Genomic DNA, 120,278 nt, shown 5'->3' with positions numbered 1-120,278 from the left:
TTTTAGATCTCATAACCCAGAATTACAGGCAGATTCCAAACTACTCATACTTAGTCATGAAAAAGTGGTATCAGTGCATCCTTAAAGTTTAATGTGTCATTTTAACTAATATTATTAGGGGGCCTTGGAGCCAGGTATCGGGGGCCCAGGATTTGTAGCCGCATTCCTGTCTGCAGGTATACTTGTATCGCTAATGAATGTTCTATTCTTTGCAAACAACGATATTCTATCTTGTTTTTAGTTTTTTTTTCCCGTTGTTTTTATTTATTTAACATTATTCCCTTGTCGTGCTGGTCACAAATGTTTTTGGTATGGTCAAAACATATAATATTCAACCAAATTCATTGTTAGTTACTTACAGGTTACCGAAGTTGGTGTTGTTATGACTGTAGTGTTCTGTTTTGTTGTCGTTGTTGTTGGTGGTGGTGGTGGTGTTGTCAACAGCGTTGTTTTTGATGGTGGTGTCGTTCTTGTTGTTGTTGGTGGCAGTGGTGGTGTTGTTGCTGTTGTTTTTATGGTGGTGGTGGTGGTGGTGTTGGCTGTAGTATTTTGTCGTGTTGTAGCAGTAGTTGTCGGGTCTAGAAGGATAAATAAGCTATTATTGTACTGTGAACGTAATGTATTTAGTGCTTCAAAACATGTTTTTCCCCAAATCTTTCTTTGAAAAATATTCAGTTGGTGTGTTTCAGCTTTATCAGACCTTTTGGTGTTTTTGCAGAATTATTGTGCTGTTGTGTTGTGGCAGAAGAGAATTTAGAATTGTGTTTGTTTTCCAAGTAATGAAAAGTAACTGATTAGTTGATATTAATGTTGCACAGTGTATTAGTTATGTATCAGGTGATGATGGTGAGCAAACTGACACTGTGGGAGCCACCACAAGGGACAACTAGGAGGGGAAGGAGGCGCACTACCTACTACATAGACACACTGCAGTGTGACAGAGGAGCTAGCAACACTGGAGAGCTCCGGACCCTGATGCTGGAAAGGAGGGAGTGGAGGGCAGCAATCCAGTAGTCCAGAGTTGGTGTCGACTAGTCCGCACTCTCACATGACATTGTAAAGTTTTACTTAGGGAGGTATGCGTTGGCTTTTTAGATCTCATAACCCCGAATTACAGGCATATTCCAAACTACTCATACTGTACTTAGTCATGAAAAAGTGTTATCAGTGTATCCCTAAGGTTTAATGTGTCATTTTAACTAATATTATTAGGGGGCCTTGGAGCCAGGTATCGGGGGCTCAGGATTTGTAGCTACATTCCTGACTGCAGGTATACTTGTATCACTAATGAATGTTCTATTCTTTGCAAACAACGATATTCTATCTTGTTTTGAATTTTTTTCCCCGTTGTTTTTATTTATTGTCTCCGCCAGGCCGAAAGGCATGGCGAGAGTATGTTTTGCCCCCTGTCCGTCCGTGTGTGTGTCCGTCCGTCCGTCCGTGTGTCCGTCATTCTGTCATTTTGTGTACAGCTAATCTCTGGCACCGTTGGCTTGATCGCAGTGAAACTGTGCACACACACTCCCTGGATGCCAAAGCAGAACCTCTGCCCCAAATTTGTCAAATTAGCCTTTTATAGCGCCACCAGGAGGCCGCTTTTTGCAAAACACATTTCTTGACAGTATTCCTACAGATTTTATCCAAACATCACGCAAATCAGTACACAGTATTTCTATAGTCATGTGATCAACACGGATCTGTCCAATTTTCCATATTTCATCCTGATTGGCTAAGGTTGGCTTCCAAAGTTTGCAGGATTGCTCCGTTTTCAACAAAATGCCTCAAATCATGAACGCAGCTTGCGATTTCTGTGAGATTTCACACGCACATTCCCACTAGGCCGAGGAAGAAATGCCACTTGAAAATGTTCAAATCAGCCTCATGGTGGCGCTATAAATGGACGATTTGTGTTTTTAACTATAACTGCACCGATCTGCATGAAACTTTGCACGCACACTCCCTAGAGGTCAAGGAAAAACAACTGCCCTGCATTTTTCACATGTGCCTTTCATAGCGCCACCAGGAGGCCGACTTATGTAAAACGATTTTTTTTATATTAAGCCTTCAGAATTTATCCAAATTTCACGCACATCGGTACACATGATCTCTATAGTCATGTGATCACGATGGATCTTTTAAAATTTTCATATTCCATCCTGATTGGCTAACATTGACATCTAAAGTTTGCAGGAGTGGCCCGTTTTGAACAAAATGCCACAAATCATGAATGCAGCGTCCGATTGCGGTGACACTTTGCACGCAGATTCGCACTACATTGAAGAACAAATGCCACCCTTTTAACATTGCCCTATTATAGCGCCACCAGGAGGCCAATTTTGCAACACTTTTCTCTTTTATATTACTCCTACAAATTCAAACATCATGCAAATCGGTACACATATAGTCAAGTGATCAAGATGGTTCCGTCCGATTTTTCATATTCCATCCTGATTGGCTAATTCCGAACATTGCTGCCCCACAATAACCTACCTGACCTGGCGGAGACCTGTGCTCCGAGGAGCACTTTTTCTAGTTTAACATTATTCCATTGTCATGCTGGTCACAAATGTTTTTGGTATGGTGAAAACATATAATATTCAACCAAATTCCTTGTTAGTTACTTACAGGTTACCGAAGTTGGTGTTGTTATGACTGTAGTGTTCTGTTTTGTTGTTGTTGGTGGTGGTGTTGTCAACAGTGTTGTTTTTGATGGTGGTGTCGTTCTTGTTCTTGTTGTTGTTGGTGGCGGCAGTGGTGGTGTTGTTGCTGTTGTTTTTATGGTGGTGGTGGTGTTGGCTGTAGTATTTTGTTGCGTTGTAGCAGTAGTTGTTGGGTCTAGAAGGATACATATGCTATTATGGTACTGTGAACGTAATGTATTTAGTGCTTCAAAACGTGTTTTTCCCCAAACCTTTATTTGAAAAATATTCAGTTGGTCTGTTTCAACTTCATCAGACTTTTTGGTGTTTTTGGTGAATTATTGTGCTGTTGTGTTTTGGCAGAAGAGAATTTAGAATTGTGTTTGTTTTCCAGAAAAGTAACTGTTCAGTTGATATTAATATTGCACAGTGTGTTAGTTATGTATCAGTTGATGATGGCGAGCAAACTGACACTGTGGGAGCCACCCCAAGGGACAACTAGGAGGGGAAGGAGGCGCACTACCTACTACGTAGACACACTGCAGTGTGACAGAGGAGCTAGCAACACTGGAGAGCTCCGGACCCTGATGCTGGAAAGGAGGGAGTGGAGGGCAGCAATCCAGGAGTCCAGAGTTGGTGTCAACTAGTCCGCACTCTCACATTGTAAAGTTTTACTTAGGGAGGGATGCGTCAGCTTTTTAGATCTCATAATCCAATCCAGAATTACGGGCAGATTCCAAAATACTCATACTTGGTCATGAGAAAGTTGTATCAGTGCATCCCTAAGGTTTAATGCGTCATTTTAACTAATATTAGGGCTTTGGAGCCAGGTATCGGGGGCCCAGGATTTGTAGCCGCATCCCTTTCTGCAGCCGCATCCCTATCTTTTTTAGTTTTTTTGCTGTTCTTTTTTTATTTAACATTATTCCATTGTCATGCTAGTCACAAATGTTGGTATTGGTGTTGTTATGACTGTAGTGTTCTGTTGTGTAGTAGCAGTAGTTGTTATTTCTGATGTTAGCAATGTGTAAATGTAAGTTAACATTATTACTGTCACGTTTAAATATATAGACATGGGTTTGACATGATTTTGAAATATTTGCAGGTTGCAATACGTAACTTACTAGAAGGTCGGGCCGCTACGCGGCCCTCCCGTCTAGTAGCCTGGCCCGCACATCGTAGACAGAGACAGAAGAGCGTGTAGACGTTCCTTGCAACACCGGTGCTTGTTTCTCGCACATGATTTGGCAACGCGCAAAACGAAAGCGAAACCTAACTCCAGCATGCAAACCGAAAGCGAAACCTAACTGCATCATGCAAACCAAAAGCGAAACCTAACATGCAACTGACAAACGGACAAACGGACAATTTCCCAGTTATAGCAAGTTTGCCGATTGTAATATAGATATGAACATACATAGCCTACATGATGACCGAATTGTTTTTGAAGCCACCTCAACATCATATTTGTATTCCCAGCTGATCTAAAGTTAGTTATAAAAAAGGTCTATTCACTTCAAGTCTATGATCTGTGGCCGCACTGGCCGGATACTATATCAATTTGACATCTTTGTTTTGATATAATTTGATTCATAATAATCAGCTATAGCTTGCTAATTATGGATTATTTAGTTACCCAGGTTGGACGAGTATCCTGGGACCTGGAACGCATCTGTGTCATTCTAGATTTCTTTGGCAATTCAAAAATAGCAGATATACAAGTAGATCTGCTATTTTTGAAAAATCGTGAAATTTTTTTTTTTATATTTTTTTCTGAAAAACTGTTAGGATTTAGAAAATGTTTAGAAGCGGCCTCAGGTCTTAATGGGTTAATAAGCTCACACTGCCATTTTCTGTGAATTGCGGGGGATGTGTACAGTGCAGTGGATCTCTGGGAACCCCCAGGGGTCCTTGAGGGGCTCCCAGGGGATCCCTAGTGTCACTCAGCGTGTGAGTGGCACAGCTTCAGTGCGACAAGACGTGTGGTAAACTATTGAGGGCTGATGGTAGGTGTGGCGTTCCACCACAGCAATCCATCTCCCAGGGGTCTAACGCAGTGCTTCTCAAACTTTAACATGCCAAGGACCCCCAAAATGATATGTATTTGGCCGCGGACCCCCATCTAAATATATTTTGTTCCAGGGACCCCCAGAAGCAAAGGTTTGAGTTACAAATGTTCGCTTCAAACAATATATATTCAAAGTTTTACACACATTTTCAAGATTTTTCAAAAATAGCAGATCTAGAAGCTCATAGCGTGGCACCGAGCTTGTAGATCTGCTATTTGTGTAGTGTTGTAGTGTTCTGTGTAGTGTGTACTGTTTAGTGTTCTGTCCAATAGTTGTTGAATCTGTAATGTCAGCGTATGTTATAGACCTTTTCACACATGACAACCTAAACATTCTAAATGGGTCCAAGTTTATTTCCTGTTGCAGTGTTTGTGAATGTCAGTAGCTGACAGCACATCAATTTGGGGCCAAGCTGTTTTCTAGCAACGCAATACCACTGACACGGAAGGAAGTATTTGCTATGAAATTAAACAAAACTCCAAGTTATCATGATTATTGTGAAGTTGTAAATATATCTTATAGACAAGTTATTATTTTTAAATACTTACTTGTTATGACAGTTGATGGAGTTGCTACAATTGTAGTGTTATGTCCAATAGTTGTTGAATCTGTAATGTCAGTGTATGTTATAGATCTTTTTACACATAAACTTTCTAAATGGGTCCAATTTTATTTACTCTTGCGGTGTTTGTGAATATCAGTAGCTGACAGCACATCAATTTGGGGCCAAGCTGTTTTCTAGCAACGCAATACCACTGACACGGAAGGAAGTATTTGCTATGAAATTAAACAAAACTCCAAGTTATCATGATTATTGTGAAGTTGTAAATATATCTTATAGACAAGTTATTATTTTTAAATACTTACTTGTTATGACAGTTGGAGGTGGAGTTGCTACAATTGTAGTGTTATGTCCAATAGCTGTTGAATCTGTAATGTCAGTGTATGTTATAGATCTTTTTACACATAAACTTTCTAAATGGGTCCAATTTTATTTACTCTTGCAGTGTTTGTGAACATCAGTAGCTGACAACACATAAACTTGGACCCAAAATGTATTCTAGCAACGTAATTCCACTGAGTCTGACTAGGTTTAAAAACATTTCTGATAATTAATTTATATCTCAACTTTAAAAAATCATACTAATAAAAATGAAATAATTTTGTTGTTAGATACGTACCGGTTACTATAGATGTAATTGGGATGGCTGTAGGGTTCTGCTGTGTTGTAGCAGCCGTTGTTGAGTCTAGAAAGATAAAATCATAATTAATTCATTCCTGATGGCAGGAAAAAAATCATTCAGACCAATTTCATTCATTTAAAACACATGTTATATAATAACTTACTAGTTACTAAAGTTGTTGGTGTTGGTAGGACGGTAGTGTTCTGTTCAAGAGTTGTTAAATCTGCAATGATACATTTTAAATAAACATTTATAATGATCACTATCTCTGGATTGATGATGACATCATTATTTTTGAAGCCACCACAACATAATATTTGTATTCCCAACTGATTTAAAAAATATTTGTAAACAAGCTCTGTCCACTGTAAACAAAACTTAAAGTAATGTGATTAATATAATCAGTACGATTAGCTAAACAGTTGTTGACTTGCTAAAACATTTCTAAAAAGTTGTATCTACTGTACTTTGAACACATATTTTAGCTTCATGTCTAAATACTTACTGGTTAATGTTGTTGGTGTTGAGAGAATTGTTGTGTTTAGTTGTGTTGTAGCAGCAGTTGTTGAATCTAGAAAATGTTTTAAGTATTTATTTATGACATTAAACAGAACTTCAAGTTATAATGATTAAACATAAATTCAAATACTTACTGGTGGTTACAGCACTTGTTGGAGTTGTTACAATTGTAGTGTTCTGTCCAACAGTTGTTGAATCTGTAATGTCAGCGTATGTTATAGACCTTTTCACACATGACAACCTAAACATTCTAAATGGGTCCAAGTTTTTTTCCTGTTGCAGTGTTTGTGAATATCAGTAGCTGACAGCACATCAATTTGGGGCCAAGCTGTTTTCTAGCAACGTAATACCACTGACACGGAAGGAAGTATTTGCTATGAAATTAAACAAAACTCCAAGTTATCATGATTATTGTGAAGTTGTAAATATATCTTATAGACAAGTTATTATTTTTAAATACTTACTTGTTATGACAGTTGATGGAGTTGCTACAATTGTAGTGTTATGTCCAATAGTTGTTGAATCTGTAATGTCAGTGTATGTTATAGATCTTTTTACACATAAACTTTCTAAATGGGTCCAATTTTATTTACTCTTGCAGTGTTTGTGAATATCAGTAGCTGACAGCACATCAATTTGGGGCCAAGCTGTTTTCTAGCAACGCAATACCACTGACACGGAAGGAAGTATTTGCTATGAAATTAAACAAAACTCCAAGTTATCAAGATTATTGTGAAATTGCAAATATATCTTATAGACCAGTTATTATTTTTAAATACTTACTTGTTATGACTGTTGGTGGAGTTGTTAAAATTGTAGTGTTATGTCCAATAGTTGTTGAATCTGTAATGTCAGTGTATGTTATAGATCTTTTCACACTTGACAACATAAACATTCTAAATGGGTTTTATTTACTCTTGCAGTGTTTGTTAATAATCAGTAGCTGACAGCACGTACACTTGGACCCACAATGTTTTCTAGCAACGTAATTCCACTGAGTCTGACGAGGTTTAAAAACATTTCTGGTAATTCATTTATATCTTAACTTTAAAAAATATTATTAAAAATGCAATCATTTTTTTTGTTAGATAGGCTACTTACTGGTTACTATAGATGTAATTGGGATGGCTGTAGTGTTCTGCTGTGTTGTAGCAGCAGTTGTTGAGTCTAGAAAGATAAAATCATAATTAATTCATTCCTGATGGCAGGAAAAAAAATCATTCAGACCAATTTCATTCATTTAAAACACATGTTATATAATAACTTACTAGTTGCAGAAGTTGTTGGTGTTGGTAGGGCGGTAGTGTTCTGTTCAAGAGTTGTTGAATCTGTAATTATATATTTTAAATAAACATTTATAATGATCACTGATCAATACTAGTCTCTGGATTGATGATGACATATTTATTTTTGAAGCCACTACAACATAATATTTGTATTCTCAGCCCATTTTTTTTATAAACAAGCTCTATCCGCTTTAAACAAAACTTAAAGTAATCTGATTCATATCATCAGTAAGATTAGCTAAACAGCTGTTGGCTTGCTAAAACATTTCTAAAAAGTCTACTTTGAAAACATATTTTAGCTTCATGTCTAAATACTTACTGGTTACTAATGTTGTTGGTGTTGAGATAATTGTTGTATTTAGTTGTGTTGTAGCAGGAGTTGTTAAATCTAGAGAATGTATTAAGTATTTATTATGAAATTAAACAGAACTTCAAGTTATAATGATTAAACATTCATTCAAATACTTACTGGTGGTTACAGCACTTGTTGGAGTTGTTACAATTGTAGTGTTCTGTCCAATAGTTGTTGAATCTATAATGTCAGCGTATGTTATAGATCTTTTCACACATGACAACCTAAACATTCTAAATGGGTCCAAGTTTATTTCCTGTTGCAGTGTTTATGAATATCAGTAGCTGACAGCACATCAATTTGGGGCCAAGCTGTTTTCTAGCAACGCAATACCACTGACAAGGAAGGTCTAGAAAATATTTCTAAGAATTAATTTATATCTTATGAGCTGTCTTTATCTTATTTATATCACATTTTAACTTGAATTCTAAACACAAAACACTTAAGTTGTTTGTGTTACTAAATCTTACAAACATATTTTCGTAATGATTTCATATTAATCATTATTTTTTAAGTACTTATACTGTTTACGAAATTTGATGTTGTGATCATTGTAGTGTTCTGTTCACTAGGTGTTGAATCTGTAAGGAAACGTTTATGTACACTGACTTTATGTTTCTCATCCGAAAAGAAAACATTCAACCAATTTTCTTGTTATATACTTACTGGATACTAAATATGTTGTCGTGACGACTGTAATATTCTGTTGTGTTGTAGCAGCAGTTGTTGAATCTAGAGAGATAAAATCATAATTCAGTTATTCCCAATGCGGGAAAATGAAAATCTGAATATTCAGATCAAACAGACTTCAAGTTATTAATGAATGATTTAATTTCAAAGATTAAAACACATGCCATATAAATACTTACCAGTTTCTGAAGTTGATGGTGTTGGTAGGACTGTAGTGTTCGGTTCAGTAGTTGTTGAATCTGTAATGATATATTTTATATACATTTGTAAAGACAAGTGATCTTTATCAAACTCTGCATTGATGATGAGAACGGTTAAGAGAGGAGTATGACTCTTAGCAGAGATTTGTACTCTACAGAGTGCTCCTTTTGAATAAGTCTTTTGGAGACTGTTAAGATTAGTACATAGCTTAGAGAATTTAAATAATGTTCTCTCTCTGTACCGGCAATGACATAGTGAGGAATGCTGGGATTCCCAGCACATGAGTCAGCATATGGTGTCACTGTGATGGTAAAGGTCTGGCCACAGTGCATGTTGGGTATCTGACAGCTGGTACTGTTGGTGTAGCAGTAATATATGTGTCCATCCTGGCCCACCGCTGTCACGTTGTAAGCTGTGGCACTGGGGCTTCCCACCCAGGTCACATGGGTTGAGTTGGGAGGACACACCAGAATGGCAGTAACGTTATATGGGGCACACAGGGCTGGGAAGAGAAAAAAAAAAAGGAGTAAGAAAGTGAATGAGAATCATCTTTATTGTCACATCACAGGTTTACAGGTGTAAAAAGTGAGTGAAATTTGTTATTGTGCAAGCTCCATCGTTTTTTTTGTTTTCAGGAAGAGATCAAGAGAAACAGATAAAGAAGAGGGAGAAGAGGGGGGGCAGGGAGAGCAAGGCAAGAAAGAAAGTAAAACAGAGAAACATGATGAGGATAAGAAAAAAAATAAGATATTTACATATATACATACACATTGCTGGTACAGTATGTACATGATATTAGACATTAAGGTGTGAATGTGTGGATAATTAGGAAAATGTTTACCGGACGGCTGCAAAATATAAAGAAAACATGTACTTGTTGGATCTTGCTATGGGGATAACATGCAATAAAATAAAGACTTATTTTAAATGTACAATTCTATTCAAGTTTGTACAATTTACTCTGTAAGAGCTGAACATTATTTTAAGTGATGGATGTACTGTGACCATAAATCTATTATACTGTCTTTATTTCCTTTGTTGCTTTTTGTTATTGTTCATATACTGTAAATTGTTGTATCTTAATTTTTTGCTATTATTACTATTATGTTATACATTACTCCCCTTATGCTCTGGCATTTTTTTGTGTTAAAAAAATAAATAAATGAGTACATTACATTAAATTTCAAGAAGTACATTTACATCTTAGCAGGGTAAACACACACACACACACACACACACACACACACACACACACACACACACACACACACACACACACACACACACACACACTTACAACTTAATGTACTGTATATTTCCAGAAGCTTCCAACATGAGATTCATTCAAGTCACCCATCATGAGCTAAACTTTTATCCATTCATTCCACTTCAATCTTCCTGAAGAAAATAAGACCCATAAGGTCCTAAGCGGAATTAAAGTGTGTTTGGTCTTTGGTGTGTGTGTAGTGGTCGATAGCGTTAGAAGTACTCCTTCTAACGCTATGGACCAGAGCTAGTGTGTGTGTAAACATAATGTTCTCCATCTCATACCTGAGCTGAACTTCCGGGCCAGACTCGGGTCACTGGAGCAGTTGCCATTGATAGCCTTAACGTCTACAGTGTAGATGGTGCCACACATGATGCTTGTAAGAGTACAATGGAGTTCAGAGGACAGGCAGGTGGCGTTGCCTTGACTACTTGAGGCAGAAACATAGTATTGTACTGCTCCCTTGTGGCCAGACCAAGACACAACAGCATTGTTGATGATACATTCAGGAGCTACAGAGATGTTCGAAGGAACACATGGCACTACAAAGAGAAGAAAAATCCAATGTTAAACAAACTTTGGATTAAAGCAATAATGTACTGAGCTAACATGAAAAAATCTAACTGGGCTCCAAGATATCATGAAGAAAAATGTAAATGAACATGATTTGAATCTCAAAATGAATAAGGAGACATGGGGCAACTTATTTCTTCCTTCCACCCGCCCTTTACTCAATTTATGCATTCATCCATAACTAGATTTTTAATCATACAATTGAATTATCATTATGACTCCCAGAGAGAAAAAACAAATCAGCATTACGGTGTCTTTGGTGAACATCTCACCTGTTTTCAGATCCACAGCTGAACTTGGTTGACTGTGACAACCTCTGTCAACAGCTACAACAGTGACAGAGTAGTTTTCACCACAGTATAGATCAGTGAAAGAGCAGGAGTTTGCATTGCTTGAGTTACAGGTGTGGATGTGTCCATCATGTGTTGTTGCTGTTGCTATGTACATGTCTGCTCCTGTGTCAGGGGACCAGGACACTGTATTAACCCCGCATAATGTAGAAACAGAAACATTACTGGGTGGGCAGGGACCTGGAGACATAAGAGGGAAGAAGTGGAGAAAAATAAAGTTTATTCTCTTTGACGCTTTGTTGAACTGTTGGAGATTATTCAGATTAGTACATCGTTTTTAGATTTTAAGTCTTGTTGCTGCTCTGTACCTGCAATGAACTGATAAGGAAAGCTGGGATTCACAGCACATGAGTCAGCATATGGTGTCACTGTGATGGTAAAGGTCTGGCCACAGTGCATGTTGGGTATCTGACAGCTGGTACTGTTGGTGTAGCAGTCATTTATATGTCCATCCTGGCCCACCGCTGTCACATTGTAAGCTGTGTCACTGGGGTTTCCTACCCAGGTCACATGGGCTGAGTTGGGACACACCAGACTGGCAGTAACATTGTCTGGGGGCCTGGCACATGGGGCTTGGAAGAGAAAAAAATAATAAGGATATATGCTGTGAGGAGCTGGAGATGAAAATAAAAGACATGCATCTGGCGCATGCTTACATTGGTAAACAATTTAAATTAATGGAGTTGACAGAATTGTTGTGTTGTGTTGTGTTGTGTTGTAAATATATTATCTCAGATGTAACTAGAAAAAGTGCTCCTCGGAGCACAGGTCTCCGCCAGGTCGGGTAGGTTATTGTGGCATCCTGGTGGTGCTATAATAGGCCAATGTGAAAAGGGTGCCATTTCTTCTTAGGCCTTTCATGGCAATCGGACACTGCATTCATGATTTGAGGCATTTTGTTCCAAAAATGTGTTTTGCTAAATTAGACCTGCTGGTGGCGCATATTTGAGCTTTATGTCTACTTTATTGTTACAGTTGTGTGTGTTGTTACAGTTGTAGTGCTTTGTTCAAAAGGTGTTGTGTAATGACAGATTATTTTATATAACATTTCCAATGATTCATTTATATCTCATATAACATTTCAAACAGATTTGTATCGCTATACATTTTGAAGACTTACTGGTTACTAAAGTTGTTGGCATTGTTACAGTTGTAGTGTTCTGTCCAGTAGTCGTTGAATCTATAATTACAATGTTTGTTTATCAAAACATTTCTAATGATTTACAGTAAACATTTTACAAACATTTTAAACAGTACTCAGTACTGTATGTATAGATTTTGAATACTTACTAAATACTAAAGTTGTCTGTGTCGTTAAGACTGTAGTGTTCTGTTCAACAGTTGTTGAATCTGTAAATGACAATGAAATTGAAACGTTTAAGTTCTCTTGATTATTGTAAAGTTAAAAATTGATCTTGTGGACACATTTTAAATATTAGTATAGTTTAATATAGTCTGCATGTATACTGGTTGCAAAAGTTTGTAGTGTTCTGTACACTAGGTGTTGAGTCTGCAATTAAATGTTTATTTACACACATTTTATGTGCCATGACACGTCTCAACATGTTGGAATTATTATGTTGTGATGATGTTGACATGATTAAAATGAGTTTTTTAATACTTACTGTTTACGACAGCTGTTACACTTGTAGTGTTCTGTTCAGTAGTTGGCGAATCTGAAATGGCAGATTATTTTATATAAAGCAGACACGGTACTTTGTGTACCGTGTCTGCTTATCAGCTTGCCAGATGTTGCCTGCATGCGCTGATCAACTGAACAGTCAGTGTGTTCAGGTTCCATATCCAGCATTGGCCGGGTTATTATGTGGGTGAAATATGCTCTCTCTCGCTACCTCCCTTCCTCCCCCCTCTCACTCTCCCTCCTCCTCCCTCCTTTCCCTGTCCCTCTCCCCTCCGTCCGTCCGTCCCTCCCTCTCTCACTCAACATCCATTCCTCTCCCCCTCTTCCCTCCGTTCCTCCCTTCCCCTCTCCCTGTCTCCCTCTCTCGCTCTGCCTCCCTCCTTCCCTTCCCTTCCGTGCCCTCTACCTCTCTTGCTGATCGAGCTCTCTCTCCCTCCCCCCTCTTGCTATGTTCATATTAGGACATAATCAACAACCACAATTGGAACTTTATATAGTATATTCCAAATATTATATAAACATATCTGTATTTATAGATGTAGAATACTTACTAGTTACAACAGTTGTTGGGGGTGTTACAGTTGTAGTGTTCTCTCCAATAGTTGTTAAATCTGTAAAGACAGATTGTTTTATAGAAAACATTTCAAACAGCTCTCAGTGTTGTATGTATAGAATTTGAACACTTACTAGTTATTAAAGTTGCTGGTGTTGTTAAGACTGTAGTGTTCTGTTCAATAGTTGTTGAATCTGTAAAGACATTTGTTATAATTCATTTATAGCTATGAAAGAATGTATAGCTTAGGCTACGTAAACATATTTCAAATATTTCCATCATGTTTTAGCTTTATGCCTAAACCCTTTATGATTAATGAAGGTATTTGCATTTGACATAATTATTATGTTACATTATATTATGTTGTAAATATGTGTATGTGTTATTTTTTAAATACTTACTGGTTACAACAGTTGTTGGTGTTGTTAGAGTTGTAGTATTCTGTTCAATAGTTGTTGAATCTGTAATTACAATTCATTTTAACTAAATATTTCTAATTATTTAAATATCTTATATAAACATTTGAAACAGGTTTTCTCAGTGCCGTATGTATAGATTTTGAACACTTACTAGTTACTAAAGTTGTCACCGTGGTTAAGACTGTAGTGTTCTGTTCAATAGTTGTTGAATCTGTAATTACAGTTTATTTTAAGCTATACAAATACAACTTTAAAAAACTAAACCTGTCCAAGATATTGTGAAGTTTTAAATCGATTTTGTAGACACATTAAACTTTAATATTATATATTTACTGGTCATGAAGGTTGTTGGTGTTGCGACATGTGTAGTATTCTGTTCACTAGGTGTTGAGTCTGTAATGACATTTTAATTTACACATTGTCAACATATTGGAAAAGAAATATTCAACCAACGTTGTTGGTAGATATTCTAGTGTATCCATAATACAGTATAATATCAATTTACATACACAGTCCTAGAATCTATAATCATATTTCTTACCAGATGGGGGACTTGATGTTGGACATATCACAAGATCTGTTTTACAAGAAAATAGAGATTGTTTTTTGGGACCACATAAACTGCAAAGTCATGAGTTTTAATTTAAGTGGAAGTAAAAATTGACCCGTACAGGTCAATCTTTAGTACACACAGCATATTTACACACTTAACTTGAACGTAATGCTTCCTATAAATAGGATTCCAGTACTTACCGGAGTACAGCTGGCAGTACTCCCCATCTGGTGGAATGGCATTGATGCATCTACATGTATCTTCTGTAGTGTTATCACATGTGCCATAGGTGGAGCACATATCACAAGACCAACTATAGTTATCCTCACATGTGCACTGGAAAGTTGCACCCGTTTGTCTGCAAACTAAGAAAAAGATTATAATGGAAAAACAAAATTCATAGTTGAACCAATAGTGAATTTTATAGATTCTGATTCAATTATCAATTCTGCTTATAGATCCGCTTATTTATGAATTCCATCAATGATTCTTCAATGATAAATTCTTGAGTGGAAAATTAGTATTGATTATTCAATCAATCAATCAATCAATCAATCCTACACGAAAATGTATTTTCTGTTTATTAAAGAGATAGAGAGACGTGGAGACCCCTGTTATTGAACAAACACTCTAACCCTAATGCACAATAAAACACATGTCATTCAAAACAAATGAAGGAAACTGTTCCAGAGATTCTAACTTGACAAAGTAATCACATCAATTTGAGAATTGGCAACCATATTCCTTAATGTTCCATTGACACTTACCAGTAGTAATGTTCGCATCAGAGATGTTTACATGCTCAGAGACTTGGACAGGATAAGAGATAATTGTCAGAATGTATCTCAGCTGATCAATTGTGAAGTAGTCTGTAGTGTTCACCTCAAAATCAATCAGGTATTCATAAACAACTGGAGCAACTGTAGAGAAAAGGTGCATACAATGATATTTTAAAAAATTACTTGGTATGATTTACTTAAATTTGTATTCAGTGTAGTTCATTTCATTTCCCTTCTTTTTTTGTGCAGAGATATGAATTTGCAGAATTTTGCAAAAGACAGACAAATTTAAAATAGTACAACTACACAATGAAAACCATCAAATCGCCAAATGAGCAACACTTCAACATCAACAGTGCTGATCTCAACTTCTACTATGTATTCATACAGCTGTGGTAGTTATGTGGTCAGCAGAATAGTACACAATAAGTCATTTGATTACAAAAATCACTGCAAGCTGTTTATTCTCCAAATACTGTGGTAGTCAACTTTGTTAATACAAATTACGTAAACATATTTCAAATATTTCCATCATGTTTTAGCTTTATGCCTAAACCCTTTATGATTAATGAAGGTATTTGCATTTGACATAATTATTATATTATGTTGTAAATATGTGTATGTGTTATTTTTTAAATACTTACTGGTTACAACAGTTGTTGGTGTTGTTAGAGTTGTAGTATTCTGTTCAATAGTTGTTGAATCTGTAATTACAATTCATTTTAACTAAATATTTCTAATTATTTAAATATCTTATATAAACATTTGAAACAGGTTTTCTCAGTGCCGTATGTATAGATTTTGAACACTTACTAGTTACTAAAGTTGTCACCGTGGTTAAGACGGTAGTGTTCTGTTCAATAGTTGTTGAATCTGTAATTCCAGTTTATTTTAAGCTATACAAATACAACTTTAAAAAACTAAACCTGTCCAAGATATTGTGAAGTTTTAAATCGATTTTGTAGACACATTAAACTTTAATATTATATATTTACTGGTCATGAAGGTTGTTGGTGTTGTAACATGTGTAGTATTCTGTTCACTAGGTGTTGAGTCTGTAATGACATTTTAATTTACAAATTGTCAACAAATTGGAAAAGAAATATTCAACCAACTTTGTTGGTAGATATTTACTGGTCACTAAATATACTGGCGCTGTGATGACTGTAGCGTTCTGTGTAGTTGAATCTGTATTGTTTATTTTATACACGGTAGTTTGAAGGATTTATTTAAAGTGTTAAGACCTATACTGTTGTATATAATGTACTGTACATAGATATACAGTGGACCATTTTTAAATAAATGGATTCCACATTGTCATTAAAATGTTACCAACCTTACCAGAAACATTTTGTCAACGTTGCCTCAAACATAATTGTGCAGTAGTTAATAAGTCATGCATGTTGGATTGTATTCATAAAACAATGTTTTCCCCAGCTAGACTTGTGGAATGATATTTGGTGTGTTTAATAAAATTCTAGTGTATCCATAATCCAGTATGATATCAATTTACATACACAGTCCTAGAATCTATCATCATATTTCTTACCAGTTGGGGGACTTGATGTTGGACATATCACAAGATCTGTTTTACAAGAAAATAGAGATTGTTTTTTGGGACCACATAAACTGCAAAATCATGAGTTTTAATTTAAGTGGAAGTAAAAATTGACCCGTACAGGTCAATCTTCAGTCAATCTGGGAACCCAGAGCCAGTGAGAATGAAAAACAGCGCCCTCTGCTGTTTGTACTATCTCTCACTGGCTCTGGGACAATGACAACATAGCACACGTGCGCAAAGGAAACCGGGGTTTTGGTCTGCCTTCAGCTTTCACTTCCGGTGGTGCCACTATGTTTTCATTCCCACTAACAATATTTCTACACGGAACACTAACACCACTTCTCCCAGAGAACATGGATCGTTTTGGTTATAAGCCCACTTGTTTCTATGATGAAAGAGTAAGTTAAAATGTGAATATCTTTCCGTGGTTTTGTCTGCTCCGCGAATGCTATTGTTAAATTAGTTTGGGTTTGTTTCGAGGGGGAAAGATCGACGGACACGTGAATCCCGCCCACTACATTTGATTGGGTAAAGCGCGGCCTGCTTCCTGATCTGAAGGCACGCCCACTTGAAGCCCAGTGCGTACATGTTATGACGAGCCTTCACGACAGATTCCAACGCAGAGCAGAATCTGTTCTTGAGAGATTAATCTTTAGTACACACAGCATATTTACACACTTAACTCGAACGTAATGCTTCCTATAAATAGGATTCCAGTACTTACCGGAGTACAGCTGGCAGTACTCCCCATCTGGTGGAATGGCATTGATGCATCCACATGTATCTTCTGTAGTGTTATCACATGTGCCATAGGTGGAGCACATATCACAAGACCAGCTATAGTCATCCTCACATGTGCACTGGAAAGTTGCACCCGTTTGTCTGCAAACTAAGAAAAAGATTATAATGGAAAAACAAAATTCATAGTTGAACCAATAGTGAATTTTATAGATTCTGATTCAATTATCAATTCTGCTTATAGATCCGCTTATTTATGAATTCCATCAATGATTCTTTAATGATAAATTCTTGAGTGGAAAATTAGTATTGATTATTCAATCAATCAATCAATCAATCCTACACGAAAATGTATTTTCTGTTTATTAAAGAGATAGAGAGACGTGGAGACCCCTGTTATTGAACAAACACTCTAACCCTAATGCACAATAAAACACATGTCATTCAAAACAAATTAAGGAAACTGTTCCAGAGATTCTAACTTGACAAAGTAATCACATCAATTTGAGAATTGGCAAGATATTCCTTTATGTTCCATTGACACTTACCAGTAGTAATGTTCGCATCAGAGATGTTTACATGCTCAGAGACTTGGACAGGATAAGAGATAATTGTCAGAATGTATCTCAGCTGATCAATTGTGAAGTAGTCTGTAGTGTTCACCTCAAAATCAATCAGGTATTCATAAACAACTGGAGCAACTGTAGAGAAAAGGTGCATACAATGATATTAAAAAAAAACTTGGTATGATTTACTTAAATTTGTATTCAGTGTAGTTCATTTCATTTCCTTTCTTTTTTGTGCAGAGATATGAATTTGCAGAATTTTGCAAAAGACAGACAAATTTAAAATAGTACAATTACACAATGAAAACCATCAAATCGCCAAATGAGCAACACTTCAACATCAACAGTGCTGATCTCAACTTCTACTATGTATTCATACAGCTGTGGTAGTTCTGTTTTACAGAAATGTGATTACAAAAATCACTGCAAGCTGTTAATTCTACAAATACTGTGGTAGTCAACTTTGTTAATACAAATTACAAACTTTTGTAATATATGCCACAATCTCCTTGAAGATGTTTTTAAATGTAATTGTGTGTACTTTGGTTTTGCTTACAAGAGTCAATTCTGCAATCACAGAAACGCCAACAACATACTGTATTCTTACCTATCTATGAGTTTCTCAATGACTAGCTTTTAGTTTCCTTACATTTGTCAGAATATAAAGTTTAATAAAACATATTTTACCTGTAACAGTTATGTTGACTTCTGTGATGTTTATTGAGTCACTGACTCGTATAGGAAGACTAGTGTTGTCCAAGATGTCCTTCAGTTGATGTAACACTTCAACATCAACAGTGCTGATCTCAACTTCAACTATATATTCATACAGCTGTGGTAGTTCTGTGGTCAGCAGAATAGTACACAATAAGGCATTTGATTACAAAAATCACTGCAAGCTGTTTATTCTCCAAATACTGTGGTAGTCAACTTTGATAATATAAATGATCAACCTTTGTAATATATGCCATAATATCCTTGAGGATGTTTTGTGATACCGTAGTATGTAGCCTACTTTGGTTTTGCATACTTGAGTAAATTATGCAATCACATAAACGCCAACAACGTATTGTATTCATACCTATCTATGAATTTCTCAATCACTAGCTTTTATATTTTAGTTTCCTTTGTCAGAATATAAAGTTTAATAAAACATATTTTACCTGTAACAGTTATGTTGACTTCTGTGATGTTTATTGAGTCACTGACTCGTATAGGAAGACTAGTGTTGTCCAAGATGTCCTTCAGTTGATGTAACACTTCAACATCAACAGTGCTGATCTCAACTTCAACTATATATTCATACAGCTGTGGTAGTTCTGTGGTCAGCAGAATAGTACACAATAAGGCATTTGATTACAAAAATCACTGCAAGCTGTTTATTCTCCAAATACTGTGGTAGTCAACTTTGATCATATAAATGATCAACCTTTGTAATATATGCCATAATATCCTTGAGGATGTTTTGTGATAGTATGTAGCCTACTTTGGTTTTGCATACTTGAGTAAATTATGCAATCACATAAACGCCAACAACGTATTGTATTCATACCTATCTATGAATTTCTCAATCACTAGCTTTTATATTTTAGTTTCCTTTGTCAGAATATAAAGTTTAATAAAACATATTTTACCTGTAACAGTTATGTTGATGTCTGTGATGTTTATTGAGTCACTGACTCTTAGGGGAAGACTAGTGTTGTCCAAGATTTTTTTCAGCTGCTGTAGCACTTCAACATCAATAGTACTGATCTCAATTTCAACCACGTATTCATACAGCTGTTGATGTTCTGTAGGGGAATAATACAGTCATTAGATTACAAAATATTTTCCTGATTCAATATGTAATGCTTCACACATAATTTTTCAAGGACAGAATTCTTCAGACTGATATCTAAATCGATATTAATTTGAATGAGAAACTTAATTGTCCTTAGCATTTACTGTATATGTTACTATTCCATTTAATTTGTCATAAATTATTAAGTTTAATAAACTATTCTTACCTGTAACAGTTATGTTGATGTCTGTGATGTTTATTGAGTCACTGACCCTTATGGGAAGACTAGTGTTGTCCAAGAAGTTCTTCAGCTGCCTTAACACTTCAACATCAACAGTACTGATCTCAACTTCAACTATGTATTCATACAGTTGTGGAGGTTCTGTGGGAAAGTAGTGCAAGATAAATAATTGGATTACAAAATATTGTCCTGATTCGATATGCAATGCTTCACATAGAATATTTAGGAACAGAATGCTTCAGACTGATATTTTAACAAAGATCAAATTTAATAATAAAAGGGAAACAGACAGACAGACAGACAGACAGACAGACAGACAGACAGACAGACAGACAGACAGACAGACAGACAGACAGACGGGTACACCGGGTATTGCATAACTGGGTGGGGCATGCATTTCCAACTTGCATCGTTCCCGACTAATATCGTTCCCAAGTAGGGTGGTGCCCAAACGGGCACCGTGCACTTTCCTTTAACTTGTCATAAATTATAAAGTTTAATAGAATATTCTTACCCATTAAAGTTATATTGACTTCTGTGATGTTTATTGAGTCACTGACTCGTATAGGAAGACTAGTGTTGTCCAAGATGTCCTTCAGTTGATGTAACACTTCAACATCAACAGTGCTGATCTCAACTTCAACTATATATTCATACAGCTGTGGTAGTTCTGTGGTCAGCAGAATAGTACACAATAAGGCATTTGATTACAAAAATCACTGCAAGCTGTTTATTCTCCAAATACTGTGGTAGTCAACTTTGATCATATAAATTATCAACCTTTGTAATATATGCCATAATATCCTTGAGGATGTTTTGTGATACAGTAGTATGTAGCCTACTTTGGTTTTGCATACTTGAGTAAATTATGCAATCACATAAACGCCAACAACGTATTGTATTCATACCTATCTATGAATTTCTCAATCACTAGCTTTTATATTTTAGTTTCCTTTGTCAGAATATAAAGTTTAATAAAACATATTTTACCTGCAACAGTTATGTTGATGTCTGTGATGTTTATTGAGTCACTGACTCTTAGGGGAAGACTAGTGTTGTCCAAGATGTTTTTCAGCTGCTGTAGCACTTCAACATCAATAGTACTGATCTCAATTTCAACCACGTATTCATACAGCTGTTGATGTTCTGTAGGGGAATAATACAGTCATTAGATTACAAAATATTTTCCTGATTCAATATGTAATGCTTCACACATAATTTTTCAAGGACAGAATTCTTCAGACTGATATCTAAATCGATATTAATTTGAATGAGAAACTTAATTGTCCTTAGCATTTACTGTATATGTTACTATTCCATTTAATTTGTCATAAATTATTAAGTTTAATAAACTATTCTTACCTGTAACAGTTATGTTGATGTCTGTGATGTTTATTGAGTCACTGACCCTTATGGGAAGACTAGTGTTGTCCAAGAAGTTCTTCAGCTGCCTTAACACTTCAACATCAACAGTACTGATCTCAACTTCAACTATGTATTCATACAGTTGTGGAGGTTCTGTGGGAAAGTAGTGCAAGATAAATAATTGGATTACAAAATATTGTCCTGATTCGATATGCAATGCTTCACATAGAATATTTAGGAACAGAATGCTTCAGACTGATATTTTAACAAAGATCAAATTTAATAATAAAAGGGAGACAGACAGACAGACAGACAGACAGACAGACAGACAGACAGACAGACAGACAGACAGACGGGTACACCGGGTATTGCATAACTGGGTGGGGCATGCATTTCCAACTTGCATCGTTCCCGACTAGCATCGTTCCCAAGTAGGGTGGTGCCCAAACGGGCACCGTGCACTTTCCTTTAACTTGTCTTAAATTATAAAGTTTAATAGAATATTCTTACCCATTAAAGTTATATTGACTTCTGTGATGTTTATTGAGTCACTGACTCGTATAGGAAGACTAGTGTTGTCCAAGATGTCCTTCAGTTGATGTAACACTTCAACATCAACAGTGCTGATCTCAACTTCAACTATATATTCATACAGCTGTGGTAGTTCTGTGGTCAGCAGAATAGTACACAATAAGGCATTTGATTACAAAAATCACTGCAAGCTGTTTATTCTCCAAATACTGTGGTAGTCAACTTTGATCATATAAATGATCAACCTTTGTAATATATGCCATAATATCCTTGAGGATGTTTTGTGATACAGTAGTATGTAGCCTACTTTGGTTTTGCATACTTGAGTAAATTATGCAATCACATAAACGCCAACAACGTATTGTATTCATACCTATCTATGAATTTCTCAATCACTAGCTTTTATATTTTAGTTTCCTTTGTCAGAATATAAAGTTTAATAAAACATATTTTACCTGTAACAGTTATGTTGATGTCTGTGATGTTTATTGAGTCACTGACTCTTAGGGGAAGACTAGTGTTGTCCAAGATGTTTTTCAGCTGCTGTAGCACTTCAACATCAATAGTACTGATCTCAATTTCAACCACGTATTCATACAGCTGTTGATGTTCTGTAGGGGAATAATACAGTCATTAGATTACAAAATATTTTCCTGATTCAATATGTAATGCTTCACACATAATTTTTCAAGGACAGAATTCTTCAGACTGATATCTAAATCGATATTAATTTGAATGAGAAACTTAATTGTCCTTAGCATTTACTGTATATGTTACTATTCCATTTAATTTGTCATAAATTATTAAGTTTAATAAACTATTCTTACCTGTAACAGTTATGTTGATGTCTGTGATGTTTATTGAGTCACTGACCCTTATGGGAAGACTAGTGTTGTCCAAGAAGTTCTTCAGCTGCCTTAACACTTCAACATCAACAGTACTGATCTCAACTTCAACTATGTATTCATACTGTTGTGGAGGTTCTGTGGGAAAGTAGTGCAAGATAAATAATTGGATTACAAAATATTGTCCTGATTCGATATGCAATGCTTCACATAGAATATTTAGGAACAGAATGCTTCAGACTGATATTTTAACAAAGATCAAATTTAATAATAAAAGGGAGACAGACAGACAGACAGACAGACAGACAGACAGACGGGTACACCGGGTATTGCATAACTGGGTGGGGCATGCATTTCCAACTTGCATCGTTCCCGACTAGCATCGTTCCCAAGTAGGGTGGTGCCCAAACGGGCACCGTGCACTTTCCTTTAACTTGTCATAAATTATAAAGTTTAATAGAATATTCTTACCCATTAAAGTTATATTGACTTCTGTGATGTTTATTGAGTCACTGACTCGTATAGGAAGACTAGTGTTGTCCAAGATGTCCTTCAGTTGATGTAACACTTCAACATCAACAGTGCTGATCTCAACTTCAACTATATATTCATACAGCTGTGGTAGTTCTGTGGTCAGCAGAATAGTACACAATAAGGCATTTGATTACAAAAATCACTGCAAGCTGTTTATTCTCCAAATACTGTGGTAGTCAACTTTGATCATATAAATGATCAACCTTTGTAATATATGCCATAATATCCTTGAGGATGTTTTGTGATAGTATGTAGCCTACTTTGGTTTTGCATACTTGAGTAAATTATGCAATCACATAAACGCCAACAACGTATTGTATTCATACCTATCTATGAATTTCTCAATCACTAGCTTTTATATTTTAGTTTCCTTTGTCAGAATATAAAGTTTAATAAAACATATTTTACCTGTAACAGTTATGTTGATGTCTGTGATGTTTATTGAGTCACTGACTCTTAGGGGAAGACTAGTGTTGTCCAAGATTTTTTTCAGCTGCTGTAGCACTTCAACATCAATAGTACTGATCTCAATTTCAACCACGTATTCATACAGCTGTTGATGTTCTGTAGGGGAATAATACAGTCATTAGATTACAAAATATTTTCCTGATTCAATATGTAATGCTTCACACATAATTTTTCAAGGACAGAATTCTTCAGACTGATATCTAAATCGATATTAATTTGAATGAGAAACTTAATTGTCCTTAGCATTTACTGTATATGTTACTATTCCATTTAATTTGTCATAAATTATTAAGTTTAATAAACTATTCTTACCTGTAACAGTTATGTTGATGTCTGTGATGTTTATTGAGTCACTGACCCTTATGGGAAGACTAGTGTTGTCCAAGAAGTTCTTCAGCTGCCTTAACACTTCAACATCAACAGTACTGATCTCAACTTCAACTATGTATTCATACAGTTGTGGAGGTTCTGTGGGAAAGTAGTGCAAGATAAATAATTGGATTACAAAATATTGTCCTGATTCGATATGCAATGCTTCACATAGAATATTTAGGAACAGAATGCTTCAGACTGACATTTTAATAAAGATCAAATTTAATAATAAAAGGGAGACAGCCAGACAGACAGACAGACAGACGGGTACACCGGGTATTGCATAACTGGGTGGGGCATGCATTTCCAACTTGCATCGTTCCCGACTAGCATCGTTCCCAAGTAGGGTGGTGCCCAAACGGGCACCGTGCACTTTCCTTTAACTTGTCATAAATTATAAAGTTTAATAGAATATTCTTACCCATTAAAGTTATATTGACTTCTGTGATGTTTATTGAGTCACTGACTCGTATAGGAAGACTAGTGTTGTCCAAGATGTCCTTCAGTTGATGTAACACTTCAACATCAACAGTGCTGATCTCAACTTCAACTATATATTCATACAGCTGTGGTAGTTCTGTGGTCAGCAGAATAGTACACAATAAGGCATTTGATTACAAAAATCACTGCAAGCTGTTTATTCTCCAAATACTGTGGTAGTCAACTTTGATCATATACTGTAAATGATCAACCTTTGTAATATATGCCATAATATCCTTGAGGATGTTTTGTGATAGTATGTAGCCTACTTTGGTTTTGCATACTTGAGTAAATTATGCAATCACATAAACGCCAACAACGTATTGTATTCATACCTATCTATGAATTTCTCAATCACTAGCTTTTATATTTTAGTTTCCTTTGTCAGAATATAAAGTTTAATAAAACATATTTTACCTGTAACAGTTATGTTGATGTCTGTGATGTTTATTGAGTCACTGACTCTTAGGGGAAGACTAGTGTTGTCCAAGATTTTTTTCAGCTGCTGTAGCACTTCAACATCAATAGTACTGATCTCAATTTCAACCACGTATTCATACAGCTGTTGATGTTCTGTAGGGGAATAATACAGTCATTAGATTACAAAATATTTTCCTGATTCAATATGTAATGCTTCACACATAATTTTTCAAGGACAGAATTCTTCAGACTGATATCTAAATCGATATTAATTTGAATGAGAAACTTAATTGTCCTTAGCATTTACTGTATATGTTACTATTCCATTTAATTTGTCATAAATTATTAAGTTTAATAATATTTAGGAACAGAACGCTTCAGACTGACATTTTAATAAAGATCAAATTTAATAATAAAAGGGAGACAGACAGACAGACAGACAGACAGACAGACAGACAGACAGACAGACAGACAGACGGGTACACCGGGTATTGCATAACTGGGTGGGGCATGCATTTCCAACTTGCATCGTTCCCGACTAGCATCGTTCCCAAGTAGGGTGGTGCCCAAACGGGCACCGTGGACTTTCCTTTAACTTGTCATAAATTATAAAGTTTAATAGAATATTCTTACCCATTAAAGTTATATTGACTTCTGTGATGTTTATTAAGTCACTGACTCGTATAGGAAGACTAGTGTTGTCCAAGATGTCCTTCAGTTGATGTAACACTTCAACATCAACAGTGCTGATCTCAACTTCAACTATATATTCATACAGCTGCGGTAGTTCTGTGGTCAGCAGAATAGTACACAATAAGGCATTTGATTACAAAAATCACTGCAAGCTGTTTATTCTCCAAATACTGTGGTAGTCAACTTTGATAATATAAATGATCAACCTTTGTAATATATGCCATAATATCCTTGAGGATGTTTTGTGATACAGTAGTATGTAGCCTACTTTGGTTTTGCATACTTGAGTAAATTATGCAATCACATAAACGCCAACAACGTATTGTATTCATACCTATCTATGAATTTCTTAATCACTAGCTTTTATATTTTAGTTTCCTTTGTCAGAATATAAAGTTTAATAAAACATATTTTACCTGTAACAGTTATGTTGATGTCTGTGATGTTTATTGAGTCACTGACTCTTAGGGGAAGACTAGTGTTGTCCAAGATGTTTTTCAGCTGCTGTAGCACTTCAACATCAATAGTACTGATCTCAATTTCAACCATGTATTCATACAGCTGTTGATGTTCTATAGGGGAATAATACAGTCATTAGATTACACAATATTTTCCTGATTCAATATGTAATGCTTCACACATAATTCTTCAAGTACAGAATTCTTCAGACTGATATCTAAATCAATATTAATTTGAATGAGAAACTAAATTGTCCTTAGCATTTACTGTATATGTTACTATTCCATTTAATTTGTCATAAATTATTAAGTTTAATAAACTATTCTTACCTGTAACAATTATGTTGATGTCTGTGATGTTTATTGAGTCACTGACCCTTATGGGAAGACTAGTGTTGTCCAAGAAGTTCTTCAGCTGCCTTAACACTTCAACATCAACAGTACTGATCTCAACTTCAACTATGTATTCATACAGTTGTGGAGGTTCTGTGGGAAAGTAGTGCAAGATAAATAATTGGATTACAAAATATTGTCCTGATTCGATATGCAATGCTTCACATAGAATATTTAGGAACAGAATGCTTCAGACTGACATTTTAATAAAGATCAAATTTAATAAAAAAAGGGAGACAGCCAGACAGACAGACAGACAGACAGACAGACGGGTACACCGGGTATTGCATAACTGGGTGGGGCATGCATTTCCAACTTGCATCGTTCCCGACTAGCATCGTTCCCAAGTAGGGTGGTGCCCAAACGGGCACCGTGCACTTTCCTTTAACTTGTCATAAATTATAAAGTTTAATAGAATATTCTTACCCATTAAAGTTATATTGACTTCTGTGATGTTTATTGAGTCACTGACTCGTATAGGAAGACTAGTGTTGTCCAAGATGTCCTTCAGTTGATGTAACACTTCAACATCAACAGTGCTGATCTCAACTTCAACTATATATTCATACAGCTGTGGTAGTTCTGTGGTCAGCAGAATAGTACACAATAAGGCATTTGATTACAAAAATCACTGCAAGCTGTTTATTCTCCAAATACTGTGGTAGTCAACTTTGATCATATAAATGATCAACCTTTGTAATATATGCCATAATATCCTTGAGGATGTTTTGTGATACAGTAGTATGTAGCCTACTTTGGTTTTGCATACTTGAGTAAATTATGCAATCACATAAACGCCAACAACGTATTGTATTCATACCTATCTATGAATTTCTTAATCACTAGCTTTTATATTTTAGTTTCCTTTGTCAGAATATAAAGTTTAATAAAACATATTTTACCTGTAACAGTTATGTTGATGTCTGTGATGTTTATTGAGTCACTGACTCTTAGGGGAAGACTAGTGTTGTCCAAGATGTTTTTCAGCTGCTGTAGCACTTCAACATCAATAGTACTGATCTCAATTTCAACCACGTATTCATACAGCTGTTGATGTTCTGTAGGGGAATAATACAGTCATTAGATTACAAAATATTTTCCTGATTCAATATGTAATGCTTCACACAGAATTTTTCAAGAACAGAATTCTTCAGACTGATATCTAAATCAATATTAATTTGAATGAGAAACTAAATTGTCCTTAGCATTTACTGTATATGTTACTATTCCATTTAATTTGTCATAAATTATTAAGTTTAATAAACTATTCTTACCTGTAACAGTTATGTTGATGTCTGTGATGTTTATTGAGTCACTGACCCTTATGGGAAGACTAGTGTTGTCCAAGAAGTTCTTCAGCTGCCTTAACACTTCAACATCAACAGTACTGATCTCAACTTCAACTATGTATTCATACAGTTGTGGAGGTTCTGTGGGAAAGTAGTGCAAGATAAATAATTGGATTACAAAATATTGTCCTGATTCGATATGCAATGCTTCATAGAATATTTAGGAACAGAATGCTTCAGACTGACATTTTAATAAAGATCAAATTTAATAATAAAAGGGAGACAGACAGACAGACAGACAGACAGACAGACAGACGGGTACACCGGGTATTGCATAACTGGGTGGGGCATGCATTTCCAACTTGCATCGTTCCCAAGTAGGGTGGTGCCCAAACGGGCACCGTGCACTTTCCTTTAACTTGTCATAAATTATAAAGTTGAATAGAATATTCTTACCCATTAAAGTTATATTGACTTCTGTGATGTTTATTGAGTCACTGACTCGTATAGGAAGACTAGTGTTATCCAAGATGTCCTTCAGCTGCTGTAACACTTCAACATCAACAGTACTGATCTCAACTTCAACTATGTATTCATATAGTTGTGGAGGTTCTGTGGGGAAATAGTGCAATAATTGGATTACAAAATATTTCCTGATTGCATTATGAATTGCTACAGACAAGAAAATGTAAATCGATGTAAAAAGTAATGGTACATTAATATTGTTTACTTCAACTATGTATTCGTACAGCTGTGGATGTTTTGTGGTCGGCAAAATAGTACAAGATCAGTCATTTAATTACAGCCTCACTAGCCTCATATTTTGACTACGAGCACAGTGTAACATGCAAATAAGTGCTTTCTGAGGCCAACAATCCTTCAATATGGGTTTTAAAATCATCAGTTGATATAAAAAATGGTCAAGTTTCAAGTCCAGATTAAAGCTGCAAGCAGCGATGACCGGGCCCTCGCACCTCTGTTCACATTAGGGGCAAATATCGACCAATCAGAACTGGGATCAGAGCTAAGTAACTCTAATGAAGGACAAGTATTTTCAACCGACTCATGACTCTGTACGACAAACTGTTCAAAAAGGATAGAAATTATGAAATATTTACCAGAATAGGGGGCGTGGCTAAATAACTCCAATGAAGGAGAAGGACTCTCAACCGAATCAAGTCTGTACGACAAACCGTTTAAAATGTATGGGAAAAAATAGGAACTATCAAATATCGAGCAATTTTGTAGGGGGCGCTATTGAACCATTAGGCCACGCCCCTTTTTGAGACCATTAAAATACATAATTTTTTGCCACGTGTGATGTGTGTGCAAAGTTACAAAACTTTTTGAGTACGTTTAGGCCCTCAAAAACGAGATTTATTTGTGCGAAGAATAATCTTTGCAATTTCAATAGGGCTTCGCACTGGTGCAGTGCTCAGGCCGTAAATAGGAACAAACACCCCCCTCTCATCTACAGTACTTGGCACCATAGACATATAAAGGTAGACGCCTCCTTCGGCTCTGAGGCGTGCTTCCACTTCCTTCCGCTTCAGCAGTGCAAGCTGGAACGTGTGCGTCACAGAAAGGGGGGGGGGGGGGGCGTTCGGTAGGCCAATCAGAGGCAGGTGGGGCGGGTCTTTTCTTAAGAGGCAGCCGCGCAGCAACTAGTCAGTTAGACGCGCTGTGATTGGCCAGTAGTCAACGCACTGTGATTTGCCAGTAGTCAAGTAGCCCTGCGGAAGAGCCTTGTGTTGAGAAACCAGTCGCTCCAATGAACTGCAGAGGCCAATGAGGTATCTAGGTTTCTATATCTATGCTTGGCACCTCCCAATCAACAGAGGATGGCCAGCACTGCAGAGGAGAGACAGGTGAGGTGATCACCCCAATTAACTTACACCACATTCAATGAACAGAAATGTTTAAAACAAAACGAAAATGGAAGAGCAACATGCAACACCAATGTCCATGAACAAACACTTGGAAACAGTCACTCCCCAAGCCGGCTGGATGACAATGAAAAGGAAGCAGCTGTATAATGTGTCCATGCAGTGTGCAAAGTGCCTGATCAGTGTGTGTCAGTGTGTGTCTGTATAGGGCACAGGCTGCCCTGTGACATATAACATAACAGTAAACAAAAAGAATACAGCCCACCAAATATCTCAGAACCATGCATGATATTAATTGTTGTAAATATTGGACATATTTCACATTTCCCAGTGCCTACCAGTCACAGCCACTTGTCCCTGCACCCTGTTGGCACATTCACCGGCAATGGCAGTGACCCACACGCTGAGGTGTTCATTGCATGAAACACCAGTCACAACGCAGCTGTTGTTGTTACTGGTACAATTATATTCATCTCCATTGTTCCCATAAACCTCTACCAGGTAGGATTCGGCACCAGCCGCAACATCCCAGGTTGTGGTCAGATTGTCAGACTGGCAGTCTGATAATGACTTCACATTTGTTGGTCTACATGGAGCTAGAAGAGAGAGGGGGAGGAGGAACAAAAATGTTATACATATTAAGACATCTGAATATCCATCCTTCTGTGTCAGGATAATAAGCTAGAGAGTGTACTACCTCACAACAAGTGAACTTTGTATTTGATTACCAAACCTTTAAATTAGTACTCACAGGCATGTACTATTGTAGGGGGGCTGACTTCACTGTCACACTCTGTACTTTTGGCATACACAGTGTAATTGTAGGATAGACCACAGTGAGTGTCGAGGAAGAAACATAACGTTCCGGTGGTCCGGCATTCAACAGTCTCCCCACTGCTGCTCACAGATTTGGCCACATAGTCGATGGTGTTGTTGGTGGCCTCCCAGCTGAAGACGACCACATTACTGGCACAGACCACAAATGCCGTGTGATTAGCAGGTGCACAGGGAACTATGAACAACAGGGAAGAGAAAAATGTGTTACACAGTATGTTTGTATGGTGTTCAATCATACACTCTCGTCAAGATTAAATCTATTTATTGCAATGATATATTGTGTTTGGTAGTGTAGCTCAGCTACTGTGATCCAAAACAATCTGCGCAAGCAAGAAAAACTCTGAGATCACAAACCCCCCGAAGCAGAGCCTACATAATACCATTTTATTAAACGGACGTGATAATAGATATATGAACCCTTCAAAGGGCAGAACCTGAAGATACACACAGAATTAAAAGAACATGATACAATATGGACCTGCATTGAATGATATGCTGACTTAGTGAAACCCAAATGCTACTACAGGAGGAGGCTGGGGAGCTAGAGGGAGTTTGTTCACTGATGAGCAGGAATTGTGGTAGCAGCACCGGAGGAACCTGAGCCAGCTGCCATAGGACTGACTTGACGAGGGTGAATTTTGACGGGAGCTTACAGTAACGACGTGTGAGACAGACACCTGCAGTGAAATGACACGCCGCGTTCATGCCTGTGCATTTGTGTGAGGTATAGAGATGTACAGACATTTGAGCATGAGACAGGTGGTGGGAACACAACACTAGTAAGAACAAAGCAACGATGAAAGTAAGTGGAAGTGACTCTGCCATGTTAACCGGTCCATGTGATTGTGCACCCCCTGCCCACACACGCTCACACAGCCAAACAAACAAGCGAGCGCACACGTGAGCATGCATACACACCAGTGTTGAAGAGGGTGTTGTTGTTGGAGACACTCTCGCAGTCGTCAGAGATGGCTGTGACGTGGACCTGGTACTTCTCACCACACTTCAGACTGCTGATGGTACAACTAGTAGAGGCGGAGGTGCAGTTGATTTCTGCGCCCGTGCCGTCGACGGCCATGGCCTTGTAGGAGTTGGCCCCAAACACCGGTCCCCAGGTCACCGTCACTATGCTTATCGTACAGTTGTAGGTCACTGAGATCGAACTTACTTTGTTTATGGCTGTGAGAGATAGAAAAACATGAACAGAGCATAATAATAAAGGATAATGTCTTTTTTGGTAGGAAGATGAAGAGAGGAGGGAGATGGCATGTCTCATAGTACACGTAATTTAGCTTAAATTAACAACTCCTGATAGGCCTACACAGTGCTTAAGCCGTGGACGGGGTCCATGGCACTGCAGCAATGTGGTTGACATTGACAAATTGACTGGTTGATTCACCAGTACATCCTGGTAAGGTAGTTGATTTATAAAACATGTTGCATTGACAGAAAATCTCAAAGTGCAACAAGTTTGAATGCAGTTTGGAGAAACCATGCTGATAAGCAGATGATCAATAAATACTCACTACTGGTTGTGTAAGAGATGTTAGCAGGCTTGCCAGCCACCAGGAAGTTGTTGAATGATGACACTCCAACTACGTAATTGGAGCAAGGCTGCAGATCTGTGATGTCCATAGTCGTAGCTGAAGTTCTACTGATGACTGGGGCGATGCTGGAGTCATCGTTGTCACTGATGGTCACTTGATACAACAGGACATTACTCACAGCAGCCCATGTGACCCTGGCTGTGCTTTTTGACGTTGATGTAAGTTGTAAATCTGTTGGTGGCTGTACCACTGTGAGGAGAGAATATGGGCTGTTAAATCAGTACATTTACAAGTCCCCGCTGTGTGCAAATGTCAATGAAGGGTAATTCGTAGTTTTCTTTTACATAGTGTGCTAATTAGTACCAATTTTCATACTGTACATGTAGGTGAACCCGTATTGTGGGGCTTCATCGTTGAAATTGTGTAGGGGGCACTATTGAGCCATAAGGCCACGGCCCTTTTTGAGACCATCAAAATGTGTAATTTTTCGCCATGTGTGATGTGTGTGCAAAGTTGCGCAACTTTTGAGTATGTTTAGGCCCTCAAAAACGCGATTCATTTATGCAAAAAAATAATATTTGCAATTTCAATGGGGCTTCGCACTGGTGCAGTCCTCGGGCCCTAATAATAATCTTTGCAATTTCAATAGGGCTTGGCACTGGTGTAGTGCTCTGACCCTAATTACATATTTCAAGATGGTAGTCAACTGTACAATCACAACAATCATAGCACATTCCAGTAAAATCCTCTTACAGTACCTGTGTTAGTTATATTGACTTCTGTGATGTTTATTGAGTCACTGACACTTATAGGAAGACTAGTGTTTTCCACGATGTCCTTCAGTTGCCGTAACACTTCAACATCAACAGTGCTGATCTCAACTTCAACTATGTATTCATAGAGTTGTGGTAGTTCTGTGGTCAGCAGAATATATTGTTAATAAGAAACCTAAGTGTGCTTAGATTAGATTTCATATTATGTTAATTTTCCAAAGATTTTAAAGTTGAATAAACTATTCTTACCCGTTAATGTTATATTCACTTCTGTGATGTTTATAGAGTCACTGATTCTTATAGGAAGACTAGTGTTGTCCAATATGTTTTTCAGCTGCTCTAACACTTCAACATCAACAGCACTAATCTCAATTTCAACTATGTATTCATACAGCTGTGGACGTTCTGTAGCGGAATAGTACAAGATAACGAAGTCATTATATTACAAAATATTTTCCTGACTCAATATGCAGTGCTTCACACAGAATTCTCAGGAACATAATTCTTCGAACGGAAATCTAAATCAATATAAATGTTTATAAGAAACTTAGTAATCCTTATATTAGCATTTACTATATATGTTACTTCATCATTTAATTTGTCATCAATTATTACATTTAATAAACTATTCTTACCTGTTAAGATTATATTGACTTCTGTGATGTTTATTGAGTCACTGACTCGTATAGGAAGGCTAGTGTTGTCCAAGATTTCCTTCAGCTGCTGTAACACTTCAACATCAACAGTGCTGATCTCAACTTCAACTATGTATTCGTACAGCTGTGGAGGTTCTGTGAGGGAAAAGTACAAGATGAAAGATTGGATTACAAAAAACATTTTCCTGATTCGATATGCAATGCTTCACATAGAATATTTAGCAACAGAATATTTCAGACTAAAATTTTAATCAAGATACAATTTAATAATAACAAAAGGGACACAGGAAGACAGACAGACAGACAGACGGGTACTACGGGTACTCTGACACAGGTACAACGGGTATTGCATAACTGGGTGGGGCATGCATTTCCAACTTGCATCGTTCCTTACTAGCATCGTTCCCAAGTAGGGTGGTGCCTAATGGGCACCGGTTTAGTTTCCTTTAACTTGTCATAAATTGTAAAGTTTAATATAATATTCTTACCTATTAGAGTTATATTGACTTCTGTGATGTTTATTGAGTCACTGACTCTTATAGGAAAACTGGTGTTGTTCACAATGTCCTTCAGTTGCTCTAACACTTCAACATCAACAGTCCTGATCTCAACTTCAGCTATGTATTCATACAGCTGTGGACGTTCTGTGGTCAGCAGAATATAATGTAAATACGAAACTTAAGTGTCCTTACATTAGCTTTGATATTATGTTAATTTGCCATGGATTTTAAAGTTGAATAAAGATTCTTACCCGTTAATGTTATATTCACTTCTGTGATGTTTATAGAGTCACTGACTCTTAGGGGAAGACTAGTGTTGTCCAAGATGTTTTTCAGCTGCTGTAGCACTTCAACATCAACGGCACTAATCTCAATTTCAACTATGTATTCATACAGCTGTGGACGTTCTGTAGCGGAATAGTACAAGATAAATCATTAGATTACGAAATATTTTCCTGACTCAATATGCAGTGCGGCCCCTGCACACAGAATTTTCAGGAACATAATTCTTCAGACGAAAATCTAAATCAATATACATTTTTATCAGAAACGTAATAATCCTTATTAGCATTTACTCTATATGTTACCATTCCATTTCATTATTAAGTTTAATAAACTTTTCTTACCTGTTAAGGTTATATTGACTTCAGTGATGTTTACTGAGTCACTGACTCTTATGGGAAGACTAGCGTTGTCCAAGAAGTCCTTCAATTGATGTAACACCTCAACATCAATAGTGCTGATCTCAACTTCAACTATGTATTCATACAGCTGTGGAGGTTCTGTGGTAAATAGTACGAGATTTAAAAAGAAAATCCTGATGTAATATGCAACGCTTCAAGCAGAATTGGAACACAATGCTTCAGACTGAAATCTAAATCAAGATTAATAAGAAACTTAACTATCCTTAAATTAATCTCATTGTACTTTCCTATAACTTGTTATAAATGATTAAGTTGAATAAACTAATCTTACCTGTTAAGGTTATATTGACTTCAGTGATGTTTATTGAGTCACTGACTCGTATAGGAAGACTAGTGTTGTCCAATAAGTCCTTCAGTTGCTGTAACACTTCAACATCAACAGTGCTGATCTCAACTTCAACTACGTATGCATACAGCTGTGGAGGTTCTGTGGGAAATAGTACAAGATGAAAAAATATATAAATCCTTATTTAATATGCAATGCTTCAAGCAGAATTATTAGGAACACAATTTCTTCAGAGTTCAGACAGAAATCTAAATCAAGGTTGATAAGAAAATTAACTATCCTTAAATTCATTTCATTGTACTTTCCTTTAACTTGTCATAAATTGTAAAGTTTAATACAATATTCTTACCTGTTAAGGTTATATTGACTTCAGTGATGTTTATTGAGTCACTGACTCGTATAGGAAGACTAGTGTTGTCCAAGATGTCCTTCAGTTGATGTAACACTTCAACATCAACAGAGCTGATCTCAACTTCAACTATGTATTCATACAGCTGTGGTAGTTCTGTGGTCCACAGAATAGAACACAATAAGTCATTGTATTACAAAAATCACTGTAACCTGTTAATTCTCCAAATACTGTGGTAGTCAACTTTGTCGATATAAATTATCAACTTTTATAATATATGCCATAATCTCCTTGAGGATGTTTTTAAATGTGATTGTGTGTACTTTGGTTTTGCTTATGACAGTCAACCAGCAATCACAGAAACTCCGACAACATACTGATATTCTTACCTATTACCTAGTTTCTCAATGCCTAGCTTTTATATTTTAGTTTCATATAAAGTCTAATAAAACATATTTTACCTGTGACAGTTATGTTGATGTCTGTGATGTTTATTGTGTCACTGACTCTTAGGGGAAGACTAGTGTTGTCCAAGATGTTCTTCAGTTGCTGTAACACTTCAACATCAACGGTGCTGATCTCAACTTCAACTCTGTATTCATACAGCTGTGGATGATCTGTGGGGGAATAGTACAAGATAAAACATTGGATTAAAACAATATTTTCCTGATTCGATATGCCTTGCTTCACATTGAATATTTAGGGTACTTTAGACTGATTTTAATCAAGATATCATTTAATAACAATAGGGACACAGACAGACAGACAGACCACCGACCGACAGGTACAACGGGGATACTCTGACATGGGTACAATGGGTATTGCATTACTTGTTTGGGCATCCATTTCCAATCGTTCCCAAGTAGGCTGGTGCCTAACGGGCACCGGTCTAGTTTCCTTTAACGTGGCATACATTATAACGTTTAATAAACTATTCTTACCTGTTAAGGTTATATTGACTTCTGTGATGTTTATTGAGTCACTGACTCTTATAGGAAGACTAGTGTTGTCCAAGATGTTTTTCAGCTGCTGTAACCTTTCAACATCAATAGTACTGATCTCAATTTCTACTATGTATTCATACAGCTGTGGACGTTCTGTAGGGGAATAGTAAAAAATAAGTCATTAGATTACAAAATATTTACCTGATTCAATATGCAATGCTTCAAACAGAATTTTTAAGAAAATAATTCTTCACACTGAAATCTAAATCATTGTTAATTTGAATAAGAAACAGAATTGTCCTTATATTAGCATTTACTGTATACAGTATGTTCTATACCATTTAATTTGTCATAAATTATTAAGTTTAATAAACCATTCTTACCTGTTAAGGTTACATTGACTTCTGTGATGTTTATTGAGTCACTGACTCTTATGGGAAGACTAGTGTTGTAGAAGAAGTCCTTCAGTTGCTGTAACACTTTAACATCAACAGCACTAATCTCAACTTCAACTATGTATGCATACAGCTGTGGAGGTTCTGTGGGAAATAGTACAAGATAAAAAATTAAATAAAAGATCCTTATTTAATATGCAATGCTTCAAGCAGAATTATTAGGAACACAATTGCTTCAGACAGATCTAATTCAAGGTTAATAAGAAAATTAACTATCCTTAAATGTATTTCATTGTACTTTCCTTTAACTTGTCATAAATTGTAAAGTTTAATACAATATTCTTACCTGTTAAGGTTATATTGACTTCATTGATGTTTATTGAGTTACTGACTCGTATAGGAAGACTAGTGTTGTCCAAGATGTCCTTCAGTTGATGTAACACTTCAACATCAACAGAGCTGATCTCAACTTCAACTATGTATTCATGCAGCTGTGGTAGTTCTGTGGTCCACAGAATAGAACACAATAAGTCATTGTATTACAAAAATCACTGTAACCTGTTAATTCTCCAAATACTGTTGTAGTCAACTTTGTCGATATAAATGATCAACTTTGATAATATATGCCATAATCTCCTTGAGGATGTTTTTAAATGTGATTGTGTGTACTTTGGTTTTGCTTATGACAGTCAACCACCAATCACAGAAACTCCAACAAAATACTGATATTCTTACCTACTGTATCTATGAGTTTCTCAATGACTAGCTTTTATATTTTAGTTTCATATAAAGTCTAATAAAACATATTTTACCTGTAACAGTTATGTTGATGTCTGTGATGTTTATTGTGTCACTGACTAGGGGAAGACTAGTGTTGTCCAAGATGTTCTTCAGTTGCTGTAACACTTCAACATCAACAGTGCTGATCTCAACTTCAACTCTGTATTCATACAGCTGTGGACGATCTGTGGGGGAAATAGTACAAGATAAAACATTGGATTAAAACAATATTTTCCTGATTCGATATGCCTTGCTTCACATTGAATATTTAGGAACAGAGTACTTTAGACTGATTTTAATCAAGATATCATTTAATAACAATAGGGACACAGACAGACAGACCACCAACTGGTACAACGGGGGCTACTCTGACACGGGTACAATGGGTATTGCATTACTTGTTTGGGCATCCATTTCCAATCGTTCCCAAGTAGGCTGGTGCCTAACGGGCACCGGTCTAGTTTCCTTTAACGTGGCATACATTATAACGTTTGATAGAATATTCTTACCTGTTAAGGTTATATTGACTTCTGTGATGTTTATTGAGTCACTGACTCTTATAGGAAGACTAGTGTTGTCCAAGATGTTTTTCAGCTGCTGTAACACTTCAACATCAACAGAGCTTATCTCAACTTCTACTATGTATTCATACAGCTGTGGACGTTCTGTAGGGGAAATAGTACAAGATAAGTCATTGGATTAGAATCGTTGTCCTGATTGCATATGTAATCCTACAAACAAGAAAATGTAAATCAAACACATTTTAAAAGTTACAGTATTGTAAATTAATATTGATTACTTCAACTATGTATTCATAGATCAGTCATTTGATTACAGTATATTCTGACAAATAAAAGTCTACCCTCATACTTGGATGCCAGATGGTGGTGTAGCATAGCTATATCACAAACACAGCACATTCCAGTCAAATCTTAGTAGCTTATATATTGACTTCTGTGATGTTTATTGAGTCACTGACTCTTATAGGAAGACTAGTGTTGTCCACGATGTCCTTCAGTTGATGTAACACTTCAACATCAACCGTGCTGATCTCAACTTCAACTATGTATTCATACAGTAGTCCTGTGTACAGTACAGAACATAGTCATTTTATTGCAAAACATTTACCTGATTGCATACGTAGTGCTTTAAAGAGAATGTTTAATGCGTCAGATTAGAATCTAAATCAAAATTAATAAAATAATAAGTACACAATCAGTCATAAACTTAAAGGAGAAAATGTCCAGTTCTTTTTTTGGGGGGGGATGGTCAACGACGTAGAAAATACTCTCTATTTTAATTCAATTACAATAAAATATACTGTACAGCTGCAGACCTTAGATTGAACGCAAAGGAAGATGAATGAAGGAAGTTAAATCTCAATGGTTCACGAGGTGGTCGGGTTACTTATGTTTGTTCCGCACCCCTAGCAACATACAGTATAGTTGAAAGTCAGCATGCTGTGTTTCCACAACCCAGTGATGTCAGAATACGTCACTAGGTGGCGGTAGTCATTTTGGCTGCTAGTGTGATACAGAAAACATTTATTTGGCAGTGTTGTGGATGTTATAGACATGCCACCGTTATGACTAATTGATGGGTTTTCTTTCCTTTAACCACCCTCATATTGTCTTTAACCTGTTTCATTGAATTTGTCATAGATTGTACAGTTCCACAAAATATTCTTACTTGTGAAGGTTATATTGACGTCTGTGATGTTTATTGAGTCACTGACTCTTATAGGCAGACTAGTGTTGTCGAGAATATCCTTCAACTGCTGTAACACTGTAACATCTGCAGTACTGATCTCAACTTCAATTGTGTATTCATACAGCTGCAAAGGTTCTGCAGGGGAAAATGTAGGTATTTAGCACAGTGATTCTAAACCTTTTAATCTCTTGGACCCCAATATACAGTACACTGTAAAATCCTTAGTGTGAATTTAACTCTGAGAGAATAAATGGAACCAAATGGGCCCATGGGTCCATGTGGTTCCATGTGTACACTCTCAGAGTTGCAGGCCTGTAAGGGTCCATTTGGTCCGCTGGTGGTCCACAGACCCAATGTTGAGATCCAGCGCTTTAGCAGATGCATAAACAATATGATACCAATATGGTATGTGATAAACAAATTATCATCTGGCATTTGTTGTTACCTGAGCTTATCCAATCGAAGGCAGGCTGGTAGGTTTATTTTTTGTGAAGCACATACAGCACATGAAATGTTATATAAATTGACTAGACTACAGACTAGACAAAATAACCCTGCCATTGGTTGGATAAGCTTGGGCAATAAGAAATTGGGGATTCACTGGGCATTAAACTGCATACAATTGTAAGCATTACACAGTTAATCCACTATTAAGTTTAAGTTATAAATGTTGAACGGTATACAAACCTGGCTTTGGCTGGCAGTACTGTCCATCAGAAGGAATGCCATTGATACATCCACATGAATCACCGGTGATATTGTCACAGGCTCCATATGTGATACAGTTGTTGTATGACCAGGCAAACTGCTCCTCACACCTGCACTGGAAACTGGAGCCGTTTGGGTAACACACTAATAAAGAAATCACATAACAAAATAATATTATTTAATTGTTGTAAAATGTAAGCAGTCTTTGCTACCAGTCTATTTCACAAATTTGTCAGAGGCAGCAGAGCTTGTGTTACACCAATACTGGTGACCTTATCGATTTGTGTTGCTACAAGACTTCCATCAGTTCACTTTACCAAAGTGATGTAACAGGACTAATATTTTATATGAATAAAATGATCAGAATCCACTTTGTTCACATTCGTTTCTGTGCATTTTCCTTTTTTATGAGACCTATTTCCCAATACAGTATACGGGAGTGAACGGAATCGCTATACTTCTGTTTTAAGTATCAGTTCAACATTGCTTTAAAGGTTTCCATGGGTATTTAGCTTACAACCTCTCAGAATCTCTTTATTAACACATGAAACACAGGACAATATAGGACAACATGGTACAAAATAGCTGAGTAAATATCATGACATAGGTCAGGATATATGAAAGCCCCTTCATTCCATACAGTAGGTGCATAATACTTACATGATGCACTGTTATTACACTGAATTATATTGCCCCTTAATCAATAGAGTAGGCACTCAATTATTATGATTATTATTATTATTACTACTACTATTTTACCTGTGGTTATATTAATGTCTGAGACATTCACAGCTGGACCAAGAAATAGGGAAAAGTTGGAATTTTCCAGAAGGGTCTTGAGGGTCTCCAATGTCTCCACAGAAGTCACATTTAATTCTACATCCACCTCATAGTCAGCCACGTCTAGTAATGCTACAGGGAATAGAAGTGAAATGGTGATCAATAGTTGTTGTTGTTGTTGTTGTTGTTACAAAGAATACCCATAGAAAACAGTAATGCACACAGTATTAAGGCTAGCATGAATACTAAAGCTTTCTGTCTACTGTATATGACGGCATTTCTTTTTTTTATAAGACAAAATATTTAGAAATGTTTCAGTTCCAATTTTGCTCATTTCTTTATGTCATCACTTCCAATTTCCCTTGTTTATCCTGTATCCTGTACGAGTTACGACCTGAAAGACTAAAGAGCTGGAGAGACAGGGAGACCCCTGTTACTGAACAAACACTCAATGATTTCTATCAGAATATAGAGCTATTTGCATTCATTACACAACAATGTAATCTTCATAACCTAAAGATTACCACATTACCACATGGGTCTGGAAACATCCAACAACATTCCACAAGCAAGCTCTATGTCTTTGAAACTCTGCCAAAATTCCAAAATGCCTTGACAGGTTGTTGCTGCAGACTATAATTTGCTTTCTTTTGGTACAATTGATTTCACTAAGCTTAATAGTCTTGCTTAGCCAGATGATGAAATCTCCACCTACCACCTCCACCTACATCTGGTGATATAAATTCAGTGAATGGGCTAAAACTGGATGGAGAAAAAAATTATAACAGCAGTACAGAACCAAGGCAAAGACGTTTGGGCCGGTACTTCATACGGGATGATATCATGATCATGGTTTTCAAAGCAGTGGGCGTATAGGTATTAATAGGTGGATATCTCTGATCGTCTGGCTACACCAGACTATGATAAGCTTGCTTGTCATATCAGATCTGTGTCACATTCTTATCAACACGGCACGCATCTCAAAATAATTGTCAGTGATTAAACCGAGATTGATAATACTTTTTATCTAATGTATACAGAAATACCTTTCAAAAATACGTAACGATATCTTATCTTTTGAATTTGATATCCCTGATGTGAACTAATGCATTGACGTACTGTATATGAAAGATGCGATTACCTGATATCGGCTTACAGTACTGTCCATCAGTTGGAATGGCATTGATGCATTTGCAGATGCCACTGGTGACGTTATCACAGGCTCCATAAGTGATACAGCTGCTGTGGGGCCAACCATACAGCTCCTCACATCTACACTGGTACCCGTTGCCATTTGAAGAGCACACTGGAAGCAGAGAAGTTAGTCTCAATTTGAATATTGATACTGCTCCTAATATGGAGTTCTGGTACTGATAGAAATATTAGTATTCTATTGAGGATTTAAATTACATTCCTGACATTAAAGTACAATTTATTGTCTACACCTACATCTTGTTTAGTCTAAAAATTATATTTGTTTTGCCCACAATTAATTATAAATGTTTCACTTAGCCTATTAGTTATTAGCCTATCCTATTAGTTATTAGCCTATAGACATTTGCCTACAAAATACTAACATTTCTCAGGGAGGATTCCTCCATCTAGTTTGAAAGGGGGATGAAACCCTAGGCTGATTTAGTAGTTTTCTTTCCAGTTTAGGTAAAAAACTACAGCAGGTTAAAAACATGGCTGTCTGCAAAAGTCTGACTTTCATGATGTAAACTACTGTCTATGCTTGCACATTGGCACCATAGACACATAAAGGTAGACGCCTCCTCCGGCTCTGAGCTGTCTGTATCTCGGGCGCCATTTTGGAGAAGGCAAGCTTCCTGACAACTGGCCAATCACAGCGCGTCTTTTCCAGGACTTGTCAGAATCTAGTTGTATAAAAAATATTATACAACTACATTCTGACAAGTCCCGGAAAAGACGAGCTTGAACCAATGAACTGCAGAGGCCAATGAGGTATCTAGGTTTCTATATATGATTGGCACACCCATGACTCTAAATCTAACACAATTCATTTGATTAGCTGTAGCTGCATTGCTTAATAGACTGCCATGTTTGTAATCTGCTTTAGTTTTCAACCTGAAGTTAAAGGTTTAATGACATTCACTTTTACACCACATTCAAAGTCTTTGTCCTGGTCCTTCAAAAGTGTACAAAAAGTTTTAAGTGACAATTCCATTCCAGTGATCCATGGCAGGTGTTTTTCTCTCACATTTCTAAAGCCTTTTCAACTGCAATGAAAAAAGAAATCTTTGCCTGCGGGTGTCGCTGGTGAGGGATTTTGCCTGTCAATCATCGCCTCTGCTCCGCCCCCCCCAAAGGAAAGGATAGGGGAGGGGAGGGGCGAGGAGGAGAGTGGGCGGGATTAATCGACTGTGACCTCACTGTCGAAGGGCCAAGCTCAGATTACTTTTCAGCCTAATTATTCAGAAAACCCCAGACCACAGAAAATCCACTGAATGTTCTAAGTTCAGGTTTTTTGGGTGTAATTGAGGTCATAAAACCCCAAATAAAACATTGAAAATAAAAAAAGTGAAAATGAATGTCATGATACCTTTAAATAAAGTGTGTTGTAGCTATACAGTAAAACTAGAAACTTGTTAGAATAAACTTTGGCTGAAACATGTTTGTTGTGACAGCTGGCATTCTTCTGCTGTCTTTGTACAATACTCACCAGTGGTGATTTCGATGTCTGATATTTCTGTGCCATCATTCATTTGCAGAGGAAAGCTTGAAGCAGATGACCGAATCTGGTCTAATATTTCAGTGGTTGACGCATTCACTTCAACATCAATAATATAGTTCCATTGATTTGTAGGCACTGGTAGGGTAGAAAATATAAATGGGTACAGTATAAACCTTCAACAACAATGACGTACTGTATGTATATACATTAGAAATTGTTATATATATATTACAGTATATACTATATACTAACAGTCAAAAATGTATTGTAAAGATGAACACACATCTTGGATAAAGCACCTAAATTGCTATTCTTGCTTGTCCATCATTTTCTACTTAAAGGACAATTCCACAGTTTTTCAAGCTCATCAGCATTCGTTTATTGCATACAAAAATAATTATCCACATGGGAATGGCATGGCTAATGTGGATCTCTGACTTCATGTGGCCAGACTGTCATCTATGACATCTACTGTATGTCAGTTGACATAATTTATGACATGTGACCCCTTGGCTTATATTACAAAATCAAAATTGAAGCTTCATATTTCAAAAATCTGAAAGGCTATGCATGAGAAATTGGGTGTTGATCGGACTAGCGGTTTGCAATATTAGTTCCAGCCACCCATACACACACGCGCGCGCGCGCACCCATACACACACACACGCGCGCGCGTGTGTGCACACACACACACACACACACACACACACACACACACACACACACACACACACACACACACACACACACACACACACACACACACACACACACACACACACACACACACACACACACACACACACACACACACACACTTTGCATATTATATTGTGCATCCACAATATAATAATTATCAAATGTCTCCTTTAAAAATATGTATACAGTACATTGTACTAACCATTCCTTCTCTCTCTGATGTGAGGTAGGGAGTCTTCAACATAGTGCACCTGAGATTAGAATAAAGACTTGATTAACTTGAGCAAATCTAAATGATCCATTAATTCTATGACTGGTTCTGGGTTTAGCTTTGTTTTGAAAACAGTTTTGTTTTAAGTGCAAACAAGGATGTAATATGATCAAATTAACATCCAGTACGCTACACAGTAAAATCCTCAGCGTTAATTTATCCAAATGGGCCCATTTGGTTACATTTATACACTCTCAGAGCTACAATGATTTGGTAACATTTGTACAGTCTCAGAGTTTAAAATGGATAAAAGTAACCCAGAGGATGTGTGTGTTCAGATGATTGAACTTATGCTGTGTAGGGGCACAATAATGAACAACAATAACGGATCTTGTCCTTCCCACATTTGCTGTTGTACATCCTTGTGTACCATAAACACAACAGGCCTACCTGTGGAACCGGGCTTGAAATCTCAAGAACTTCCTGTGTTTCCAAAATATAGTACGTCACCAGAAGGCCAATGACAGTGCAGATTTTCATTGATATTGCCATTCCTGTCAAGAAGATTAGAGAGAACGAAACAAGGAGGAAGTCAAACAAACACAATCAACCACATTCAAACCGGGAAAGCATTTTAGATTTTAACCACTTTAACCAATTTTATACTTTAGCAGATTTACAAGCTGATATACAAGCAGCTTGTAGATCTGCTATTTTTGAAAAATCTAGAAAATCTGTGCAAATCTTTGAATATATAATGTTTTAACGTGAACATTTTTAACTCAAATCTTTGCAAACACCAAATCTCTTTGTAGAAAATATACGATGTACAAGCTCACAACGTGCCGCAACCTGACGTGTTGGGAGACTGTATACAAGTGTTGCAGAATGTTCAGCTATCTTCACCTAATGTTCACCTATTATGACATGCCCAGAAATAGGGATGCTACCTGTGTAGGGTTCATGTGGTTCAAGACAAGAAAAGCATCCAAAAGGCTGCTTCCCCCCATGAACACTACCCATTGAGTTCGTTGGAGTGGCCAGCCAAGCCGGAGGCAATGGTGTTGGGAAGTGAACCCGGGCGTCTGTGGTGATGACTGGCGAGTGTTTTACCTCTAAGCCACCCGCACCCTATTCACACCTCCGGCTATATCGTACATAAACATACACATAGGACTTATTTTTTGGTTTCAGGTGCAGTAGCACATCACCAAGGCTGAGCTTCTAGCCGTGCCAGGACCTACAGTACACCCAAAGGAGTCGGGTGAAGGCTCAGAGGATAATCTGAGTCCCCGATCGCCTGCGCAATGGACTGTTTTGGTTACCATCTGGCTCAGGTACAGTTTCTATCCCCAGACTCCTGACCTCAAAACAATGATGTGGAGTACCGTAACTCCCATACCTGTACATCATCACACTTAATGGCACACCACATGTAAATCCACAGTATTCAGTCCGCCAACGACAGCTGTGTCATTTTCTAAAGTTATAATCGCAGCACAATCGTCCCTCGGCTATGGGATAAGCGTCCCGCTCAGGGACAGTGTCTATCCCCAGACTCATGACCTCAAAACTATTGTGGCGTACCAACTACTGTAGCTAGATTTTCACGCTAATGTCCGTGCCCATTCAATCCAGTCTGAGCTGTCATAAATCAGACCGAACAATGGATGTGTATGAAGACAGTAGAGAGAGAGACCATTTCACTACCAACTAGCCAATTACAACATTCATTGAAGTCTGCCTGTGCAAGCCCACATTTGATTAACACCAACATACATATTATCCTATATTAAAATTGCCTAGACTAGAGGGTGAGTGACGGTGGATGTCAAAAACGCAACATCCGGACTTAAGAGGCGCATCATTGCTCCGATCCGCACCAAACTTGGCACAAACACTGTTCAGGGGTCTGACATGAGAATAGTCACACCAGGGACCACATGTGAACACAGGGGCCCTGTGGGTGTCACAGGCGCACCGTTCCTCCAATCCGCACAATTTCCTGCCGTGAGAATAGTCATACCAGAGGCCACGTGTGGCCACAAGTGTTTGCTCCAATCCACATCAAACTTGGCCAAAAAAACACTGTTCACAAGTCTGCCATGACAATAGTCACACTAGGGGCCATGTGCCCTCAGGGGCACACACACCTATGTGCCACAAGCGCACCGTTGCTCCAATCCGAACCAAACTTGGCACAAACACTGTTCGGGAGACCTGCATGAGAATAGTCCCAAAAAACTAAATTGCACACATATGGGGCACTACAGTGGTCGTGTTACAGCAGTGTTTAACACTTCAAATGGCCATAACTCGTGACCATTGCTCTGATCAGAGCAATATGTGGACTAGATTTTCACGCTTAATGTACAGACATTCAACCCAGTCTGAGCTGTCATAAGTCAGACAGAACAATGGATGCTTATGAAGACAGTAGAGAACATTGTTGTTAAAAATGAAGTTATTCCCTGGCATGGTTTCAACTTTCTGCCAAGATATTACTTCCTCTTACAAACGACACGCAAAGCGAGTGTGGGCCAGCAGAAACCCAACATCTTACATTTCACATCGCAACCTTCGAGTACAACTAAATGTTTGTTTTTGATTTTTATTCAATTTGCACAGATATGGGAACTGCTGTTATTTAAATTCAGGGCCTGCTTTTTCTTCCCAGTCCACCCCTTAATTATTATATCCTTTCCCCCCATTGCCCCATGCCATTTCATAATCGCACACAATCCCAAAATATTGCTCACATCACATGCCCCAGACAGAGATAAAGATGGAGAGGGGTACACAATGCATGTGTATGATGAAGGCAGTAGAGACAACGATGTACAGTACAACTGGTAATCACATGCCACACAACGTTTTCATGGCTGTAGGTAGAAATGTGACTGCATACATTGCTATTATTATTAGGGCATGCCTCCAGGTTTGCGCTCTATTGAGAACACTTTTCTAGTTATATATAACCACACTCTTTTTGTCTAGAAGTGTCCTGATTAAATTGTTGCAGTTGATTTTATCCAGAGAAAGTCTCGTTGAACATTGACATTTGCAAACTGCTTCAACCACTTTAAACCTGGGGTCCCAATTTTGTTCATGTCATTATAGGTAAAATTAAATGAATACATTGAAAATGTCATTTTCGACTATTTAATAGTCGAAAATGACATTTTCAATGTATTCATTTAATTTCACCTATAATATAAAATAAAATAAAATATTTTCGAAAATAGCCAATACAACACAAGCTTATAGACAGGCTATTTTTCTTTTTGATTAAACTTTTTGAATTGCTTTTCAATGTTTGGACAAACACAAACTTACAAATAGATCAGCTATTTTCTAAATAAGTTAGAAAAGTTTGAGGGTTGTGGTTAAATGGAATTCTGAGCACTTTCCTCACAATGTTGATGCTATATGTCAACCTGGTTGACATATTGTTTGGGTTTCTGTGTGGTTCAGAAACCTGGTAAATATTTAAAGCTAGGAAGTTTAGATAATGAACGTTTTCCAGCCAGGGGAGTTGCAGTTAGGGTCAGCATGCTAAGTGGCTGAAAATACAACATACAGTACAACTACTAATTGGTTAAATGTAATACACAATACATAATAGAGCATTTGTTAAGTAAAATAAAAAGCCCTGTTTTCATGGGCAGCTGTTAGAAACAATCATTTCATTGTACTTACCCTTGATGGCTTCTCCTGTTCCTATAGTATTCACTGTCAGTGGTCAAGTTCAAATGTAGCTGGACTCCGTTTAGGCAACCAGTCAGTCATTTTTGAAAACAAATACTGTAGTGTGGATGTCTAATGGGAAATGAAGGAAAGAGAAATGTGAGAAAAGAGTAAATGTGTTTGTTGATGGGAACTTGTTTTTGTTTTTTTTACCAAAAACATGTAGCCTACAGCAAGCAAAAAAAAACACAAATACATTACAGTGTTAGTTGGCTGTCCAAAGGTAATTTACTTTAAAGGCAGTGAGGCAATGAATTATTTTATAAGTTGAGTGCTAATCAGTAATACTGATGAACCAGGTCACCAGTCCTGTTGACATGATGATGGAAGAATCACTGCACCTGTATACAGCACTGTTTCCTTGCACATATCTACAGTGAGATCAAATACCTCAAATCACAGTCCTTAGCCAACTTCCTCATAAATATTGGCATCTAAAGCTAGTTTGTGGTTAACAGAAGTCACTCACTGTCACTGTGCCTGCATGTTCTATATTAGTGATGATTGTCTCTTCACTTAAATTATACAAATATAGCTTTCTTACCATGGAGGAGTTCGTCCCTCTCCAGCTAATAATCCTCCCCTTGAAATTGACAGAGCTCTATCATAGCTTATATAAAACCCTATATTGAGTATAGTCCACAGAGCTTACCGGCTGTCCCACCCGCACTGTTACGTGATGCACTGTGAGTTGTGGGAAGAGACAATTACTTCCTGAAATATGGTAAGGTCTACTCACCTGTTAAACAGGTTTAATATTTTTTTAGACAGAGACTAGCGTTTGATGCGCGCGTGTGTGTGTGTGTGTGTGTGTGTGTGTGTGTGTGTGTGTGTGTGTGTGTGCGTGCATCGGTGAGAAAGACAATAGGCTGGGAGACAATCTGAAAGGATAAACAGAGAAACCTGTCTCTATCTCTTACAATGGAACCAGCGACCGCAAATCACAGACAATGAAGAGATGGGTCACTGAATATGCGCCACAACCAAAGTGTTCCCTCTCAAGTAAAAAAATGCATCCATTGCTCACATACAATGTAACCGAAGCCAAGAAACACTGTGACACAGTGACAGCTCAATAGAGGGTTAGGGTTAGCAGTATTTCCAGAAACAAAAAGAACATTACAATGGGCTACCGTAGTATTACAGTTAATTGAACTAAAAGTTATTTCTCTCTCCTCATGGCAACTGGGTACTTTGAGGCCCCAGGCTAAACTGTGCAGGATCTCATAGCTGTCCTAGTAACTATGGTTAAATTGTATAGATGGGTTCTCAGCCACGAACGGCAACCATCTGAGAAGTACTGTACTGTAATGCGCTCTTAACTACCTCTGTGCCCTTTTCAACTGTCTGTTATGTCATTATTTGTGGTTGTATTGTAAACCGTGTCTGTTTGCCACATTAACCTTACAGCATGAAAAGGATTTGACTAGAATAGAATACCTTCTATTACCTTCTTTCATTATTAAATCAAGTGGAGTTCTTAACCACTTGACCTCTCTATACCAAATGTTTTCTGCAAATATTTTCACCAAATGTTTGCCCCAGAATACGACCACTAGGGTTTATGTGATTAAAGGGTCACTGCAGTGTGTTTCAATTATTGGAAAATATAAAGTTCAATGAGATTGTGTATACCCTTAAAAGATACAGCTGATAACCTGTTGGATTACATTATCTTCCATTTACAAATCAAACTGTTTAATGTGTGAAATGTGTAAAAAAAAAAAAAAAGGACTGGGCCTTTTTCTGGTCTCAGACTAAAACAAATTGCAGGTTGAAAAGGCTTTTACTGCTCCTAGTCAGGGCAGGACTTTCAGGGAGGCCACGAAGGCCATGGCCATCGTTGCCCCTCAGTTTGGCCTTGTGCCCCTAAAAATGGCAGGCCCTGAGGCCACGGTGGCCTTAATACCCCAGCTGACTGTACCACTTTCTCCTCTGTCTCTTTCTTGTCAATATGTAGACACCAGTGTCTCTATCTTGTCATATAGACACCAGTGTCTTTTGTTGAGATTCTGAACTTAACTCCCCTTCTATAAACCAATCCAGTAACTTTGCAGGGCTGAGCATGAATTCCATAATTTATTTATTTCACTGCAGATAGTCGACATATTGATTTTAAAGTCATCCTGAACCCTTGAATTCAATTAATTATTTCAATGGACTAAAATCCTGTTTTATTTGATGGCCTTCCTGCCCTGGCATTTGGCCTTTGTGCCCTCAAAACATGGACAACACCAAAGGCCAAGTGGCATTGCCCCTAAAATTGTGAAATTCCAGGCCTGCTCCTAGTATTGATAAATTCTTGTATTGTATGTCCGTATTATGTCTTGATGAATTGAATAAACAGGACCACAAAGGAAACAATCCCTCAGGGCTTTTTGAGCAATCATATTAGCATTATTGTAAACTGTACCTCTGTGCTTTGCAAAACACCTAGTCAACTTCTCCCTGAGGCTAAGGAGAGTGCCCCAACTCTGGCCTCTCTCTCTCTCTCTCTAAATGTACTTAGTTACTTTCCACCACTGATAGCTACTCACCTCCTCTTTCAAGCTGAGCCTGGAGCTAAGTGTGGTTCAGTGGGTACTATTATGTAAGCTAATGAAGCAACATTTCAGAAATACCCTGGCAACTTTTACCTACAAACTTAGCTAGTTTTAAATGGTATTTGGAACTTTTAGCAATTGAAAAGTGACTCAAACGCTAAAATAAGCCTACAGAATGCCCTCTTAACTGACACAAAACAATGGTCTGTCTTGCCTCCTGCAGTGCATTGTGTGATGTCAGTTGTAGTAGTCACAAGTGAGCCCAGCAGCAATCACTGTTGTTGGCTGACTGACTCAAGTATGCTGCAGCTGCAAGTTGCGTGCCATGAGTGGTGTAACGCAACTAAGTACATTTACTCAAGAGTTGTCATGGTGAGTGACAGGTGAGGACCCAGAAGCAGAACAATGGAGGCAAGCTTCACTTCACATACAGACACATGACTGAAATATGATAACATCGATCTAACCGAGATTTTAAGGAACTAATGGTTTAAAAAGACACAAGACTAACCAGACACAGGTGAAACTCAAGGACCATCAACACAGGGATTGGCTGGTAGACTAACAGGACACAGGTGGAGAAAACAAGTAATCACAGGGAGGTGAGACAAATTGCCAAAACAGGAAACCCAAGGACATCACTACATATAATAAAAGTATAAGGAGTACAAGTACTGTAATTAAGTAAAACTAGTAAATTCCCGGTGAATTGCGCAGGCGAAAGTAGTTGCAAACGTGGGGTTATCACGTTTGCACCAGCATATAATAATACAGCGTCAGTTATTAATTAATGTGGCCTATGTTTTGTAATAATAATTAAATCTGCAAAGTAATGAGTAACTAAAGCTGTCAAATAATTGCAATTCGAGTAAAAAGTACAATATTTCCCTCTGAGATGTAGAGTAGAATTTTAAATGAGCATGAAATGGAAATAATCAAGTAAATTAAAAATACTTCAAATTTTCATTTGAGTAAAGGTAGCATAATAGTTGTCAGATCCCTTCCTTGTTCATGTATTTGTTCATGATGATGGGGTTTCCCCATTAGTTTCCTGGTTTGTTCCTTCTCTTGTTGAGTATGTGGTTGTTTATTTGGTATGTGTGTCACACTGTTAACAATAAGAAAGCACTGAGGATTTATTAGATATTCTTCTGGCAGTGTGATTACAGCACGGCAAGTTATCTGTGATGTGAGGCTGGCAAGTGTCGGTGTTTACCTTGGCAACATAACTCGAGTCAAGAACTTGTTTGGCTCAGTTGCATGCCACTGTAATTACCTATTATCATTTGCCTTTGTGGTAGCACTTAATCACATAATGCCTAGCATCCCTATTCTTCGCATGTCATAAGCAGGTAAACAATCGTAACATTTTGGAAGAGATTTGGTGTAGAGGGGAAGAAGGAGGGGACCAGTAGGCCTATAGACCCACATGGGAGACCTCGGTTTCAAAGTATAGAGGTTTAAGTGGTGATGTACTGATGCTCATATACTTCATAGATTGTAAGTGTTCACATAATGCTCTTTTAGCCCAAACTGCCAGACCCAGCAGATTCAGCTGCAACAAGCCCGTTGGCCCCAGACACCACTCAACCACCGTTGTCAAGTAATTTCCATGGGGTGAGCTGCTACAGGCATTTATTTCCTGCTATAAGTCAGAGATTCTCAAACGTTTTCAGACCCAAAAGAGAAATTTGGTGTGTCCCCTGTACCCAAACTTACAAAAATGCATTATGAATTAATCATTAAGCCCTTCTTCAAACATAGTGAAAATAGCATCGCCATGCAACACGATGTGAGCTTGTAGATTTGCTACTTTCACAATTTTTTATTTATAAAAAAAAGAACATTTACATTTATTTTAGCAATTTAATTGTACAATTCTGAAAATGTTTGAAACGTTTTGGAGGAAAAACAACTATAAGAAAGGGGGGATGGGATATTTACTTGTGACCCATTTTTATGGGTCACAAGTAAATATCGTATTTTGCAGACCCATTTTTATGGGTCTGCAAAATGGGGACCAGACAGAGATGTTTGGGAAACACTGCTAAATTATGTGATGTCATTGTGACATCATTGCATAATGACGTAAAACTGCGTCATTACATATAATGACGTTACTCAAACTGACTTGTTATTCTGTCAAATTTGTGATGACCGGCTCTTTAGGAATGGATTTGGATGAGGCAGCGACCTACAGTGTAATGGCTTCAGAGATAACAGGCAGTGTTTCTGTGTCCCTGCACCCTCTGGTCATCCTCAACATATCGGACCACTGGATACGCGTCCGATCTCAGCAAGGGCGACCGATGCAGGTGATCGGAGCCCTTATTGGGAAGCAGGAGGGTCGAAACATTGAGGTGATGAACTCCTTTGAGTTGCTGTCCCACCCTGTTGATGAGCAGCAGGCACATACTATCGACAAGGAGTATTACTACGCCAAGGAAGAACAATTCAAACAGGTCTTTAAAGACATGGAGTTCCTGGGCTGGTATACCACCGGGGGCCCCCCTGACCATTCAGACATCCACATCCACAAGCAGGTGTGTGAGATCATCGACAGCCCTCTCTTTCTCAAACTCAACCCGATGACCAAACAGACTGATCTTCCTGTTAGCGTATATGAGTCTGTGATTGACATAATCAACGGCGAGGCCACCATGTTGTTTGCCGAGCTCACCTACACTCTCGCCACGGAGGAGGCAGAGAGAATTGGAGTCGACCACGTAGCTCGCATGACGGCCCCCGGCACGGGGGAAAACTCAACGGTGGCTGAACACCTCACGGCCCAACACAGTGCGATCAAGATGCTTCACGGCAGGGTGAAGGTCATCCTGGATTACGTCAAGGCAGTGGAAGCAGGAGAGGTGCCGTTTAATCACGAGATCCTGCGAGAAGCCAACGCCCTGTGCCATAGACTGCCTGTCCTCAGCACTATAGAATTCAAGACTGATTTCCATGATCAATGCAATGACGTGGGCCTCATGGCCTACCTGGGCACCATCACCAAGGCCTGCAACAGTATGAACCAGTTCCTCAACAAGTTCAACATCCTATATGACAGACATGGCAACAGCCGAAGGATGAGAGGAATAATGCCCTTTTGAGTCACAGAGGGAGTGAGATAGAAGACCAAAAGAGAGGTCAGAAGATTTTTTATTCTTTTGCTTTTTGTTTTTGTTTTTCTGGCGGGGTGTTATTGACTCAGAAGATCCTGGGAGAGTCTAAGTGCTGCGAGACTTGACAATGTACATTAACCAGAATGTCATTTTATCCACTTTTCTTTGTTTTTGTTTCTACGTAACAAATCTGATGATTTAAAACGAGACACGTAGGCACACACGCACTCACATCACAGAAAGACCCTCTTATTGACGGTTACCCTCTTTTATAGGCACACCTTAAACATTTTTTTACTGGCCATCCATCTTAGTGAAAAATATGATTTAAAATGGGTTAATTTAGATTTGTTTATTATCTCCACCAGTAACAGCATCATGAACAAGGAATGTCCCAGAAAACCACCACTGCCCAGTGGTGGAAGATTACACAAGTAAAAGTAGCGATATAACAGTAACAAGTAGTATTCAGCGTTTTACTTGAGTAAAAGTACACAAGTATTGGCATTGGTATCAAAATATACATTCAGTAACAAAAAAGTGCACAACTTTTTCAAGATTTGTCAAACTTTTTCAGCAGTTCTACAAGCTCACAACACATCACGATGTGACACGTGAGCTTGCAGATCAGCTATTTGTGAATAGACAAAGTTTAAAATAGGGCTTAACTGGTTAGATTTTGTATTCATGATCTAAATCTACAAAGTAACTTTCAACTAAAGCTGTCAAATAATTGCAGTGGAGTAAAAAGTACAACATTTGCCTCTGAGGTGTAGTGGAGAAGTGTATTGAACAATGAAAAAAGTAAAGTAAAAATTCCTCCAAATTGTTAAAGTACAGTACTTGAGTAAATGTACTTAGTTACTTTCCGTAAACGATGATTACGTCCTCAACCAGTCCTGAACCAGGAAGGGCCTGCAGGGAAAACCCCCAGTGTACTGTAATTGTGGGGTAGGAAGTAAAAAGTACTGTACATTCTAATAGATAAAATCAACATGTGAAAAGCCACGTCATGGCAGTCTTCCTGAACCTACAATTTACTTACAGCTCGCTCCTGACAGGTATTAGCTCTACAGTATGTTCCAACATGGGTGGGTTTGTGCTGTACTGTTGCTGTAACTGTTCTGATATCAATGTCTATAGTGCACTTATAAGCATCATCATCTGCTTAAAACAATGCATAATTATAGTTAAAAGCACTCAAACATATTCATAATGCTTTATAACATTAGAAATCATTTTATAATGACTTATAAAGTCAGGTATCATATTATATTAAGATACGTTTTTGCAAGGATCATAGTGTATAATTCTCATAGTTGTAATGCATTATAATAATTTTATAATGCATTCTTATCACTGTTGTAATGCATTATAGTGTTATTTTAAGTCAGTCATGTGTTGTTCTAGCATATATTAGACTGCATACACTTATAGAAGTCATTATAAAAAGCTTTTTTAAGTTATGATTGTTGATATAAAGGCATTATGAGTATGTGAGAGCTTATAACTATATTCAGTCTTATAAGATGATTATAATGCTTTATAAATATATTTAACGCATTAGAGACATGTGCTTCATAGAAAGTGTTACTGAAACAATTTATAGAGCACTTATCAAGTGCTTTACAAAAAACTGAAGACAAATCTAATCAAACAACAGAACGAAAACAAGACATTGTGTGCAAAAAGAGCAGTGTAAAATGAAAACATTAAGAGAGCCAACAATACAATTTCAACGCCTAAATTATGGTTTAAACATTTGTGTGAGTTGTAGAAGCCTGCTTACAGACAGCTTTTTCAAAGTCTTCTCAAAGCTCTGAGCAGCTGAATGAGCAGAATGATAAATTCAAATTGTACAGTGACTCATATGATCTGTATGTGTAGGATAATAGTAAAGACATTCTCTCGCTATTAATCACTGTTTCCGTGTTGACCGTGTGCATTGTTTTGAGACTATTCATTTAGTAGGCCTATCCCGCTGAAACACGCGGAAACAAACGCTGTCCTTTATTCTGTAGGCTACTGTATTGCTGAATAGGAACTCCCCTGTGGCTTGGTGGAAAACAGTCACAACACACACACACACACACACACACACACACACACACACACACACACACACACACACACACACACACACACACACACACACACACACACACACACACACACACACACACACACACACACACACACACACACACAGTAACACTAAGGCTGTTGTGTACTGTGCATGTGTTAAACTTCAGAATCTGATCTGGTGATCTCAGATATGCACAAAATGTGTCTGTTTTGATCTGTAAAGCCCTTTGAGACTGTAACAGTGATTAAGGGCTTTACAAATAAACATGCATGGAGCTGAATTCTTAACACAGAAAGAAAACCTCTGCCTGTCTGTTCCCACCCCCCTATGGAATAACTCCTATGGTAACTGTCTTAGCCATGACCTCCATCGCTCACCTGACTATGGAACATGATACTGTAGAGATGTAGTGATAGGATAAGCCAGCTATGCCACCCTTGATCAAATTACCATACACGAGTCGAAAGAGGAGAGCAAACCCAGAGAGTAAGCGCATAACATAAACTAAATAAACAGAGAACCTGCTAGGGGAAGGCCTGGGGGTAGGGTATGGGTGGTTCCCAACCTTTTCTGCATCAGGGCCTACTTAAAAATCTTGAAAGTGTACATCAGTGTATATACCAATGTATGCTTTAAGTTGTTATTTACTGCACGTGGCCCACCCTTCTGACTACTTAACTTAAGTGGTCAGATGGGTGGACCGTGAAGACTTTAAAGATTTTCAAGTGCCCTGAATCAGATTTGTATATCACTATGAATCCCATATCCTTTTTTTTAATTTTTTATATGAATGTTATATTATCATTCAAATCTTGCCATAGGACATTCACTGTGAGGTGGCAACTTATACCATTGGTTCTCAAAGTGGGGTCCAGGTACCCCCAGGGGTCCTTGTGGGGGTACTAGGGGGTCCCCAGCAAAATGTGTTAATAAAGCACAATCATTTTAACCCCTTTATCCATATTTTATACTTTGGCTATTTTTGAAAGATTTACAAAATGTGTGCAAATCTTTAAATATATATTTTTTAAAGCGAACATTTGTAACTCAAATCTTTGCTTCTGGGGGTCCCTGGAACTAAATATTTTGAGATGGGGGTCTGCGGCCAAATTCTTATCATTTTGGGGGTCCTTGGCACAAAAAGGTTTGAGAACCACTGGCTTATACCACTGAGCCACCATGCAGCTTCAAGCCATTCTTTTAATAATGAAATACAAATACAAATCTGTTACAAAAATGACTAAACCCACAGTGTTATGACAAACGTGTTGAGCTTTAATTGTTTTTTAAGAGGTTACATAGTAGTAAACATACTGGTTACACGTGTGAAGTTCGATGAAAACCGCCACTGGGCGGAGCGCATGTGCATTTCAAACCTCACCCCTGTCCTCTTAGAATCATATATATAGAAAATATATAGTTCTCAAGTCCTGCACTTGGAGTGTCTCCATAGAAACATGGAGAGAGCAAGCTCATGAATCATCATCATCATCATCATTATCATCATCATCGTCTTCATCACCAACCACCATCATAATGACAATTCTCTTTTTTATCACCACTCTTAACGTCCCATCATTTCTGCAGTGTTTGCAGCAGTGCAATCAAATCCTCACTCTTCAATCATTCTGGAATACTTTAGCTAAAAATCCAGGGATGAGTAATTCCTCCCAAGTATCCGAGGCCAATCGGTGAGTTGGTAAGCTTGATAAGACCGGCTTGGTGAGAAAAGACGGTTCCAATGCTCGTCTGCTCTCGCCTGTTATAGTTCAATGCCAACATGCGTCAGAGCAAAATCATCTTTGAAGTTTTGTTTCTTTTTTTTGGGTGGTGCCTTGTGTAGTGGTTGTTTTTTCTTTTTTTTTCTTCTTCTGATTATTATTTTAAGAACGTGGAAATCGGAAGCAAATATTGAGAGTACATTAAGTTTACTGCCTTGTTTGAATCAAGTACCACAAATAGACAGATTTCAAGTAGAGTAATGGAGTATGCATATCTTACATCCCTGGCAAGGTCTTTTTTTTCTCCTTTCTTTTCTTAAAATCACACCAAGCAGGGAAAAAAAAGTCTGAATGCCCGGGAAAACATACCGTACATTGCTGTAATCAAAACAAATATACACTATAAATGATAAAAAATATTCAAATAAATGTAGAAAAAAGTTAGTTAACAGCATTTAAAGGTATTAAAAACAAAGTCAATGAAGTGGCAGAGAGAGGATGAGAAAAGGTCATATTCATCCTTCTCCAACAGAAGAAAAAAAAGAAACAGAATTTAGTGCATCAATATTGTTACACATACTAGTATCACATTGAGCATGTAGTGACATACACCTGCATGAAAAAGAACCGATCACCAGCGTCTCTCTCTCCTTGACACACACAATCTCTCTGTGTCTGAATAATAACAATAAAAAACACACAGACATGACGCATCAAAATGTATCAAGAACACTTTTTCAACGCTACATTGTTGAGGCGAGGAGCTAGCAGTGACTTAAGTCTTTAGTGTGCGTACTGGTAACAGTAAGTGTGGTACGCCGTACACTGTACAATCCTGAGTGTTCTGTTCATTCAACTCGAGAGTATACAAATGTAAACAAACGGACCCGGTTACACTTTGTACACTCTCTCCGAGTTACAAATGGATAAATTATCACTGAGGATTCTACTGCGTGCTGTCCACATGAGTTCCGTCAGTGTTAAAACCTGCCAAAGCCACGTATCTAAACATCCTTTTTTAAATTTTAGATATATAGCTTTGGTTCCAGAGAAACAGGCCAGGGAAAAGAACATTTCACCCACCCCGACCGGTCCTGTAAATTGTATCAGAGTTCAAAGGCAACGCCATGTATCTGATTTCAGCACTAGATTATTCCAATCTGAATAGAATATTCAGATATCAGAAATGTAATCTAATATTGTAGTAGTAGACTTTGGTTGCCGAGTAGAGAGCATTGCACCCCTGATATTTTGCTATTGTTTGTGGCATTTAAACAAATCTCTCAGAGCGATCATAATATTAATAATATATTTCAAAATTAGATTAATCAATATCAATCTAATATTTAAATACCATACCATTATGCACATTGACATTAATATTGAAGTGAATATTCCATGTTAATATTGAATATTAATTAAATTAATATTCAACATTAATCTGATATTCAGGATACAGTGCTTTGTTTGCAGGGAGGCAAGTCAGGGCCTAGACCGGTGGTTCTCAACTCACAGGGCTAATTTACACCTGGCACACCTGGTGAATTCAGTTAACCTATCTAGTATAGCAGAGGAGAAAACAAGCAGTAGTCCCTGGAACTGGAGTTGAGAACCACTGACCCCTGCTGGTTTGGCAGAGTGGTTACAAGCTATGGCGCAAAGAGACTGATGTAGGCAGCAAAGATAGAGAAGAATGAACAGGGGTGGAGGGTGGAGGGGTTTGTAAATAGTGATTTTACAACATCAGGCACATGACTTCATTATACATATACATATACATATACATATACATATACATATACATATACATATACATATACATATATATAATTTATATGGTTTGAACTTAGCTGAGGTGTATTTGATTCATCTTCCAAGAATTTGCAAGAATAGTGTTGATACCTACAGTATACCCAGTCCTTTACTAACATGATTGCAACAATTTAGAGGATGTTAATGTTTTGTTGTGTGCGATGAACATTAGCTGAATGAACATCCCCCCAAATGGATACAGAGCCATTTGAAATGAAACCCTTAAATTGCACAATGAACCCAAAATGGTGGCATTTTTCATCTACATTGCCTTTACAATGTACCCAGGGTACCCAGGCCTCATGTAGAGAATTGAAGAGCTGAAAGCGTTATATTGGATATCCAGAAGGCAATATGATACGGATATGGGATGGTAAAGAGGACTGTGGTGACAGGTAGGTCAGCCTAGGGAGGAAATAACCCCACAGAGATTCATTTGGTCTTCCTTAGACAAGGGGGGGGGGGGGGGGGATTTTTGACCAAAAGGAAAGACAAATCAATTGGAGAATGAGACATCTCTTGGTCTTTTGATCCCAGAATGTTTTGCGGATTATGCAACAAGCAGCCCATCTTTAATCGACTGACTCTCCCTTATGTTTTTGTGTCTCCTCCCGGCCTTGCTCCGCCACCCCACCCAACTATAACAGGTCGGGGAGGTGACAGTAGACAGAGTCAAGCAGGGTCTGGCTGGCCTCCTGGCTCTTCACTCCGGCGATCTCAAACAGGCGGTCCAGCTTGTCCTCGGCAGAGGGGATCTCCTCGATGGCGTGCAGCTCGTCTGGGTTCAGGATGTGCAGCATGTCGTCGAAGATGGGCTGCAGGTCACAGGGGTCCAGACGCACCTGCCTCAGCACCGTGTCCTTTTTTTCTGCAGGTGGGAGAGGAAAGGGAGGATGATGCTCATAGCGCGGCACCGAGTGCCACGCTATGAGCTTGTAGATCTGCTATTTTTGAAAAATCGTGAAAATGTGTGCAAATCTTTGAATATGTATATTTTTTTAAGCGAATTTTTTTAGCTGAAATCTTTGCTTCTGGGGGTCCCTGGAACACAATATTTTCAGATGAGGGTCCGCGGCCAAATACATACAATTTTGGGGGTCCTTGACATGAAAAAGATTGAGCACCACTGATATAGAAACATACGTTTTTCAGAATACTGTTGGGATTTAGGAAACATGTAGAATCGGCTTCAGGTCTTAATGGGTTAAAGATGTGACTCAATGTACTTCCAGAAGGGGGCACTAGACACACACACACACACACACACACCCCTTATACAAGGCCAACGTTGCCTAGCATCATTTAAAGCAGTAGTTAAGTGTCCAATCATCATGTGTCATTGGAGGGCTGAGGGAAGGCTTACATTTCCAACACCAGATGAGGTCACTAATTAACACACCTTCATCCAGAGACAGGGACGTAAATAATTAAGTGTAGTATTGTGTTTTGCTGGAATGAAAACGTGTCTTGAACCTACACAGCATATGATTCACACAAACGTGAAGTGTCTGAATGAATTGCAGAGGGTTTGAAAATGTGACTCTGTTGCTACAAATCCGTTATGTCTTTTTAGAAACATATCTACACAAGCCAGCTTCTGAGATGAGAACCGATTAAAATTTTCTGGCCATCAGAAATCTGACCGTAGTCAGATTAAAGATGCAGGCCACTGTTTAATCATATTCATTAAACAGCTTCTTTGTCTCAGAAGGGGCCTTGGAGTGCAGGCGCTTTTAAAATGGAGGATTATATAAGCTTCTGGCATGTTCTGAATCAAAGTCACTGCAAATGGCTTCTTTCGAGGCTGTCTGTCAGGTCGTCCCAGGAGGCCCCTGGTGAATGTGGCAAGTGTTTAGGGGGTGTGGACGGGTGTGCTTGTCCTTGTTGGTTTTGACTTAAAGGAGTGATATACAATTTTTACAGTGCAGTAATTTACTGATCACAGATAGTCGTCATTGCCGGCACTTGCCATCTGCTTGACGACAGGTGCAGTCTATAACACACACATGGATTGCCTGCCAAACAGGGCCCACTGTTAATGCAAGAGCAGGGAATATGCTGCTCTCACTTGCGCCATTTCACTTCCTCAATTTAATTATACCATGAAAGCTTTAAAGGGGATGCAAAGAATCAATACCTACAATTATTGCATATTACAGTATGCTATACTTTATCACATACCAAGACTTTATTTGCCCTGGGTGAGGAGAGTGATAAAAGGACTGAGAATGTGATAACTGATATCAAACCTAGGGCGGATACGGCAGTAGTTAACCAATCAACGTAAGCTACTATAACGTGGCAAAGTGCGCTGAACTGTCACCCTGAGCGACCTCACTGCGGAAGCCAGAAGGAACTCAACTCGCCACAGTTACTGCCTTGTTCAAATGTTTTCTCATTGTCTTTGAGACTACATGAAGACACACAAAGGCAGGCGCCTGGATGAGCTGGACTCGGTGTGCTAATAGCTTCCATGGACATACGTACATGCACACACATGAAAGCATACACAAACGCGTTCCACGAGCGTGGAGAGGACATTGCTTTATTTTACAGACCCTTTTAAATTTAGAATTAGGTAATAGTCATACCTTTTATAGAATTCAATTACTACTTGTCTTTATTGTCGGTTGCTAGGTGTTTTAATTGTGGTGTATATTTAAGTATTGTCTTGTCTTGAATGTATGCGTGTGTCCTATCCCATTGGTTCTCAAAGTGGGGTCCGGGGACCCCCAGGGGTCCTTGGGGGGGTTCCAGGGGGTCCCCAGCTATTATATAGTATTAATATAGCATCACAATCATTTTAACCACCTTTTATACTTTGGCTATTAAAAAATAGCAGATATACAAGCACAAGCAATACACTTGTGCCGCGTTATGAGCTTGTAGATCTGCTATTTTTTTTTTAAATCGTGCAAATCTTTGAATATAATATTTTTTAAAGCCAACATTTGTAACCTTTCCGGGGGGTCCCAGGAACAAAATATTTTGACATGGGGGTCCGCGGCGAAAATTCATATAATTTTGGGGGTCCTTGACATGAAAAAAGTTTGAGAACCACTGTCATATCCTATCCTGGCTCACCTTTGGTAATGAAGGAGCCAGTCCGGCTGAGGGCGGAGTCTTTGCTGGAGGTGGAGTCGCAGCGCAGCAGCGGCTCTGATTCGTCGGGAAAGAAGCCCTTGGAGCGGTCCACCGGCGACTGCTCCACGGCAACGCCGCCGCCGGCGGCGGCCCCGCCCCCGACCACGCTGCTCCCACGACTGCTGTTGCTGCAGCCGCCGCTGCTCCCTGGAGACTCCAGAGGCTTGTGGATGGGACTGAGGCTCTGGCTTACATTCACTGTGGTCGACAGCTGGTTAATGTCAAACTGCAGGAGATGAGAGAGAGAGAGACGGCCGGAAGGTGGGAGAGGGAGAGGGAGAGGGAGAGGGAGAGAGAGAGAGAGAGAGAGAGAGAGAGAGAGAGAGAGAGAGAGAGAGAGAGAGAGAGAGAGAGAGAGAGAGAGAGAGAGAGAGAGAGAGAGAGAGATTTATTAGATCCATTATCCCCATTAGCGTACTGTACTGTTACAGCAGCTACTCTTGCTGGGGTCTCAACCAGCATCATCAACAACAACACAATTTAACCCATTGAGGCCTGAGGTTCCAATTCTGCAAAATGTCTTCTAAATCCTAAACGGTTTTCTGAAAGATTTATGTTTGTATATCAGTGGTTTTCAAACTTTTTCATGTCAAGGACCCCCAAAATGATATGTATTTGGCCGCGGAACCCTATCTCAAAATATTTTGTTCCAGGGACCCCCAGAAGCAAAGATTTGAGTTAATGTTTGCTTTAAAAGAATATACATATTCAAAGATTTGCACACATTTTCACGATTTTTCAAAAATAGCAGATCTACAAGCTCGTAGCGCGGCACTCGGTGCCACGCTACGAGCTTGTATATCTGCTATTTTTGAATAGCCAAAGTGTAAAATAATGCTTTTTAGCTCAAACTAAAAAATGACACAGATGCGTCCCAGGTCTTGATGGGTTAATATAGTGAGATGTATGGGGAGATGGAGAGGAGGGGGGGTTGATACAAATGGTAAGAAATAAAAGCAGAGATGGGAGGGAGCCAGGGAGGAGGAGGGGGATCAAGCGGAGGGAGAGATGGAGGGGAGCGAGGAAAGGGTGGCAAAATGCAAAGAACAGACAGGGAGGTACAGCATGGAGTTTAGTTTAGGGAACGAGGGAGATGAGAGAGGAAGAGGTTGGAGAGGGGAAGTGAGAGGAGAGAGAAAGGGAGACAAACGTCATTGCCAGGAAACAATGGCTGAGTATGCAGTGTTCTCTGTCTGCTAGGGAACACACTGATCCTCTGAGCGCGTGTGTGGCTGTGTGCACGCGCGTGTGCGTGCGTGCGTGCATGCGTGTGTGTGTGTGTGTGTGTGCACGTCAATATGTGGGTTGGATGGCTCAGTTCTGCTCAAACCTCTGTACTAAACCACGCACACACACACACGCATACATTTACATAAGTACACACACTCTCTTTCACAAATTCTACCTCTAACCCACTAATAGTCAGAGACTCTCTTTCACATAACACCCACATGTGAAACACAGAATCTTTGTGTATTTTTCACTCACTCACTCTCTCTCTCTCTCACTCTCTCGCACACACACACACACACACACACACACACACACACACACACACACACACAGCAGTGGAGGTGTGTGACAGAGAGTTTGCTGAGATGTGAGTCGCACTGAGCCCTGGTGTCTATCTACTGGTATTTACTGGTATGCACTGCACAGGGTCCATTAGACGGTCATTCAACACCACAGCATTATACTGGTCCAAGGAAGAGATGAGTAGGTCTCTCTCCTCTGGATTCTGACTAATAAGGATACATGCAATGCATCTGTCATTCTCTCCGATATGTCTTTCTTTATAGAACTGTATCTGTCTTTCTGCACATTATCTCTTTCCCTCAGATGCTGTGTTTCTCTCACAGTATCTGTCTTTCTTTCAGAGTGTATTTCTCTCACAGTATCTGTCTTTCTCTAATGTCTTTGTCTCTTTCCATCTCTTCCCCTCCATCTTTGTTTGTCTAAACATGTGTACTTGTCTACATTTCCATCATTCTTCCTCCCACTCTCCCATGCTTTCCCCTCTATCTTCTGGTTTCTTTCATCCTTTCGTTCTCTGTCTCTCTCGTCTTTTCATCCTCAATTCTCTTACCCCCACCCCCTTGCGGTTTCTGAACCAGTCCTAACTGGTCCTAACTGGTTTGTACACTGTACACTTTTGTTTGTTTGTGTCCTTTCATTTGCCAGTGTGCGTCAATCTCGTGCCTAAAGACGGGTCACAGCACCAGAGAGGTCATCGCATAGACGCCACGGGAGGACACAACACTCTGTCGGTGCACTGAGGGGGAATATGGCCTCACCCCAGACCTGCAGCGAGAGACTTTCAATGACTGGCAATCCATTGTCATTAGCTTGATTTGATTAGATGGGACACATGATGTGGAAAGGCATTGGGTGCGGAGAACCCTATCGGTTAGTATGGATCTCTGCCCAATGTCAGGCCAAACTGGTAGCTTATGTGGGTTGGAAGCCTCTGCCAGCATGCTCTCTCTCTCTCATTCACTCTTCCTTTCTTCATTGCTTTCTTTTTTCTCTACTTCTTTCAATCTTTCTTTCTTTCTGTCTCTCACACGAGTAGGCATTCCTGCATGGCATACAAACCGTTACATGCAAACTTAGTTGCAGTAGAAGATGCCACTAATGACAGTGTTAGGAGCAGATGTGGACACAAAAGCAACACAGACGACAGAACCCATGAGGGAGAACAAGATGATAAGTTTAGCAGCCCTCAGGGGACAGCGAGGTGTCCCCTTAAGCCACGCTGGATTCACATGACCTCACAAGATCTCTCATTTCACCCACGCACATGCAAAACCTTTGAAAAGTAGCGACAATAAAAGTAGCAGATCTACAAGCTCACGCTTTTGTGTGACAATGTCATATGACAAAGTATAAAACATGGCATTTGTTTCTGGACAAAGCATAAAAAGATGAAATATGGAGATACAAAGTTTATAATGTGCGCTATGATCCACTAACTGGCTGAGACACCAGACACCCCCACGATGGTGTGATATTCACCGTTTAGTCATTCACTGCAGGGGAGCGGTGTCACCTATCCAGGAGGTTCTGTACACTGTGTGTGTGTGCGTGTGCGTGAGAGAGAGAGAGAGAGAGAGAGACAGAGAGAGGTGGAGAGAGAATGAGATGGTTCTGGTGGGGATGCTGATTGTTCAAGAACAGTGGTGGAAAGTAACTAAGTACATTTACTCAAGTACCGTACTTAAGTCAACTTTGGAGGTGTTTTTACTTTCCTGGAGTATTTCCAATTTGCAGTACTTTTACTTCTACTCCACTACATCTCAGAGGCAAATATTGTACTTTTACTCCACTACAATTATTTGAAAACTTTTTGATTTCTAGATTATTACAAAACATAGAGTAACCACTTCAGCCCTATATACATTTCGGCGATTTGAAAATAGCCGATCTACAAGCTCACAATGCGTTGCGATGCGACGCATTGTGAACTTGTAGATCGGCTATTTTCAAAAGATTTTTATACATTTGAAAACTTGTGCAATGGGACATTCTGCATATTGAGTACTTTTGGCACTTTAAGTAAATTTTTATATCAATACTTTTGTACTTTTACTCAAGTACATTTTGAATTCCGGACTTTTACTTGTAACAGAGTATCTCAACATTGCAGTATTGATACTTTTACTTAAGTAAAAAATATGAGTACTTTTTCCACCACTTAGGTTCTGGTGGGGATGCTGATTGTTCAAGTCACCACACACAGCACTACAGCCTGATGGGGAGAGAGGCTAAGGCCACACTAAGGCCACACACGCACGTGTGTGTTATGTGTATGCATGTGTCAGTGGAGGGTTGGCCTAGTTTAGATATTAGGGTCTTAGGGGACGGAAACAAACACACCAAACACATTAATTAATTAGATCAAAAGATTTAAAAAAGAAATCTCTCTCAAATGAGATTTAATTTCTCCCAAGAGATGGGCTACACATTGAGTGCCAAAACAGTATATATACTTTTTTTCAAAAAGTGACGTGGAGTGCCAAAACAGTATATATACTGTTTTTTTTATCTTTTTGTTTTTTTCGTTTTTCTCCACACGGGCGGGGCTGGAGCAGCTCTGGGAGTACCCATTGTGATCCTAAGAAGGATAGGCCAAATGGATCACCGGAAACAAAAACATGGCTCCCATCCGCTTCCTGTCTATTTCCTTTAAAACGCCTATATCTCCGAATCTGTTTCCGGTGGCGAAAACCGGTATTGCACGATGTGCGATCCCCCCCCCATTGTAACTCGCGAGTGAAATGTTATGGTTCCAGGCTGTAGCCAGGGTCCTCGCGCTACATGAATGAATGCTTTTTTTTACGTGGATTTGCTTGTTGTGGAGTCTAGAGCTTTAAACAGCAAAGCGCAGTCAATGGGGAGAATGCTGGCACCCAACGTAAGTTGTTATGAAAAAATGCTGGCACCCAATGTGTTAACTAAGATGCTACTAAGATGGCAACCTGGGAGAGCCATTATTATTGTCAGTCTCCTGCAGAAATACATACTGTACATAGATCTCCAGATAGTTAACATTAATTCTATGTGAATTAACCACTTTCAACCTGGAGACTCTATTTTAAATATAAATAGTAGCTAAAATCGTAGATCTACTGCAACAGAGAGACTCTCTCTTCTTTTCTGTGATCATAATTTCTACTTTACGTTGAGTTGTTGTTACGTCCTCCCACGGAGTTGGATAAGGGTTATGTTTCCACCCCATTACGTTTGTTTGTCTCTTAGCTAAATAACCCGAGAAGGCGAGAACAGAGATGGCTGTGTTTTCATACAATTTGGAGGGAAAGATCAGTAGCCTGCCTCAAACAGATGATTAATTTTCGGTTGAAAAGGTCAAAAGTCAAGGTCACAATCAAGGTCAAGGTCAAGATAAAACATTTATGGTCAGATCATCATGAAACTTGAAGGGAATTAGCACTATCAAAGAGGTGATGAACTTTTGGATCAAAAAGATCATAGTACACGGTCACAATCAAGGGCTGGGACAAAACGGAATAATTAATCGCTCATATTCATCATAGTGGAAATGGCATATCTTGACAGTTGCATACCACTGGCAGAGGTATGCACTTTAGGGTTCCCCAATAGGCGGCCTGTGGGCCATTTGCGGCCCGCGAGAGGCAACTGTCCGGCCCGCGACGACCCCTGTCCTAAAAAAAAAACTTTAAAAAAGAAAATAATAATATCTGTATTACTGTTCAAGCAGACTAACAAACACATCTGTAAGTAAATTGTTGATTCTGGACTTATTTAGATTTTCAGTATGTACAAATGGCTGCTGTTAATCTGTATTACTTTTCAAGCAGACTGTAACAACCAAATATTTTAAGTAAATGGTTGATTCTCAACTTATTGTTTCCAGAGTGCATTTTTTCCTTGTGTGACCCTCAACACAGGATTTAAGAATCCCAGGCCTAAAATAACAGTGTACAAATTTTGCGCACGTGCGCGTGCACGATTTCGGCAAAATGCCCCCGGCCCTCGGCTTGGTATACCCAAGACATAATTTGGCCCTTGGGGAAAAGTAATTGGGGAACCCTGCACTATACTGAGTGCATTCTTTCTAGTTCTGGTATGATTCAGTGTGATAATAAATAAAGCCTTCAATGTTAACATTCACATGATCAAAAAAACAAAACAAAACAAAACAAAACAAAACAAAACAAAACAAAACAAAACAAAACAAAACAAAACAAAACAAAACAAAACAGATCTGTTTCTGTTCAACTGCAACTGCCTCCTGGGCCACTCGCCCACATATCCAGTGAAGATTAGAGATATCTCCTCACAAATACAGTAGAGAGAGAGACAGAGAGAGACAGAGAGAGAGAGACAGAGAGACAGAGAGACAGAGAGAGACAGAGAGAGACAGAGAGGGAGAGGGGGAGGGAGGGGGTTGCGGAGCGTCGGCCTCTTCAAAACATCTTTTAAATGAATCACAGTCAGGCATTTCTCAGAAGAATCGGTCCTTTACCGGGATATTAAAGCATGTGGTTTGCGTTTTAATGATGTCATTATTATTTACTGTTGGAAGGAAAGCAGAGTTGTGCTGCATCATGCATGTCAGTCTTAACGGGACCTGAGTTGTAAACACTCAATTACAGAGGAAATTGGGTCTCATTGTGCATCGCTGTGGCTGTAGGGGGAAACAAGGACAGCGCTGACTCTTATCTGAAGTGGGGATTTGTTCGAACTGGCCGACTCTCTCCTCAGAGGATCCACAGTAAAAGTCTCAGTGTTAATTTATCCATTCTCAACTCTGAGAGAGCCGAAATGCAACCAAATGGACTCTTCTTTCCAACTCTCAGAGTTGGAAAGAAATAATGGAGGAAATGAAAAGAGAGATGATGTCTGATGATGGGCTTCTGTGTGCCACTCTGTTACTGTGTCTCCTGTGAATAAATGTAATTACACGAATCACAAAGTGCATTTCCTCACAAAATAAATCACTCTTGGCCTTGTGTATTGGTCACGATTAATTGATTCTCGAGGCTCTCATGTGACAGAAAGCAAAACAGTGCTGTTCCGTATGTGTCATTTTTATAATGTCATTTGGATTGATCAGCCTGCACACAGTAAAAGCCTCCAGTGTTAATTTGAGTCCGAAGAGTGTCCATTTGGTTCCATTCCTACACTCTTCCCAGCACAGTCCAAAAACAGATGAAATCGACAAAAACTTATATATCACCCAATCTTAGACAATTTTGCACATAAATCCTCTGCACGTACAATATATTCTGTGCATGAAAACTGCTGGAGTCTCAGGAATTATGTTCATGTTTCAAATTGTGAAAAAGTGGCAGAAATGTAAGACAAAAAAAGTCAATTACAACTGTATTTAACAAAGCCACTTAATTTCTATTATGTTACGGGTGTTATTTATAGCATTTAATATGTTCAGGCCAGGCAAGTCATGTAAAGCACGCCTTGGTACAAAGCAAAATCCAGAGTGTTAATTTAACACAGCGAGTGTACACTCTCTGTGTTAAATTAACACTCAAATTGCTGTGGCCCTGTCGACTCCCCTTCCCAGATAAAGCTTTTTTCCAAAGGGAAACAGCAAGCCAAAGCATGTTTTGAAACATCTGTCAGGAGTTAAAGCTCTTCCTGACATGATACCAGGTTTGAAATGAACTATCCACGATCCCGCCTCAGTGGAAAAAATGTAGTCTCTTTAAACTTAAAGACTCCCAAAGTGAGACTGGTCGGTGCACACGATGGAATGTTGGGAGTGTGTGTGTGTGTGTGTGTGTGTGTGTGTGTGTGTGTGTGTGTGTGTGTGTGTGTGTGTGTGTGTGTGTGTGTGTGTGTGTGTGTGTGTGTGTGTCAGTGTTGTGTTCTAGTTTTTTTTTGAAGGTATATGATTATTCCCTGCCTCCCACACGCACGGCATGCGCGCGTCTATAATTAATTAAATGTAAAAGATTTGCACGCGCGCTTCGCGCGCGTGTGTGGCCCACAAAAATATTGAATGTGAAAATTTTTCGCGCGCTGCGCGCTCGTGTGTGGCCCACACGCAATATGCTTTGGACTGATTTTTCTTTTCTACTGATTTTTCTTACTGATGTCTGATCACCTGAGCTCAACCACTTCCAAGCTTAGATGCATTTTCAATGCAACGCAACGATTATTACCATGTAAGAGCGCAAGGATTTCTATAAATAGATGCATAGAGAGAGAGTCGATGGTCAGATCTATTTATCCATCAGACTCTCGCGCCGCAGATACTCTTAGTTATAATGTGATCAAGTGGTCAAACGGGAGACTATCTCCTCTACGTCCACTCCACATGGACTGACTGGCAGTGAAGTAGCCTGGTGAAGTTCCCCAGGTTAGGTACAGTGTTGCCATGTCCACTTATTATAAGCGACTTTGGGCTTGTTTTTCTGTAAAGTTGGTGTATTGGTGGTTGCGCGGTGCGAGTTTTTTTTTAGGGCTTGTTTCTTAAAGATTAGTTGCTTATTCGGGCTTGTTTCCTATGTTGTTTTAAACCAGTGTTTCTCAAACAAGTCAAAGACCCCCAAATTAATATGTGTCTGTCTGCATGGACCTCCATCTGAAAATAATGTTATGCCAGGGACCCCATACAAGATTTGTGTGTGTTGTTAAAATGTTTCAAAAATATTCCAAATGTTTTTAATTTTTCTTTAAAAGAAAATAGCAGATCTACAAGCTCACAAAGCGTTGCATCGCGTAGATAGGCTAGGCGTAGATAGGCTATTTTCAAATAGCCAATGTATTATGTTTAAAGGGCGAAGGGCTCGCTTCTTTTGGGCTTGTTTTCATAGACCTGTTTGCTTGTTTCTCTCACAATATCTGGCAACACTGGTTAAGGCACCGACCAAGTCGTTGCTTCCTCTACAAGGCATTGTTAACACATTGACCGCCAGAGGTTAATCTCATAATGTACTCACCAGTGCCAACGTTTTATTGTTGTTTTTTGTTTTTTTCACGTCGCCACAGATCTTGTTAAAATCCTTAAGATTGAGCTGTGCACTGTTTGTAAACATCGCAGAGATCTCACTGCTTCTACCAGTGAAGACCACGTGTCAAACGGAGCCGCCATGTTTGAGTTCTGACCGTTTAAGTTAACATGGGAAATGCGAGGATGAAAAACTACATGTTTACAGGGGCTTTTACAGGGGTTTTTGTGTACGACTTAGAATGGAGACAGACGGGAAACAAAAAACGTGATCGCACTTCCGGTCGACATCGGGTGGTGTTACACTGAAAATGGTCCCCCTAGAAAATTGAAAAAAAAAAAAAATTGAAAAAAAGGAAAAAGCACCACAGCCCGTAGGCTACGGGATCGGCGCTTAACCGTTGGATTTAACGGCCCGTAGAACTACGGGCCCGGCGGTCAATGTGTTAATGTGTGAATTCCGTCGCAGCCATTACTTATCACCTCAAGGACAATAGCTTCACACATGATAAGCCATCAACTCAGAGTTAGCCCACACATTCTTGCTGCCCCCCAGCCTTGGGCAGTTAGCGTATCAGAGCGTATCAGCGTCTCAGACACGCTGTTTTGAACAGTTTTTGAAGGTGTACGGTGGCGACGAAAACAATCTCTCAAGGTGTACGACGTACACAGCATCTGACGGTAGAACCCACCACTGGTGTGTGTGTGTGTGTGTGTGTGTGTGTGGGGGGGGGGGGGTATATTTTTGCAGCCTGATTGGGATCTCTACCTTCCTCTAGACAAGACACGTACTGTACGCTGATCCACTCTAACAATCTAAATCTAGAATCTAACATGACTTGATAGGAAGACACCCACTGTTCATTACTGGCCAATACGCTGCAGTTTATTAAATAACAAGAGATCACAACAATTAACAAGACTAAGAGACTAAAAGCCCCACCAGCAGCCCCTAGAGGCGTGCTGCTCCTTATAACAAACCCCAAATTCGGTCCCAAGGGTGGCCCAAGAGGAAAATCTGTAGAGTTTGTCCTGCAATATGCATATTATATTATATGAAAACTAGACATTTTGACCTGCTGGAAGAAAGGTCACACAGGTCACTCCTCCAGTGAGCATATATGTGCTCAGTAAGTTTCATGACAATCTGCCCTCTGGATTCTGAGATGTCTTGTGTGCAATTATACAGTTTGGCCTAAGGGTGGCACTAGACAGGAGTCACCAAAATCAGTAGCGGCCGAACGGACGGATGGATGGACGGACGGACGGACCAACTGGACCATCCTTAGAGCCCAGCCGCTAGTGGGGCTAAAAATAAATAGGGGGGGGGGGGGCTAATATAAAATATTATAAAAAATGTGGATATTAGTAACATGCTGTCATTTCCTTTATAGACAAATAAATACATCATCATCTCCTGGCCTGTAGGGTTGAGATGGTGAGTTGATCCCAGCGTGTTTCAAGGGGGAAAAAAATCATTTTTTAACAGGGTGATCGTTGCTAAATCCAGGCGTGACAGAAGGGGGGGGGGAGGGGCCATGCTGAGTGTCAGTAATTAATTAGACAAGCTATCTCGCTTTCCTTCATTAATCTTTCTCCCTCCTTCTCTCCAACACCTTCGCTGAATCTCCCTCTTCCTCTCCCTCTTCCTCTCCCTCCATCATTCACTCCTCCTTGAGGGTGCCAGCTCGGCCCGCCGCAGTCCAACGACATGATCCATTCATTAGCCGCACACTGAGGAATGCTAGCTGAGCGAAGCAGCACAGCAGACGGCCGTTCATTAATTACATATCTGAACACCGCTATGCCAGATCCGTAGAAAGTACTTACAGCATGTGAGGATAACTGCTGATCCAATGAGGAATTGTCTCGTCCACATACATACTGAGCGTATTAAAAATGATAATTATGATTTCTAGTATTCAAAGAATTAAAAGCTGTGAGCTCAAAATGTGAGTTTGAAAACATTGCTAGGTAACAAGGTTCAACATACGTCTTGCATCCTCCAAGACTTTCCCTAACGGTAGACACAGTAACATGAATAAGAGTTGATCATTCTGTAATATAACAAGACCGTAACTCGTGACGACAAGCTGCGACCAGGTCTCAATTGTGCTTTAAATTTTGGACCTACCGACCCACAGAGCGGCTTAGATTAGCTTACTGTCGCTGTGTGATCGCAGCTTCAAATTACTTTTTTTTATTTTTATGGCACGCCTTATCAGTTCCATAAAATGAAGGCTGATTCACCGCTGTGTCTCTACCGCTGGATCAAGAATTGTTCGTTTAAATTGACTTGACTAACTTTCCTGGACAGCAAAAACACAATGATGGACACAAACACCCGCCACATAAACACATGACATGTCATTTGTTGTCTGTGTCATTCCACAGAAAGGGCAGGAAATGAAGAGAGAAGGAAAGCCATACTGTGGTATGTGCATACCGATCGAAATGCAGAAGGAATGCTGACCCTGTAGACTCACAACGCAGTCTGCGTGACATCTAAACTTAACCCTACCCCTGACCTTAACCAAAAGAACTGTGCCTAACCTTACAGCGAGAACTGCACATTGGGTCAACATGGTCCGCATTCCTTCAACGTCAACGTGGTGTGCAGAAGGTTGTGCTCGGCATCAGCACGTGGGTGCTAAAGGCACCTGAACAACCGTCAAAAAATATGACGAGTAGGACTGAGTTCCAGTGCTATGCAGCACAACAATGCAGGGTAATTCATCAAGAGCTCAAAACTGCGGAAACCACACATTTTTTGTTTTGATGTTCGTTAGGGTGTTGCCATCAATACTGAGAATACATTTTCCCTGTCAAAGTCCTGTTAACAGTTACATAACAGGCAGTCACATTGACCTGACATCACTGTGTGGCGATCAATACCGGATGACCTTTTAAATGCCTACATATATCTGACCCACGTGTTCTGTGCTCCTGTCACCGTCTGTCTGTCTGTCTGTCTGTCTGTCTGATACTAGTTTCCTCTTACTATGCTGCTCTCTCTATCTATCTGTCTTTCTTTACACCTTTCTTCCTCTCATCTCTCATTTTCCTCATCCTCTCTTTATCCTTCTGCTTCTTACTGTTGCTCACACACACACACACACACACACACACACACACACACACACACACACACACACACACACACACACACACACACACACACACACACACACACACACACACACACACACACACACACACACACACACACACACACACACACACACACACACACGCACACACGCACACACACACACGCTGTATCTGAAGTCATTTTCACGGCACGTGACTACAGTCTGGCCGTGCGCCCCTCCACACACGTGTGCTAAACGATCCTCCCTCAGCAAACAATTTATTAGCCGCTATCTCATCTGCTATCGACCCAGGAGAGAGAACTAGAGACATAAACAACGCTCAGATATCACCCGTCGATTATGAAGCAGCGGTGACAGGTGAAATTACGACATGGTCCGAGACAGACATCTTAGTTGGCTGCCATGTGTCCGAGAACAAGCCTTTGGACTGTACTGCGTTAACCTTGGAAATTGCCATCAAGGACACAAGTGTTAATTTGATTCGGATCAACTGGTAGAAAGTTAGGAAGCAGGCTAAGAGGAAGGGAGGAGAGATGGATAGATGGAGGGAAGTATAGATGGATAGATAGAGGATAAGAGGATGCTGATGAATGATGTAGTTTTATCAGGCTAATCTCTTCTGTCTCCAATATGTGCATGTGCATGTGCATGTGCATGTGCGTGTGTGTGTGTGTGTGTGTGTGTGTGTGTGTGTGTGTGTGTGTCTGTGCGTGTGCGTGTGTGCAGCTGTTGTGTGCATAATGTTTATGCACACAACGCACGCACGCACGCACACAAACACAAACACACAGGACGCGTCTGTGTGTAGTCCCGTGAGTGAGTAATAGTTTTTTGTGTATGCCTCTGCGTGCATGATTGGGTGTCTGTGTATTCTATTTTGAAGTGTTGTTATTTAAAATAAATTCTGAAGTGAGCGTTAGTTATCAAGTAATGAGGGACTGGGGGCATGACGACAGATCTGGAAGAACAGTCATACTGTCTGGAAGCTGCTTCTCCTTTACGTCTATCGAGGCATTCCCAGAGCTTTACCTCGAAGATCTTCGGTAATGAATATTACAAGAGGACAGGGTACAGAACCCAATGTTCCCTGTGCTCTGGAGAGGTGTTGACAGCACTCGAAATGGATGGCGCAGACTGTTAAGGTCATAACTAACTGCTTCCCTGCAACAACCCCCACCCACCCCCACACACACACACTGATCAAATGGACATTCTAGAGTCGAAATAAATGTACCTAAAGCACACATGCACGCACACACAGTCATGACCATTCTGAATTCAGCCCTCCTTCCATCCGAGCATCTATTTACATCTATCTACAATCTATTTTCTGAGCAAAAAATCACACCCAGTGTGAAGAGAGTGGTGCCTTTCATGAGTTCATTTCATTAGTTGCTTTTTACAGACTTTGATGACTTCAAGTAAGACTTTAAGTACTTTAAAATGTTTTTACAGATTTGTACGTGTTTTTACTCATTTTAACATCTGTTAAGTATTTTTACTCATTTTAAGTATTTTTACTCATTTAAAGTATTTTTACTCAGTTTAGGAACTTTAAAGTATCTTTACTAATATTTAAGTATTTTTACTCACTTTAAGTATTTTTACTCATTTTAAGTATTTTTACTCAAAGGTGTGTGTGTGTGTGTGTGTGTGTGTGTATGTGTGTGTGTGTGTAATTACTGGTTGCATCTTTGTGTTGCAATCAGCCGCAGCTGGCAACATACAGAGAGGCCGTGCTCATACACACAGACACACAGACACACAGACAGACACACAGACGGACACCAGGACAAAGTCAAGCGTAGGAGTGGTTGGCACCACTCAAAAACACACACACACACACACACACACACACACACACACTTCCACCTACGTGAGGATTGTCCTCCATGACGTAGCGGATCTTCTCCACCACGTCGATGCGTCGCTGGCGGTGCAGGGCGTTGATCAGCTTGGCCAGGTTGGCGTCTCCGTCGCGGATGGTCCAGTGCTGCAGCGCCGCGTACGCCCGCTCGTGGTCCGACGAGTAGCCGTTGGAGAAGGCCGCCACCTCGCGCTCGGTGGCGTTGGCCAGGGACTGGTACATGTCGATCCACTGGCTGCCCACCTGGGCTGCGACCAGCTTCAGAATGTCCACACCTGTGACGGGACGGGACGAGAGAGGGAGAGAATGGAGCGGTTAACCCTGCTGTACTTCCTTGACCAGAGCCCGCCAGGGGGTCTGTGCATGGCCCCTTCTTTTTTTTCCCAGTGGTGGCAAAAGTACTCAAATGTTTTACTTAAATAAAAGTAATGCAATGTAGAAGTACTCTGTGACAAGTAAAGATTCCGGAATTAAAAATTTACTTGAGTAAAAGTGCAAAAGTATTGGTATCAAAATGTACTTAAAATACGAAAAGTTAAAGTACTAAAACCTTTGAAAATAGCAGATCTACAAGCTCACAACGCGTCGCACCGCGACGTGTTGTGAGCTTGTAGATCGGCTATTTTCAAATAGCCTAGGTATAAAATAGGTGATGTATGTTTTATAATGTAATAATTTATATCTGCAAAGTAACTAGTGACTAAAGTTTTCAAATAATTGTAGTGGAGTAAAAGTACAATATTTGCCTCTGAGATGTAGTGAAGTAGAAGTAAAAGTATAGACAATTGGAAATACTCCAGTAAAGTAAAAGTACCTCAAAATTGTACTTAGGTACAGCACTTGAGTAAATGATCTTAGTTACTTCACACCTCTGATTATGACATGCCCAGAATAGTTATGCCAGGGTTCATGAGGTTTACAGTTTACGAAAAAAAGTTCACACAAATGCAAAACCCTGGGTTCGACTCCTGCCTTGGGACCTGTGTCATTTCTCTTCACTGCCAAAACGTTCCTGTGCCTCTGTCTCAATGTAAGGCCTAGATTTCATTATTTGATTTTGCTTTGAATCACTGGTTCAACTGGGCAAATGTGGGTTATGAAACGAGCAAAAGCAAAAGACTGCAGTTCTTGAAGAGTGCTCGACACTTTTATTAGGTGGATGCCACAAGAAAGTCATAGAAGGGAGCTACAGCGTGCAAACTCGTCTTTTGCTTTTGATCAATGTCTCTTTTGAGTTCAGCACCTGCCTTTAAAGGGTGTGTGAGTGTGCTAGACCTCCTTTGATCCTAGGTATGAAACATAACACAGCATCCAGCTTTAGCGTGCCCCTACTGGAGGGAAGGAGAGTGATGTGTATGGAATGACGTTTGTACTTGTGGATTCCGTTTATAGTTACAGTAGTTTGTATGTACATGTGCGATTGTGTCCAGCTACAGCTATATGTGTCTCTATGTCACGAGGCACAGTTTAAAGGAGCACTTCACCCCTGGAAGAAGTTTTCGGTCTTTTAATGAAGTTTAGGAGTCAAGAAACAAGATCCTGGGTTTTTTTTGTGAATAATCTGTGTTTTTAGATATCTAGTAATCTTCGCAATATTCGTGACGTTATTTGCATCATGAGAGATTGGTCTCATTCCTTTCCGCACTACATGTCTCGGCGTGTCTCAGTCAGACCATCTCAAAAGACAGCCCCAATGGGGTGTCCGTAACACTTTGTTCAACCTTCTTTCGCCACTCGGCCACTCCCATTAGCTGCGGCCAGCGGCCCTTGCAGAGTGAGACATTACTTTACCTGAGTTATCTTCTGATAGTTGTACTTGAATGTTGACATGAAATAATAATCCTGTGTAGTGTTTCATAAGCGCAAGCTTGAAAAAAAAAATACAGCGTGGAGTAGCAGCGCTGGTAAACAAACACCGTCACGAAAGGCTAGGATCATAATACCAAGGATGTGACAGTGATGTCAATACTATGCGACACGGAAGTGAAACTGCATGAAGATACTTATATGTCCCAGTGATATGACATCACTAACGAATCCTTGGACATAATATATAACTAGATGAACGTTTGCGAGGACAGCCAGTGTTGCCAGATATTGTGAGAGAAATAAGCAGCCAGGTCTATGAAAACAAGCCCAAAAGAAAAATAACTATGCCAAGAGCACTTTACCTAGACATGGGATATTATATATTTGAAAATTGCTGATCTACAAGCTCACAACGCTTCGCAACCCATTGTGAGCTTGTAGATCTGCTATTTACAAAAAAATCTTGAGGGGGAAAAAGTCCAAAATGTGGATTTTTTGCAAAATATTTTTATTTGCTTTTCAAAATGTGGAATATTTTTGACACATATTTGTTAGGGGCTCCCTGCCACAAATTATAATTTCAGATGGGGGTCTGTGGAAAAATACATGAACATGTTTGAGAACCACTGGTTTAAACAGCAATCAAAACATTTGGAAACAAGCCCAAATATCAACTATATTTTAGAAAGAAGCCGCTTATAATAAGCAGACATGGCGACACTGGCATGCTGTGTGGATGTTATTGTTGGAGATCACACCCACATGGAACCTCCCCTGCCACAAGGCACCAAAGCATTCTGGGAGTTGAAGTTATAGGCAGTGATACGCTGTGGTCCCCCTGTGGTCCCCCCTGTGGTCACCCCTGGAACTTCTTCCAGGGGTGAAGTGCTCCTTTAAGGACACGTGCTTTCCTCATTACACAGTAAGATGATCTCTGCGGTCCATCGAGACAACTTGGATGACTAAAAATAAGATGCTGCTGGACTGGGGACACACATCTCTCTGCGCTGTGTTGCTACAACTGCGAAGTTGGATAAACAGAAACTTTGATTTACAATTTATATATACACCATGTTAACACAAACAAACACACATGCACGCACACACACAGCCTAGTCTTTAATCAAAGGACCATAAAGGTGGTCTGGGCATGTTTAGCCCACAGAGAATGACTCAAAGCATACTTGGCATTACTGCTGACAATTTTCCAAAGCATCCCGTGATTTGTTTGATTCTTGAGGAAGGAAGCAACTGGATTCCATTTATTCCAGTACCAAGTATGAAGATAAATCTGCATACTTGAAACTTGCTTCAGAGTTTTAAGGCAGCTGAAAGTACCGATTTATTTGAAAAGTCAAGCCATAAATAGTCCCTGGAGACAATGTTAATTTTGCACGTGATATTTTTAGTCCTCAGAAGTCAGGTTAAATGACAGGTCATAAGGCCAGGAGACTTGCTGCAGCTCCAGGAATCCATTTAATCTAACAGATCCGGTTCTCAAGCACCATAGAGTAGCAAATTAACACACACGTGCTTGTTATGTGTACACATACAGTACATACATGTGTTCCCAAACATGTACTAGAGACACATACTGTACATGTGTATGCACACACAACACACATGGGAAAACACTAGTCCAGAGGTTTTCAAAGGGGGTCCTCAGCAAATCTAGTTAAAGGAGAATTCTGGACTTAAAGTTTTTCTTACCTTTTCTATCCGCCACAGCTTTTTTTAAATCTGACGTTCATAGTGACAGAACACTGTCAAAAAAAACTAAAAATAAAACCTAAGTCTCGCTAGACGAGATTGAAATCTCGAGATTTCAATCTCGTCTAGCGAGACTTAGGTTTTTTTTTTTGTTTAGTTTTTTGGTTGCATAGTGCTCTGTCACTATGAACGTCAGATCTCACAAAAAAAGCCAAAAAAAAGCAATTAAAATATGCGATCTAACGCAAGGCCTATCCGCGCACGTTTTAAGCTGTGGCAGACCCGGGATCGAGTTATGAAATGTTTCTACTGTACCATTCATCCTAAGATATCACAACGTCATAGAAAAGGTAAGAAAAACTTAGTCCAAAATTCTCCTTTAATATACAGTAGCATCAAAATCAGTTTAACCACTTTAATCATATATACATTGGCATTTGGATATAGCCGATCTACAAGCTCAGGGTCTTGTAGATCTGCTATTTTCAAAGAATCTTGAAAGAATTTGAAAAATGTGAAAACTTTTTAAAACATCACAGGCAAAAAAAAAGTCTGATGGGAGTTCGCAGACAAATGTACATTAATTTGGGGGTCCTCGACATGAAAACGATTTAGAAACACTGCACTAGCAAACGCAGTAGGACATGTCAGCGGGCCGACTAGAGGAATCCATACCAAGCCTAACTGTTATTTTAGTATGTGAATACATGCTCGTGTTGCAGTCCTGGCAGGTTCTCCGAGGGGAACGCACAGAGAGACATATGTTATGTCAACGCCTCTGCACAGTCAAATCCACACTGTCTTAATTTAACCCTTATGAGTACTGTACATCCTGTATGGGTTCATTTTGAACTCGGAGGATTTTTACTGTTTGCTGTGAGTGTTCCCTTACCAACAGGGAATGGATTTCGATTTCCTTTGGCTTATATACTGTAGTAAGCAGGTCAGGTTTGATCTTGGAAGGAAGTGAAAGGGAATAGGTTGGTGGTGATTGTTTGAGGGTGTGTGTCTGTGTGTGGCTGTGTGTGTGTGTGTTGCTGTGTCTGTGTCTGTGTCTGTGTCTGTGTGTGTGTGTGTGTGTGTGTGTGTGTGTGTGTGTGTGTGTGTGTGTGTGTGTGTGTGTGTGTTTCTCTTTCTCTCTTCTTCCGTCTCCTTTCTTCTTCACACAGGTGTTATCCCTTTTTGCTATGAATACTGCTTTGCTGCTGCACTGGCACAATGACTTATGTATACGCTGACTTATGTATACGCTTACATTTCTGTATCTGCTGCTGCCTAGTGACACGTCAATTACTTGCATAACAGACTGTGATATTCTGCCTAATTTCTTCTCTTTTTTTGCACACACCTTATGTATAATTGATTGTTGTTGTTTTTTTTCTTTCTCTATTTTTTTGTAACTGCGTTCTGGCACTGAGGGTATAACCCTAAAACTCGGGATAACTCGGGGCTTGGCACTGAGAGAGTTAAAGAGCCTACATAATAATAATAATAGTAATAATGCATTTTATTTATAAAGCACTTTACATTCTTGCGAATCTCAGAGTGCTACAGGGGTCTAAAAGCATGGCACAAACAACATAGGAAACCAAAACAATTACATAGGACCCAGCTAGGCTAGACTAAAAGGGGCCACATTAAAAGAAAGGCCTTTTTAGTCCATTTTTAAAAATGTCAGTGGACTGTGGTGCTCTCGGGTGATTGGGGAGGGAATTCCACAGACATGGGGCTGTATAGCAGAAGGCCCGGTCGCCCATGGTGCGGAGGTTGGTGTTGGGGACAACACCAACATACATACAATAGCATAGAGCTCATGGATTCAATCCATGCCACCAACAGCCATCTGTCCTTGAAATGTCCTTCAGCCAGAAGCGGGGAACCCAACTGTTGCCTGATTTAACTACTTAAACCCCGGGTTTCTGGTTGCGCAGTTAGGGGGCAGAACTAGAGCTTTAATCGGGACTAAATATTTGAGCCCGGCTCGACCCAGCCCGACAGAACTTCAAGCCCAGCCCGACCCAAAACCCGATACATAATTGACACATTGGGCCCAGCCCAGCCCGTAGCCCGTCATTTTTCTAAACAAGCTTAATTGCTGCATGCAGCCTTTTTTCTCATACAATCTTGGTAATTCGTTAAGAACAGGAGTCATTCACCCTTTTCCAACAGTCTGTTAGAAAAAAAGAATATGCTACAAATTGATTAATATATGCATTTATTTGGATAAAAAAAGAAATTGCATTTTGTTGCCTAGCCCAGCCCGACCCAAAGCCCGACAAATACGTGACCAATTGGACCCGGCCCAGCCCGTGCCGACGGGCCGGGTCGGGTCCCGTCGGGCAAAAATCTTAAGCTCTAGGCAGAACACAGCACTCTTCAATCGGGTGTAAAAACAATAATAACTAGAAAAAGTGCTCCTCGGAGCACAGGTCTCCGCCAGGTCAGGTAGGTTATTGTGGGGCAGCAATGTTCAGAATTTGCCAATCAGGATGGAATATGAAAAATCGGACAGAACCATCTTGATCACTTGACTATAGAGATAATGGGTACCGATTTGCATGATTGGACAACATTTGTAGGAGTAAAATAAAAAAGAAAAGTGTTTTGCAAAAATCGGCCTCCTGGTGGCGCTATAATAGGGCAATGTTAAAAGAGTGTTATTTGTTCTTCAACGTAGTGCAAATGTTCGTGCAAAGTGTCACCGCAATCGGACGCTACGTTCATGATTTGTGGCATTTTGTTCAAAACGGGCCACTCCTGCAAACTTTAGATGTCAATGTTAGCCAATCAGGATGGAATATGACAAATTAAACAGATCCATCTTGATCACATGACTATAGAGATCATGTGTACCGCTTTGCGTGAAATTTGGATACATTCTGAAGGATTAAATCAAAACATTTGTTTTACATAAGTCGGCCTCCTGGTGGCGCTATGAAAGGCAAATGTGACAAAAGCAGGGCAGATGTTTTTCCTTGGCCTCTAGGGAGTGTGCGTGCAAAGTTTCACGCAGATCGGTGCAGCTATAGTTCAAAACACAAATCGGCCTTTTATAGCGCCACCATGAGGCTGATTTGAAACATTTCAATTGGCATTTATTCCTCAGCCTAGTGGGAATGTGCGTGTGAAATCTCACAGAAATCGCAAGCTGCGTTCATGATCTGAGGCATTTTGTTGAAAACGGAGCAATCCTGCAAACTTTGGAAGCCAACCTTAGCCAATCAGGATAGAATATGGAAAATTGGACAGATCCGTGTTGATCACATGACTATAGAGATACTGTGTACTGAATTGCGTGATGTTTGGATAAAATCTGTAGGAGTACTGTCAAAAAATGTGTTTTGCAAAAAGCGGCCTCCTGGTGGCGCTATAACAGGCCCATGTGAAAAATTTGGGGCAGAGGTTCTGCTCTGGCATCCAGGGAGTGTGTGTGCACAGTTTCTCTGCGATCAAGCCAACGGTGCCAGAGATTAGCTGTACACAAAATGACAGAATGACGGACGGACACACGGACACACGGACACACGGACACACGGACACACGGACGGACGGACAGGGGGTAAAACATACTCTCGCCATGCCTTTCGGCCTGGCGGAGACAACAATTCAAAGCAGCTGTCCTCAAAACCACACCTCCAGTGGCTGTCATAAGAACGGAGGGAGCGCTCTATGATCATGGCACCAGAAACTGCTTGGCTCGCGCAGCTGCAGCCCGTCAAGCCTAATTTATGCTCCATCCCGCGAAGGTGTCGCGCGCAGAGAACGGACGAGAATAGCAGACCTCCAAGCTCACAGCGGTGGCATCCGCGACGCGGTTGTGAGCTTGTATGTCAGCTGTTCTCGGTGCGCAATACAGTTGCGCGATGAACTATACATGTCTCGCCAGGGCGCACCCCACTAGCCAACACACAGAGGAGGTTGAATTAACTGAAACCAGCACACCCCAAAACAGTAGGTTTGGGGATCTGTTGGGAATTGATTACATGAAACAGTCACCTGTGCGTCCAGTCTCAATGTTTGTAAACAAATAATTGGTCTATACGTGTAGCTCTGGCTCTCAACCTTTTCTGGATCAGGGCCCACCCATCTGACCACTTAACACGGTATCCGAATGGCATTTTCATTTGAATGGTTAATCAATCGATTGTGTTCTGGTTTGGATCAACAATATACTTTAAGCTGCTATTTATCACAATGAAAACAAGGTTTTAAAGAGACCATACCATGAAGTTTTTTTTTTTACATTACGTTTGTAATATACATTTTATGTTACCAATAAAATCGTAATTGTTTTGCCAATTATTTGGGGTCCCACTTCCAATATCCTCATGGCCCACCAGTGGACCTCGGCCCGCAGGTTGAGAATCGCTGCTTTACAGCATATCTGGAAGGCATCCTTCTGGTTTGAGATGGAGCTCACGTTATCATGCGCTGCAGCTTGCTGCTCTAGCTGAGTCTAATCACACAAAACTGATTAGAGTCTCAGAGGTGTGTTTCAGTCAAAGTGTTTGTGCCGCTGAACGCACACACACCCATGTTTATAAACAAGAAACCTGTCAATAATATACTTCGTCGTATGTCGAGTAGCGAATCTACAAGCTCACAACGCATCGTGATGCGACATTGTTGGTTTGTGGATCTGCTATGTTTTGCTATTTCGGAAAGTTTTTTGGAAAATCTTTAAAAGAAATGTTTAAGACATGCCCAAAATACATAGGGACACCTTGTTGAAAGTGGTTAAAAGGTAAAAGTGTCAGCTAAAATAGAATTTGAAAGGCTTCCTTTTTTGCAGGAGATAATGCCCATCGTCCATGAAAAATGTGGACCATGACTTTTGGAGTGGAATGCAGTAGGGAGGCATTGGTCAGCATGACATTGCATTTTTAACTACAGTATCTAGGAATTTCTTGACATATGCTACAGATTCGCTACAACATTTTACATTGTTTGTGTTGTTAGAAAATTAAAGAAGATAAAATAAGAATCAAGATGCCACGGGTGTTCGGGCCGTGTCATAGAAAATCTATGATTAGTTACAAAAACACATTAGGCTAAGCACATTTAACACTTTTCTGCTCACACATTTTTTCCTTTCTCCCTCATAGTTCCCTCACAGCACATTCTGACATGAACCATAGCTTAAAATAGTCTATGCTCCGCTCCTCCACTGATGTGACTTTACAATGACTCTGCTAAAAATAAAAAGGCTAACTCATCAGTTTGTCACATATAGCTTTGTTGGTGGGCGTCCAGAGATTGGTGAATGTGATACAGAAAAGGGGATCCGATCCCTCCGTCGTGTGTGTGTGTGTGTGTGTGTGTGTGTGTGTGTGCGTGCGTGCGTGCGTGCGTATTAGCATTAGCATAGCAACACTATCTTTAACTTCCAGCTTTGTTGGGATTTGATCACATTCACCATGTGTCGGTACAATCTTATTTACATGCATTCATCTTTCTCTTTCATTGCATTGCCATTATGCAGTATATAACATGTTCTCCTTGCTGAGTTAGTGGGTGGAGGAATTCACTATGCAGCCTGTAGCCATGACCTACTAGAATAAAACGCAGTCAGTCAGAAATCAGTTCAATGCACAGCTTGTGCTGGGTTCAAATGCAGTTCAAGTCCTATGTAGTTCAAGTCTCGCATTCACTCTTAAAAAGGTTACTTTTACTTTCAACTTGTATTCAGTATTGAGACAATGTGGGACAATGACATCAACAACATGACGACACGATTCAACACATTCTATTGTGGAAATGAAAACATAACATGCACTGTCCTTTTCTAGGCTAACCCTTCAAACAGTGGATTGAGACCAAAATGTGAATCATGCATACAGTATGTCGAAAATGCAAATGGCATTAAAAACTTTCACCCTGGTGTCCCGGTTGGGGGCATGTCATTATAGCCGAATATGTTTTTTTAAATCTCAATGATTGCCAAAATGTTCCAAATGTTTCAGATATTTTTACAAATATTTCAAAATAGCAAATCTTACAAGCTCACAATACGTCGCTATCAGCTATCTTTTAATGTTTTTGAAAAGGGCTTAAGTGGTGAAGGAAAAGGTCAAGCAAGTTGATTGATAAACTTTTCTATTTACAAAAATGCACATGAACAAATATTTGTACATATCTGTCAAAATGATAAAACACAAAGCTCGAGAGATTATTTCCATTGTGGTCCTTGAGTGTAAATGTATGTGTAATCTGAGTGCCATGTGTTGGAAGGGAGGGGTAGCAGACATACAGTGCAGAAATATTAAATCAATAATCAATACATTCAATGTACTATGTACTAGACAACTAAAATAGCAAAAGAAAACAACATGGGTACTGTATTGGGAGCAGATTGTTTTTTTTCCCCCAGCTACATCTTCCAGTGCTCCATAGATTGCATTGTTCTTGCTTAAGGCAACATGGGAGAATGAATGGCTTCACGTTTGATAGATAGATCACGTTTTGAACCCTGTTCTCAATGCAGGGAAAACGAGTTTATACTGATATGTGATTGAGAGCAGAGCTTTAGGCAGGGAGATTAACTCGACGTACTGTAAGTCAGTGGAACGGATTCCTATGGGGCGTGACAGACACATAAACAGGCGTGCGCGCGGACACACACACACACACACACACACACTCCAGGCCAGTGATGATTAGGCCGTACAGTATGCATCATAAATGCTGGCAGTAAGCTTAATAAACGTGGATCCCAGAAGGCTGGCAGCTCTCGGGTCACTGCCTGACCTGCCCCACTGTGGTCTGCATGCCTCAGTCACAATAACACACATAGACGGACAGAGGACGCCCTAGAGAAATCCCTGACACTCTGCGCTGTGCTGCCCCGGCAGAGCTGGACTACGCTGGAATGACCTACAATACCCGCGCGATGATTCAGTATGTCGCCGCGCGTAGATGTGCAAATGTGATTGTGGCACGTGAGATTATTTTTGTGCGTGTAAGGCGCTTTGTGTGCGGCTGACGTTTGTGTGTGTTCGAATTTTGTTTGTGCATAGAAAAGGTGGTGTGTGTGTGTGTGTGTGTGTGTGTGCGTGTGTGTGTGTGCGTGTGCGTGTGTGCGTGTGTGTGTGTGTGTGTGTGTCAGTCACGCGATGTGTCACCCTAGGAATAAAGCTCATATCAATTGAAAAACAAGCTGGAATCGACACTCCTGTCCTCAGCTGAAAAGAATGTGTGGTGGTTTGTTGTAGTGTGTGTACATGCATGTGTTGTCTTGATTGTATTGGTGTGTCTCTGTGTGTGTGTGTGTGTGTGTGTGTGTGTGTGTGTGTGTGTGTGTGTGTGTGTGTGTGTGTGTGTGTGTGTGTGTGTGTGTGTGTGTGTGTGTGTGTGTGTGTGTGTGTGTGTGTGTGTGTGTGTGTGTGTGTGTGTGTGCGTGGCCTGGTTTGTTTGTTTTGCTCCAATATGGACTAACTAAATGCCGGCTACATGCTGTCATGTCTCCACTGACACTACATGTTGGTCAGGGCTAGATGTCAAAGCTGACTAAAATGTGGTTTACAGTAACTTGTTTACTTTTATAATTAAGGTTAGGCACGTTAGCATTGTTATGTTGGGTTTGGTGTGGTTACGGTTAGGTTAGGTGAAGTACCTACTGTAGGGAGGGTGCATAAATCGCATCCTATCTGAACATGACCCTTTATGTTTGGCCCTCCACCAGTATCATCACTCTTTGTAAACACATTAGTGTCCAAAAATGGAAAGCCTGTAGATCAGCCATCACTATTTTGTCATACAACAAAGGTACAGTATGGTTGAAGTGGTTACAACCTGGCCATCAAACCTGATCTTGGTTGACCTGTTTGTCCTTTCATTGTAGTGCTGAAACTAAACCTAGTCTATGATACAGAACTTGCACTTGTTTTAAATCCCTGGCTAGCTGACCAACTGGATAAACAATGAAGGCTCACTCACTTGTGTTTTACAATCTATCCAAAGCCAGCCACAAGATGGGACATTAAACATTATTGATTTCTAAATAGATTTTTGCCTCAACAGTGGATGGATGTAATGTGACTATAACAGATGATGACAATGTAGCAGTTTTAAAACTGTATCATCTATTTAACAAAATTAGCGATTAGGGAGCTATAAAAAACAAAAAGGCCGAAAGGTCATTTGTTTTGCTGTTCTACTAGAACTGTTAAACCCAAAAAAAAGGTAATTGCTAAATGATGCAGGTGCATTAAATTAGCATCAAGCCTTGCTGTTCCATGGCCTATTGGCCATTAAACCCCAGCATTCGTATTCTGCACGTCGCAACACACTTCACTATTTTGAGCGAATATATTTAATGTCGAGCAAAAACAGAAAAGTCCCTAGTAATAGAGCCCTGAGGGACTCCACCAATAGATACAAACCATACTGTATCACATCATAGCCACAACTGGAGCAGCAAAAAAACACTGTAGTGTTAGTTGCTGGGTATAGCCTAGGCCTGTCCCCGACTAAGGATTTGTTTAGTCGAATCTAATTGGCGACTAATTGCCAATAGTCGACTGGCAGTCGACTAATGCAAAAAATAGGGCCAAAATACATTTTATTTTAAAAGGGCCAAGTCTACACAGTTTGTTTTGTGTCTCCAGCAGAGTTTCTAGTGTCTCTATCTCTCTCTGGAAGAGGTTGCACATGAACTCTGCAGCCGCACTGAGGCGCTCTAACACAAACAATACCAATACAAAGACGAGGAATAAGAAGAATAAAAGTGGAAGTTACGTGGTTGCAGGTGTAGACTTGGCCAAAAAATAATTTAAAACATTTTTTTCTTTTTTTTTCTCGACTAGATTCGACTAAGAGACACGCAGTCGACTCGGACCCCCCGCGACTAACCAGTCGATTATTCGACTTAGTCGAGGTCAGGCCTAGTATAGCCTAAAACGAAACCATACGAAACAAAGTCTTGTCAAACTGATATTGCAAGCAAGGTACAGATGCCTGGAGCGGAGCGATTGTGAGCCAATTTCAGATGTGTCAGATGAGAATGAGTCAACATTTATCCCAGAAAGGCATTTATCCCTCACCATTAGCCTGATGGGGAACAGACAGAGAGTCCCTACTCAGCATCGACAGACAAAACAACACTGAGACGTCAAAGACCTGAAATATGAACGTTCAGTTTCAGTCCAATCAGAAGATCACAGATTGTGTTACATGGATTAAAGTACGTTTTTAACCAATCGAACCCTAGCGTCCCTATTCTGGGCAAGTCATAACAGGTGAACATTCGGCGAAAATAGGCAATCATTCGGAAATAGCAGATCTGCAAGCTCCGTTGTGAGCTTGATCTGCTATTTCCAAATGATTTCTGCTCATTCCTTGGCCGAAAAGAAGGCTACAAGCTCACAACATCACGAACATGTTGTGAGCTTGTATATTGGCTATTTTTGGCAAAGAAATTAGGTGCAGAGGGAAAAAAGGAGGGGTGTTCCAAGGATAGACCACTGGGGGACCCTGGTCAATAAAGTATATAACGGTACTGTAAGTGGTTAATGTGAATCAACATATTATATACGATATATTGTATACTATATACAGTTGATACAAATTGTACAGTCAGTATCCCTGTCTGAGTGCCTGCCTGTCAATCTTGTTTTGATGAGGTTACAATGTTTTCTGATATGGTTAACTTAATCATGTGGTCAGAGCTACAAGGACAACAAGTACAATGGCTTTTAAATGACAGACAAAAATGGGAAATGGATTTGTCATGATGTCAGTGAAGTGCTGCAGAAAGCCAGAGGAAGAGAGCAAACAGCTCTGGCAAGAGACAAAGAGCTAATGTGACCCACAGAAAGCCAATAAACAACCCACAAAAACCCACCCACTCTGTCCCATGTCGCTGGTGTGTGTCTGTGTGTGTGTGTGTGTGTGTGTGTGTGTGTGTGTGTGTGTGTGTGTGTGTGTGTGTGTGTGTGTGTGTGTGTGTGTGTGTGTGTGTGTGTGTGTGTGTGTCTGTGTCATCTGCTACAGAGGCTGAGAAATAATTTCATCTGTTTTTCCTAAAACGAAGGCGTTTTTAGAATCAGTCTCAGCCTCAGGTCTAAATGATGTCAGGGTGGTGCATCTGAGATTATGAATTCACAAAAATGTGAAAAGTATTCACAGAAAATAATTCACAATATGTGAAAAATATTTCAATATCTGGCTTGTTTCTGTCACTGCTATGGTCTAATTACATTTTAGGTTGCCCAGTTACGTGGGTCCGCCGCGACATCTTCGGGTCCACAAACTGACATGTTACAAAACAGAGTCATACTGACTCGCATGTCTTTAGAAAGTGACTTGTTAAGGGGAACCGGAATTTAGTGACGTTATTGTGGACTCAGCTTGAAAAGGGAATAGAGCTTCTGAGTGTGTGCAATTTTTTAACCAAAGCTCTCACCGGCTGCTTTGAATGAGAATGTATAATGCTGATTCAACATGTTTAGGTCCGTTATTTGGTCAAGCACCTGAATTTACCGAAAGACAAAATCAACAGATTGAATACTATGATGCGGAGGTGGTAGCAATATTAATCGTTGATGTGCGTGTGTGGTCTGATAAGGATACTTCACAGCAGGCACAGCTTCCAACTGAACCACCCTGCGTGTCTGTGTGTGAGTGTGCGTGTGTGTATGTGTGTATGTGTATGAACGTGTTGGATGCTTTGCATTGATGTCAGCTGTGTGTGTGTGTGTGTGTGTGTGTGTGTGTGTGTGTGTGTGTGTGTGTGTGTGTGTGTGTGTGTGTGTGTGTGTGTGTGTGTGTGTGTGTGGGGGTGTGTGTGTGTGTGTGTGTGTGTGTGTGTGTGTGTCTGTGTCATCTGCTACAGAGGCTGAGAAATAATTTCATCTGTTTTTCCTAAAACGAAGGCGTTTTTAGAATCAGTCTCAGCCTCAGGTCTAAATGATGTCAGGGTGGTGCATCTGAGATTATGAATTCACAAAAATGTGAAAAGTATTCACAGAAAATAATTCACAATATGTGAAAAATATTTCAATATCTGGCTTGTTTCTGTCACTGCTATGGTCTAATTACATTTTAGGTTGCCCAGTTACGTGGGTCCGCCGCGACATCTTCGGGTCCACAAACTGACATGTTACAAAACAGAGTCATACTGACTCGCATGTCTTTAGAAAGTGACTTGTTAAGGGGAACCGGAATTTAGTGACGTTATTGTGGACTCAGCTTGAAAAGGGAATAGAGCTTCTGAGTGTGTGCAATTTTTTAACCAAAGCTCTCACCGGCTGCTTTGAATGAGAATGTATAATGCTGATTCAACATGTTTAGGTCCGTTATTTGGTCAAGCACCTGAATTTACCGAAAGACAAAATCAACAGATTGAATACTATGATGCGGAGGTGGTAGCAATATTAATCGTTGATGTGCGTGTGTGGTCTGATAAGGATACTTCACAGCAGGCACAGCTTCCAACTGAACCACCCTGCGTGTCTGTGTGTGAGTGTGCGTGTGTGTATGTGTATGAACGTGTTGGATGCTTTGCATTGATGTCAGCTGTGTGTGTGTGTGTGTGTGTGTGTGTGTGTGTGTGTGTGTGTGTGTGTGTGTGTGTGTGTGTGTGTGTGTGTGTGTGTGCCTTTGTTTGTAGGTGCACTGTGAAAAACTGTTTTGCAGTGTACATGTGTGTACATTTAAATAAAGGTGCATGTGTGTATGTGTATTTGAAGTTCATATCGAAAACTCAGGAGTGAAAGACTCGTATTCTTTGGATCCACATTGCGAACAGCAGCAAGCTTCCATTATTCACAGCAGCTTACCAAAACCTGCCCACGGGTCCAATTTCCAGAAGGCACAATTGCTGAGCTTCATGCTTCACTTACCATCAACTACACACCTCTCCAACTCAGTTCATTTGTCTTTTGTCTCACAAGACATCTGTTTTCTCCTCCTGAATGTTATTCACCACTGACTCTCAATCTTCATTCAAAAGCAGGGGCGTTTCACTACAAGGGTGCATGAGCATTCATCGTAAAACCCATCACAGCCATCTTTTATCTATCATAATCTTCCTGCTTTTCACCCTGAAGGTGTAGAATTTACAGTGAAATGTGTGCGTCCATGCTTGTTTGGCGATGTTTGGACACATGGCCATTTGTATACCTCCGACCAAACCATACCTCCAATTTCTGTGAGGGCCTTCCCCTAGCCCACCCTGCGCTGCGGAGCAAAGTATGTCCTTATGGGTGGCTCCCTGCCGTGCTCGTGTGTGGAACTTGGCGTTGTAAACGGTGGGCGTTTTGTGAGTATTTAGCAAAGGGGGTGGTCGGCAGGTAACATGTTGTTTTCCCTCTAACGTTCCCCCAAATACTACAGCTGACAAAGTAGATTCATAAAAATACTAAAGCACGGTTAATAATAATGATATCTAACTACAGCATCAGCCCTTCTCTCTGCAATCAATTCCCTGTCTCCTTTCACTCACGATAAAAGGAATTAATATAATCTGTACCATAAACAATATGTCCCAGAGGCTCCACAGACTTAACATAATGTCCTTGCTCCCCAATTTGTTTGTTCAGATGGTTTATGACATTTAAAGAAAGCAGCAATGTCATCAAAACAAACACTGACAAAAAGTAAATAGTTAATTAGCAGAGCTAGGGGAGAAGAAATCATTTCTGCTCAAGTCTGACAGGAAAGGCAATGCTTCCAACTGGACCATGCATCTGCAAGGGGCAAAACAACAGGGTAAACACCCTTTAAAAAAAGGGGGGGGGGTTCCAAAGAGAATGACTGCTTTTAAATAATATTAACGCATCATAAAGATACAAAAATAAACAGCTCCAGAAAAGTGGAGCACGACAAGAGGAAGACCAAGACCTGAACTAATACCTCAGCGACGATTCTATGAAGTGTCCCGTTTTAAAGGGAATGCTGGGTGTCCACCACAGGATCACAGGACTAATTAGTCTGGGTTCCACTACAAATTACTGTAGTACCCTTTTTGCTGGACTACCTCAAAAGACTCCAGCTCATTCAAAATGCTTTAGCCAGAAGAATCCCTGGGATAAGAAAAGCCGAACACATAACTTCAATTACTTCATTGGCCTCCTGTACGCTACATCATTGATTTCACGGCAGTACAGCTCCTAAATACTTATTTGACCCGTTCACTACCTAGAAGTTTCAGATACTCAGGTACTGCTCTCCTAACTAGGACATAGTCTTAGAGTAACATGTAAATATGCTGAAGATGCATTTAGTACTATGGTCCTACACTATGGAACACACTTGCTGATGACCAGAGATCTGCAACAACTGTATCATCTTTGAAAAGCAGGTTTAAGATCTTGTTTTCCCAGGCCTTCGGTTAGTTAAGTTGTGCGTGCACGTGGCATTACTGAGCAGCACTTTGGACATCATGTCCAGAAAGCGCCCGCATGCGTTTATTGATGCCCGCAACGTTTTGAACCTATTAATCATTGCTGTGCTCAAACGTCCTGTCCTCTGTTATTAGCACAAATAGCTTTAGCTGAAACAACATAAACATGGACTTCTCAGGGTTATGTAACGAACGATTCAACGCCGGTTCCTAAATTACCGTGTTGTCAGACCCAATCAGGAGGATCAAATGACCGGTGCTCCTCTACAAAAGTTGAGCTATTGTCTGCTTGAAGCGCCCAGGGCACTCGGCCAAAAACGCTGGGAGACGAGAGCGGCGACAGCACTGAAGCGCGATGCTCGGGCGCTGGGAAGAGGAGCGCACCATAGAAATGCATGCAGACAGGTGCTGCCAGCTTTAAAAAAAACGTTCTCTGTGGACATAACCTCTAAATGCTTTATGCATAGGTGCCGCCACTTTGATTGTGTATAATGTTGCATAATTCTCTGGCAGGGGAGAGGGAGACTAAATGTGAAATACATTGAGTCTACCTGGTATGAAATGTGCTACACAAATACAATTGACTAGCTTGAATTGAGTACAGGCACAGGGACAAACCTAACCTAAGTTTAGGCCCTGTTTGCGGGGGGTTTCCGAGGTTAATCAAACTAATCTATTTAATTTATAATAACGAATTATCGATAATAGAATGAAATAATAGATCCCTATTTTGGGCATGTCATTAGATGAAAACGTTCTACAATCTACAAGCTCACCTCTTTTAAGGTTGTAGATTGGCTATTTTCACTATTTTTCCAGGCCACTGATGTGCGACAAAGTATAAAATAACGCTTAAAAAACCTGCGCTTCTCGAATATTTAATTCATCTAAAAAGTAATCAATAAAAGGATCGCTTAGAAACGTATCAATAGTTGCGGCCCTCATATCATAGTCATGATTAGTGGGGTTTCCACTATAGGGCCACCCAAGCCTCCTCATATTTACGATACTCGGTTTGCTCCAAAGCATTTTTTTTACTGCCAGCAGACAAGACTTACCAGCTGGACTATACTATAGTTTCATATAAACAAATAACTTCTTCAGATCATGTGCTATAAAAACATTTTTACCTAGGTTGCTGGCCCTGGCAAGCCTCGTTTGGCCAAACAGTGTAAAAGTAGCAATTTTGACTACTTCCTGGCTTGCTATCAGAGAATGCCAGGTCTGTGTGTGATCCTTTCTTCAATGTTTCCCTTTCTTTTTTCATTTATTGCCTGGCTGTTTTAACTGTTCTTGTAAAAGTGGTATTACAACCGTCCCAGGGAGCCAGTCATGCACCTTGGGTGGATTAAAAAGCTGTTTTGTTTTATGTTGGAGGGAATAAATAGCAGTGTAAAGTGCCTATTTGGGCTGCATGTGCATACATACGCATCGGTATAAATACATACACATGGGCACACGCTTTTATCAACACATACCTGCACACACACACACACACACACACACACACACACACACACACACACACACACACACACACACACACACACACACACACACACACACACACACACACACACACACACACACACACACACACACGCACACGCACACACACACACACACACACACGAGAAGTAAATTACCCGTACAAAGAGGGGAGAACACACACATACACCATACACACGCATAAACATGATCAACTCAAATGTAAAACCGGGCAACCATTTAAAGAAACATGCAATGCCTCTTAAGCACCCTGCTGTAAATTTGAATTGGTCTGAAATATCGTTAAATTATTTGAAAGGAGGAGGAGGCACTGATAAACAAATTCCTTCTGCATCTGTACTTATTTGGAGAAATACATTTTGCTCAGACGAGGTTAAGTTGTGACATAGCAAAGAATCAGCTATGTTTATCTTCTACTTTTATCATTCTTATTATCTTTGACCCTTTACATTCAACATTCCAAAAAGAGCACGACTCCTCCGAATTGAGATAAAAGCGAGTAAGCACTTTACTAGACGGAACAATAGATTACTACTCACTGTACTCAGGGGCGTCATTTGGGGTCCCATGTCTCAATTGCCCCCGCCCCTTAAATCTTAATTATTTTATTGGTAGGTGTGGCGCGCCACGTCAGCAATCCATCGCCCAGGGGTCAAGCTCATTGTAACGGGGATAGACTACCGCGTTCTCGGCTGATACCGACAATAAGCCTCGCCGACCTCCTTACTTTTATGCATATCTGCAACCATACATTCATTAGCCACTTTCAAACTGCCGTCACTATTTTGGGCATTTTGTTATAGGTGAATATTTTCAAAAACCTTAAAAATGTTTCTTTCTTAACACATTGGGTGCCAGAGGTTTATTAAAATATTATACTTTGAGTGCCAGGACTTTTTAAACATTTTGAACCTTTTTCAAGTAGTCACAAAATATTTTCAGTGATCACCGTCCTCACGGTGATCCCCTCATTACACACATACAGGTCTCGTACAATCGGGGGGAAAAAATTTAAAACATTCGGAAATCCATTCCATAGTTGCAGCCAGTTGAAAATAGTTAAATTAACATTGTAAAAAAAAAAAGTGCACAGGAGCCGAGATACAGGTTTTTGAAGTCATAAGTTAACCAGGAGGTGGATTGGAGTCTAAATCTTGTAGGAGTGATATTTCCTGTTGCTGTGAAGGAAAAAAAAAAAAAAAAAAAAAAAAAGACGGTTTTGGCACTCAACGTTAGTATGCGCAAAACCGTATATATACGGTTTTGGCACCCAATGTGTTAAAAAATCCCTCACGTCTTTTTTTAATGAAATGACACATTTGTTGCTACTTTACATTTACTACTTTGAAATGAAGGATCATCAAATTCCATCCATCAAATTTTGAACAAAATCGGTGAATCCAGCTTGCCGAGTGTCTATACGAATACAATTGGCCATGTTTGGGGGTTGGGAAGCCGGGGCGGGGAGGGCGATCTCTGTCAATGCACGTACTCCTACGTGCTGGGCGCGGCACCTGTCAGTGGGGAATGTTGAGCGGGAGGAGTAGGCGCTACGTACCCCCCGGTAGGGGCTCCTCATTGGCAGGGGAGCCAGTAGGGTACAACATCAGTGGCAAGCAGTGTGAGGAATTGATTGGCATAATGACTAAATTGGGAGAAAAAAGGGCCCACTCTAAATTGACCCATTAAAACCGGGAACGCATCTGTGTAACCACTTTAACCATTATTTTGTACTTTTGCTATTCAAAAATAGCAGATATACAAGTGCCGCGCTATGAGCTTGTAGATCTACTATTTTTTTTAAATCGTGAACATTTATGCAAATCTTGTCCCTGGAACAACATATTTTGAGATGGGGGCCCAAATACATATAATTTTGGAGGTCCTTGACATTAAAAAGTTTGAGAACCACTGATATAACAACATACGTTTTTCAGAAAACTGTTATAGGATTTAGAAGACATTTGTAGAATCGGAACCTCAGGCCTTAATGGGTTAAAAAAAAGAAAAGTCGAAAACATAACAAGGCAGTGTGTGGAATGAACAATTATATGTGCGATGGTGTCACCCCCTCCACCACCACCTCTCTCACTCGCTCTGTCAGGCCACCTGGTAGCTAGAGTCTCTGGGATATCAAGTGTTGCTGCTCGGTAATGTCTGGGAGACCCCAGCTCTGCTGTGCTTCTCTATAACATTTCCCCCGTGTCAAACTCAAGACACTTCCCCCGCCCCCATTTTCCTTTCCCTTTCTCCATCTCTCTTTGTCTCTCTCTCCCTCTCCATCTCTATATCCGTGTAAGAGGAGCGATCGACCCAGTAACGGGCCTCGCCAACCAGCCAGCCAACCCCGGTGCAGTTGGAACCAGATCATTCCGGTTCTCTGTGGTCAGTCAGTGAGGGGGAGAGAGAAAGCGAGAGAAAGGGAGAGAGATACAAGCGGGTGGCTCAACTTTATCAAAGCACACACACACACACACACACACACACACACACACACACACACACACACACACACACACACACACACACACACACACACACACACACACACACACACACGCACACACGCACGCACACGCACACACGCACACACGCGCCCCTGGGAGGGGAATGGAGGGATGAGGGCCAGTCAAAGGGGTTTCAGAGAGTTGGGTATCACAGACAGGAGGTGTCCTGATCTTGTGTTTCTTGGGTCTCTCTCTTCACTCTCTCCCACCGTGTGAAATGGCAACAGGGTATGTTGACAGACATTGTGTCAATATGTCGGAAGAAGCAGGCAAAGATACAGAGAGATAAGAGGAATACTAGAGAGACAGTGCTCAAAATGAGTCTTTCTGATCTCTTTCTATAGTGTTACAGTTTGTAGCTCCAGTGTACCTTCAAAACTGGGTTCCCTCGCTTACAATTACAATTTTTACCATTCAGCTTTCGATTTGATGCAGAAAATAAAGTCTGTTTTTAACATAAGTCTTGAGAGCTTCACATTACATTATGGATGTTAATATCTCAACCGTAAATTTTGAAGCCATTATGTTGTTTTTGTTGTTGTTGTTTACTTATATTATGTAATTGTGCATGTGGTTAAACAATTCAGCCAGAACCCATCGCAACAATTACATTGGGAGTCTGCGGTACAGAACTAGAGACAGACCGATGCCATATTTTTGGCATTCTTATAATAGAGTCTGATTACCGGGAAATCTTGTCAACTAGACTAGAGTTTGGGCCGCTATGCAGCCCTCACACCTACGTTATGCCGATCCGATGCCGATCCGATGGTTATGTATGAGTTATAGTGACGTGCCTATATGTGCATCAGGTTTGTTTATGGTTATGTCTGAGTCAGAGCGACGTCAAGAGTTCCGCCGGCCGGCCAGTCCTCCCTTAAGCCAATTGGAATATAGGATGAGTGCAAAATGTCCTAATCAATTTTAAAAAACTTGATTTGAGAACAGTTTCAGTTTGAGAACATTTAACTTATACACAAATAAATGTATAGAAATAAACACAAATAACTTTTTATTTAACCATTAGACCATTATAAGCCCTATTCAAAAATCTTCAAAAGTAGCAGATCTACAAGCTCACGAAGCAAGGTGATGCATTCTGAGCTTGTAGATCTGCTGCTTTTGAATTTTTTATCCTATGACCTACTCAAAATAGTGATGCCAGGTTTAAAGTGGATACAAAACGGGACACAACGGCTGCATGATTGCCGATACCGAATACCGATGCCATCAAAAAAGTCAGATAATGGCCAATTTATCTGCCAAACCGATATATCGGTGGGGCTCTATATAGAACCCATGTATGGTGGAGGTAACTTCCAGCTTGGACTACATAATGATGTCATCCCTTCAGGATCCATACAAAGTAGGCGTGGAGAGAAGGACAAAAACAAAGACAAGAAAGCCGTAAGAAGTGGAAACGTGTGTGTGTGTGTTGGGGGGGTGGCCGTCAGTGGTGCAGTGAGGTCATGTCCTTGCTTGTGTAACTGTCACCTCTCCATGCTGTATGCTCTGGGGCAGAATCGATTGGATTTAGGTTTCCCTGCTGTTACGACACCAACAGATGGTCTTGCAGGGAAAGATCCAGAGTGTTACTCTATAAATACCATGGGGAACAATGGTTGACTTGTGTATCTGTTTGCGTGTGTCTGTGTACATGGCATGCATGCATGTGTGCGTGTGTGAGGACAGTTGGCCGCTACGGGTGGGTGCCCTGTTTTTATCATTACCACATACTTTTTCTTGAGTGCCAATATTGATTTTTCTTTCTGGATTTCCCTTTGTGTTTGGTTTTGTTTCTTACACCCAGGGAAATGTCCAATTGTTTGCCTTTCCAGATAAACATATTTTCTCTCAGCGAGATATCAAAATGAGGTCACATTGAGTGAAATGTAACTGGATCATGATGCTGTGGCAACCTGTGGATCTCTCAGACCCTGTCTAACCATAAACACGTAAGAGAAGCTATGAATGTTCAAGATTGCCGCGGAGATAGCGTACCGTATCGTAAATTCACATGTTCATCTTAGTGTTGCGCAGAATCGCAGAAACCTTTCAGATCTAATCTCAAGCATAACAGCCTAGATTACCTGGTGCTGAGCATTTTACTTTGTTCCATTAAAGTGACAAAAATATTGCGTTCGTTTAGCCCAAAGTGTCAAACATGAGCTTTAAAAATACCAATTTTAGCTAGCTCTCTGTTCTAATACTCCCTACCATCCTCCTTGTGGCTGACACAAAGATGTCAGCCACACCAAAGTAGCTTCTAAAACTTTTCAGTCCCTAAAGCAGTCAATATGGCCAAAAAAACAGCTTTTGTTTCTTTTACCGGGTCCTGGAGCAAGTTTAACCCCTACTATACTCTACCAGCTAATGTACCCAAAACATATAAACACGCCATGTGACAAGCCCCATTAGCAAACCTCTCTCTGTCAGTCAGGACTGCAGTCACTCCCTATCATCCGCCGCAGTCTGAAAGCCCCACCTCTTCAGGCTCCACCACCTCATTTACAGTCAACCTCAATCCTCCAGTAATAATACTATACAACCCCTAATGGCCCTCGACTCCGTCTGGCACTATTATCTTTGTGTCTTCACTTCTTGCTTGTGGGCTATTTAACCCATTCAAGCCAGGAAAGCATCTGTGTCATTTTAGATTTGAGCAATTTTAGCTGTCAGGCAGAAACCTTGCATCTTCATGTTTCAACTTTGAATGCCCTACTTCATCATACAAGAGTGTCGCACAAAAGTAGTGAAAATAGCGTGTAGATCGGCTATTTTCACTATTTTAAAATGTTTTAAAAATGATAATAAAAGGTTTTCACACGACAACAATATACTTACGTTTTTCAGAAAACTGTTAGGGTTTATAAAGGCATTTTTAGAATCGGCCTCTAAATGGGAATAATGCTAGGTATGTTATTTACACAGATGCTAGGTATGCTCTTAGCCAGATAGTTATTATACGTAGATGCTCAGTATGTTATGCTTGGTATGTTCTAAGATGCTTACTAGGTTCTTCGATAGATGATAGTTATGTTTTTACATATGCTTACTATGTTCTTTGCTAGATGCTAGGTAGATACTAGGTATGTTCTTGGATGCCAGCAATGTTCTACAGTATGTCCTTTGATAGATGCTAGGTATGTTCAACAATCAATAGTATACTAGATATGATAGATGCTAGGTTAGATACTAGGTATGTTCTTAGATACTAGATGCTAGATATGTTCCTAGATAGATGCTAGGTATGTTTTAGATACTGTAAATGTTAGGTATGTTCCTAGATAAAAACATTCTTTGACCATTTACCCCATTGTTCCTGTTCAATGTTCATGTGTCTTACTCCGACCTCACACTTAACCCATTAAAACCGGGAACCCATCCGTGTAACCACTTAAACCATTATTTTATACTTTGGCTATTAATGAATAGCAGATATACAGAACAAGCTCATAGTGCATCACTGAGTGCTGCGCTATGAGCTTGTAAATCTGCTATTCTTTTTAAATCGTGAACATTTGGGCACATTTTTGAATATATATATATTTTAAAGCAAACTTTTTTAACTCAAATCTTTGCTTCTGGGGGTCCCTGGAACTAAATATTTTCAGCGGCGGCCAAATACATATCATTTTGGGGGTCCTTGATATGAAAATGAACCACTGATATAGCAACATAGTACGTTTTTAAGAAAACTGCCAGGATTTAGAAGACATTTTGCAGAATCGGAACCTCAGGCCTTAATGGGTTAAAAAGCAAGTCGTTCTGGATGATATCGTCGACCCGCTGCCGTAACAAAAACCCAGAAGAGGGACTCACCCTGTCCGTTAGAATAGTAGATCCACTTCTCCTTGATCTGCGCGGGCGGCGGCCCCGGCGGCTTCTTCTGTATGGCCTTCTCCACGATGCTGCTGGGGTCCTGCCGAGGGCCCTTCTTCAGCACCCGGGAGCTGCGCTTCACGCTGCACACCACGATCACCACCAGCACCAGCAGCAGGAAGAGCACGATCATCCAGGGGAGGTGCTCGTTGATGTCAAAGTGCCGCTGGGCGCTCGGCCGCGGGGACCCCCGGCGGGTGGGCCTGTAGTAGTCTCTGGAGACGCCGCCGCCTCCCGCTCCGCCCGCGCTGCTCCCCTGGGCCCCTCCGACGCCTCGGCCGACGCCGAACCCGGACCCCGCGGCCACGCCGTCCTCCGCCCCCTCCGTGGCCCTCTTGTTGGGGGTGTCGGGGTCCGGGTGGGTGCGGTGGTGTTGTTGTTGTTTAGGGGCTGGAGTCCGCGCGGGGGATTCCTGCTGGTCCGAGTCGTCCTGCAGGGCCTCTGGAGGCGAAGGCGTGGCGGACCAGCTCATGACCAGACCCTCTGCGTGGTGGGCCTCGCCCGGAGGGACGGCGGCCTCCTCTTCTCCCACTGGTGTTGCTGTGGGGGACCAGCCATCAAGCAACTCTTGGTTGTTGGTCTCTGAGAGAGAGAAAAGTAAAAAATAAATAGAAATAATAGAGAAAAGAAGAGAGAGAAAAAAGAAAGAAAACAGAGAGAGGAGGAGAACAGATGTTTCGTCACTTCAGAGACAGAATTCGGACACTTTCGCACCAGCAATCTGCCAGACAAACAGAATGGGAGCCCTTCTTCTCCTTCCCTACCCCCCCCCCCCCTTACCCTCTCCTCTACGTCGCCCTTCTTCTACTCTCCGTCTCTCCCTCTCTCAAGCCATGCCCAGGCCTTTTGCTGAAAACATACAAATAAGGGGAGAAAACATCCGGGACGGGATTTGTTGTTGTTATTCTTTGTTTTAGTCCATGGAAAAGAACCGGAACAGTAGATCGATTTTCCACTCTCATTAGACTCTTATCGATTGCAATACAACAGCATATAGTTCCCAACTGCTGAACTCAATATGCCTCTAGAACTGCTAATGGGATCAGTGTTGTATAATAGCATTATACTGCACTGTGAACATTTGCAGGATTGTCCCTTGGATGAGTGGTAATCTGTGTCATCCTCTTATTAACAGGTACAGAGGCACAACATCTGGTAATCTCACAAAGTGAGGTTGTTGTTTTAACAGGCAAAACGTTTAATCCAGTCCAGTCAAATTTGTGAATTAAATGAAATTAAATTATATATTGAAAATAATTAAATAGGATCTAATTTAATAAAGAATAATAAATACATAAAATAAAGAATCAGAATCAAATCGAATTAGAAGTATCCATGACCGATCGATTTCTTTCTTACGTGATACACCTGTTCACTAAACGTTTGATTAGCTCTGTAATTCAGATTTTGTCCTCGTTGTCAATCACAAACAAAAGTGATCTGTCTGAATCTAGCGGTCTTAAGGCGGTTACACACCGGCGAATATGCGAATATACGCAAAATTCGGACTCGTTCCGAATAATTAAAAGACGCCTTTTTCGCTCCGCGAAACTGGTGTGGAAGCTTGCATTGACTTTATAAGGTTTTTAAAAAAATACGTATTATTCGCATGAAAAAAATCCCCTCGGTGTGTAAGGACCTTTACACACACACACACACACACACACACACACACACACACACACACACACACACACACACACACACACACACACACACACACACACACACACACACACACACACACACACACACACACACACACACACACACACACACACACACACACACACACACTTTCCGCCCCACCCTCATCATTGACGGTAACAGAGACCTGAAGGACAAGAACACTCATGATGTAATAGTGCCCTCCCCCCTCAAACTAACAGCCATGTCAGTTTAAAGGGGGGAAGGGGGGTCAGGTTACGACTGGTTGCATGACTAATAACTGACTCACCGACTGACTGACTGACTAGGGGGCAGCAGGGGGTACAGAGGGAGAGAGACACTGGAAATGTGATGAGAGAGAGGGGGGGCACTATTGTTGTTTTCTAGAACAGACTACTGTAGAAAACAACAGAGTGGGAGTTTGTCTGCTGATATTATTTAACCACCCGTAAGCCCTATTTTATACTTTTCTAGATACATTTCTAAACTAGAGTTCTCAACGGGCCTGAAAATTAAGGCCTGGCCCTAACTGGGCCCTAACTGGGCCGGCCCGAACAATTACCATAATCTTAGGCCTGAAAACCCGAAAAACCCAAACAAGTGTCATTATGTGCTTAATGTCCTAAAAGTCACGCATCAAACAAGCTTTGAACTGAGCAGATTGTACCTTCCGTTCCAGAGATAATGGCCAAAACAACTTTCTTTCTTTCTTTTATAACATAGGCTAGGAAGGTCGGACGGCAACGAAATAGATACCTGAGTAAAGTTCACTTTGAGCTGCATCCAACGCATCCACTGCCATTTCTGTCAGCCTTACCGTGAAATTACGTTTGGTCGGGTCCCGGGCAGAATTTGAGAACTCTAGTATAGACCTCCTTTACATTGTCCTCTCATGCCTACATATCAAGCCCTTATACATAAAGTCCTGCACCTTGTACACTGGGTGAGGGAAAGTCAACATGTTATTTATATTACATGCTACAAATCATTCTGGCCTGTGTCCACAGGCCTAGTCTTTTTAACTAGTCGATATGTTAACGTTTTTTGATGGATTTTGTTGCTAAGCAAGCACTGCAGCTATTGTGAACCCACTTCAAGCACGTCACTTGGCTAAAAGTTACGTATGTAAACAAAAACATATCACAATGTTGGTGTTCTGTAAATATCGTAAACGCCCCTGAAAGTATTTTTGTATTATAGCCTACCCTACAGTACAAAGTCATGGACTAGTCACCATGGACTAGTATGTGTACATTGTGTGCCCAACTTAGTCACAGGCTTACGCAAGCTGTTATTGTGTGGTCACAGTAACGGACTCAGTTCCCAGAATGGACACATTTTTCTTTGTGACAACTCCAAAAAAGAAGGACATCCGTTGGCTTGGAGACCAATGGGTGGCATCTCCCTGACTAAGGAATGTCACTATACACACCAAGAGTTTGTGTCATCTCTCTGTGGCTTTTTTTCTTTCAGTACTGTGTGTGTGTGTGTGTGTGTGTGTGTGTGTGTGTGTGTGTGTGTGTGTGTGTGTGTGTGTGTGTGTGTGTGTGTGTGTGTGTGTGTGTGTGTGTGTGTGTGTGTGTGTGTGTGTGTGTGTGTGTGTGTGTGTGTGTGTGTGTGTGTGTGCGCGTGCAATGCATGCACATGCATTAGTGTGTAGTAGTGTTTGGGCCTGTGTGTGTGTGTGCGTGCACGGAGGGATGTGTAAATACATTCAAACACACACTGATCCTTCAAAACAGGAAGGTAATTAGTCTTGTGTTTTCAGGCGTGACATGTCTTAGCACGTTGCTGTTCGGCAGAAACCTTGTATCTCTCCATATTTAAATTTGTAATGTTTTTTCCGTAAATTAACACCCTACTTCATCATACTACCGTGTCACACAAAAGTAGCAAAAATAGCTGATCTACAAGCTCACAACGCAATGCGTTGTGAGCTTGTAGATCTGCTATTTTTGAAAATGTTTTAAAGTCAAAGTGAGAGAGGTTTAATCTGTCTGCGGATTTTATAAATAATTCTAGCTAATGACGTATTAACAAGAACTTGTGACTAAATAACAACTACTTTGGATCCATTGGAACACAGGTTTTTTGTTTTGTTTTGTTTTGTTTTTCCTGAGGTTTTGGACATACAAGGTTTCCACGAGACAGAGACGAAGTGCAGTGATGGAACCAGCATAATCTGGTCACGAAGACCAAACATGTCACATCACATCACAGACGTTCGGTCATCAATCTGCCATGTCCAAATAAGGGTGAGATCATGGTTACCAGAACGGGTTATTCTGGATAAAAACCTGATCCTTAAACACTCATCATACAGCAATAATAACAGTACAATTTCCCCACCGTGCATACCTGCAGAGGTGGAAAAACTAAAAGTACTCAATTTTTTTTACTTAGGTAAAAGTATCAATACGTCAATGTAGAAATATTCCTAAAAGTCCGGAATTCAAAATTTACTTGAGTAAAAATGCAGAAGTATTGGCATCAAAATAAAAAAATATACTTATGCAGAATGTCCCCATTTCACAAGTTTTCAAATGTACCGGTATACAAATCTTTTGAAAATAGCAGATTTACAAGCTCACAATGCTTTGCATTGCGATGCATTGTGAGCTTGTAGATCGGCTATTTTCAAATGGCCGAAATGAATACAGGGCTGAAGTTGGTAGTGTATGTTTTGTAATAATAATAAAAAATAATTAACTAGTAACTAAAGTTCGGAGTGGTAGTAGTAGAAGTAAAACTGAAAATTGGAAATACTGAGTAAAAATACCTCAAAATTTTACTTAAGTACATTACTTGAGTAAATTTACTTAGTTACCTTCCACCACTGAGTGTTTTGGTCGTTGGACGGGACACCACGGCATGTGGCCAGTATTTTTTCACGTGCATGCGCATGTACGGCACGGTGCACGCGCGTGCACGCCACCGCCGTACCGAACCGCCGAAAAACAAATCACCATTACACCACTGACAAATTAACAGTACAATTTCCCCACCATGCATACCTGAATATTTCCACACCTTTTTCAAGCCAAGTGCTCTGTTGCTAAAGGTGGCTGAGTGCTAAAATGCGATTTAGCTGTGAAATATGAATGTGAAACATGTTAGTCTGTTTCACCGAAAATAATAAGACTAAGACGTTTCCGCTGTATAGAACGGTCTCTGGTGCATGTGGTCAAAATACAACAATTCAATGCGGCCCATAGGACAGGAGCCTATCTTGATGTACACCCCCTGGATGATGCTAGAATGTTGCAGGGGCATAGCCCCAATCCAACCCCTTTGTTGCTGAGTGCCAAGCAGGGAGGCATTGGGTCCCAATCTCAGGGCGGACACTGAGCTGGTTTAATATATGAAAATAATATATTATTATAATATTAGTGAGCATGTAAATGCATTGTCCTCCAGCAAACCAAAAGCATCAACCCGCTGGTTATTCTCATTTTCGACTGCTATGACGTAAACTAAGCACCAGTCATTTAACAACGCATAGCCAGCCAGACCTCTGTCTCTTCTTGTACGCCTGACGAGACAGAGGTCTGGAGACGTGCGATTACCAGTCATTCGACGTTTTGGGATGGGAGGCAGATTTCACGAGGAAACAGTGTTTAAGTTGGGAGTGGTCTTACCTTTATGTGCTGATGATGATGATGAGGGCGTTGACGAAGAGGACAGGGGTTCCTGTACAAAGGCAGAGGCAGGCCGCATGGGGCCTGGCGGAGTGGTGTTGGGAGAGGAAGAGGAAGATGAAGAAGGGCTTGTAGAAAGGGGGCCGCAGGTATTATCGGTCTCCCGGGTGCCTGGCGTGAGCACCGCCAACAACTGGGCCCGGCAGTCTGTGTGTGCCCGGCACCTCAGCGTTCTAGATGCCATGTCTGAGTAAGTCCCCTTGGCGCAGGGCTTGCAACGCACGTCTTCCGTGGCGCTCCCGCGGCGCTTGACGCCGGTGCCGGGCGTGCACAGCGAGTGCGGCCTGCACTGAGCACCGCTATCGCTGCTGTTCTGCCCTGAAGCGGCCACAAAGAAGTTCTCCGGGGGGCAGGCACAGACACGGTCCTGCGTGGCTGTGCACGGCACCTTCTCCACGAAATCCACAGGGCATGGGAGCCTGCAGCGGTGGCAGTGCTGCACGCCGTTCTCACCCCGAGTGAAGGAGCCCTGAGGACAGGGACTGCACTCCCGCACAGCGGTCGTGGAGCAGTGGGAGGACACGTAGGTGCCCGCCGGGCACTTGTCACAGACCAGCGGGGTGCCCGTATCGGGGTCTGCATGCTGGTAGTGGCGCGGGGAGAGGAGGGGCTCGTCGGCCAGGCTGCTGATGCTCAACGCCTTGACAACCCAGCTGTCGGTGATCACCATGCACAGCAGCTAAGAGAGGGAGAGAGAGAGACAAGATGAGAGAGGTAGTACCGGTGGACGAGAGAGAGAGAGAGGATGGGAGAAACATAAGATGAGAGAGGCAGAAACAGCAGAAGAGAGAGAATGAGAGCATAAGAGAAGAGAGAGAGAATGAGAGGGAGACAAAGAGACAGTTTAAGCCAAAAATACTGGCAATATTTGCAAAAGTATTATTCATTGAGTATGAATTGCTTAACCTCAAACCTTAATAAAACTGATATTTATCAGTATCACTGGGTGAGCTGATATGAAGTGACAATAGTAATACAAAAGTAGAGTAGAGCACAACTAAAAGCTACAAGAAAAAACATTGGTGACTCAATCCATTTGGCCGGAGTCATTTCACATATTCACTATGAGTCATCCTATCCCTTAGGAAAGTCGGTTGACCATTAAGTGCTGCCCACCGTCTACGACTACTGTAATGACAAATGCACATTACTGTAGCTACCTTTGAAGTACTCTTCGTTGCTAAGCGACAGCTAGCAATCCATTAGACTGACAACTGATTCTGGCTTTTTCCTTTATGCCCTTCTCTCTCTTCTCTGGGAGGCCACCAACAGGTTTTAAGGGAATCATTCTTATGACTAATGATATACAAACACACACACACACACACACACACACACACACACACACACACACACACACACACACACACACACACACACACACACACACACACACACACACACACACACACACACACACACACACACACACACACACACACACACACACACACACACACACACACACGTCAGGACAACTGTATCTTTATAGCATGTGATATTTTTCGGCGCCGTCACTGAGCGAGTGAGTGTTCTGCGAAATGCTTGGGTTTCGCCAGTAACCATGACATTGTCATGTAAACATGACATTTTCATGTTTAAACATTTGCATAGTTATTTATGATCATTCACAAGGGCCTTTCATGTTGTGAATGAAAGTCCCATTAACCCCCATCGCATGAAAGCCGTTGGAAAAGCCACTGTTGCTTTAGTGTTTAAGTAGCGTGCCAACAATAATATTCCCATTGCATCCCACCCTGTAGCTGTGTGACAAAATGACTGAATGAGGCACGTCTCCGAGGCATGTGTCGTCCTCCGTGAGCTCATGAGAACACTCTTGGTGAAGGGAGTACAGCCAGGCCGATGTATGACTTTTTATCTGCAATTATGTGTCCAATCTTGTGTCCCGATTTGTAACCACTTCCAACCTGGTGTCCCTGTTTTGGCCTCGTCATTATAGGTGAACATTCTCGAAAGTTTTTCACACTACATGACATCATACACACCTCATCCTAAGGACCGCAATGGAAACAAGCTTACAGCTTGTTTCCATTGCGTTATCCTTTTGATTTGCGTTATCCTTTTGATTATGGTGGGTCAGATGATGTACAGTATACTATGTTACATGTGACATGTTTTTATTTCATGATCACTAAAGATATCAATCAATCAAAAGGTTTTAAAAACAGTACATCTACAAGCTCACGATGCATCACAACTCGACGCCTTGTGAGTTTGTAAATTGGCTATTTTTTATATTTTTGTTCAAATAAAATAAAGTTCACTTTATGTGTATTTTATATGTACTAGTTTGCTTAGAAGTTAAAATGTTCTGAAATAAAGAAACTTTAATAAAAGTTTTTCTAATGAATGCGAACATGTTGAACTTCTCGACAAAACATCAGTCAAAACATTGGCCCAGCACTCTCTAGAATCGGGATTGGCATCGGGCACGAAAATCTGGCATCGCTTGGGCTTTAGAGAGGAGATAAGATGGGGAGATGAAGAGGACAGAAGGAAAAAAAACAGGAAACAGACATGACGTGCGTGCGCGCGCCCGCGTGTGTGCAGGTCTGTGTGTGTGGTCCACATATGTGCACGTGTCCGTATGTGAGAACTGTGCATCCACATGCTGAATGTGAATGAAGATTAGGAGCTTTCCCACCAGACCCATAAACACAAGGCCAGGGGTGGATGGGGAGGGGGGGGGGGGAGGGGCGCAGGGGGCTGTTGACGGACAGAACAAACAGGATTTGGTGGTTCTGAAGTGGTGCACTGAGGGGAGAATTCTGCTGACGGTGCATGTGAATGTGAATTCTTTCTGATGGGATGCATACACGCAGTAGGGCATTCACGAATAGTGATTTTTAGCATTCGAATTATTCGACCTATAAGTATTCGAATATTCGATTAATCGATTTGATTATAAAAAATAAAACAATAAAAAAATAAAAATTAAGTTTTTTTTTTCTTTTCTTTTTTTTCAATGGCATTGATGACTCGACTCAAGGAATGCGAGTTGACGTCACACCAGAGCTCACAGCTGCGTGTGTCTACTGTAGAAAAGCCACTAAAAAAAATATATAAAAAAATAAAAAATAATAAAAAAAATGTAATAGAATAATCGAATAGTGGTTTGATAGTCGAATAGTCGGTTTGATAGTCGAATATTTGAATATTATTTCGACTATTCTGTTAATGCCCTAACACGCACGCACTCACGTGTGCACGTGCAGTGGAGTGAGTACAGTTGTACTGTTATCCACGTTAACTCAGGCGTCCCTATTTTGGGCAATTATAAGTACTCAAATGTTTTAGTATCAATACTGCAATGCAGAAGTACTCTGTTACAAGCAAAAAATGACTTGAGTAAAAGTACAAAAGTATTGGTATCAAAATGTACTTAAAGTACCAAAAGTAAAAGTACAAAGATGTTTGAAAATAGCAGATCTACAAGCTCACAACGCGTCGCAATGCGACGCGTTGTGAGCTTGTAGATCGTCTATTTTCAAATAGCCTAGGTATGAAATAGGGTAATAGTGGTTAATGTATGTTTTATAATGTAATAAATTATATCTGCAAAGTAACTAGTAACTAAAGTTTTCAAATAATTGTAGTGGAGTAAAAGTACAATATTTGGACCCGAGATGTAGTGGAGTAGAAGTAAAAGTATTGGAAATTGGAAATACTCAAGTAAAGTACAAATACCTCAAAATTCTACTTAAGTACAGTACTTGAGTAAATGTACTTAGTTACTTTACACCACTGCAAAATTGTAAAAAAAATAAAAAAAATAAAAGATTGGCTATTTTAGATAATCTGTCGTACGACAAAGTATGTACAGTAGGGCTTACAGTAAGTGGTTAATTACATAGCTGAGGGGTGGAAGTGCTTAATGGGGGACAATCCCACCCGTTCAACTTTCCATTCATTCCCAGAGGCATGACAGAGTACGTCTTCAACACCATGCTCATTACTGATGTCAATGCACCCATTCACCATGAGGAACCAATGAGCGGAGGGAATGCATGCTCACGCTGCCACTAACAGGGAACCTGCTGTGTGTTACCGCATAATAGATGACCCTGCTAGTCCTCCTCCGAGACTGAAACTATCCATTATCTGCTTAGCGATTATTCTATCGATTACTTTTTTATAAATATATATATTATTTTATTATTATTATTAATATAATATATAGTCTTATTAACCACTTAAGAGTTTTATTCTTTGAATTGCGCCACGTTGCAGGCTATTTTCACTACTCGATAGAAAGTCTATTATTTGATTAAAATCAACATGGATTTAGTTAACTTTTGCAACTCTATCCTCCCTCTTTTCTCTTCAATTTTTTATTTAATAAAAAAATGTTGTACAGGCATGCCCTCTGCATATGTACTGTATACGTTACACAGTATATTAGCTTATTCTGTGAATACTAGGCAACCCTTGCATGAGTCTGCTTCTAAGTTAACGATGACTAACTACAATAATGGATTCTAAATCAAAACATCCACAACAGAATAATGAGTGTATTAATGAAAGAAGGAAATGCAACTTTAAAAAGGTTACTGAAAATGTAATCTGCAGACATGGGCTGAACTGGAGATGAACTATCGTACAGGTTCCTTCTATTCCACGAGGACAACTTTCAAACATTACATGACTAATATGCCAGTAAGTGCTGTTATACCGCTCATGGGAAAACATACACTACTTTTTCCACACTATATATGGAAACTTAGTCTAGACATATGTTTCTTTTTAACTTCTATAATTTGTATCCCTCGATTTTGTAACCCTTTTTTTTTTTCACCCGGTGCCAATTTGCTAAGTGATCCTGGGCACTACACTCCCCCCACCAGCCTAGCGAGGCCAGGGCCGAGCTCATGCCTCCTTCAATGCATGAGAGCCAACTGACCTTCTTGTCACCCGACAGGGGAGCGTTTCCCTGGTTGGACGTAGCGCGTGGAAGGAACACGTTATTCCAACCAGTTCCCTTCCCCTCCATCAGGCGCCCCGGCTGACCAGGGGGAGGCAGTATAGTGACCAGGATTACTACATGTTTTTGTGAGGGTATTAACTACCCTAGGAGACACGGGGAGAACATGCAAACTCCACACAGAGTAGGCCCTTTCGCCAACCCCACCTAGGGTATGGGGAAACATATGTTTCTATGGATAATTCCCTTCCAAAGAACTCCAATCCTCAACACCAAAACACGTCAGCACCACGCTAGGAATTGACTTAAATGACATGAATCTACAAATGAAATCCATTGGGGTATAATAAAACTTAAAACTTTTCCAAAGCTCACCGACCCTGAGAAACAATACAAAGGTCGTGAAAGGCTTTCCTTAACTTTACATGACCTCATTTCTTCATCCGCAGACCTGATTTGCTCTCCTCCACTGGCTGATTTGCTCTCATTGTCCCTCTATCTGTCACCCTTTGTTTGTCTCCTCTCTGGGTGGCAGTGGCTCAGGAGGTAGAGCAGGCGAGGTGACAAGTATGTGGAAGTGTCCTTGAGCAAGACACTAGACCCCTGGCTGACCCCGACCACCACACACATGCGTGCACGCACGTGCGCACACACACACACACACTCACACACACACAGAGCCCGACCGATGTCCGATTTTTTCATCTGATGATTTTGGAGTCCCAGCCCACCAATTACCGATGTTTCTGACTGATATTTGGTCATAAATGTGGAAATCAATTCCAATCAATTTGAAAAACTTTGGTTTGATTAAAGCGTTATGATTGATAAAAGCAGAATATGGTTGCCAGGTTGAAAGCGGTTAAAGATCTGGTCACATTGACTGCATAATTGCCGAAAGAGATAAAAAGAAAGTATGGCAAATAATGGCTGGACCGATATATTGTATCGCTCTGGTTCTAACACACACACACACACACACACACACACACACACACATAAACACACCTCTTTCTCCGTTTCTCATTGGCATGCAGTCGCGTTGTCTGATGCGGAGAGGCTGGGCTATACAGTGAAAGATAAGTCAGAAGTAACGTTCAGCGAGTGCAGAACAGTGCAGCCTTGTGATAAGGCTCTGTGGGGTACACAGTGTCCCCACTCCTAACACAGCACTATTTTAGCTGCAGGGACCATCTGACATCCTTTTTCATCCAATTAAACCAATATTATACAATGTGTGTGTGTGTGTGTGTGTGTGTGTGTGTGTGTGTGTGTGTGTGTGTGTGTGTGTGTGTGTGTGTGTGTGTGTGTGTGTTCCTAACGTGTCTGATATTCAGGAACAGCCAGTTCCTTGCAGCCAAAACTGGCCGATAACAACAACCTGTCGCGTGTCACGACCACACTTCCTGTCTGTCTGGCAAAGAAAAAGATATAAAGCAAAGAGAGGAGACACAAGAAGTGCACTGTTGGCATTTTGTCAGGAGACAACTGCTGCTGTTGCCGCACGCGCACACACACACAGACACACACACACACACACACACACACACACACACACACACACACACACACACACACACACACACACACACACACACACACACACACACACACACACACACACACACACACACACACACACACACACACACACACACACACACACACACACACACACACACACACACACACACACACACACACACACACACACACACACGCTGTCTGCCCACCCCCCACCACTGCAGTGGTACTGGCTAAGCAAAGCAAATGAATCACTTTCAATTCCAGGGCCAGCCAGACTCATTCCTCTTATTATGCCAGCCATGTCTCTATTCCTCTCTGCATCGCTCAGCTGCCTGGCATGACAGACAGACAGACAGACCACCCACCCAACCCACCCCATCCAGCCAGTCAGCCAGCCAGCCAGCCAGCCAGCTAGAGACTGTATTGAACAAGAGAATTACATAATGAGACATTTTACCTGATATGTTGCTTTCTTCTGGCTCGGTGGGGCTGATTATTTGTCAACTTTTCATTGTTTCATTGTGATCGAATGTTAAATCGTGTAAAGTGCAACGTTGAGAATTTGATTCAGTTTTGGATAGCACCACTATCACTAGCCTGGCATCTGTGTGTAATGTCTTTTACTAAGTCTGCAGTGCCCCAATGTCACAAAGACCATTTTCTATAGACCTACAGCTGCTGCACTTGGTCGATTACCAAAATGCCAGTTATGTTTCAGAACAATATTATGCTAATATTAAATTAGAGAGGAGAGGAGAGGGTCAAAGAGAGGAGAAGAGAAGAGGAGAGAAGAGAGGGGAGGAGTGGAGAAGAGTCAAAAACAGGGGAGAAGAGGTAAGGGGGGGGGGGGGGGGGGGTTATAAGGGTGGAGTCGGCAGCCAGCGAGGCAGAACCTGATTACCAGTGTGCCAGTAACAGACAGCGTGGTGGCACGGCACTGCACCACTGCAGAGCTGCTTCCTGTCGAGACGTCATGCACACACGCGCTCACCAGTACACACACATTCAGAATGTGTGCGACACACACAAGCACACAAACCACAAATACTCAGCAAAATGCTGCTTGCACCCCCTGACAGTCCCTGGCTGACTGAACAGAACACCCTGCAATGTAGCCTCCAGCCACAGCCAACCGAGAAACACCCAAAGACACACCCATCGGGGCCAATTTGTTTGTAGGGGACAAACACAAGAGCAGAAATTATGAGTATTCAAATAGTGGTTGCGTTTCAGCTCTCAGTGACACGCCTGACCTGTATGTGTTGAACATACACATTTATCTGCAACAATCTAACATGAATGAGCTTCTTTGCATGTGACAGGTGTAGGTGTACCGTCCGTGACTGCATGATTTGACTGGTACAAGCCTTGTCAAACTGCAAGGGTCAAGTGTCTATGACTGTGTGTGTGTGTGTGTGTGTGTGTGTGTGTGTGTGTGTGTGTGTGTGTGTGTGTGTGTGTGTGTGTGTGTGTGTGTGTGTGTGTGTGTGTGTGTGTGTGTGTGTGTGTGTGTGTGTGTGTCTGTCTGTGTGTGTGTGTGTGCGTGTTAACGTATAACATCTCCAAAATCTAGTCCTTCACCATATCCAAGCCCGTGGCTAACACACACAAAGGGCAAGCGAACGCCTCAAACCAGTAAGTAACCTAATATGAACAACAGAAAGGGGATATTTTGGCAAGTGTGTGTTTTTACATTTTGTAACAACATCCAAAAATAGCCAGAACGTCTGTGCATGTGGATGCCATGCATGCCATTGTTGTCCGCCTTGGAACCCTTCGCATCGGCAGACCAGGGCAGTCAATCCAGATGCCCCTCACCCTCATATATAAAATATATGATTTAAGAGCAAAATGGCCACTGTGTGAACATGGTCAATTGAGGAGGTGCAAGTTCAATTCAAGTCCATAAGCAGGATTCTGGTTCTATCTATAAACATCCGAATTTAGTGGAGGTTTAGTGAAATTGGAATTCAGTTATATGTCTGTTTTGACATAATACAGTTCTGCTTTACATTACAGCTTTGGGAAAGCCCTCTTTGTTGTACATGGGATAAAATGATGACTCAGCACAATATAACTTCTGTGTTGGATGTAGCGTGTCTGTGTTTGTGTGCGTGTGTTTGTGTGCGCGCGCGTGCGTGCGTGCGTGCGTGCGTGCGTGCGTGTGTGTGTGTGTGTGTGTGTGTGTGTGTGTGTGTGTGTGTGTGTGTGTGTGTGTGTGTGTGTAGCCTTGTGATAAGGCTCTGTGGGGTACACAGTGTCCCCACTCCTAACACAACACTGTTTTAGCAGCAGGGACCATCTGACATCCTTTTTCATCCAATTAAACCAATATTGTACAATGTTAGTGTGTGTGTGTGTGTGTGTGTGTGTGTGTGTGTGTGTGTGTGTGTGTGTGTGTGTGTGTGTGTGTGTGTGTGCATGTGCATGTGCATGTGTAAAGAAGGGTATTACATAACAAGGGGTTCACGGCACGCACACATACACGCACGATTGCACACACACACACACACACACACACACACACACAAGCACCTGTTGCACTGTAAGTCCTCATGCCACTCTGGGTTATGCCCGTGCAGCTCATAGAGAGCAGGCCTGTTTAGGGTCAGTCATGCTTTAATTCTGCACTGACAATATCCAGAGCCAAGCCTCCATCACCGGCCACTAGTGAATATTATTTGTGCTGAAGAGGCAGTGTTCTGCCAGTGCCTCAGACAGGGAGTGTTAGAACTTGAAGAAATCTAGGAAGAAACCAACGTACAACCTCACAACGTGTTGCATTGTAGATGAGCTATTTTCACTATTTTGAAAGGTTTTTAAGTTGTTTTTATTTATTTAAAAGGATTTTCGCCTACTAGAGGTACGAGCCACTACGCGGCCCTCACATCTAGAGTTCGGGCCCTACGTCGCACTGCCAATCGGACTGATATGCCCATATACGGAGATCTCTGTATCTTGTCAGTCCTTGTCCCTTTTATGCCCATTATGTGGAAATCCCTGATGTCATCAGTATATGCCCATATATGGGCATACCCCCTTTTGTGCCCATATATGGAGCTGATTGATTTGTTTGCGCCTGATGCCATGATGACACAGGTTAGACGACACACTCCATATTTGGGCGTAGCTGCATTGGGAACTCCTTATATGGTTATGGCTGAGTCATAGTGACATGGGCGTGACATCAGAGGTCCGCCGGCCCCTTAAGCCAATTCTAATATAGGATAATGAGAATGCCCAAAATAGGGATTGATTATTAATCAATTATTTTATCAAATTATCGATATTTGTTAATAACAGATTAAATTGATTATTTTGATTAATTGTTGCACCCCTAATTTATGACAGGAAATACCTGTATATCTGATTAGGTTGAAATTTGTTTAGGCTACTGCAAGTATGTCATGAGCCAAATTGACCCAAATGATCCATTCAGGTCCATTTCTAACCTCTTAAGAGTTATATTAATCCTGGATTGTTAACACCGGATTTTACTGTGTTCTTTGGAATCTAATACTGTATGATTCCTGTCGTTCAATGTGTTGCGCCTTGTTATATGATAAATCATAGTGAGTGATCAAAGTTTTCCTGGGCAGCCAGTAACTCTAGGACTCCAGTGGAGTTGTACTCGTAAAAAGACAGTGAAGCACTAATTTAGGTAACCTACAATCTGTAATAGAATAGTGCACGTAGCGTATAACTTTAAGTGTAGCTGTACGTTTGTAAATACAAAATGAACGCTTCAGTAATCCACAAAAAAAACAATTTGTTCGGAACACTTCAGTACACACCAATTCAACATTGTGGAGGTTTCACAGTCCCCACTGTTACTGGCCCACACAGATGATCATTCATTTTGCCAGGGTACTATAAATTCTACTACATTGTACATTGTAGCTTACTTCCTATGTTTATCATGATTCATAAAGCTCCCACAGAGAGAGAGACCTCCCTCTCTGTTCACAAATGTCAACATCAGAGGAAGGCCAGGCGGATCCACATCTCAATTGCAGCCAATCTCTGCTACACAGTGTGTGATGAAACAAAGGTCTTTGTTTAGGATGCCTTGTCAGAGGGGGGACCAGCTCTTATAATTTGCCTAAATACTCCTGGGAAATTATTAGTTTCATTCCAAAATGATATGCCATTAGAATCAGTGATTTTCTACTATGGTTTATCCTTGGATAAATAGAAATGGATAGGGCCTACAAATTTGATAAGACCATATTATCTGTACTTTTGAAATAGGCAGCCTTGGCTTTTGGACAATAGACAATTCATGAACTAATTCCTCTATGCCATGTGTCAAAAAAATATATGGTTTAAATTGTTACAATAGATAGATAGGCTCATTGTAAAATAATAGCATCAACTGACATTTCCAGGTGAACAAAAGTTAAAATTAAACAATAGATTGCAGTGCTCTTGTTCTCCATCCTTCCACTGCCCTCTGTTTTGTGCATTTCATCAATAGATGAATAAAGTAGAAATTACACAGGTTAAATTCATTGTTTTTTTTGGGGTACATGGGGTACAAAATAATCAAAATTATTAAGAGGCTCATCTCTTCTACTTGGCTAATAATAAGCAATAAGTTTTACTGCTGCAGATCGGGGCAGGGTCTGTACAAAAACAGGCACTGCGCCTTTAAGTCGAGAACCTGCTAGGGGAATCCTGAACATCCAAGAAGAAATAAAATAATAAATAAATCACATATCGATGAACTCACCGCCTGCAGTGGCATAAAAATGACAGCCATTCCCGCTGCTCACGATTCTTCCTCGATGTAAAAAAGACAACCGGCTCAAATCGGCCCCGGACAAGTGTTGGTAGCAACAGAACCGCTTGGTTTCATCTCCCAAGGTGTCTCCGTCTCATCCTCCTCGCATCGCATCAGCTCAGGACGGCCAGGCGCACTGCTGCCATCATGACCACGTCTGTACAAAAAAAGACAGTCTCAGCAACTATAACTGGCAGGCTTCCCCTCAGGTCTTTATAGTCTGTGTCTCGAAGTGGACCGGTTTCAAGTAATACGGGATGAGAGCTTGGTTCATCAAGAACGCTGTAATTCCCATAGCGATGATGGATAAGGAACATACACACTCACACACTGGCTGTAGGGGAGGCTTATTGCTGCTCTCTGTGCCGCAGCAGCAGCGCACACCACACTGTAGTCAGTCAGAGCCAGGTCCGGGCGGGGCGGGCGCTGCCGACGACACGCGTCACCAATGAAAAGCCCGCAACGAGTCCCCGTTTCCGGATAGATAGATACATGTGCTGCTGCTCTGGCTCATACCGGAGCCTTCTATTGGCTCTGGCTCACACCGGTTCGTGGAGGAAAAAAATGGTTCTCTCACATGGCGTTCACTGTGTGACGTACCTATAAAGTTTGAGGGTTAGGTTTTGCCCAAACTGCTGACTATGTTTGTGTGTGTGTGTGTGTGTGTGTGTGTGTGTGTGTGTGTGTGTGTGTGTGTGTGTGTGTGTGTGTGTGTGTGTGTGTGTGTGTGTGTGTGTGTGTGCGTGCGTGCGTGCGTGCGCGTGCGTGCGTGCGTGTGTGTGTGTGTGTGTCGTTGTAGATCTGCTAATGTCACAGATCTTCTCTTGTGGGGGTCCCTGACAAATCTTTTCAAAAGGGGGTCTGGTGGTGGCCCCCCAAATTATTTTGGGGGGCCACAGATGATTTAGCTTAATGTGCAACATTGTTTTCTCACTCAACAGTAAACAAAACAGCATACACTGTACAGGGTATCTACATATTTCTAAAGTGACAATTTAATATATTTTAAGACCTACACATCTACAGAGAGAGAGAGAGAGCTTAAAATAATAGAACAGAATGATTCTCAATATTTTATTATTTCAATGACAGTTTTATATGCATATGGCCAAAGACCCCCATTTGTTATGCCTACTTGTTTTCCCCTCTGTGACCCTAATATACTCAATGTTCTACGTTAACTCTGAGGATAATGGTTTCCATTGGTAGCCTACATTCTCTGGGTTGCAGACCAGTAAGGATCCATTTGGTAACTATCAATCATTTAGCTGAGGAACAGCTGGAACCCCCACAAGCAGGACCCTACTGAGAACCAGTTAAATAGAATATAGCCTACAGTATGTCACTTCAGTCTGTTCACATTTTGCCCAAAACAGGTTATCTCTCACTCTGAACCCCAAGCTTGGTAAAGATAAGTTTACACAAATAATAGCCTCCATTACTGTGTCCCATTTTGAAATGTGATCTAACATCATTTTACCAATGTCGGGAATGTGTAATACCCTTTTTTACTACTGCTTCACCTTACTCTTGAAACCTGCTCTCTACACTGACCTCTGATGTAAGCCAAAACACAAGAAGCTACCCTGTATGCAGGGTTCTATTTGGAAAACAAAAACAAAGGAGGGGATATTTTCTTAACCACTTAAGTCCTGTATTCTTATTTGTGTGACAATTAGAAAAAATAGCCGATAGTGGCACATTGTGAGCTGGTGGATTGGTTGGTTCTGCTGTTTCTGAATTAAACATTAATTCATTCATTTATTTCAATCTACTACTTTTCGAAAACATCTATGATTTATTGTTCATTGAGATAGTTGGATTTGTTTTTCATTTATTTTTGTATTTTAACTTTTATTGTTTTATTGTGACTTTTCTTTCTTGTATGATGTTTCGAAACAAATACAAAACGATATCAAAAAAACATAAAAATCAAACATATCAGACAACCTACATTTCCCAAAAGGAGACGCATGTATTTAATTCAGTCTGTCCGGAAGCAGGGATAAATATAACATATGTAGCCTATATCCCTGCTCAGTTATGTCCAGTTTATAGAACAGAATCAACCAACAAGGCTATAGTGAGGACTTACTCATTATACCTTTCAGGAATTCTGCTGATGCTCTCATCCAGAATGATATATAATGACATTTCACTCACAGTATAATACGTATACATTCCTAGATCACGATGCAAGCAAACAATTAGAAAGGACTGGAGGAGTCACAGCCGCAGTAAACAGATAATACCCTGATCCGACAACAGGTCATACAAGATAGGAGAATGCGCATCAGTCCGGTTTCACTACAGGGTCACAGAAAACCTTAAATACTGGTTGCTTTCTTGAATAGACGGTTTGTCATTTGACGCCAGACCCCAGAGATATTATAAGAATATTTTCCAAGCATATAGTTTACGGCTATAGTTAGTAAAGAAAAATAAATAAAATAGGAAGAAGCAAAAACCTGTTTACGGTCCTGTGCTCTAAAAACGTCAACTGGCAACATAACAGTCTTCAAGCAGGCTGTGGAACAGTGTAGGCTACATTTTCTTATCCCTGATTTGTTGATGAGCACCACGGAGGCAGTGATCTGCCCATAGAACTACTGTATAGTAATATTAAAACAGACCTTGGCCATGCAGGCAATCAGTGTTTTATTCACAGTGATTATCTTGTATAAGTACACTCAAATAGCACCCGAGGAAGTGCACAGTAAAATCCTCAATGTTAAAGTATCGATTTTTAACTCTGAGTGTACAAATGTAACCAAATGGGCCCATACGGCAGTGGTGTCTCAAACTTTTCATATCAATGACCCCCACATTGATATGTATTGGCCACCCAGACCCTCATCTTCCTATAATTTGAGTAACCTCTGTCTGTCCGTCCGTCTGTCTTGGGTCGTGTGTCTTGGGTGGGTCGTCTGTGCCCGATCAAACTGCGCATGCGTCGCATCCAATCCAGCCGCGACACACACGCTGGCTCTGTGTGTGCGCATGCGTCGCATCTACAGCCCCACA

The 120,278-nt window shown here is 40.3% G+C and overlaps 4 protein-coding genes across 4 annotated transcripts in view; 1 reads left to right on the top strand and 3 right to left on the bottom strand.

Moving 5' to 3' along the window:
• Positions 1–36,194, bottom strand: part of LOC308103827 (uncharacterized protein) — a gene marked incomplete at its 5' end in the record, with an annotated part of 236,042 nt that extends 199,848 nt beyond the window's left edge. Inside the window, 50 exons of the mRNA XM_080454004.1 lie at positions 6,056–6,115; positions 6,398–6,463; positions 6,546–6,608; positions 6,876–6,935; positions 7,195–7,254; positions 7,513–7,578; positions 7,680–7,739; positions 8,017–8,085; positions 8,167–8,229; positions 8,574–8,630; positions 8,716–8,781; positions 8,919–8,978; positions 9,182–9,442; positions 10,492–10,749; positions 11,053–11,310; positions 11,439–11,702; positions 12,251–12,310; positions 12,421–12,480; positions 12,756–12,806; positions 13,324–13,383; positions 13,460–13,519; positions 13,727–13,786; positions 13,896–13,955; positions 14,078–14,137; positions 14,286–14,321; positions 14,498–14,662; positions 15,065–15,217; positions 15,721–15,780; positions 15,890–15,949; positions 16,072–16,131; positions 16,626–16,661; positions 17,362–17,526; positions 17,924–18,076; positions 18,629–18,784; positions 19,948–20,103; positions 21,325–21,480; positions 22,686–22,841; positions 24,018–24,173; positions 26,459–26,614; positions 27,796–27,951; positions 30,035–30,292; positions 30,448–30,708; positions 31,452–31,712; positions 32,060–32,233; positions 32,839–32,994; positions 33,489–33,644; positions 34,261–34,416; positions 34,636–34,791; positions 35,810–35,965; positions 36,179–36,194. Coding sequence (XP_080310130.1) covers positions 6,056–6,115; positions 6,398–6,463; positions 6,546–6,608; positions 6,876–6,935; positions 7,195–7,254; positions 7,513–7,578; positions 7,680–7,739; positions 8,017–8,085; positions 8,167–8,229; positions 8,574–8,630; positions 8,716–8,781; positions 8,919–8,978; positions 9,182–9,442; positions 10,492–10,749; positions 11,053–11,310; positions 11,439–11,702; positions 12,251–12,310; positions 12,421–12,480; positions 12,756–12,806; positions 13,324–13,383; positions 13,460–13,519; positions 13,727–13,786; positions 13,896–13,955; positions 14,078–14,137; positions 14,286–14,321; positions 14,498–14,662; positions 15,065–15,217; positions 15,721–15,780; positions 15,890–15,949; positions 16,072–16,131; positions 16,626–16,661; positions 17,362–17,526; positions 17,924–18,076; positions 18,629–18,784; positions 19,948–20,103; positions 21,325–21,480; positions 22,686–22,841; positions 24,018–24,173; positions 26,459–26,614; positions 27,796–27,951; positions 30,035–30,292; positions 30,448–30,708; positions 31,452–31,712; positions 32,060–32,233; positions 32,839–32,994; positions 33,489–33,644; positions 34,261–34,416; positions 34,636–34,791; positions 35,810–35,965; positions 36,179–36,194 — 5,992 coding nt within the window. The remainder of the gene's footprint in view (positions 1–6,055; positions 6,116–6,397; positions 6,464–6,545; positions 6,609–6,875; positions 6,936–7,194; positions 7,255–7,512; positions 7,579–7,679; positions 7,740–8,016; positions 8,086–8,166; positions 8,230–8,573; positions 8,631–8,715; positions 8,782–8,918; positions 8,979–9,181; positions 9,443–10,491; positions 10,750–11,052; positions 11,311–11,438; positions 11,703–12,250; positions 12,311–12,420; positions 12,481–12,755; positions 12,807–13,323; positions 13,384–13,459; positions 13,520–13,726; positions 13,787–13,895; positions 13,956–14,077; positions 14,138–14,285; positions 14,322–14,497; positions 14,663–15,064; positions 15,218–15,720; positions 15,781–15,889; positions 15,950–16,071; positions 16,132–16,625; positions 16,662–17,361; positions 17,527–17,923; positions 18,077–18,628; positions 18,785–19,947; positions 20,104–21,324; positions 21,481–22,685; positions 22,842–24,017; positions 24,174–26,458; positions 26,615–27,795; positions 27,952–30,034; positions 30,293–30,447; positions 30,709–31,451; positions 31,713–32,059; positions 32,234–32,838; positions 32,995–33,488; positions 33,645–34,260; positions 34,417–34,635; positions 34,792–35,809; positions 35,966–36,178) is intronic.
• Positions 36,195–38,407: 2,213 nt separating this feature from the next.
• Positions 38,408–48,695, bottom strand: LOC308103826 (uncharacterized protein; the record flags this gene model as incomplete). Its single annotated transcript, XM_080454003.1, has 10 exons — positions 48,562–48,695; positions 47,970–48,089; positions 44,721–44,824; positions 44,262–44,310; positions 43,349–43,495; positions 41,807–41,971; positions 40,645–40,797; positions 39,865–40,029; positions 39,157–39,312; positions 38,408–38,550 (listed from the first exon to the last, which is right to left on the bottom strand). The coding sequence occupies exons 3-10, from the start codon at positions 44,820–44,822 to the stop codon at positions 38,408–38,410; spliced, it is 1,080 nt and encodes a 359-aa protein (XP_080310129.1). The 5' UTR covers positions 44,823–44,824; positions 47,970–48,089; positions 48,562–48,695.
• Positions 48,696–52,752: 4,057 nt separating this feature from the next.
• LOC308103825 (COP9 signalosome complex subunit 6-like) lies at positions 52,753–53,667 on the top strand (the record flags this gene model as incomplete). Its single annotated transcript, XM_080454002.1, has 1 exon — positions 52,753–53,667. Exon 1 carries the CDS (start codon positions 52,765–52,767, stop codon positions 53,665–53,667), a length of 903 nt encoding a protein of 300 aa, XP_080310128.1. The 5' UTR covers positions 52,753–52,764.
• A 3,352-nt stretch (positions 53,668–57,019) lies between these two features.
• Positions 57,020–117,602, bottom strand: tnfrsf21 (tumor necrosis factor receptor superfamily, member 21). The gene is made up of 6 exons (XM_080453988.1): positions 117,204–117,602; positions 105,943–106,681; positions 100,577–101,218; positions 75,887–76,152; positions 62,383–62,668; positions 57,020–60,166 (listed from the first exon to the last, which is right to left on the bottom strand). The coding sequence occupies exons 1-6, from the start codon at positions 117,231–117,233 to the stop codon at positions 59,937–59,939; spliced, it is 2,193 nt and encodes a 730-aa protein (XP_080310114.1). The 5' UTR covers positions 117,234–117,602; the 3' UTR covers positions 57,020–59,936.
• Positions 117,603–120,278: the final 2,676 nt, after the last annotated feature.

This window comes from Gymnoscopelus braueri (genome assembly GCF_963280865.1).
Source record: "Gymnoscopelus braueri genome assembly, chromosome: 16".
NCBI lineage: Eukaryota > Metazoa > Chordata > Actinopteri > Myctophiformes > Myctophidae > Gymnoscopelus > Gymnoscopelus braueri.
Note: the sequence above shows the minus strand (reverse complement) of the source record. Positions and strands in the feature narration are given on the sequence as shown.

Bases quoted from the DNA above. Each gene is read 5' to 3' on its own strand.
- tnfrsf21 (XM_080453988.1), bottom strand. From the start codon at position 117,233: ATGGCTGTCATTTTTATGCCACTGCAGGCG. The intron at 101,219-105,942 runs GTAAGACCACTC...TCTCTCTCTCAG, and splicing joins ATCATCATCAGCACATAAAG to AGACCAACAACCAAGAGTTG. The intron at 76,153-100,576 runs GTGAGTCCCTCT...GTCCCGTCACAG, and splicing joins CTACTATTCTAACGGACAGG to GTGTGGACATTCTGAAGCTG.